The sequence below is a fragment of the Gossypium arboreum genome, chromosome 8, assembly GCF_025698485.1.
Source record: "Gossypium arboreum isolate Shixiya-1 chromosome 8, ASM2569848v2, whole genome shotgun sequence".
Taxonomy (NCBI): Eukaryota; Viridiplantae; Streptophyta; class Magnoliopsida; order Malvales; family Malvaceae; genus Gossypium; species Gossypium arboreum.
Window position 1 is genome coordinate 103,275 of NC_069077.1, and position 144,179 is coordinate 247,453.

At 34.4% G+C, this 144,179-nt stretch overlaps 7 protein-coding genes and 2 long non-coding RNA genes across 15 annotated transcripts; 4 read left to right on the forward strand and 5 right to left on the reverse strand.

Moving 5' to 3' along the window:
• Positions 1-39,163: 39,163 nt before the first annotated feature.
• Positions 39,164-49,289, forward strand: LOC108452959 (DDB1- and CUL4-associated factor homolog 1). 2 transcript variants are annotated; one of them, XM_017750781.2, is made up of 15 exons: positions 39,164-39,381; positions 39,464-39,793; positions 40,710-40,794; positions 40,997-41,113; positions 41,202-41,380; positions 41,504-42,374; positions 42,484-42,581; positions 42,693-43,116; positions 43,228-43,830; positions 43,931-44,113; positions 44,325-44,879; positions 45,083-45,193; positions 45,848-45,966; positions 46,104-47,703; positions 48,118-49,289. In XM_017750781.2, exons 2-15 carry the CDS (start codon positions 39,471-39,473, stop codon positions 48,820-48,822), a joined length of 5,973 nt encoding a protein of 1,990 aa, XP_017606270.1. In that variant the 5' UTR covers positions 39,164-39,381; positions 39,464-39,470; the 3' UTR covers positions 48,823-49,289. The 2 variants fall into 2 exon arrangements, with proteins under 2 accessions (XP_017606270.1, XP_017606271.1); XM_017750782.2 differs by having other exon boundaries at positions 39,164-39,352.
• Positions 49,290-54,783: 5,494 nt separating this feature from the next.
• Positions 54,784-60,156, reverse strand: LOC108453008 (probable protein phosphatase 2C 59). 2 transcript variants are annotated; one of them, XM_017750874.2, is made up of 9 exons: positions 59,532-60,156; positions 59,014-59,275; positions 57,122-57,249; positions 56,412-56,510; positions 56,154-56,312; positions 55,853-55,939; positions 55,666-55,757; positions 55,372-55,446; positions 54,784-55,264 (listed from the first exon to the last, which is right to left on the reverse strand). In XM_017750874.2, the coding sequence occupies exons 2-9, from the start codon at positions 59,091-59,093 to the stop codon at positions 55,106-55,108; spliced, it is 879 nt and encodes a 292-aa protein (XP_017606363.1). In that variant the 5' UTR covers positions 59,094-59,275; positions 59,532-60,156; the 3' UTR covers positions 54,784-55,105. The 2 variants fall into 2 exon arrangements, with proteins under 2 accessions (XP_017606363.1, XP_052874319.1); XM_053018359.1 differs by lacking the exon at positions 59,532-60,156 and adding an exon at positions 59,276-59,294 and having other exon boundaries at positions 59,014-59,131.
• A 1,985-nt stretch (positions 60,157-62,141) lies between these two features.
• LOC108451349 (protein RRC1-like) lies at positions 62,142-69,929 on the reverse strand. Of its 3 annotated transcripts, none has more exons than XM_053018357.1 (18): positions 69,713-69,929; positions 69,469-69,543; positions 69,205-69,340; positions 68,989-69,034; positions 67,577-67,637; positions 67,310-67,462; positions 66,967-67,086; positions 66,701-66,866; positions 65,863-65,975; positions 65,587-65,658; positions 65,271-65,492; positions 65,074-65,132; positions 64,888-64,972; positions 64,658-64,795; positions 64,118-64,342; positions 63,193-63,968; positions 62,900-63,066; positions 62,142-62,783 (listed from the first exon to the last, which is right to left on the reverse strand). In XM_053018357.1, the coding sequence occupies exons 2-18, from the start codon at positions 69,541-69,543 to the stop codon at positions 62,482-62,484; spliced, it is 2,916 nt and encodes a 971-aa protein (XP_052874317.1). In that variant the 5' UTR covers positions 69,713-69,929; the 3' UTR covers positions 62,142-62,481. The 3 variants fall into 3 exon arrangements, with proteins under 3 accessions (XP_052874317.1, XP_052874318.1, XP_052874316.1); XM_053018358.1 differs by having other exon boundaries at positions 67,310-67,459; positions 69,469-69,580; positions 69,713-69,927; XM_053018356.1 differs by having other exon boundaries at positions 69,469-69,580; positions 69,713-69,927.
• Positions 69,930-85,853: 15,924 nt separating this feature from the next.
• On the reverse strand, positions 85,854-87,431 carry LOC128296457 (uncharacterized). The gene is made up of 3 exons (XR_008287070.1): positions 87,356-87,431; positions 86,800-86,881; positions 85,854-86,110 (listed from the first exon to the last, which is right to left on the reverse strand). It is a non-coding gene; the product is annotated as an uncharacterized LOC128296457 (long non-coding RNA).
• Positions 87,432-89,152: 1,721 nt separating this feature from the next.
• LOC108468890 (uncharacterized) lies at positions 89,153-90,416 on the forward strand. Of its 2 annotated transcripts, none has more exons than XR_008286967.1 (2): positions 89,153-89,511; positions 89,789-90,416. It is a non-coding gene; the product is annotated as an uncharacterized LOC108468890 (long non-coding RNA). The 2 variants fall into 2 exon arrangements; XR_001869007.2 differs by having other exon boundaries at positions 89,802-90,416.
• Positions 90,417-91,907: 1,491 nt separating this feature from the next.
• LOC108468340 (heparanase-like protein 3) lies at positions 91,908-94,722 on the forward strand. The gene is made up of 9 exons (XM_017769231.2): positions 91,908-92,351; positions 92,432-92,468; positions 92,538-92,721; positions 92,796-92,944; positions 93,036-93,266; positions 93,350-93,539; positions 93,625-93,750; positions 93,817-93,916; positions 93,993-94,722. The coding sequence occupies exons 1-9, from the start codon at positions 92,115-92,117 to the stop codon at positions 94,308-94,310; spliced, it is 1,572 nt and encodes a 523-aa protein (XP_017624720.2). The 5' UTR covers positions 91,908-92,114; the 3' UTR covers positions 94,311-94,722.
• Positions 94,368-98,047, reverse strand: LOC108467907 (hydroxyproline O-galactosyltransferase HPGT3). Of its 2 annotated transcripts, XM_017768725.2 has the most exons (12): positions 97,651-98,047; positions 97,327-97,390; positions 97,071-97,120; positions 96,770-96,960; positions 96,540-96,600; positions 96,329-96,401; positions 95,989-96,112; positions 95,780-95,867; positions 95,514-95,564; positions 95,363-95,434; positions 95,028-95,140; positions 94,368-94,786 (listed from the first exon to the last, which is right to left on the reverse strand). In XM_017768725.2, exons 1-12 carry the CDS (start codon positions 97,773-97,775, stop codon positions 94,764-94,766), a joined length of 1,035 nt encoding a protein of 344 aa, XP_017624214.1. In that variant the 5' UTR covers positions 97,776-98,047; the 3' UTR covers positions 94,368-94,763. The 2 variants fall into 2 exon arrangements, with proteins under 2 accessions (XP_017624214.1, XP_052874354.1); XM_053018394.1 differs by lacking the exon at positions 97,327-97,390 and having other exon boundaries at positions 97,651-97,771.
• A 7,984-nt stretch (positions 98,048-106,031) lies between these two features.
• On the forward strand, positions 106,032-111,590 carry LOC108467712 (probable sucrose-phosphate synthase 1). Its single transcript, XM_017768454.2, has 13 exons — positions 106,032-106,454; positions 106,554-106,643; positions 107,003-107,244; positions 107,427-107,490; positions 107,584-108,282; positions 108,440-108,556; positions 108,683-108,814; positions 108,902-109,078; positions 109,409-109,462; positions 109,543-109,605; positions 109,727-110,650; positions 110,776-110,903; positions 111,037-111,590. Exons 1-13 carry the CDS (start codon positions 106,272-106,274, stop codon positions 111,308-111,310), a joined length of 3,147 nt encoding a protein of 1,048 aa, XP_017623943.1. The 5' UTR covers positions 106,032-106,271; the 3' UTR covers positions 111,311-111,590.
• A 6,787-nt stretch (positions 111,591-118,377) lies between these two features.
• Positions 118,378-119,323, reverse strand: LOC108468341 (G-type lectin S-receptor-like serine/threonine-protein kinase At1g11410). The gene is made up of 4 exons (XM_017769232.1): positions 119,284-119,323; positions 119,003-119,193; positions 118,710-118,920; positions 118,378-118,616 (listed from the first exon to the last, which is right to left on the reverse strand). The coding sequence occupies exons 1-4, from the start codon at positions 119,321-119,323 to the stop codon at positions 118,378-118,380; spliced, it is 681 nt and encodes a 226-aa protein (XP_017624721.1).
• Positions 119,324-144,179: the final 24,856 nt, after the last annotated feature.

Below are 144,179 nucleotides of genomic sequence, written 5' to 3' on the forward strand. Positions count from 1 at the left end.
CGAATATTTTTATTTATTTATTTATTTATTTTTACCATCGACTTCATTCTAACATATTAGAATAAAATTTCAAAGAGATGAAGAAATACTTATCATAAACCAACCAAACCAACAGGGCTTTTGTCTAACATCATAGTTAGCTAGCATTCTCGCAACATAAGAACTCCATCAAAAACTAAACAACCACACACATATACTTGAGGATAAAAGAATATATATAATACCTAGAAAAGATCATCATATTCGTTTCAACTATAACTGTCACACACAGACATCTTTACTACTCAATTATCATTTCTCTAACTAATTCTATTATCATGAACCCTGCATCATTCCATTCACTAACGAAAACCAATTCGGGAAAAACTTCAGCAAACACATATTTTAGACATCATATCTGAATAAGTCGATTAGCCGAGGTTAACTTTTTCTTCAACCGTGACATTACGTAATCTGAATAATCTTTAAAATAATCTGATATCATTTTCAAAACTGTATTCACTTGTTAAACTATTTTTAACTCCGTCTGCATTATTAATCTTTAAAATTCTCGAGGTCTCGATACCTCGTTTTTTATTCTAATTATTTTAATATTTATTTTTAGTACACTATTCACTACTTCAAAATTTTTCTTAACTTCACATTTAACTTATACTCACTAAATTAATAATATTTCCTACTCATTTGTCCGATTTAGTGATCTCGAATCACTGTTCCGACACCACTGAAAATTAGGCTGTTACAATTTGGGCTAGGGTTTGATGTAAATTGGGTTTGGGTAGGTTTTGTCTTAATTTTGGGCCATGTATTGGACTGTTTTTTTGTTTATTTGGTTTGGGTTCTTTTAGGCCAAAATTGGCTACTACAAGAGTCATAATAGAATACTTAATAAAACAACTCGAAAAACATCATTGAAGCCAACTCTGAAGCAGATTCCCATCGAGATTGAAGATTCTCTTTTGATTTCTTTGGAGATTGAAGATTGTCTTTTGATTGCTTTTGAGATTATTATGAGTATCTTTGTTTCTTGTGGATATATTGTATTTTAGATGTTTTAATTTAGAAGCATTAACAAATTTTCTAAAAACCTAGGGAGATGAACCTTATGATAAATTTTTTCTTTTGATTTTTATTTTACGAAATAAATACTTAGATCTTATTCTCAATTATGTGTGCTTAATTCTTGGTTTGATATTTCAAAACTATTGATCCATATTTGATGTACATAAATCAGAGAATGAATAGAACGTGTTTAAGAATAAATCTTAGGTAATTTAGTGAAGTTGCATACAATTCTAGAAATAGGACGACATAAATCTACCGAATTAGAGCCAAATCTAATAAATGAATCTATAGATAGAATTAATGTGATAATAGGGGTTTTCTACAGATCAAGATACTAAGTGAAAAAATTGCGTAATTTAGATTAATAATGACAAATGAAGTCTAGGTAAATTTTTCTGGGTGTTGTTCCGCCTTTTGATTGTTTACTCGAATATTTTCATGATTTGTTCTTTAGCGCATTCGTAGTTAATTAGTTTAGTTAATTTTAATTTTAATCAATCACTAGAATTTATCGGTTAAATAATAGAAAGATGGTAATTACTAGTATTTTTACTCTTCGTGGGAATGATATCTTTGCTCACTGTAGCTATACGATTAACTGATAGGTGCACTTGCCTTAATTAGATTTTTAGTTGGTTTACGACTGTATCACACACACATATACATTGCAGATACATATCTATTATTGAGGCTACCACTAAACCTGTAATAATCTAATATGTTAGCATATTAGAGTTTATTCCAATAAGACGGCACGAGAAGACAATCGTTGATCGCCTTTCGATGTACCAATGTCGAAAGTGTGTATATTGCTATAAAATATATGGAATTGAGGCGGTGTCTGCAAGTATAAGAGTCAGGTTGTAATATAATTTGTTTACGACGAAACACTTGGTAAGTATTCCGAGGATCGTATTACCACCTCCGGATGTACTAACGTCTGGATTGTGAATATTATACAAAAATAAAGAGTTATGAGGTGGGCTCCATAAGTATATGGGTCGAGCTGTGATATAGTTACAACGGAGTAGGTAGTACTTCGAGGATCGTACCCAATATAGCGACCACTAGATTAATTCTGTAACACCCCTAACCCATATCCGACATCGAAACCCATATCCGACATCGAAATAAGGTTACAAGGCATTACCGAAAATCACACACAATTCATATACATTCATTCATTCATAACTAAAATCTATTCATATCAATCACATTGTCCCTTGTAAGGTCCTACGAGACCTTAAAACATGCTTAAAAGGGGTTCCGAACTAAATTGATAACATTCACAAACTTTAGTCTTACACGTAATCTCAATACGTAAGGTCTTACACGTAATCGATTAATGATGCCACTGTCCCAAACATGGTCTTACATGTAATATCAATACAATGCCAATGTCCCAGACATAGCCTTACATATAATCACATCTTGATAACCTAATGTCATTACATTTGTATCCTATACTATTCCTAATTTTTGTACGGGATTTTTGAATGTCGAAACTCTATCGATTCTTGCTCGTAAGTGCTCATTCAAAATTTATAACAATTCAATGGCAAGTAAACATGTATAATTCAAATTAAAAGCATTCATTTGTATAAAAACTTACCTTGTAGTCGGAATAAACGGACGGGTAGGCTATTCGATAACTTTTGTTTTCCCACTATCTAAATCTGATTTCTTTCATTCTTGATCTTAATCAAAGATTATGCTAGCCAAATATCAAAGCCCTATCTTCTTCACTTCATATTCGGTTGAAAAAGATGATAAAATGTCAAATTTTAACTTTGTTTTATTTAATTAACCATAATTGCCAAATTATAAATTTAACCTTTATTAATACATTTAAAAATCCACTAACATATTTCCATCTATGTCCATTCACTTAAGTTATGGTCTAATTACATCATAAGGGCTTCACATTTAATCAACCATGGCAATTAAGCACTTTTGCAAGTAGAATGCAACTTTTTCATTTTACGCAATTAAGTTTTTTTTCTCAAATTGAGCTATTAAACGATAAAATTAGCTCATAAAATTTTTACACATACATTATCACATGCATTTATTTTTGTATATGGCTTACTAAGCTTTTAAAGCTTACTTTGTGTGTTCTTTCCATGCTTTTATAGATTATTGAAGCTAGCTCAGACTCGAGATTGTCGAAAATACGTCATCACACTATCGACTTCTTGTTGGTACTTTTGAAGCTTTGTATATATGGTATATGGCATGTATAGACTAGTGTCATTTTGGTATTTGGAACTTTGAATTTAGCCATGTGAAGTGGCTTGTAAATGGTGTTGTTGTTGAAGTTGAACTTCACTTATTTTATGAGTTAATATGTGATATGTTATGTATTTATGATGCCTTATGTTTTGGTAAATATGATATGTTTATTTTGATGGGTTGATAAATAAGTATTTAGTGAATTGTTAATGATGTGTTATGTTTAAGAAATGGTAAGTTTTGGTATAATTTAAGATGAAGTTTGAATGTCATTTTGGTTTAGTAAATGCTTGATGATTTGGGTTGTATTTAAATGTGGATATTAGTTAAAGTATCAATTTGATTTTGCATGTTTTTGGTTGCTTAAAGATGTACTGAAATGGTACTATTTGGTTACTATGTAAGCTTGTGATTAGGGCGGCAAATTAGCTTTACAAATAGCCTATTTTTGTGCGACACGCGATCATGTTGCACAGTCGTGTGTCCCCTAGGGTACCCTTCGAATTAAAGTCAGTATACCCTACAGTATTGACACGGCCTAGACACACAAGCATGCCTATTGGCTGTGTGTGGCACATGGGCTGGCACATGGGCGTGTGGTTGTAACACTTCTAACCCAGATCCGTTACCAGAATAGAGTTACGAGGTATTACTGAACTTATACACTAGCATTCGTATAAAACCAAATCAAAAATTTGCATTATAAATTAAAACTTATCAAATTTTATGATAAAGTCCCTAATATGGGCCTACAGGGCCCAATACATGCTTTGGAAGTGGTTCGGGACTAAACCAAAAAAATTGGAAATTTTACCTTGAAGATAGGGGCACACGCCCGTGTGGCCTGGGACATGGCCGTGAGGTCAGCCCGTGGGAATTCTGACTTGCAATTTCTTAAGTATCAAAGGGGCATACGCTCATGTGGCTAGACCACGTGGTAATCTGATTTTTCACCATTTTTAAGCCATTTTCACACGATTTTGACACACGACCATGCTTGAAACCCGGGTCCTTCACACTACTAAGACACACAGCCGTGTCTTTTGCCTGTGTACTATCCTGACTTCACATTTAAGGATGCAGGGGACACACGGTCATATCACATGCCCGTGGGTTTACCACGTGTCACACACGGCCTAATAGAGTCTAACCAATCAATTATTTCAAGCCAAAAAATGTATATTTCATTTTCAAACACAAAACATCACATTCAACTTACTTTGCATACTTAATCATTCATACAATTACATTATCAAATCAACCCCAATACATGCCATATAAATCAAAAAGTTGTTTAACAAAATTTACCGGAGTAAATCTCGATAGTGTGATCGTTGATGTAGATCCGATCCTCTGTATGCATATAAGTCAATCTACAAAAAAAATAACATGCACAAGTAAGCTTATAAAAGCTTAGTAAGCTCATAGGCATAAAAGAATAAATCTTACCGAACATTGTACATAATCATATATCTTATAATTTAACTAAATCTTCCTGTAAATCACAAAATCATAATAAGCTCATATAAATAATTTCCATGTTGCTATTCACAAATTTTAACTTCCTTAAGCCCATTTCTAATTTACTTCCATAGTCGAATTAAGGAACACTAATGGAATTGAGTACTTTATTATCACATTGCCATGGTAAACCATGGATTTGCACATAGTCACATATCACACATCGAAGCCATAGCCCCGCCATGGTCTTACACGGATCACATATCATACCGATGCCATATCCCAGATATAGTCTTATACGGAGTCACATTATCACATCACACTGATGCCATAGCGTAGCTATGGTCTTATATGGGAACATGTATAACATTGCATTGATGCCATTGCCCAGCTATGGTCTTATAAGGAAGCACATATCACATTTTTTCCGTCAATTTATCATGGTCATAAAAGGAAAGTACTCAAAACCATTGTTCCAACTAATTTGTACTTTTAGTTAAACATTATTTAGTAATTAATACAATTTGATAGTATTCATCTATAATAAGATACCTTAGCAATCATAAGATTTTCATAATAAAACATTGAATGTTATAATCAACTTCTATGTATAGCTTCCATGTCCACAAGGATTGGATGTTATAATCAACTTCCGTGTATAGCTTATGATCAGATTGTTTGTCGTGTTGAAGGTCGTGGCAATAGTCGTGCCCACGACTCCAATCGTACCTGCAAAAATTAGAAATAAAGTAAATCGGGGGTTTTTGAAATGTTTAGAAACTAGACAATTGAAACAACATAAATAATTAATTAAATAAATTAGAAAATAAATTCAAAATTTTGCAATTGATAAAATAAGCCTTAGCCTTAGACTTGGTAAATTTCATGTCAAGAGTCGATCCTTGAAAATTAATATTCTCCTCCAAACAATAAGCTGGTTATAGCAGTTAAGAATGTCCTAACCACCAGTTCCTCCTCTCGTAGCTGATTCCAGTACGACCTGCAAACCAACCCTTACCGATTATCTAACCGAGATACACGTGTTCCCGATTCAAGATTCCGGCAGCCTTGGGTTCTGAAGAACCCGAATTAATGGCTTCAATCGCGTGGGTCATTTAAATCTGATCACCTCTTCCTCTATTTGTTCTCGAAGATCCGAAAACAGCACGGCCGACTCATTTCTCCAGCTGTCAGCTAACACGATCCCAACCCAACGTGCACTTTTTGACTTGTAATTGAGTTGTCCTTAAGGGATGAGTTGTCAATCTCGATACTTAGGAAAAGAATGAATACCGATTGGACAGATTTTAGGCACGAGTACGAATCTCACAATTCTCAACCGGAAAGAACACAGGCCTAAAGCTAAGATAGAATTTAGTTAAGCATGAAATTGTTTATGCTTTGTGAGCTTGGAAAGAAGATTGATGATTATGGTGATGGAAATTGGAAAGGAAAAGCACTTGGAAGGCAATTAGCCCAATTTTAGAAAAGAAACAAAACCAAATGAAAAATGGAAGAATGCTTAATGCCAATTTGAAAGGGAAAATGAGAGCATTTCTATTCCAAATAGAAATAGGAATACAAAATGAAAGATGATTTTCGAAGAACTAAAACCCCTATTGTAATGTCCCCCTACCCGAGACCGTCGCCGGAGTCGAGCAGGAGACATTACAAAACTTATCTTAGCACTTAAACAGTTTTTGAAGTAAACTATCCATCTGCGTCACGGTCGCTAAAAAAATCATATCTAGAGTTACGAAACTCGAAATCTAATTCCGTAAATTTTCCCTGAAACTAGACTCATATATCTACTTACTAATTTTTTTCTAAAATTTTTGGTCAGGCCAATTAGTACAGTTTATTAGAAAAAGTCTCCCTGTTTCGAGGTTCGACTACTCGACCCTTGTGCACTCTGAATCAAATTTCTTCCTGTCATGAAATCCAATGGTGTGCCATTTGTTTCAATTAAAATAGACTCAATACAAATAAAGTTTGAGTCCTAATTCTTAATACACAATTTATGGTGAATTTTAAAGTCGAGACCGGGAATCCCGAAATTGTTCTAACCCTGTTTCACCAAAACGTAAATATCTCATAAAATACAACTCTTTTACCTATTTTATTTCTTCCATATAAAAATAGATTCATTAAGCTTCAATTACAAATTTTATTCATTATCTAATTCACTTTATACTATTTTTGTTATATTTTCAAAGTTGGACTACCGCTACTATCCAAATCTATTTTAGTATAAAATGTTGATAACTAAGTTTATAACATCTTCATTTCTTCTCTCTACAATATTTACCAACACTTCCTCTTATTACTCTTCACTAACATATCAAAACAAACCATACTTAAGGTTTTGGTAACATTTACAAAACATACCAAAATATCACTTAACAACTTAGATACTTTCAAAATGACCAAAAGGCATCCTAGGTTCAATGCCATTTTCCAAAAAGATAAAAACTTCACCAATTTGAGTTTGGGGATCGGCTTGTATCTTGAGTCCTTATACTTTCGTACCTAACTGCAAGACGAAACAAACCGTGACTGCTGAGAATACTCTCGATGGTATTTCTATAAACAATAGCTTAATCAACTTTAAAACATGGTAATCCAAACACATTATTGCTATTATTCAATATCAATCAGTACTTTAATAACCTTTACTTTATTTACCCTTATTAACATAACTCGGACAGACGGATACACGGATTCAACCCACACTCGGGATAAGTACATAGTGCTTCATCGAATAAATCCGAACTTTAACATTATAGTACACAAAGTACTTCATCGAACAAATCCGAAACTTTAACGATGAGTCGACACATAGTGTCTCATCGACTCAATGTCGGAATATCCCAATACTTCCAATTCCTATGACATGTCAACTATATCCGACTAGCCCGACACTGTTAATAGGGTATTCAAAATCACATTCATTTCAATATGGTAAAAATACTTACCTCATTCACATTTTCATACAATATAAATATCAAATATAGCAATAACGATTAAGCTCGGTTTATAGAAATACAAACCACTATTTATCGAATTTAATCGATATCTTCGTTCACTTTGTCTTTTCCCTTCTTTGATGACGTATCCGGTGCTACGTTTGCTACTAACAATCATACAATTAAAAATCATCAATATATTAATTCATAAAACACATTTTCACTTTCTACCAAACTTTTACAAAAATTCCAATTTCATCCTTTTTCCACTACTAATCTTTTTTTCTTTAACTTAAACTTCATATTCTCTTTTAATCAACTCATTAACAATTTCTAACTCATAAAATTCATTATAAAACATAAATTTTGAGCTCTATTCAACTTAGTCCCTATTTAAACCTAACTTAGAAATTCCTTTAACTAATCACTTCTAACTTCAATTTCTATCAATTTAACCCATAAAACCTCAATTTATTCAACTAAATCAATATCTAAAAATTCTCTATTTTTCTTCATTTTAACCTCATACATGTAGAACTTTGAATTAGGCATCCATAAACATAAAAATTCATAAGAAAATGAGCTAAAACAACTTACCAATCAAACTTTAGGGCCTTAATCCTCAAATTTCCCTTTTTTCTTTCTTTCTTTCTTTCTTCTTTCTTTCACGTTTGCTCTCTGTTAGTCTTTCTATCTTCTTTTTCTATTTTATCAATTTTACTTATTATACTATTATTAACCTATAATAAATATAAAACTAACATGTGTAATATCTATAGCATAAAATATCTTATAGCTATTACACATATATACCAACTATTACACACGTTATTCAATATTAACACACACATGGCACTTAGGGTCTAATTACTAGATTAGTCCCTTTTACATCTTTAATCTATAACTAAACTTTTATTCCTTATGCAATTTAGCCCTTTTAACTAAATTCAAGCTACTTCACTTAATTAAACACTAAATAACCATTCAACTATAATTCATAAATATTTCTAATAAATATTCATGAATAAATTTCACGGAAACAGTACTCAAGACTCAATTTTCGATACCGTAACTTTCGGTTCATTACAATTCTCTCCTCCTTAATAAATTTCGTCTCGAAATTTACTTGAAAAGAGATGGGGATATTGAGATCTCATCGTTTCTTCCGATTCCCACGTAGCTTCTTCAACACTGTGAGTTCGCCATAGCACTTTTACTAAAGGAATACGTTTATTATGTAATTCTTTTACCTCTTGTGCTAGAATCTCAACTGGTTCTTCTTCATACGATAAGTCTGGTCGAATCTCTACATTCTCAGTCGTAATAACATGTGAAGGATCCGATCGATATCTTCTTAGCATAGAAACATGGAAGACATCGTGCATTTTCTGTAGTTCAGGAGGTAAGGCCAATCGATACGCTACTGGTCGAATTCTCTCAATAACTTCATAAGGCCCAATAAAACGAGGACTCAATTTTCCTTTTTGACCAAATCTTAGAATTTTCTTCCAAGGTGAAACCTTAAAAAATACTTTATCCCCGACTGAGTATTCAATATCCCGTCGTTTCAAATCTGCATACGATTTTAGTCTATCAAAAGTAGTTTTCAATCTTTCCCGAATTTTTTTAACTGTACTTTCTGTTTCTTGAACCAATTCAGGTCCAATCATCTTCTTCTCATTCAGTTCTGTCCAACATACGGGTGATCGGCATCTTCGTCCATACAAAGCCACATACGGTGCCATCTGTATACTTGACTGGAAACTATTATTATACACAAATTCGGCTAATGACAAATAATATTCCCAGTTAGACTCAAAATCAATCATACAGGCTCGAAGCATATCTTCTAAAATTTGTATTACCCGTTCAGATTGACCATCAGTCTGTGGATAAAAAATTGTACTAAAGTGAAGTCGAGTACCGAAAGATTCATGTAATTGCTTCCAAAACCTTGACGTAAACCTTGGATCTCTGTCAGAAATTATTGATTTTCGAATACTATGTAATCTAATGATTTCCCGAACATAAACCTCAGCAAGTTTCTTTAACGACCAATCGGTTCTCACTGCTAAAAAATGAGCTGACTTCGTAAGTCGATCAACTATTACCTAAATAGCATTCTTTTTACTTGTAGACATCGGTAATCCTGTCACAAAGTCCATCGTTATTCGGTCTCATTTCCATTCAGGAATATTGATGTGTTGAAGTAATCCCGATGGAATTTGATGTTCTGCCTTCACTCGTTGACAAGTCAAACACTTTGCCACATATTCAGTTATATCCTTTTTCATTCCCGACCACCAATAAAATTCACGCAAATCACGATACATTTTCATACCTCCAAGATGAAATGCAAATGGACTATTATGAGCTTCTCGAAGAATTAACTCTTTCAACTCAGAATTTTTCGGAATGCAAAGTCGATTCTGAAATCTTAGACAGGCATTTCCATCAATGCTAAAATTTTCTGTTGTACCATTCTGAATCATCTCTCTTTTTTTTAACAACTTATCATCTTCTAACTGTGCTGATCTGATTCGATCAAACATTACTGGCTTTATTCTTAATTCAGTCAAAAGGCTTCCATCTTCATTGATACTAAGTTGTGCAAACATTGCTCGTAATTCAATCGCAGCTTTTCTACTCAGTGCGTCTGCTACTACATTAGCCTTCCCTGGATGATAGTCTATGACACAATCATAGTCTTTTAGAAGCTCTATCCAACGCCTTTATCTCAGATTCAATTATTTTTGCGAAAGCAGATACTTCAAACTTTTTGATCCGTATAAATATAGCACTTTTCACCATAAAGATAGTGCCTCCAAATCTTCAAGGGAAAAATTACCGCTGCTAATTCTAAATCATGAGTTGGATAGTTGCATTCATGCGGTTTCAGTTGCCGTGAAGCATAAGCAATGACTTTCCCGTTCTGCATCAGTACACATCCCAGTCCACTCAATGAAGCATCACTGTACACTACAAAATCTCTTTCTGATTCTGGTAAAGTCAACACCGGTGTCTCTGTTAACATTTGTTTTAATGCTCCAAAACTTTTCTGACATTGCTCATTCCAAACAAATGGAATATTCTTCTGTAGTAGCTTGGTCATCGGTAAAGCTATCTTTGAAAATCCATTGACGAATCTTCGATAGTAACCAGCCAATCCGAGAAAACTTCGTACCTCTGATACATTCTTAAGAACTTTCCACAGAATAACTGCTTCAATCTTCTTTGGATCCACTCTAATTCCATCCGCTGATACGACATGACCAAGAAACACAACTTCTGATAACCAGAATTCACACTTGCTCAATTTTTCGTACAATGTCTTTTCTCGTAGTATTTGCAAAACAATCTGGAGATGTTGCTCATGATCTTTTTCTGACTTGGAATACACTAAAATATCGTCGATAAAAACTACTACGAACTGATCCAAGTATGGCTGAAAATCCGATTCATAAGATCTATAAAAGCAGCAGGGGCATTTGTCAGTCCAAATGGCATCACTAAAAATTCATAATGCCCATATCTCGTACGGAATGCTGTCTTCAATATGCCGCACTCTTTTACTTTCAACTGATAGTATCCCGACCTCAGATCAATCTTTAAAAATACGGAAGCTCCTTTCAATTGATCGAACAAATCATCTATTCGGGGAAGTGGATACTTGTTCTTGACAGTCACTTTGTTGAGTTGTCGATAATCAATGCACAACCGCATCGACCCATCTTTCTTCTTAACAAATAACATTGGAGCTCCCCATGGTGATGTACTAGGTCGTATAAAACCTCTGTCCAATAAGTTTTGCAACTGTACTTTTAATTCCTTTAGCTCAGTAGGTGCCATACGGTACGGAGGTATCGATACCAGATCTGTACCTAGGTAGACTTCAATCACAAATTCTACCTCTCGATCAGGGGGTACTCTAGGTAATTCCTCAGGGAATACATCAGAAAATTCACATACAGTCCGAATTTTACTACACTAACTTTCAACTGAATTCGAATTAATCACATATACTAAGAAAGTATTACAACATCGATGAAGAAACTTGCTAGCTTTAATGGTCGAAACAATACGAATTGATCCACTAGTCCGAATACCATTTACTTCAATTCTATCTTCACTTTCATTCTGAGTAATAAACTTCTTCTTATAACAGTCTAAAATCACTCCATGATCTGATAACCAGTCCATTCCCAAAATAACATCAAAGTCGTCAAATGGCATAATCAACAGATCAACAGGGAATATTCTATCTTGAATCATTAACGTACATCTTCGACATATATGGTTCACTAAAGTAGTTTGTCCCAGTGGACTAGACACTTCTATCATAACTTTAGATAATTCAGACTCTAATTTTTTTGTCTCAACTACTTTCGTATTAACATATGAATGTGATGACCCAGGGTCTATTAAAGCATAAACGGGTGCTGAATTCAATAAGAATATACCTGTCACCAAATCGTGAGCATCTTTTTCTTCTCGAGTCCTTACAACATACGCTTGAGCTGGAGCTCTAGCTTCAGATTGTTGTGTAGCACTCTCACTAGTTCTTCTAGTACCACCTCTAGCAAACGAACTACTTCGGCCTAATCTCCGGCCTATGGAAGCAAATTCAGATATTTACACTACTGTCGGTGTTGTTCCAGATATCTTTGGGCAATCTTTAATAAAGTGATCGGTAGCTCCACAACGGAAACAACCTCCAGTCAACTTTCTACACTCCTCTTTGTATCGGTTTCCACAATGCTCACATATTGGAATTTCAGTATTCTGAACTGGACTTTGGATACTGCCAGTAGACACAGTAGTCTGTCTTTTCCGACCTCGATCACTCCTTTCCGATCGAGAACTAAATCTCCAATTACCTCGTGATTCCTTTGACCGCTTAGGCTGCGGACTTGAACTAACCATTCTGGGACGTTTTTCAGTCGAACGAGCAACTTCAGACTATTTATCCCTTTCGAGAATTTGTTCAATCATCTTAGCTCTTTCTATTAAATCCACAAACTCAGTGATTCTAAGAGGCATCAACTATAGTCTAAATTCATCACGTAATCCTCTTAAAAATCTTTTAGATCGGTCAGCTTCAGTCGATACAAACTCAGTGGCATATCTGCTCAATCTTAAAAATTCTCGTTCATAATCCACTGTGAGCATCTCACCTTGTTTCAGTGTTAAGAACTCTTGTCTTTTGTCCTCTATGTACATTTCTCCCAAATATTTCTTTTGAAACTCTTTTTGAAAGAAGTCCCAACTTATCTGTTCCTCAAGTACATTCTGAATCACTGATTCCCACCATACGAAAACTTCATCTTGCAGTAATAAGACAACACACACTAAGCTTTCTTGTGGTGTACATTCAAGTTGCTTCAGAACTCTCTTTGTCGTCTTTAACCAATTTTCAGCAATAGTCGAATCAATTCCCTTCGCTCCCAAAAATTCTGTAGCTCCATATTTTCTCAATTCTTTAATTGGAGCTCTTCGAGTAATAGGGATAGAGGACGTAGCAGGCATAGTTCTTACCGCTTTTTGAAGGGCATCGGCGATTATTCTAAAGACTTCAGTATTATCACTTCCAACATTCGGTGGATTCCCTACTGGATTCACACTTGGAGTTGCAGACTCCGATTCATTCACATTATACGGTTCATCATCCTCATTATACATCTCTTGATCAGTATCCTCAATGCTTTTATCAGACATTCTTAATGCTATAAAACAAAAAATATTCAATAAACATATCAACATCCAATCCCAACTTAAATTTGACTCAGTAATGGCATGTACCTCTAGATTCACATTGACATTCGATTTAGTCCTAGAACCGACTAAACCTAATTAGCTCTGATACCAATCAAGCTTGTAACATCCCCCTACCCGAGACTGTCGCCGGAGTCGAGCAGGAGACATTACAAAACTTATCTTAGCACTTAAACAGTTTTCGTAGTAAACTATCCATCTGCGTCACGGTTGCTAAAAAAATTATATCTCGAGTTACGAAAGTCTAAATCTAATTTCGTAAATTTTTCCTGAAACTAGACTCATATATCTACTAACTAATTTTTTTCTAGAATTTTTGATCAGGCCAATTAGTACAGTTTATTAGAAAAAGTCTCCCCTGTTTCAGGGTTCGGCTACTCTGACCCTTGTGCCCTACGAATCAAATTTCTTCCTGTACAGAAATCCAATAACTATGCCATTTATTTCAATTAAAAATAGACTCAATAAGGAATCCATACAAATAAAGTTTGAGTCCTAATTCTTAATACACAATTTATGGTGAATTTCTAAAATCAGAACAGGGAATCCAGAAATTGTTCTAACCCAGTTTCACCAAAACGTAAATATCTCATAAAATACAACTCTTTTACCTATTTTATTTCTTTTATATAAAAATAGATTCATTAAGCTTCAATTAAAAATTTTATTCATTATCTAATTCACTTTATACTATTTTTTGTATATTTTCAAAGTTGGACTACCGCTACTGTCCAAATCTATTTTAGTATAAAATGTTGATAACTAAGTTTATAACATCTTCATTTCTTCTCTCTACAATATTTACCAACACTTCCTCTTATTACTCTTCACTAACATATCAAAACATACCATACTTAAGGTTTTGGTAACATTTACAAAACATACCAAAATATCACTTAACAACTTAGATACTTTCAAAATGACCAAAAGACATCCTAGGTACAATGCCATTTTCCAAAAAGATAGAAACTTCACCAATTTGAGTTTGGGGATCGGCTTGTATGCTGAGTGTAACACCTCCTAACCCCAAACCGTCGCCGGAACAGGGCTACGAGGCATTACCGGATATATCAGACAACTTATGGATATTTTACAATTATTATAACATTCATAGTATAATTGAAGAATTATGTCCCTATAATGGACTTTCGAAGCCCAACACAAATATTAAAGTGGAATGAAACGGGACTTGTTCGAGTATTCAGGGAAATATATATATATTTTTTACAAAAATTTCGACAGCATTTCTTCTTAATTTTTACATAAAACCCCCTGCAAATTCAAACCAAAAACCACCTAATCCAAAACCAATGGCACAATCAAAAACAATTTAAACCTAAATATATCTAAATCATAACCAATTCATTAACATAGTCATTTAATAACTAAACATTCATAATATTAATCCAAATTAACTAATAACTTCATTCATTTTTTTTTCATTCCAACTTATACCAAATTATATAATATAATATTTACCATTTTATCAAACTAATAACAAAATATGGTATACCATTCTTATAACTAACTTTACAAGTATATCTATATAACTTATACAACACCTAGTACATGCCACTTTCAATTAAGAAAGAAAACATCACCCAAAATCTTTTCGCTGAAGTCGGGATCACTCGGATGCTGGACCAGGACACTAGACTTCTATTAACTGCAAGACGGAAACAATCGTCTGTTGAGTATTTCATACTCAAGTGGTATTACCATAATTCAAATTGCAATAGCAATTAAAAAATAAAATAAGAACTCAGCATCAAATAACAATTCTTTTTTTTTAAGTTATCATTAAATAACAATAAATAAACAATCTTTAGCTATTATTCAATTTTAGTTACAAATCACATTTACGGTTTTAATCACCACAATCATTTTAAATCCATGCATTTCATTTCCAATCTAAATTTTCAGTCCACAATTTTAATTTCTTTCATATTCACTAGTACAATCGATCAAATTCATTTGAACTTCTCATTTCAATTATTCACCCTATTAACATTTCGGACTTTAACGGATACACGGATTCCAACCCAAACACACCAAGACGGCACATTGTGCCTAAAGCGGTACATAGTACACGATCGATATCGACACATAAAGTGCCTAAAAGCGACACACGAGGTGCACGATACGACACACGAGGTGCACGATACGACACATAAAGTGCTGATCGATAAAGCCGCAAATCCGTACACTTCCATATCCTATGGCATGCCAATTATATCCGACTTAGCCCGACTAGTTAATAGGGTATTTCAATTCTCAATTCACTTTCATTTCCATTCCAAGATTACTTTTCAATTAAAATTTTCACATTCAAATCAATTTACAATTCAATTATACATACACATTCACCATTCAATTCAATTCTCATTCAACTCAAATATCAATACTTACCTTATAATTCACTTATTAAATATAGAATTGATATAAAACATTTAATAAAAAGTAATTTGAATTATAGTAATACAAACCGTGAATTTCTCGTTTTAATCCTCGATAGCTTTCTCCTTTCCTTTGTGCGCGATGTCTTGGGTTCTTTGTTAACTACGAAAATAATAATAATTTATAATCATCAATATAACACAATTCAATTTAATCCATGAGCCTAAACATGCAAATTTAACCATTTTTAATGTATATATATAATTTCACCATTAAGCTGTCTACTTGAGTCATTGTTACTAAATTATTTATATCTTGAGCTAGGAAACTCCAAATTAAGATCCACTAATTTTCCCTGAAACTAGACTCATATATCTTCTCACCATAAGATTTTCAGAATTTTTTGTCTAGCCAATTAGTACAGTTTATTCATTAAATTCATCCCCTGTTATTTCATTTGACAGTTCTGACCTCTCTCTACTAAAAATAAATTATCTCATTGTACAGAACTCGAATAAGGTTCTTGTTTACTTATTTTGAAACTAGATTCATTAATGAGTTCACAAATATAAATTACACTCCATAATAATTTTTGTACAATTTATAATGATTTTCCAAAGTTAAAACAGGGCATCTCGAAATCACCCCAAACCAGTCTTACAAAATTTCAAATATCTCTTGATTCATCAATTCATTGCTTACACTATTTATACTATAATAAGCTAGACTCAATAAGTTTTAATTACATATTTTTTTCATCCTCTAGTTCAATTTATACAATTTTTAGTGAATTTTCAAAGTCAGACCATTGCTACTTCCCAAAACTGTTTTGATGTAAAATGTTAATAACCAAATTTATAACACCAATTCACACCTTATGTCTATTCAAATTTCATTTAAACTCAAATTTAACTATTAAATTTTCAACATATTTTCTTAATTCCGAAATTTTCCTCAATTTAGTCCCTAAAACACAAAACTTATAGCTTACTTTGCAATTCAATCCTTATATCTATTTTAACTTGAATTTCATTCAATTAAACCCCTATTTCATTTTTTTTTATTCAACATGAACAATATTTAGAATTCTAATAACTTTCAAAATATTAATTTAATTTCATCAAAACTTTGTTCTAAAGCTTTTAAAACATTAAAATTAAGTAAAAAGGGCTAAATTAACTTACCTATTAAACTTTCAAACCTTCAAACCCTAATTCTCCCTTTTTCTTTTCTTTCTTCTTTCTTTCTTTCCTTCCCTTGCTTTTCGTTTGCCTATTCTGTTTCTTTTTCTTTGTTCTTTACTTTGTTTTCTTTCTTTTATTTCTTTTAGTTGCTAATAATATATTATAATAATTTATTTATTATTTATTTTTTACCATCCACTTGTCAAAATTATACTATATAACTAAGTAAAAATCTTAGATTCTTTTACTCATTTGTCGCCTCATCTTCCCAAATAGGCTTAATTCCTATTTGGTCCTTATTATTTCCTTCTAATTTATAATTAAACTTTTACTACTTATTCAATTTAGTCATTTTTACTAATTACTCTAAATTAAGCTAAATTCACCTAATTTAAACCTAATCAAACACATCGCTAAACTCATAAATATTTCTAGTAATTATTTCGAACTCGATTTACTAAGACGGAGGCCTGTTAATGTACTTTTTCGATGCCCGTGAATTTTGGGTCATTACATCGAGTCCTTATACTTTCGTGACGTAGCTGCGCATGAGAAACAAACCATACTGTTGAGAATACTCTCGTGGTATTTCTATAAACAATAGCTTAATCAACTTTAAAACATGGTAATTCAAACACATTATTGCTATTATTCAATATCAATCAAGACTTTAATAACCTTTACTTTATTTACCCTTATTAACATAACTCGGACAGCAGCGGATACACGATCCAACCCACACTCCGGGATAAGCACATAGTGCTTCATCGGAATAAATCCGAACTTTAACATTATAGTACACAAAGTACTTCATCGGAACAAATCCGAAACTTTAACGATGAGTCGACACATAGTGTTTCATCGACTCAATGTCGGAATATCCCAATACTTCCAATTCCTATGACATGTCAACTATATCCGACTAGCCCACCTTTGTTAATAGGGTATTCAAAATCACATTCATTTCAATATGGTAAAAATACTTACCTCATTCACATTTTCATATAATATAAATATCAAATATAGCAATAACGATTAAGCTCGGTTTATAGAAATACAAACCACTATTTATCGAATTTAATCGATATCTTCGTTCACTTTCTCTTTTCCTTCTTTGATGACGTATCCGATTACTACGTTTGCTACTAACAATCATACAATTAAAAATCATCAATATATTAATTCATAAAACACATTTTCACTTTCTACCAAACTTTTACAAAAATTCCAATTTCGTCCTTTTTCCATTCTAATTTTTTTTTCTTTAAATTAAACTTCATATTCTCTTTTAATCAACTCATTAACAATTTCTAACTCATAAAATTCATTATAAAACATAAATTTTGAGCTCTATTCAACTTAGTCCCTATTTAAACCTAACTTAGAAATTCCTTTAACTAATCACTTCTAACTTCAATTTCTATCAATTTAACCCATAAAACCTCAATTTATTCAACTAAAACAATATCTAAAAATTCTCTATTTTTCTTCATTTTAACCTCATACATGTAGAACTTTGAATTAGGCATCCATAAACATAAAAATCATAAGAAAATGAGCTAAAACAACTTACCAATCAAACTTTAGGGCCTTAATCCTCAAATTTCCTTTTTTTTATTTCTTTCTTTCTTTCTTCTTTCTTTCACGTTTGCTCTCTGTTAGTCTTTCTATCTTCTTTTTCTATTTTATCAATTTTACTTATTATACTATTATTAACCTATAATAAATATAAAACTAACATGTGTAATAGCTATAACATAAAATATCTTATAGCTATTACACATATATACCAACTATTACACACGTTATTCAATATTAACACACTCATGGCACTTAGGGTCTAATTACTAGATTAGTCCCTTTTACTTTTTAATCTATAATTAAACTTTTATTCCTTATGTAATTTAGCCCTTTAAACTAAATTCAAGCTACTTCACTTAATTAAACACTAAATAACCATTCAACTATAATTCATAAACATTTCTAATAAATATTCATGAATAAATTTCACGGAAACAGTACTCAAGACTCAATTTTCGATACCGTAACTTTCGGTTCATTACACCTATTTATGTACATGGGGTTTACTAAAAATAGCCTAACCTAAATTAATAAAATAAAATAAAATAAAAATAAATAATAAAATAAAACAAAATAAAATCTTTCTATTTTTAGCTTTTTACAAAGTCAAAATATATGATAAATCATTGGCTTTCTCCATCCTTTTGATTTGGCCCTTATTCAATGATTTGTCTTTCAATTTGTCCCCTTTTTGCTCGTTTTTTACTGATTACATCCCTCACAGGATTAGATCATAAAAAGCGCTTAATTAGCAGGGTTCAATTCAACAATAAACCAAGTTAAACACAAAAAATATGCAAATTAACATGTTTATCACTTTGCCATATGAGCTTACCTGGGCTAATTTGCAAAAGTCGTAGAAATTCAGGGACTATTATTACAATTTCTCTTTTTCACGATTCACTTCATTTTCTTGATCTATAATATAAAATCATTCCTTCATTAGCATCTATTTTAATTCTATTCTACTTCACAATTTATGTCCTTAAATTTTCAAAATTACATTATTACCCTAAACATTTCAATTTTTACAATTTAGTCCCTGCTTAATTTATTCATCGATTGAGCTAGTTCCTCTCAAATAACACTTTATCAAGACACTATAAACTACTTCAAAGCCTTTAACATTCAAAATTTCATCACAAAACCCTAATTCCAACAACTTTCAGAATTAAATCCTAAAAATTAATTTCTATAAAATCTCTTCATAAAATCATCATATAATAAAATTAAAACCTCAATTCCATGATAAATCATCATAAACTTTCAGCACTTATTCGTGGAAACTTTCAAAATTACCCATGAAATCAAAAACTAATGAATTAAACAAGTAGACCTAGTTGTAAAAGTCTCAAAAATAAAAAATTTACAAGAAATAATCAAGAATTGAGCTTACATGTAGTAAAAATATAAGAGATTAGCTTAAAAGAACCCTTAAATGGTGTTTTTACTGGAGAGGATGAAGAAAAATGAATAAAACTCTAGATTTCCTATTACATCACATTTTTAACTATTTAATTTTTTACTTCTTTTTTAATTTTACCCCTTGTTCACACCTAATTTCAATATTTCCTACACACACATGCCTTCCAGCCCAATAATATGTGTTTAATTGCCTATTTAGTCCTCTTTAATTATTACTAGAGCTATTTAATCACATTTTACAATTTTGCACTTAATTCAATTTAGTCCTTTTTACCCAATTGACTACCGAAACCTTAAAATTTCTTGACGAAACTTTAATACTAACTTACTACCACTTCGTAAATACTGATAAAAATATTTATGGCTCGGGTCTTGATACCTCGTTCTTGACCCAATTATCTAACAATATTCTTTTAAAACATAAAATTCACTAATTAGAAAAATATTTCTAAAATCACACCTAACTTTTACTTATAAATTTCTAAATTACTAAACTCACGTGTCGGATTTAGTGAACTCACATCACTATTCCGACACCACTGAAATTTGGGTCGTTAGAGTGTTCGACCGTGTGACCCAAGTCAATAACCTCTTTAATTTTCCCACAGCCTGGTATACGGGCGTGTCTTCGGCCGCGTGGTGCAAGTCAGTATGTATGCCTTATTTTCACACGGTCTGTGACACGACCGTGTCTGGTATCCGTGTGAGGCACACGGCCTGTTTACACGAGCGCGTGACCCTTATATCTTTGAAAGTTTTCTATGTTTCCCAAAGTTTGTGAATATTATCGGTTTAGTCTCGAACCCCTTCTAAGCATGTTTTAAGGTATCGTAGGACCTTACAAGGGACAATGTGATTGATATGAATAGATTTTAGTTATGAATGTATAAATGTATGTGAATTGTATGTGATTTTTGGTAATGCCTCGTAACCTTATTTCTATATCGAATATGGGTTAGGGGTGTTACAAATTCTAACCTAAACACTAAAAGATCTAATTAGTACTTTAATTTAGTTATAGTACAGAAGCAAAATAAGAGATATTTTTAGGGTTTTTAAACTAATAAAATAACATCAAAGAATTGAAATTCAAGAGACAGAAAAATAAAGGGAATCAAATTTGAAGATGGGTGATTAGCTCACTTCGGCAATCCCAATCAACTATCGTCTCGGGTTCCTCGTCAATCAACTAGTCGCTACCCTAGTAGGATCTTCCGGTCTTCCACTAACATAACGAGTCATCAAGAACTATTTATCTTCTGACCTCACAGTCTAGACTGACTTGGGGTAAAGGTGTTCATGGACGGGCAATACCAATTTTGGGTTAATTTCCACCTTGATGACTTTCTGGGGATTCTGGGGTTGTTAGGCCTAGGGTTTGTTTCATGCTCTTCCTTTTCCAAATAGCTGATCCGTTGATTAACCCCATAAAACAGTTAAGAGATCATACCTTCACTCGCTAATCCCCCGTAAAAGTATTAGTTCCTCATGGCTTTCATAAACAACATGTAAAAGATGATATTATTAATCATGGTGGATGAATTGAAGTAAAGGGTTTAAGAAAAGTCTGATTTATATAAAGAATAAAACGAATCCACAAAAGTTGATCGTCTTCACAAACCAGATCTCTTGAAGGAAAATAAAGTACAAATAAACTAAACTCTAAAAAAGACATAAAAAAATAAAGAAAATGAAACTAAATTTGAAAAGAGAATCTAAGATAATGGAATGCTCCACATAACATGTGCCAAATGAGCCTATTTATAGCCTTCAGGTGGCCATCGTCCTAAACCTTAGGTTAGCTGACGTTTTCGAGCTTTAATTTCGATTGTGCAGACCAAACCACCCTTACTTCATATTTATTTTTTGTCCTAGAGTCGATGTCGTGACACAATGGACCTATGTTGTGACATAGAAATTAGTATGCTTCTCATTAGTATGTTTTCAAGGGAATGCCGTGACACCCTTAGTTAGTGTTGCGACATCAAAACCAGTTTCGTACTTTCTCTATTTTGCTCTCCACGTTGCGACATAGTGTCCAGTATCGACCTAAAATGCCTTCTAATGGTCTCCTACACACTCACGAAGTATGTTAGCTATTCCTTAGGCCTCATTCGACCCTTAAGGTCAATAAAACACTCATTTCACACATTTTATTATATAAAGTAAAACTAAAGAAACTTAACTAAAATGTAACGAAAATACTTGCATTCAAGCTCTTTAAGCACAAAAACTAGTTTAATATGCTACACCAAATTACGGTAGATCATCGTACCCAAAGGATTACAGTTTGAGAAAAACTGCTATTAAGCCAATTATAAAAAATAATTACTAATTTACTCGATGTTGTAAGACACTATGGCACCATACCAGAAACGAGTAAGACCATGGCTGAAAAACGTTATGGCATCACAAATCAAATGAATAAGACCATAATTGAACGATATTATGACAACTCGGTGGAAAATGAATATGAACATAGTTGAAAGACACTATGGGAACACGACGGAAAATAAATAAAACTATGGTTGAAAGACACAATGGCGACAAGACAAAAAATAAATAAGGCCATAGGTAAAATATGTAATGGCAACATGACAGAAAATGAATAAGACCATGGTTAAAAGACACTATAGCATCAAGTCAATAATAAATAAGACCATGGTTGAAAGACACCAAGGCACCCTCCGATCATTTACTATTCAAGTAACATGTTTTTGATGAGATATGTATCATAATTATGAATACGAGTTGAGTGTTTGACTATTATAGTTTGATAATGAATGTTAATGCGTTGGTGTGATTATATGATTCATATATCTATGAAAATGTTAACTCGTGATGTTGTGGTGTGTTTAGGGAATTAAATTGCTATATAAGTATTTTCTAAGTATTCGATGTTATTTCATTTGTTTCAGTGAACGATTTAAGTTTTAATGAATGGATGTGTATACGAAAAGAACCGTGTTATGGAAACATGAAATGGAAAATGTTGGTATGTGAATATGAAATGAAAAGGGAAAAAATTAAGTAATAGATTGATGAATTATGTATTGAACTTCATATTGATATGTTTCATGTTTAACTGATTAGATATGCTCTTTAATACACCTACTAAACTTGTGGTGTGTTGTGAATTGGAAGGAAAAGTATGAATAATTTTAAATGAGTAGTGTTTTAATAGTTTAATCATTTATGTTCGGTAAGTTAAGTTTCCTTTATATGAGCTTACTAAGCACTGGCTGCTTACGTAGTTGTTTTCCCTTGTCTTGTAAATTGTTGGAAAGCTCGAATGGTTGGAGTCAAGTCGAAGTACATTCACACTATCCATCATTTATCTCCGGAGAAGATTTGGATATATATTGATGTCGGGTTATAAATGGCATGAACTAGGAGCCCTTAAGTTATTTTGTTTATGATAATGTTGTTTATAAGTTAGTTTGAGTATGCTTTGTGGTTATAAATGTTTAATATCTTTGGTGTATGTTTGAAACTTGATTTGCTTTTGGTCACTAGCTAAATACCATTAGTGATTAGCTTGATATATGGTAAACATGTGTGATGAAATGGAGACACTGATAAGGCCATATAAATTTTGAGTATAGATTTATTTGGACGTTTAAATTGTAATACCAATAAGAGTACATTGGATAGGAAATTTGATAAAATGAGATGTGTTTTAGTCATTTTATTCATGCCTCTTGAAAGAAAATGACATATGGGTTAATGTTATGAAAAAATATGGTTATTTGATATGCTAGAAATGTGCTAAATCGTTGATTTTGAAATGTTGAAATGAAACAAGGTTGATTATGATTGTGGTAGCTATTGTTGGTAAATTGGTTAGAATTTATAGATTGAATGATTTGGTATATTTGAGTGTGTCTAGTGAGTGTTTTGATCCTAGGAATGTATGTAACGGCCTAATTTTCAGTGGTGTCGGAAATGGTGATTTGAGATCACTAAATTCGACAAATAAGATTGAACAAGATAGTAATTTAATATTTATGAGTCAAGTAAGAATTTAGAAGAATTTGTGAAATGGTGAAATTAGAGAATTAAAAGAATTTATTAGGTCAAACGGGTCAAAAATGAGGTATCGAGACCTCAAAGTTGAAAATCGAGCTATAAATATTTTTATAAATATTTATGGAGTGTCATTGAGTTAGTATTAAAGTTTCGTTAGAAAATTTTAACGTTTGGATGGCTAATTAATTAAAAAGGATTAAATTGAAAATAGCACAAAATTTGTTAAATTGTGAGTAAATAGCTTAAGTATTTAAAAAGATGGATTTAAAGAGCAATTAGACCCAAAGGTTAATGGCTGGACGGTTTGGGTATGAAATAAGCAAGAAAACAATGTGAACAAGGGGCAAAATTGGAAATAGATAAAAGTTAATAGTTAAATAATGATGTAATTGAAAAATCTAGACATTTCTTCATATTTTCTCAGCCAAAACGCCATAGAAGGTCTGGATAAAGCTGGCTTTTCATATTTTTACATCATGTGAGTTTAATTCTTGTTTTTTCTTGATAATTTTTATGTTTTTATGACTTTTACAATTAGGTCCACTTGAAGAATTCATTAGTTTTTGATTTTATGGGTGAAATTGGAAGTTACCCTGGATGGATAAGGGAATTTTATGATGAATTATTATGAAATTTAAGTTCTAATTTCATATTAAGGTGGTTTTATTAAGTGATTTTGATAGGAAATGATATTTAGGACCTAATTGTGAAAAAGTTGTGAATTGAAGGTTGCTGTTGAAATTCAGAATATAAAAGGTTTTGAAATAGTTTATAATGATAAAATAAAGTGTTAATTGAGAAAAATTAGTTCAATTGATGGGTGAATTGAGTAGGGACTAAATTGTGAAAACTGTAAATTTTGGGGTAAAAGTGCAATTTCGAAATTTGAACAGCATAAATTTTGAAGTGGAATAGAAATCAAATAAATGCTAATGAGTAGAAATATTTTATATTATAGATCAGAATCCAAAGAAGAACGAGGAAAAGAAAAAGTTATGAATAGTCCCTAAATTTCAATATCTTCTACAAATTAGCCGGGTAAGTTCATATGGTTGAATTTAGATGTTTATTTGTGAATGATTGAAGTTTATAATGTGTTATTATATATGAATTTGTTGTGGGATTGTGTAGATTTTGTTAATGAAAGAATAAATGTGGAAATGCAAATTAGGAAAACGCAGGATTGAAGTACGTTCAGTATCGTGACGTGTGATGAATTGACGGATAAGACCATGGTTGTTCCATGGCAAAGTGTGAAATGTAGGTATGGTATCATCCATACTGAGTTGTGAAATGTAGGTATGGTATTATCCATCTTGAAATGTGAAATGTAGGTATGGTATTATCAAATCCATCTTGAGTTAAGAAATGTAGGTATGGCATTTCCCATACCGAGTTGAAAAATGTAGGTATGGTATTTCAATGAGGAAAACCATACTGAGTTGTGAATCGTGGCATTGAGCAACGACGTACTCAATTTCGTAAGCCGCTTCCTAATCGATTATAAGAAATAAAGAGAAGTGATCCAAATGAAAGAGATTGAGTAGTTATTCTTGTTGAGCTCAACTATGTGAATTATTATAACAATGGTTGTGAATCGCAGGAAACTTTAGTAAGTGTTTTGGTATTGTTTGGAAATATTATGTTTGGTAAGCATTACTTTTAACTTATGAACTTACTAAGCTTCAATAAGCTTACTTGTGTGTGTTTAATATTTTTATGTAGATTGACTTGAAGTGAAGTGGGTAGATCGGATCAACACAACAAAGCACACTATCCAGATCAATTCCGGTAGCTTTTGTTTTATGTTTGAAGATTTATATGGCATGTATAGAGTTTAAATGAAATGAAGTAAAGGTGTTATAAACTAGTTAACAACATTTTGTACTAAAATAGTTTTTGGTTAGTAGCAGTAGTCTGAGTTTGAAAATTCACCATAAATCATAAAAATATAATTAGAGGTTGAATAAAATATGAAATTAAATCTTATTGAATCTAGTTTCACATAGAAGAAACGGTGTAAGAAAAAGGCTTTCATATCAGGAGATATTTGAATTTTTGTGAGACAAGGTCGAGTGATTTTGAACTCCCTGTTCTGATTTGTAAAAATCATTAAAAATTATAAAAATTAATTAGGAGTCATACTATATATGTATGGATTCCTTATTGAGTCTATTTTTAATAGAAATAAACGTCTTGGTTATTTGAATTCTGAACATGGAGAAAATTGGTTCGTAGTGAATGGGGGTCAGAGCAGCCGAACCCTGAAACAGGGGAGACTTCAACTAATAAACTGTACTAATTGGCCCAACCAAAAATTCTAGAAAAAATTAGTAAGTAGATATATGAGCCTAGATTTGGGGAAAATTTACGGATTTGGATTTGAGTTTTGTAACTCGAGATATGCTTTTTTGCATCATAACGCAGTTGGACAGCTTGTCGGAAAGTGTGATATAAATTGTTTGAATTTGTTTAAGTGCTCAAATAAGTTTAGTAATGCCTCGTGCTCGACTCCGTGACGGTCTCGGGTAAAGGGGGCGTTACATTTATTGGTATCAGAGCTTTGGTTTAGTCGATTCTCGGAATGAATTTGATGTGTAAAATGTTTAAAAATACATGCCATATAAATCTGTGATAGTGTGATGTGAATGATCCGATCTAATTACTAATTTTGTTATAGATTGTAAAGATGTCGATAGACCCGATGGTGCTAGTCAAGAAGAGGAAGTTAATAGTAGAATACAGACTTACGAAGGGAACAAGTGGTAATGTCCCTATTTCTTTGATGAGAGAGGAAGAACTTAAAAATATGATTTACTGGATTAATGAATCAGTGGTATCATGAAACAATACAAGGAAGAAGTCAGGCACAACAACCTCCTCCTCCCCCTACTGTACCACCAGTTACAACCCCAGTTGCTCCTTCTTTAATAGATGAATCTAGCAAAAGAACACCAATTGAAAAACTTAGAAAGTTTGGAGCTGAAGAATTTCGAGGGAGATTGGACGATGATCCTATTAAAGCAGAGTATTGGTTAAAGAGTTTGGAGAGAGTTTTTAAACAGATGATGTGTTCTCCGGAGGACTATTTGGGATGTGCGGTTTATTATTGAAAGAAGAAGCGTATAATTGGTGGGAAACCATTGAGGCGGTGGTACTGCAGATAAACTTACAGGAATTCTTCCAAAACGAATTTAAGAAGAAGTATGTGGGAAAGAGATATTTAGATAAGAAGAAGAGAGAATTTCTTGATCTTCGACAAGGGAATAAAACAGTGGCCGAATATGAAAGAGAATTTGTGTATCTCAGTAGATATGCTCGGGATGTTGTACCGACAGAGGAAGAAATGTGCATTAGATTTGAAGAAGGGCTTAATGATGAAATCAGAATGATGATTGGAGGTACAGAGATTCGGGAATTTGTGATTCTGTCTGATCGAGCTCAAAAGATGGAAGAAGTGTATAACAGAAAGATGCAAAGAGAAAGAAGAGGTAAAGAGGTATACAAAAGAAGTTTCTCTAGACCAACTTCGACTTTTTCGGCCAAAAAGTTCAGAAATGATTCTGGTCGACCTGTTATAATCTCGGAATGATCGAATAAAAGTAAAACCACTCAACAAGATGTCGGAGTAACTAAGAAACCAGCAGCTAGTGCTTGTAGTGTGCAAAATATTTCGAGACTTAGATGTAAAAATTGTGGTAGATTTCATATTGGTGAGTGTTGGGGAAGAGCCGGAGCTTGCTATAAATGTGGTGGAACTGATCATTTTATTCGGGATTGTCCTCAATTATTAAAAGAAGATAGAGAACAAGGGGAGAAGCAAGCAAATACTCCTCAGAAAGGTAAACGTTCGGGTCAAAGTAGTCTTCTTTGGACTGTTCATTCGGGAACGAGAGATCTGCTGACTCGATCGAGACAAGAGTACCTGCACGTACATATGCTATCCGGCAAGGGAAGAAGCTTCGCTCCGGATGTGATAGTGGTAATTTCTATCTTTTGATGATTACGTATATGCTTTAATTGATCCCGGATCTACACATTCATATATTTGCCTTGCATTAGTGTCGAAAAGAAAATGACTATTGAGTCCATCGACCTTGAATTGCAAGTCACTAATCCACTAGGGCAAAGTGTGTTGGTTAATTTAATATGTCGAAATTGTCCTTTGAAAATACAAGGTCGTGAATTCTCTGCGATTTAATGTTGTTACCTTTTCTAGAATTTGATGTTATTCTTGGAATGGATTGGTTGATTGAACACGATGCCATAGTGAATTGTAGAGAAAAACGGATTGATTTAAAATGTCGGAGGGAAATAGTTTCAATTGAGTTTGGGGATAAAAGAATGATGTCAGAATTATTTCAGCCTTTACAGCTCGAAAATTGATTCGAAAAGGTAATGAAGCATTTTTAGCTTATATTCTTGATACTCGGGGTTATGAATTGAAGATGGAACAATTGTCAGTTGTTAATGAGTTTACTAATGTGTTTCCTGAGGAATTACCTGGTTTACCCCCAGATCGTGAGGTTGAATTCACAATTGATGTAATTTAGATGCAGCTCCAATATCAATAACACCGTATAGAATGGCACTAGCTGAGTTAAAAGAGTTGAAGACACAGTTGCAAGAGTTATTGGATAAAGGGTTCATCAGACCAAGTACATCACCTTGGGGCGCACCTGTCTTATTTGTGAAAAAGAAAGATGGTTCGTTGCGATTGTGCATTGATTACGAGCAGTTGAATAAGGTAACAATTAAAATAAATATCTATTACCTCGTATCAATGATTTGTTTGATCAAGCGAAAGGTGTTGCGGTGTTCTCAAAAATAGACCTTAGATCTGGGTATTATCATTTGAAGGTTAAAGAGTGTGATGTGCCAAAGGCGCTTTTGAACTCGGTATGGTCACTACGAATTTTTGGTAATGCCTTTTGGTTTAACGAATGCCCTCTGCATTTATGGATTTAATGAATCGAATTTTTCAGTCTTATTTGGATAGATTTGTAGTGGTATTTATTGATGACATATTGGTCTATTCAAAGACAGAATCCGAACATGCACAACACTTGAGAATTGTACTACAGACGTTGAGAGAAAAACGATTATATGCGAAATTTAGTAAATGTGAGTTTTGGCTTCATGAGGTTGGATTTCTGGGTCATATTATATCAGGTGAAGGAATTCGTGTGGATCCAAGTAAAGTTTCAAAAGTGGTGAATTGGAAAACACCAAGAATGTAACCGAAGCGCGAAGTTTTCGAGATTAGCGAGGATACTATCGCCGTTTTGTAAAGAATTTTTCCATGATTGCTTCACCAATGACTCGTTTATTATAGAAGAATGTTGAGTTTATGTGGTCGATGAATGTCGTGAGCTTTGATCGATTAAAGAAAATGTTAATGAAGCTCGGTCTTAACTCAACCGAATCGTATACCGTATGTTGTGTACTGATGATGCATCTTTAAGTGGTTTGGGTTGTGTGTTAATGCATCGGGAAAGGTGGTGGCTTATGCTTCACGGCAATTAAAACCACATGAAAAGAATTACCCTACACATGATCTTGAGTTAGCTGCAATTGTTTTTGCCTTAAAAATTTGGATACACTATTTATATGGTGAGAAGTGTTATATGTATACGGATCACAAAAGTTTGAAATACTTAATGACTCGAAGGAACCGAACTTAAGACGAGAGCGGTGGTTAGAGTTCTTTGAAAGACTATGATTTGGTTATTGACTATCATCCAGGAAAGCTAATGTAGTTCTTGATGCATCGAGTCGAAAGTCATCCTTGTTTGCACTTCGAGCAATGAATGCTCATTTGGCTCTTAATGAAGAAGGTGTTGTATTAGTAGAATTGAAGGTAAAACCAATGTTTCTTCAACAAATTCGAAGCTGCAGAATGAAGATCCAAAATTGGTCTTTGAAACGGCAAATGGTTCGGGATAATTTAGATTCGAGTTCAATATTGATGATGAAGGTATATTGCGCTATCATAATAGGATTTGTGTTCCCAATAATTCGATTTAAAGAATGATATTCTTTCGAAGCACATAATAGTATGTATTCTATTCATCCGGGTAGTACAAAATGTATGGTGATCTGAAAAAGACATATTGGTGGCTGGTATGAAAAGAGAAATTTCGAATTTATTGCAAAATGTTTGATTTGCCACAAGTTAAAGCGAGCATCAAGTGCCAACGGTTTATTACAACCCATTATGATTCTGAATGGAAGTGGGAGCATATTTCAATGGATTTTGTGTCGAGGATTGCTGTGACTCGAGAAAGAAAGATTCGATATGGGTGATTATTGATAGATTGACAAAGTCAAGACACTTTATTCGGTCGAGCAGATTTTTCACTTAATAAGTTAGCGAATTGTATGTGTCGAGATTGTGAGACTACATGGAGTTCCAATATCTATCATTTCGCAGGGATCCGAGGTTTACTTCAAGATTTTGGAATAAATTGCAAGAAGCCTTAGGCACAGATTGAATTTTAGTACAAGACATTTCATCCTCAAACAGATGGACGATCGAGCGAGTGATTCAAATTTTAGAAGATATGTTAAGATGTTGTATACTCGAGTTTGGTGATAGTTGGGAAAGGTATTTACTGTTGGTGAGTTTGCTTACAACAATAGCTATCAGTCTAGTATAAAAATGACACCATTTGAGGCTCATTATGGTAGAAAATGCAAGACTCCATTGTGTTGGTGCGAATTGAGTGAATCAAAATAGTTGGGGTTGATTTGAGTCGAGAAACCAAGAGAAAGTCCGGATTATTCGAGATAGTCTAAAAGTCGCTTGGATCGTCGAAGTCATATGCGGATTTAAAACAAAGAGACATAGAATATGCGTGAGTGATCGAGTATTTTAAAAGTTTCACCATGGAAAAGGGTGTTACGATTTGGTAAAAAGGAAAATTAAGTCCGAGATTCATAGGGCCATATGAAATTGTGGAAAGGGTTGGTCCTGTGGCTTATCGTTTGGCTTTACCTCCGAACTTGAGAAGATTCATAATGTGTTTCATGTGTCTATGCTAAGGCAAGTATAGGTCGATCCTTCACACGTAATTCCCATCTTGAAATTGAGCTTCAACCAGATATGACTTATTCGGAAGAACCAGTGAAGATTTTGGCTCGTGAAGTTAAGGAATTGAGGAACAAAAGAGTACCATTGGTTAAAGTATTATGGCATCGACATGGTATGGAGGAGGCAACTTGGGAAACAGAGGAGTCAATGAGATCACGGTATCCAAATCTATTTTCAGGTAACAAATTTCGAGGACGAAATTTTTAAAGGGGAGAGTTGTAACTACCTAATTTTCAAGTGGTGTCGGAAATGGTGATTTGAGATCACTAAATTCGACAAATAAGATTGAACAAGATAGTAATTTAATATTTATGAGTCAAGTAAGAATTTAGAAGAATTTGTGAAATGGTGAAATTAGTGAATTAAAAGAATTTATTAGGTCAAGCGGGTCAAAAATGAGGTATCGAGACCTCAAAGTTGAAAATCGAGCTATAAATATTTTTATAAATATTTATGGAGTGTCATTGAGTTAGTATTAAAGTTTAGTTAGAAAATTTTAACGTTTGGATGGCTAATTAATTAAAAAGGATTAAATTGAAAATAGCACAAAATTTGTTAAATTGTGAGTAAATAGCTTAAGTATTTAAAAGATGGATTTAAAGAGCAATTAGACCCAAAGGTTAATGGCTGGACGGTTTGGGTATGAAATAAGCAAGAAAACAATGTGAACAAGGGCAAAATTGGAAATAGATAAAAGTTAATAGTTAAATAATGATGTAATTGAAAAATCTAGACATTTCTTCATATTTTCTCAGCCAAAACGCCATAGAAGGTCTAGATAAAGCTGGTTTTTCATATTTTTACAACATGTGAGTTTAATTCTTGTTTTTCTTGATAATTTTATGTTTTTATGACTTTTACAATTAGGTCCACTTGTAGAATTCATTAGTTTTTGATTTTATGGGTGAAATTGGAAGTTACCCTGGATGGATAAGGAATTTTATGATGAATTATTATGAAATTTAAGTTCTAATTTCATATTAAGGTGGTTTTATTAAGTGATTTTGATAGGAAATGATATTTAGGACCTAATTGTGAAAAAGTTGTGAATTGAAGGTTGCTGTTGAAATTCAGAATATAAAAGGTTTTGAAATAGTTTATAATGATAAAATAAAGTTTTAATTGAGAAAAATTAGTTCAATTGATGGGTGAATTGAGCAGGACTAAATTGTGAAAACAAGAAATTTTGGGGTAAAAGTGCAATTTCAAAATTTGAACAGCATAAATTTTGAAGTGAAATAGAAATCAAATAAATGCTAATGAGTAGAAATATTTTATATTATAGATCAGGAATCCAAAGAAGAACGAGGAAAAGAAAAAGTTGCGGAATAGTCCCTAAATTTCAATATCTTCTACAAATTAGCCGGGTAAGTTCATATGGTTGAATTTAGATGTTTATTTGTGAATGATTGAAGTTTATAATGTGTTATTATATACTAATTTGTTGTGGGATTGTGTAGATTTTGTTAATGAAAGAATAAATGTGGAAATGCAAATTAGGAAAACGCAGGATTGAGTACGTTCGTATCGTGACGTGTGATGAATTGACGGATAAGACCATGGTTGTTCCATGGCAAAGTGTGAAATGTAGGTATGGTATCATCCATACTGAGTTGTGAAATGTAGGTATGGTATTATCCATACTGAGCTGTGAAATGTAGGTATGGTATTATCAAATCCATACTGAGTTAAGAAATGTAGGTATGGCATTTCCCATACCGAAGTTGAAAAATGTAGGTATGGTATTTCAATGAGGAAAACCATACTGAGTTGTGAATCGCGGCATTGAGCAACGACGTACTCAATTTCGTAAGTCGTTTCCTAATTTGATTATAAGAAATAAAGAGAAGTGATCCAAATGAAAGAGATTGAGTAGTTATTCTTGTTGAGCTCAACTATGTGAATTATTATAACAATGGTTGTGAATCGCAGGAAACTTTAGTAAGTGTTTTGGTATTGTTTGGAAATATTATGTTTGGTAAGCATTACTTTTAACCTATGAACTTACTAAGCTTCAATAAGCTTACTTGTGTGTGTTTAATATTTTATGTAGATTGACTTGAAGTGAAGTGGGTAGATCGGATCAACACAACAAAGCACACTATCCAGATCAATTCGGTAGCTTTTGTTTTATGTTTGAAGATTTATATGGCATGTATAGAGTTTAAATGAAATGAAGTAAAGATGTTATAAACTAGTTTACAACATTTTGTACTAAAATAGTTTTTGGTTAGTAGCAGTAGTCTGAGTTTGAAAATTCACCATAAATCATAAAAATATAATTAGAGGTTGAATAAAATATGAAATTAAATCTTATTAAATCTAGTTTCACATAGAAGAAACGGTGTAAGCAAAAGGCTTTCATATCGGAGATATTTGAATTTTTGTGAGACAAGGTCGAGTGATTTTGAACTCCCCTGTTCTGATTTGTAAAAATCATTAAAATTATAAAAATTAATTAGGAGTCATACTATATATGTATGGATTCCTTATTGAGTCTATTTTAATAGAAATAAACGTCTTGGTTATTTGAATTCTGTACATGGAGAAAATTGGTTCGTAGTGAACAGGGGTTAGAGCAGCCGAACCCTGAAACAGGGGAGACTTCAACTAATAAACTGTACTAATTGGCCCAACCAAAATTCTAGAAAAAATTAGTAAGTAGATATATGAGCCTAGATTTGGGGAAAATTTACAGATTTGGATTTCGAGTTTTGTAACTCGAGATATGATTTTTTGCATCTGTAACGCAGTTGGACAGCTTATGTCCGAAAGTGTGATATAAATTGTTTGAATTTGTTTAAGTGCTCAAATAAGTTTAGTAATGCCTCGTGCTCGACTCCGGCGACGGTCTCGGGTAAAGGGGGCGTTACAATGTATGTGCAAATAGTGTTCCTCGATGTGCAAGATTTACTTTGAAAATGACTTGTTTTAGGGGAAAAAATTTTGAGCACACGGCTTGGGACACGGGCTGTCACTTAGCCATGTGCCACACACGGTCACTTCACACGGCCGTGTGTCATTCATATTTTAGGTGCAAGTTTCACACGGTTTGATACATGGTTTACGGCATGACCATGTGTCTTAAAATAGTTTGTCATATGGCTTAGCACATGGCCTATAACACGACTGTGTGGCCCTATAACAAATACACTCACGTGTTGGGACACGATCATGTGTCCCTACTTCGAATGTACGTGCGGTTTGGGCTATGTCACACGGTTATGTGACCTATGTTTTTCCAATTTTTCATTTTTTCCTAAAATTTTCTAATTTATTCAAATTGATATCCAATTGCTTCTAAATTATTTTTAAGTCCCCAAATGCTTGATTTAAGGCCCAAATGTGTAAGTTTGCTATGATTGTAATGAGTTTATTAGAAATTGTACCTAAGTTGAATTATTTGTTCTGTTGTGAAGTTAAAGGTTTTGTTTTGTATAGTAACGCTCCATGTTGACTTGGAAGCTTCATACTATCAACAAACTATCAAGAGTATGAACTCAATGTATTTGTGTTTTGTGGCATGTTTTTAGGATGTCATTGTGTGTGATCATGTTGAGTTTTTTTGTTACTTAAGCTTATTTTAGCATTGCTTCTAATAAGTACTTTTGAGGAAATGCTAAAAAAATTTTCTTCTACTTTTAGCTAAAAATGTGCTTTTGAAAAGCATTTTTTGTCTCAAAAGCATATTGTTTAGCAACGCTTTTATCTCAAAAGTGTTTTTTGTCCCAAAAGTACTTATTAGAAGCAATGCTAAATTGGCCTTTAGTATTTAAAGTAGCTAATTATTGAGACAATATGTTAGAGGCACTAATGGTCATATTAAGCTTATTGTATTTGATGTCCTAACTAGGTTGTTCTTCATTAAACTCATGCTTTGGTAGCATTTAAACTTGTTTCTGATGATGTTTTTGAAACATGAATGAAGGATGATTTATATATGTAGTGTTTGGCGGTGTTTAAAACTTGGCTTTTGAGTCTTCTGAGTCCAAATTTTTATAATGAACTTTCAGGAATCAAAACAAGGGAATTTTTGGATAATTTTTGACCCATGGCATGGTTGTATCTAGAGGTGATCATGGGCTGGGCCCAGACAAAAATTTAAGCTCGTCTACTAGGCCCGGGCTCGGTCTGGCCTGAAATATGGGCCTAAAAATTTGTCCAAGCCAGGCCCGAAATAAAATTGCTAAGACCGAGCCTGGCCCGGCCCGACCCATATTAATTTTTTTCTTATTTCATTAAATAAAAATTTAAAAATATAATAAATCAAATATATTTAAAACATAAAACAAATATTAAAACAAATTAAAATGATACTAAAACAATTATTAAAACAATGCACAAATTGACAATATAATAAAAATGGTTATATTAAAATTTAAAATGATTAAAAATAAAATAAAAATATATTAATATATAATTGGTAGGTAAGGCAGGCTTGCCAAAAACTCTTACGAGGCCTGCCCGTTTTCTAAACGGCCTCGTTTTTTCCAAGCCCATTTTTGGGCCTATATTTTACCCAAACCCTCCCATTTTTAGGGCGGGCCGCCCGGCCCATGATAAGCTCTAGTTGTATCTGTAACGGCCTAATTTTCAGTGGTGTCGAAAATGGTGATTTGAGATCACTAAATTCGACAAATAAGATTGAACAAGATAGTAATTTAATATTTATGAGTCAAGTAAGAATTTAGAAGAATTTGTGAAATGGTGAGATTAGTGAATTAAAAGAATTTATTAGGTCAAAGCGGGTCAAAAATGAGGTATCGAGACCTCAAAGTTGAAAATCGAGCTATAAATATTTTTATAAATATTTATGGAGTGTCATTGAGTTAGTATTAAAGTTTAGTTAGAAAATTTTAACGTTTGGATGGCTAATTAATTAAAAGGATTAAATTGAAAATAGCACAAAATTTGTTAAATTGTGAGTAAATAGCTTAAGTATTTAAAAAGATGGATTTAAAGAGCAATTAGACCCAAAGGTTAATGGCTGGACGGTTTGGGTATGAAATAAGCAAGAAAACAATGTGAACAAGGGGCAAAATTGGAAATAGATAAAAGTTAATAGTTAAATAATGATGTAATTGAAAAATCTAGACATTTCTTCATATTTTCTCAGCCAAAACGCCATATAAGGTCTGGAGAAAGCTGGTTTTTCATATTTTTACATCATGTGAGTTTAATTCTTGCTTTTTCTTGATAATTTTATGTTTTATGACTTTTACAATTAGGTCCACTTGTAGAATTCATTAGTTTTTGATTTTATGAGTGAAATTGGAAGTTACCCTGGATGGATAAGGGAATTTTATGATGAATTATTATGAAATTTAAGTTCTAATTTCATATTAAGGTGGTTTTATTAAGTGATTTTGATAGGAAATGATATTTAGGACCTAATTGTGAAAAAGTTGTGAATTGAAGGTTGCTGTTGAAATTCAGAATATAAAAGGTTTTAAATAGTTTATAATGATAAAATAAAGTGTTAATTGAGAAAAATTAGTTCAATTGATGGGTGAATTGAGCAGGACTAAATTGTGAAAATCAAATTTTGGGGTAAAAGTGCAATTTCAAAATTTGAACAGCATAAATTGTGAAGTGAAATAGAAATCAAATAAATGCTAATGAGTAGAAATATTTTATATTATAGATCAAGAATCCAAAGAAGAACGAGGAAAAGAAAAAGTTATGAATAGTCCCTAAATTTCAATATCTTCTACAAATTAGCCGGGTAAGTTCATATGGTTGAATTTAGATGTTTATTTGTGAATGATTGAAGTTTATAATGTGTTATTATATACGAATTTGTTGTGGGATTGTGTAGATTTTGTTAATGAAAGAATAAATGTGGAAATGCAAATTAGGAAAACGCAGGATTGAGTACGTTCAGTATCGTGACGTGTGATGAATTGACGGATAAGACCATGGTTGTTCCATGGCAAAGTGTGAAATGTAGGTATGGTATCATCCATACTGAGTTGTGAAATGTAGGTATGGTATTATCCATCTTGAAATGTGAAATGTAGGTATGGTATTATCAAATCCATACCGAGTTAAGAAATGTAGGTATGGCATTTCCCATACCGAGTTGAAAAATGTAGGTATGGTATTTCAATGAGGAAAACCATACTGAGTTGTGAATCATGGCATTGAGCAACGACGTACTCAATTTCGTAAGCCGTTTCCTAATTTGATTATAAGAAATAAAGAGAAGTGATCCAAATGAAAGAGATTGAGTAGTTATTCTTGTTGAGCTCAACTATGTGAATTATTATAACAATGGTTGTGAATCGCAGGAAACTTTAGTAAGTGTTTTGGTATTGTTTGGAAATATTATGTTTGGTAAGCATTACTTTTAACCTATGAACTTACTAAGCTTCAATAAGCTTACTTGTGTGTGTTTAATATTTTTATGTAGATTGACTTGAAGTGAAGTGGGTAGATCGGATCAACACAACAAAGCACACTATCCAGATCAATTCGGTAGCTTTTGTTTTATGTTTGAAGATTTATATGGCATGTATAGAGTTTAAATGAAATGAAGTAAAGATGTTATAAACTAGTTAACAACATTTTGTACTAAAATAGTTTTTGGTTAGTAGCAGTAGTCTGAGTTTGAAAATTCACCATAAATCATAAAAATATAATTAGAGGTTGAATAAAATATGAAATTAAATCTTATTAAATCTAGTTTCACATAGAAGAAACGGTGTAAGCAAAAGGCTTTCATATCGGAGATATTTGAATTTTTGTGAGACAAGGTCGAGTGATTTTGAACTCCCTGTTCTGATTTGTAAAAATCATTAAAATTATAAAAATTAATTAGGAGTCATACTATATATGTATGGATTCCTTATTGAGTCTATTTTTAATAGAAATAAACGTCTTGGTTATTTGAATTCTGTACATGGAGAAAATTGGTTCGTAGTGAACAGGGTCGAGCAGCCGAACCACAAACAGGGAGACTTCAACTAATAAACTGTACTAATTGGCCCAACCAAAATTCTAGAAAAAATTAGTAAGTAGATATATGAGCCTAGATTTGGGGAAAATTTACAGATTTGGATTTCGAGTTTTGTAACTCGAGATATGATTTTTTTGCATCTCAGAACGCAGTTGGACAGCTTATGCGGAAAGTGTGATATAAATTGTTTGAATTTGTTTAAGTGCTCAAATAAGTTTAGTAATGCCTCGTGCTCGACTCCGGCGACGGTCTCGGGTAAAGGGGGCGTTACAGTATCAATATTATGGCATTAAAGTATTGAAACAAGTAAGTCAGAATTGAAAAAATCTACAATATAGGGGACTTGTATAGGTACAATTGGAGAGTTATATTGATCCAACAGTGTCTAACCAGGTCCGTGTACTATTTTTAACCCTTTTAACCTTCTAAGATCTATTAGGTCTTGTATATCTTCGAACTCCCAAAAACCAAATTTTAAATGATTTCAAGGTGGTTTTAAAGTCTTAAAATTGAATCTATCTGCATTATAAGATTTTATAAAAGTAATTTAAAATTTAAAATTTAATCTAATTTCCTATCGAATAATCTTACACTATTTTGAGTTTTTTCGGCTTCTCTAGGCCCAAAATGAGTTACAAAAACCTTGACTCACACGAATCATTTTTAGGTGATTTTAAATTATTTTTAAAACCATTCAAAAAGTCAAAATTTGATTTAATGATTTTACAAAAAAATACATTTTTAAATTATAGCTCTTCAACGATTTTAAGAATTTTGACTTACATATATTTTTATAGCATCTCTCATTTGTACTAACCAACGAAATGGCTGAAGAGTGTTACAAAAAATGTCAAGTACATGTACCAAATTAGATACAAAACTTAGATATAAATTAGCAAAAAAAAGTATCAAGTTTAAGTACTAAAATGAAAATAAATTAGTTTTCAAATTAAAAGATTAATCCTTTTAATAATATATTGAAAATAAAAAAGTTATGCTAAAAAGAACCGGATCCAGGCCAGGACAGAAGTGGGTTGGGGGTCGGGTATAATCAGGAAGCTTCGGATCCCTTTGCCCTTTTCCCTATCTCCCTCCTTTGCTGCTTATAAAAGCGGAAAATAGAGAGAGTCGAGTTTTTCCAGATTCCGTTTGCGACTCGTGCGAGGGAAACAACCCTTCTCTTTACTCCGTACACCGTCGGACCTATCATCACCTTTAGTATTTTTGCTTTGCTTTGACCTTTGATTTTCATCATAGTATTTCATTAGTAGCGTAGCATATACTGTTTCTTTTCTTGCAGCTCAGACATGGATAATATGTCGAACCAAGGGCAAACGCCCAATCGCAATCCTAATTCTCATCCCAATCCCAATCAAAATGATGATCAGAATCAAACGGAAGAGCAGCAACCTGCAGAAATAGAGCAGCAACATCACGACGAAGAAGAAGCAGAAGAAGAGGAGGACGACGAAGAGGAGGAGGAGGAGGAAGAAGAAGAAGGTAGGAAGGAAGACGAGGAATTGATGGCAAAAGCGCAGGCTCTCATGGAAAAGATAACTTCTTCTCCTGATAACCCTAATCCTACCGTGCTCCATGCTCTCGCCTCCCTTCTAGAAACTCAGGAGTCTCTGTACGCGCCCTCTCTCTCTTTAGTCTGTATTTTTCTTGACTAAACGGTTTTCTTCTTATCAGTTTATTTCTACTAAACAGCCATGATAAGTAAATGCTAATTTAGTACTCTTCTTTTCGATGAAAAATTTAATACTAGTATACTTCTATTTGTACGTAATCCCCATACTTGATGGTTCGTACCGCTACCATTACGTCCAATGCTTGGTTATGATAACAATTACTTACTAAGACTTATTGAAAGTATAGTTTAGAGTTCGAAAACCTGAAAAATTCCAATACCGTTCCTTAGAAACTAAACAAGTCTGAAGATTTTATTGTGGTCCAAAAATGAGCCATAACAAACTGCATACAATGAGGCCTTGGCTCAAATTGAGGAAGGTCCTTGGAACTTTGAGGTTCCATGTTCGAGTCCCACCTTATGTACATGTATGGGTTCTTTTACTCTGGTTAGTTTGTTAGTTATAGTTGTTGAGTTTGTTATTTAGTTCTGTTCTTGTAATACATTGATTGTATTGGAACTTTTGTACTTTCAAAAAGAAAAGTTGGGGAGGTTGACATGTAAATGCATGGATGATCAGTAATGTCCTATTGGTAACTCCTCTGAAGAGATTTATACTATACTCATTTTACCATTTTATTGCACGCTGCCATAGGTAATTTGATTAGTTTTATGTTGTTTTGTATTTTCATGCATTTCAGGTTTCATGTTTAATTCCTTGTTATTTCAATGTTTTTAATGTTTCATGTTATTGCTGAGCTAATCCAAAGTACCCTTTTAGGTTAAACCGGTATGAAGGATGATCTATTGCTTTTATTTTTAAACTATCTAGTTCTAGTAATTATTTATTTTCATTTGGGTATTCATCTTGATTCCTGCATAGTGTACAAATGTTTTGAATTCTCTTTGTATTTAGTTTTAGATGCCTTGAAGAGAACGGTCCTTCTTCCAGCAATGGTCGTGCCTCTCATAATGTTGGACAACTGGGGAACTTAGTCAGGGTAATGAACTTGTCTTCATTTCCTTTTGTTTACACTGCTACATATGATTACAGTAATTCTATTTTTGTCATTTCATTCAGCTTTCTATTTTTTTTATCTTATTTCATTTTATGTTATTTAGACTAGATATGATTTGATTTTCTAGAACCTTATTGTGCTTTTGAGAAAAGTTCTTACTTCGAGCATTTCCCTTTGCTCTCAGGAAAATGATGAATTTTTTGATTTGATATCATCGAAGTTTCTTTCTGAGAGTAGATATTCAACCTCTGTCCAGGCAGCAGCTGCTAGACTTCTTCTAAGTTGTTCTGTCACTTGGATTGTGAGATTTTTTTTCATATGTATTTAACTTCGCTTGTCTCAATTTATAGGATATTTTCTGACTTGATGAATCTGTAAATGGGTCACAGTATCCTCATGTTTTTGAAGAACCAGTTTTGGAGAACATCAAAGCTTGGGTAATGAATGAGACTCCTAGATTTTCTATTGAAGATCACAACTGCAAGCATGACTTGCCAAGAAATGAAGCCTCGGATGCTGAAATTTTGAAAACCTATTCCACTGGACTTCTTGCTGTGTGTTTAGCAGGGTCTGCTCCTATCTTGATGTTTCTGTTTCTCGTTTTTCCTGTTCTTATGTGGCTGATGTTGTAATTCATCTATTATTCTTGTTTTCTCCTTTGGGTCATTCTTGGCTTTATTGAATGTTGCAGTGGTGGTCAAGTGGTGGAAGATGTCTTGACTTCTGGATTGTCTGCTAAGCTTATGCGCTATCTTCGTGTACGAGTCCTTGGGGAGATTACTGCTTGCCAAAATGATGCCTTCCATTTATCTGAAAGCAAGAGTCTATCTGGTGCTGCTTCTTTCAGAAGCAGAGATGAAGGTCGAGGTAGGGTGCGGCAGGTTCTAGAGACAACTCATATGGATGATCCCAGACTAATAGATGAGAAACCTTTAGATGACCATTGTCCTGAACGGGATCAAGAACGAAGCACTAGTCGGCAATCATGTGGAGATGAGTGTTGGGTTGGTGACAGACAACTATCTGATGGGGTGGGAGGGGGGGTTTACATGCATGATGTGGATGCTGATAGTGAGGAAAGATGGCATATTCGAGATATTCGTGATGGAAAATTGAGATATGGTGAAATTGATGAAAATGGGAGAGATGAATCCTCCAGGCGCAGGATAAACCGTGGTTCTGCAAGGTCAAAGGGTAAGGGAAGGACTTCCGAAGGGGTCATGGAGAATGAACAATCACTAACCTCACCAGGCTCTGGAAGTCGTTCTGGACTGCAACAGAGCATGAGAGACAGAAATTTGTCTAAGCATTTAGATGCCAGAAAGGTGCTGGAGGCAAAGAAGTTTGTGGGAAAGACTAATGCTGATAATCTGGTAGTGGAAAGAGAGGACAATGATGAATGCTTTCAAGGATGCAAAGTTGGAAGTAAAGATTTCTCTGATCTGGTTAAAAAAGCTGTTAGAGCTGCTGAAGCTGAAGCAATGGCAGCTAATGCACCTGTTGAAGCCATCAAAGCAGCTGGTGAAGCTGCAGCTGAAGTTGTCAAGTGTGCTGCTTTAGAGGTACGAGCTGATCTCATGGTTCTGCTCTTTTTATTTTTCCCTTCCGCCCTCAAAACAATTCTTTGGCTTTTGCTTTAGAGATTTATCATCAATTACTTTTTATCCTCAGGAGTTCAAAACTACTAACAATGAAGAAGCTGCATTGTTGGCTGCATCCAAAGCAGCAGCTACAGTTGTTGATGCTGCTAATGCCATTGAAGTCTCAAGGTGGGTGTCTCTCATGGACAGACTTCACAGATCATAATACTTGCAATTTGGTTGCTATATTTTGGTTTTCATTGTTTAGTTCAATTGGTAATGCTCCTCATTTGTTCATAGGGACTCCACTAGCACAGGTTCTGATCCAATAAATAAAAGTGCTGCAGAAACAGAAGGAAACGAGGATGTTGAGGAGTATTTTATTCCCAATGTTGAGGTACTTGCACATTTGAAAGAAAGATACTGTATTCAGTGCCTTGAGACTTTAGGTGAATATGTTGAAGTCCTCGGGCCTGTACTGCACGAAAAGGGCGTAGATGTCTGTCTAGCCCTGTTGCAACGAAGTTCCAAGATTGAAGAAGCATCAAAGGCTACTTCTCTCTTACCTGATGTGATGAAGCTGATTTGCGCTTTAGCAGCCCATCGGAAGTTTGCTGCATTGTTTGTTGATCGGGGTGGCATGCAAAAACTGCTCGCTGTTCCAAGAGTGGCTCAAAATTGTTTTGGTCTTTCTTCTTGCTTATTTACCATAGGTTCCCTACAGGTAGTACATGTAAACTTGAATTTTGCAATTTATGACATCTTATTTAGATATCAGTTGAGTATACATTACAATGTAAGGGACCACTAACATATTTTCTTAATGTTCCTCTAGGGAATAATGGAACGTGTATGTGCACTTCCTTCTGATGTTGTTCACCAAGTGGTTGAGCTAGCTATCCAACTTCTTGAATGTCCGCAGGATCAAGTTAGGAAAAATGCAGCACTATTTTTTGCTGCTGCATTTGTCTTCAGAGCGGTGCTTGATGCTTTTGATGCTCAGGATGGCTTGCAGAAATTATTGGGCCTTTTAAATGATGCTGCCTCGGTAAGATCTGGGGCAAATTCTGGCTCATTAGGCTTGTCCGGAACAACATCATTTCGAAATGAGAGATCACCGTCAGAGGTACTGACATCCTCAGAAAAGCAGATAGCTTATCATGCATGTGTTGCTTTGCGGCAATACTTCAGAGCTCATCTTCTGCTGCTTGTGGATTCCATACGCCCAAATAAAAGTAACCGGAGTGGGGTGCGGAGTATTCCAAGCACCAGAGCAGCATACAAGCCACTTGATATTAGTAATGAGGCTATGGATGCTGTGTTTCTGCAGTTGCAGAAGGACCGGAAGCTGGGTCCTGCTTTTGTGAGGACCCGGTGGCCTGCTGTTGAGAAGTTCTTAGGCTGTAATGGACATATTACCATGTTGGAATTGTGTCAGGTATCCTGTCTGCTTCTACCTCAGCCTGCCCCTTCTTGCCCTTTGGTTGTCATTTTCTGCCTCATCTATTGGTTATTTATTCCTCTTGTCATCTTTGTAGGCTCCACCTGTTGAGCGTTACCTACATGACTTGTTACAGTATGCATTAGGTGTTCTGCACATTGTTACTTTGGTGCCTATAAGCCGCAAGATGATTGTAAATGCCACTTTGAGCAATAATCGTGCTGGTATAGCGGTTATTTTGGATGCAGCAAATAGTGCTAGTAGTCTCGTGGACCCTGAGGTGCGCATATGCTGTGATATTGTAATGTTGTTCTTATTGTTATTCTTGTTCTAGCAAATAATGCTAGTGTTTACATGAAGCCCTTTATGTGATATTGTGTTATGGCTTTGGAAGTATAGTTGCTATTTTCAGACACTGAAAGCAGATATTGATTTGTAGTTTTACTGGTTTAATTACTAACATTCACCTCCATTTTATTGTGTACTTGCAGATTATACAGCCAGCTCTTAATGTGTTAATTAACCTAGTTTGTCCTCCACCTTCAATCAGCAATAAACCATCATTACTAGCTCAAGGTCAGCAGTTTGCTTCTGGTCAAACCACAAATGCTCCTGCTGTGGAAACTAGAAATGCAGAACGTAATATTTTGGATCGAGCTGTTTTCCTGCCTAATCAGAGTGAGATGAGGGAACGAAGTGGAGAGTTGAATTTGGTAGATAGAGGCACTGCAGCAGGCACCCAATCCACCAGCAGTATTGCTCAAACATCTGTTTCTGCTGCTGCATCTGGTTTGGTTGGAGATCGGAGAATATCTTTAGGTGCTGGAGCAGGTTGTGCTGGCCTTGCTGCACAATTAGAACAAGGATATCGTCAAGCAAGAGAGGTTGTCCGTGCCAATAATGGCATAAAGGTTCTACTGCATCTCCTCCAACCCCGTATATATTCACCTCCTGCTGCTTTGGATTGTCTTCGGGCCCTTGCATGCCGAGTCTTGCTTGGTTTAGCTAGAGATGAGACAATTGCACATATATTGACCAAGCTTCAGGTAAAGACGATTGTTACCACATTTTATTTGATTTTGCTTCAGTTTTACTTATACTTTTTTTATCTTTTCCTGTATTTCTCTGCATTCAAAAGTTCATTGCTTCACTACCTTCCAGTTGCTTACCTTGAAAAAAGATGTTATGATCTATTTGGTATGATGATACACTGGTTAATGCTACTGGTTTCAACTCATCATTGTTCTAGGTTGGCAAGAAGCTATCAGAACTGATTCGAGATTCAGGTGGCCTGACACCTGGAACTGAACAAGGCAGGTGGCAATCTGAACTTGCTCAGGTGGCAATTGAGCTAATTGCTGTAAGTATCCTCACCTGCTACTTGAGACTTGTTGCATTTTGCAATTTGTTAAAGGGTATTTTCTTCTACTGCAATGTCATGCCCGTTGCCTAGATGATTAGAATAGCATATTTTAAAGGCTGTTCTTATCATCTTCTGCCCTGATTTCTGTAAACAGTAGTGTTACAGAGTTGCTGGTTTACAACCTGGTTTACTTCAATAGGAGATTAAAACTTCTTTATCATTGACTTATTGATTCATTAGTCTTTGAAGTATCATTATTCATCTTGTGATGACTCCTCAAATATCCAATGAAAAAGTAATTTGCATAGAACTGGCAATCATCATATGGCTTAGGGACAAAAATGTTGAGCCACAAGTGGCAGAATTTAACATTGTATTCTACCTATTAGAATTTCTTTCAGATTAACTTTCCTTCTGTCGTAGGATCTTCTGATTCTTTGTTACTTGGTGTGCATATATGTGTTTTTTTTTTTTAAATTTGATATTAGTTTCACTGAACTGAAAAGGTTATATTATGTATTTTTTATTCTCTCTGACATACATGCATAACTTCAAGCCTAGAGTCTCAATTATTAAAACAATTTTTGGTGAACAGATTTTGCTCTAAAATTATAGGAGACTAATTCTCAGCATTTGTATATGATGTGTTAGATTGTTACAAATTCTGGGCGTGCTAGTACATTGGCTGCTACAGATGCTGCTACACCTACATTGAGACGCATAGAGAGAGCTGCTATTGCTGCTGCGACTCCTATTACTTACCATTCCAGGTATTTGTTGCTGTGATATTAATGGATGATCATGTAGTTTACTCTTTCGGTCTTGCCATTCCATTACTTTATTTGTTTTGATCCTTATAAATGCTGTTTGATTATTCTGCTGTATGCTTATGGTCATCGAACTGCAGGGAGCTTTTGCTTCTCATACATGAACATCTTCAGGCATCTGGTCTTGCTGAAACTGCTGCTTCACTTCTGAAAGAAGCTCAATTGACACCTTTGCCATCCTTGGCTGCCCCTTCATCTCTTGCCCACCAAGCCTCTGTGCAAGATACACCTTCAACACAACTCCAGTGGCCCTCAGGTCGTACCTCTGGTGGATTTCTCTCCAGCAGATCCAAGATTGCTGTACGAGATGAGGATATTAATATGAAGTGTGATTCAACTTCATCTTTAAAGAAGAAATCACTTGTTTTCTCTCCCACTTTTGGATTACAACCAAAAAATCACTTCTATTCTCAAGATTCCCAACCTCCATCTGTCAGGAAAACACTCACCAGTTCAAAATCAAGTGTTTCTGATACTCAGACTGAATCTATGATGAAAAGTAACCTTGATTCAGAATTGCACTGTAAGACTCCTCTTGTGTTGCCTATGAAAAGAAAGTTATCTGAGTTAAAGGATACTGGTTTGACATTATCAGGGAAGCGGTTCAACACTGGTGATCATGGACCGAGGTCTCCGGTTTGTCTGACACCCAATTCTACTCGAAGAAACTGTCTGCTTGCTGATGCTGCTGCATTGACGCCAACTTCTATTTTAAGGGATCAGCATGTTCGAGCAACACCAAGCAGCTTAATTGATTTGTCAGAGGACAACCTATGTGGTAGTTCTAATGTGGGACAGATGACGCCTTCCCAAGTTGGACTTCTAAATGATCCCCAACCCAGCAACTCAGAACGTTTAAGTCTAGACACTATAGTTGTTCAGTATCTAAAGCACCAGCATCGTCAGTGCCCTGCTCCTATAACAACCCTTCCACCACTTTCTCTTTTGCATCCACATGTTTGTCCTATGCCGAAGAGAAGCCTTGATGCACCATCAAACATCACTTCCCGACTTGGTACTCGTGAGTTCAGGAGTGTTTATGGCGGAGTCCATGGAAATCGTAGAGATCGTCAGTTTGTTTACAGTAGATTCAAGCCATGGAGAACTTGCAGGGATGATGCTGGCAGTTTGTTGACATGTGTCTGTTTTCTGGGGGACTCCTCCCATATTGCAGTTGGCAGCCATGCTGGGGAGCTAAAAATTTTTGATTCTAACAGCAATAATGTACTGGACAGCTGCACAGGCCACCAGCTTCCTGTGACTCTTGTTCAGTCATATTTTTCTGGTGAGACCCAAATGGTTCTATCATCAAGCTCTCAGGATGTGCGGTTGTGGGATGCCTCTTCTTTCTCAGGTGGGGCTATGCATTCATTTGAAGGCTGCAAGGCTGCTAGGTTCAGCAATTCTGGGAGCATTTTTGCTGCCCTATCTGCTGATTCTACCCTGCGAGAGATTCTCCTTTATGATATCCAGACCTATCAGTTGGAATTGAAGCTTTCTGATGCATCAGCTAATTCTACGGGTCGAGGTCATGTATATTCTCTTATACATTTTAGCCCATCTGACACTATGCTGCTTTGGAATGGTGTTTTATGGGATCGGCGGGTTCCAGGTCCGGTTCATCGCTTTGATCAGTTTACAGATTATGGTGGTGGTGGTTTCCATCCTGCTGGGAATGAGGTAAAGAACGCTGATCCTACCACATGTTTATTTCTTTTTGTATTTTATACGTGGTGTGTATTATCAGGTGCCATCTCTTTATACACTTTATTATATAAAGTATATAAAGCATTTTCATCAGACATCATTCAAATTCTTTGTAGCTGGTGTCTTAAGTCTTTAATCTAGATGGTTCCCTAGGGTGGTCTTTTTGAATGAGGACAGCGCAAATGGAAACTTGTGCACTGAAACTTCACAAGTTGGTTTGGGTAGTTCTAATCCTTTCTCATTATTGTAGGCTTTCTTTAGTGGACTCAAAGCCATTGTTTTGCAATACAAAATGTCATTCTAGTTTAGTGTGCATGGCCTGTTTAATTGAAGACGTCTTAAAGATACTGGCTTTTAATCTTTGGTTAATAATTAACCTTTAAACAGGTTATCATAAATTCTGAGGTTTGGGATTTGCGGAAGTTCAGACTACTACGAAGTGTACCTTCTTTAGATCAAACAGCAATAACCTTCAATGCACGTGGGGATGTAATTTATGCTATCCTGAGGAGAAATCTTGAAGATGTGATGTCAGCAGTTAATACCCGTCGCGTGAAACATCCTTTATTTGCTGCTTTCCGCACATTAGATGCCATTAACTACTCTGATATTGCAACTATTCCAGTGGATCGATGTGTTCTTGACTTTGCAACTGAACCAACAGATTCCTTTGTTGGGTTGATTACAATGGATGACCAAGAAGAGATGTTTTCATCAGCCAGGGTTTATGAAATTGGTCGCCGAAGGCCGACTGATGATGATTCTGATCCTGATGATGCAGAAAGTGACGAGGACGAGGATGATGATGACGATGATGATGCTGATGTAGACCCAATACTTGGGCAAGATCTCAATGGTGATTGTGAGAGTGATGCAGACGAAATGAGCAGTGAGGATGATAGCGTGAGTGGTCTTGATGATGATGATGATGATGATGGGGATTTTATTACAGATGATGCAGACTTCGATGGTGGAGGTGGGATATTGGAGATTGTGACTGAGGGTGAGGATGATGATGATGACAGCCAGTTGGTTGAATCTTTTAGCAGTGGTGAAGAAGAGGATTTTGTGGGGAATGGTTTTGGTTTCTAATTTTGACCTGATAGGCTAAAATCTTGGTCATAATGCTTTCTAGGGATAGTGGAAAACGAAAATGTTTGTAATTATTATTGCTCAAGGGTTATTATTATTATTGTTCTCTTCTGGCAATTTTGTTACTTTGGGTTACCGTTACAATAGGTGATGTGATCTTTATTTCGTTTACGGTATTTGTTTTTTGATGTTGCGAACGAGAATAGAATACACCGTAGGGCTTAACATGGTACGAAGGTGCAGTTCGTTTGCCTATTGTGGGCGATGGTTTGTAGTCATTATGCAGAATCTTGTTTTGGGCTTCAGACTCTGGGTTTTGTTGGCTGTATTCGGCTAGCTCGATAGCGTATCAGTCAAGCTAGTAGTGGTGTCCATCTATTTGTGTTTTTCTTGGGGTAAATTTTATCTTTTTATTTTGGTCATTAACCTCTTGATTTTTTCGATTTAATTAATTTTTTAAAATTAAATATTTTTATTATTTTTTGTTTAGTTGCCCGTTAGAAGAATTGCGAAAAGTTGATGTGGTTTTATGGTGAAATTCACATTTGAACAAATATTTTAATTTAATTCAAAATCGTATTAAAATCCAATTTAATACCAATTGAGCATGTAGCTGAAGTTCGAAGTATCTTATTTTCATGCAAAAGGTAAATACCATTTTTTTTACATATGGAACTTTATATTTTATTTTTGAATTTAAGTGATTTTTAAAAAAAATACATGATTTTTAACTTTTAGAATTTTTATTGAAAATATAAAAATATTTTTATTTTTAAATAATCTTTTATGTATTTTTAAAAATAAAGGATCAAACTATCGAAAACTATAAACATTACTGGCTAAAAAGATATTTTATTTTTTTGGTAAAGAAAGCAATTCAATCCATTACAACAAAGCTATATGGCTCTGGTCATCCTTGGCTAAGTCATGAATGGCAATAAGATACTCCAAAATATGGAACAAATATTTTTAAACAAGAGATAAGACATGATTAAATGGTTGCAGGAAACTATCTTTGTAACACTCCCTACCCATATCCGTCGTCAGAATAGAGTACGAGGCATTACCGATGAGTACAAAACACTTACAGATAATTTAAATATATTTTCATAACAACTTGTCTCGATTTCATACTATTTTATATTTAAGCTTTACTCACCAAAGTATTTGAAATATCATCTTTATGCAAATAGCACACATGAGGTACATAATTCCATAGTTAAGAATGAACACATTTATCAAACATATTCCACATTCATATATTAATGTCTTACATTTCCATATATCAATAACCGTCATTTTTCTTGTTTTTCAGATAATTATGTATAACTATTGATAAGCATGTAATTCACTGTTTCTTCCTGTCAATCACAATTTCAAATGACAAATTCGTGTGAATCAGCTCAACCTCATTAGGTGCTTAAATTCTGTTTCTTTGATTCACATACTCATAATTTACTAACATATCCTGTCAAACACAATCTCTGAATGATAAAATCACATAATTGAGCTCAATAATAATAATGATAACATTACTTACATTTCTTTTTCCACATATTACATTTACGACTTACCAACTTATCCATCCAAAGAACAGCTTACGGATTTGAGGACATCGTGATCTGAAGCCCGAAATCTAGCTGAAGCACATAAGTGCTAAACGGAAGCCCGGAGGCTAACTGAAGCATATAAGTGCTAAACGAAAGCCCGAAGGCTAATTGAAGCACATAAGTGCTGAACTGAAACCCCAAAAGGGTTAACTGAAACTCATATGAGTTAACGGAAGCTCGTAAGAGCTAAACGGAAAGCAAATACGAGAATTCGCAACAAATGCTGAATCTTGATTTACTTGGGTAATTTACCGTCAATTCATCTTTTTCACTGAAAGATTGTACTCATTTCCTGCGTTTTGTTCCTCCGAAATTCTCAGTTTAATTTCATAACTTTTGTACATAATTTACTTATTTTCAACAATTAACATACATAAATATTAATCACCATTCATAAAATAATATTGAAATTTAATAATATTAACAAATAGTCACTAAATTTAGTTATATAAACTCACAAGTTCGATTTTTGTATTATAGCGATAATCATAATTTCATAATACATATTCCAAATAAAACATTATATCGTTTCTAATTCAACACTTATCGATTATAATCGGGCATGTGATCAATTTATACACGAGTCATTCATATATTTTTGTATATTTTCCTCCTCCTCTCCATCCACATCCTTAGTATAAACAACACACTTGTAGGTAACATTATCTATAATTTTCACTATCTACTTATGTGAATATTCAAGCTGTCCATCTATGTCATAGTCACTAAATTATTTTTATCTTGAGCTAAAGAACTCCAAATTAAGATCCATAATTTTTCGCAGAAACTAGATTCACATATCTTCTTACCATAAAATTTTTATAATTTTTGGTTGGGCCAATTAATACAGTTTATTCATTGAAGTCTCCCTTGTTCTGCTGTCTGACAGTTCCGACACTTCTTTACTAAAAATTAATTATCTCCTCTTACAGGATTCGAATGATGTTCCCGTTTGTTTCTCTTGAAAATAGACTCATTCAGGATTCTAAACATATTAAATTTAATCCCCTAATTATTTTTATCCAATTTTTGATGATTTTACAAAGTCAGAACAGGGGAACCCGAAATTATTCTGATCTTGTCTCACAAAATTTATCATATCTCATGATTTACAATTCCATTGCTTACATTATTTCTTCTATAAGAAACTAGACTTAATAATCTTTAATTTCATATTTTATTCATCCTCTAATTCCATTTCTAAAATTTTTGGTGATTTTTCAAAGTTAGACTACTGCTGCTGTCCAAAACAGTTTTAGTGCAAAATGTTGATTTCCATTTTGCCCCAAATTTCATACTTCATACAATTCAGTCCTTGCTCAATTAACCCCTCAATTAAGATAATTTTCTCAATTAATACTTTTCCTAAACATTATAAGTTATTTCATAACTATTGAATTTCAGAATTTCTACATAAATCTAACTTCAAACTCTTTTACAATTAGGTCCTAAACATTCACTTTCTATTCAATTCTTACAATAAAATCAACATATAAACAATTTAAAGCTCTAATTCCATGCCAAATCATCATATAATTCCAGCACATATGTACAGAAACTTTCAATTTCTTTCATAGAATCAAAAACTAATGAATTCAACAATAGGACCTAGTTGTAAAAGTCACAAAAACACAAAAATTTCAAGAAATAATCAAGAATTGAACTTACTTGAAGTAAAAATATGAAAAACCAGCTTAATAGAACTCTTCCATGGCGTTTTTCTGATGAGAATGCAGAAAAATAAAGAGAAATCTAGATAATTCCACTTTAGTCCTAGCTTTATTAAGTAAATTTTACAATTTTCCAATTTTACCCTTAATTCTCCTTATTTTCTTGCTGATTTCATGTCCTTGCCGTCCAGCCCAAATAGAATTTGGGTCTATTTTCCTTTTAAACCCTCTTTCTTTTATCAATTAAGCTATTTAATCATTTCCTACAATTTTACATTTGATACAATTTAATCCTTTTTGTTCAATTAACTATCAGAACTTTAAAATTTCTTGATGAAACTTTAATACTAACATATTAACACTCCATAAATATTTATAAAAATATTTATGGCTCGATTTAAAATTATCGAGGTCTCAATACCTCGCTTTCGATTCTAATTATTTTAATATTTATTTTTAGTACACTATTAACTATTTCAAAATTTTTCCTAACTTCACATTTAATTTATACTCACTAAATTAATAATATTTCCTACTCATTTATCGGATTTAGTGATCTCGAATTACTGTTCTGACACCACTGAAAATTGATTATTACAATCTTCCAACTAAGAACTTACTTAACTAATGCATCTGCAACTCTATTAGTTTCCCCGTTAACGTGTTGAACCTTAATTTTTCATTGTTTATGAATCTACTGCAAACCAAGGGATATTAGACATAGGTTTTTGTATTAGCCGGATGACCTCCAAGCTGTCAATTTCAAAAATCATCTTTCTTGCTCCCAGTCGCCAAGCTTGTTGTAGTCCGTCATAAACTCCCCACAGTTCCGCTTCCATGACGGAACATACACCAATATTCTGTGCGAAACCTATCTTTTAAACAAGGATAACATTATTATCATAAATTGATAATGTAATTTATTTATTTACATTAAGTTTGTAAAGATAAAAATAAAGATTGTAGAATAAAAAGTAGAAGTTTGGGGTACTCCATCTTTTAAACATCATACAAATATACCTTTTAATATTGCTAGGTTACTTAAATTATGATTTAAATATTTTTATTTTTGAATATTTTATATTTTAAATATATTAAATAATGATTACTTATATTAATTATATAAAAAACATTATTAAAAATAAAATATAAACACAAATTCATGTGCAACACATGTGATATTGTAAATTAATTTGAACAAAAAATAGAATGATTCAATGACTCTAAATCATTACAAGGATTCAATTTTCAATTTTAAATAAGTATAGTACCTTTCAAAATTGTAAATACTTTTTCCAAATCTTTTAAAATGACTTTTGAAAAATCAAAATTTAAATATATTAACAATTTTAATTAGTCTAATAAATACATTATTCTATTTTAATGCATTAGTCTACTAATTTAATAAAAGGAAATATTTGATACATTGAGAAGTGTCTAGAATATTTTTAAAAAGTAAATATATAAAAATATGAGACAACCTTTCAATAATATTACAAAAATAACCTAAATTTGACAAAACCAAATTTAGTTACCAATCATTCTATTTTAATAAATGTTACAAAAATGAATCTAAAAAACCTAATTTAGGTGAGAAGAAAGACTCCAGTACCAACATAAAAATTGAAGAAAAATAAAAATAAATTCCATTTTATTTTCCTTTTACCGGATTAGCCGGTTATTAAGGTTGGTTCAAAAGGTTAGCTAAGAGGAAGCTCAGATTAGAACCGTATTGTAGAAAATTTACGATTTAGGCTTCGTTTGTTTAATTAAAAATAACTTTTAGAAAATAATTTTTGGAAAATAATTTACTTTTTTAGAAAAATTAATAGAAATTGTTTGGATAAATCTAAGTAAAATATTTTCGTTATTTGATGATTTTCTAAAAATTTCATAAACGTTGTTTTCAATAAAACAAACATACATTTGAGATTTATGATAAAAAGTTTAAATAAAGTAATAAATTGATTACAAAGTGATGTTAAGTTGAAATTATAGTAAATAATAAATTTTCATGATATTAAGGATTAAATTGTAAACTTAGTGAAATTTATAAGTGAAACAAAAAAGTGATATGCATGAAAATTTGTTATGTGAAATAAGATTTTATAATGAATTATTTGATTAAAAAGATTATATGGTGAAATAATTTAATATGTTAATAAGAGAATTGTGATAAAAATTAATGAATGTGTTATGAGATGATGAAATATACATAAAATATTTTAAAAGTGAAATTATAGAAAAATATGAAATTTCTATAATGACAAGAACTAAATTGTTAAACTTGAAAAATATGTTAATAAAATAATAGAAATGAAATATATAGAAAATTGATATGTGAAATAAGATATTAAGAATAAATGATGTGATTAAAATGTAAAAAGAAAAAAAATGATTTAATATGATTAATTAGTAAATATTAAATTTTATGATAAAAAACTAAACTAAAAATTACGAAAATTTATAATAAATAATTTATAAGTGAAAAATATAACAAAGAATGTGCTTGGACCTGTTGTTCAAATCATGAGTGTTCTAGTGAAAAATTTTTATCAATTTAAAAATGTTTAAAAATTTGATAAAACATTTTACAAGAATAAATAGGTAATTTACTAAAACTGAAAACCTTTTAGGTTGACCATTCTATTCTATTTTACATATTTTACATGAAACAAATATTTTCATTAAATCATAATCCTTGAAAGAACGTGAACCGAATACAATAATCAAGAGAAGGAAGTTTTACACCTGTTACTACATGTACAACATACACAAAAGGACTTGCGCCTTTGAAACACTTTTACAAATTCACATCTACACATCAACCGTTGAATTTCAATCCAGAGGCTGAAGAAAAGATGGTTAATGCACATCCTGCCCTCATACAGTTCTTCCTTTTTTCCATATCCTTATGACTAGCTATATTAGTATTTAAGTTTTATTTCTTTCACCCCCACATTTCCAAACCTAAAACAATGCTTGGAAAGGAAAGGATGCTCCTTATGCAGATACACTACGAGAGGTACCCCCTTGATTGGCCATGAATCGCACGACAACACAAGTTATATTATCTGCACTACCCCTCTGGCACGCCTCTTGCATCAGCCGCTTTGCTGCCTGCTCAGGATCCTGTATTGGTTTTATCATTGCAACAGCCTCCTGAGGAAGGTAAAGCAACCACAAGTTGTGAGGATGGTTGCTTGCTAACTAAGCTCATTTGTCCCAATACCAATAAGATTGCGTGAAAACATTTGTTTGTCTCATACCTCATTTGAAACAACATCCCACAGTCCATCACTTGCAAGAATAAGGAACTCGAGAGAGCTGTCAATCTTCTCCTCCTGCAAGCTCCAAAGACACATAAGAGTACAAGATGCTCAAAGATCAATACAAATACTAGTAGCAATAAAAATGTAATATTCATATAATCATTTCAAAAGTACCGATCCTATAGAGTTTTAAACAAATCAGGAAGAACTCTAGCAAGCACTGCTACTGCATTATAGGGTTCTATTTGTGCAATGGCATCTTAGGAACTCAGCATATTTCAAGAAAGAGACCTGAATTTCTGGATCAGCAACAACATATTGCTTCAAAAGCCGGTCACCAAATGCACGAGAAACAGCAAGGACGCCTCCTACTCTCCAAGTTCCTAAGAAGACAATTTCAGACATAATAAAAAGGAAGAAATTTAAGAGGATAGAAGGGTAAGAGGGGAAGGAGATATTTTTAGATGTAAACTCGCACCAGCCCACATGACAAATCCTCCTGCATCCTCAATCCGTTGACGCTCATCAGTTTGATCTGGCTTATGATCGCGGGACACAGCAATAGCTGTAAGAGGATATATCATCTACAAGTCATCTACAACTATCATTTTAGTAATAAAATATTCACTTAAAAGATTTTCAAAAGGACTGACAAATTCACACCTACAGCAAGATGGGTGAAGAAGCAGGTACATAAGAACACATAATGGCAAATTCATATTTGCTGTCATGAATGACTTGAAATTATAGGAATGGAAACCCAAAAAATAGGATCTTACCATTGCCTCCTCTGCAGATAACAGCACGGGAATCCCCAACATTTGCAACTAGCAATCGATCACCAACGAGTATAGCCGTAGAAGCAGTTGATCCAGCATCCCTATTCTGGTTATTTTCTGATTTTAAAAATTCAGAGTCTGTATGACTATATGCATCAGCTGGGTAGAATGAAACAATTAAAACTGATGTTAGGCTGGTGAATAAACAACTCGCTAGAAAAGAAGACAGCTATATGATACAGTTATAATGCCAATAACCTATTGCAGATTTGGTGTCAGAAATGAACTTTGGATGCCTGATCAAATTACTAAAAAGGTTTTGCTTCACATATTCAGCAGCCCGGGCACCTCCATGACCTAAAAAAACAATGCTTGTAAAGATCAGGTTATAACTAAGCATAACTAGCCAGCAATGAATTGTTTTTACATTTCTCGAAAAGAAATGAGTTTTTAATGGTAAAAGAAAATCTTCCTAGCAAAATATATCGGTATAAACTGCAACATAGAACTTATGGTTTACCGTAGTAATACCCAATCCTGAGACAGTAGGCCTTAAGAAATGGATTTGGATACTGCTAGCATAGTAGAACAGATAACAAATACCAGAATCCACATGAAATCGTTTCAGAGTCATTCTCTAAGTTCAAACTACAGTGTATCATCATAAGTAGGTATTTATTCTACTCTTACTTGTCTGGCAAACTTATTTACTTCAGCAGAGGGATTAGAGCTATATCAAGGAACAAAACGCTTAATTTTAAATAGAAAACAGATTTGAAGTCAAGAAAGGCTACAGCAGATGGAAACATGGTTAATAATACACTCCTTAACACAAAATAATAACCAACATAGATGTTACAAAAACTATTTACTGTATGCGGTTTATTGAAGTATACATAATACATTAGCTACTAAGTTCGCATTCATGTTCATGCATTTGTCAGAGACAGAATAAGTGTGAAACATACCATCAAAGACTCCAAAAAGACCAACTATCTCTCCATCAACCCCATCAATCCTTGTCTCATAAAAATCTTCCATTGAAGACCTTTTCCCTGGAGAGCTTGCATAGCCATAGCTGAACTTCCCATTCTGACTGTTGCAGGAGAACATGAGGCACTTGTATATTAGACAACCTTCATATCATTCCATCATTTAAGAAAAAATGTAAACTAAAAAACTAAAGAGTCGTCATTATCATTAAGTTTAAGCGAAACATAATTTAAGTGACTTTTAAGCTGATAGTTCAAGTGCGACCATCACTTCATATTCCTTCATGCATTTCTATAGCTTTGTTCATTTCCAAATGAAGATCTAACAAAATCTAAACTTCTTATCTCTATCAGTCGATGACTTAAAACAAGTGGTAAACCAAGCAGTAAACTTCCAATCATGAGATGCAACTAGTTTAGTGCAAAGCCAGAAATGTCCGAAAATTGCCTTCTTGGGATCAAGAAAGATCCTATACAAAACAGAAAACAAAATAATAGTTGTCCTAGTAAGTGTAATACTGGAAACAGGTTAAAATGCCTTTACTCCTGACACATAAAGAATGCTTTATTCCCCATGGTGACGATTGAGAACACACCACATCACATGCATCAAGAACGATGACAATTGAGAACACACCACATCACATGCATCAAGAACGACAAATTAAAGATTACGTCCCAGGTTTCTCCCACATTATGCAGTGACAAATCATTTAAAGATATAGATCCACAAGAATTTAACACATCAAGATGCTCCAAATTTAAGAAGTTATGTCTTCCAAATTTTTGGAGGTCAAGCATGTATTAATGGAAAATTTCATTTGTCTACCTTCCCTATATTCCCCTTTTGTGTACTACTGCTCGGTAATAATGATTTACTAGCCACACACCCTATCTAATCGGATGTGTTCCAAGGTTTATCTTAAAGCAACCATCCAAATAAGCAGGGATCTTTGTCTAAAAGGCAATTAAATAGATATATCATGATGTCCAAATCTTAACGGGTTCAATTTTCACTGAGATCTAGTATATTATTAACTGATATTTTCAAAATTCATACAAAATAAGTATTTTCAAAGTTAGAAAATAAGTAACAAAAAAATTCAGAATAAGTGACTTGTCGGTACCAAGAAATTAAGATCCAAAGCAAAACAGAAAAGAAAAAAAATTATATGCCCTAGGAAGTGTAATACCTAACACACGAGAAAATGTCATTACTCCTTACTCATAAAGAATGATTTATTCCTAGTGATGGCAATTGAGGACTCATCACATCGCATGCATCAAAAAATGACAACTTAAAGATCACACCTCAGGTTTCTCCCACATTATGCATTGACAAATAATTTGAAGATAAAGATCCACGACAATTTAACACATCAAGATGCTCCAAATTTAAGAATATTAAGTCCTAATCTTCCCAATTTTATGGAGGTTAAGCATGCAGTAATTGCACAATTCATTTTTCAACATTTCCTCTATTTTGCTTTTGTTTACTTTTGCTTGGTTATAATAACCCCAGTCATACGCCCTATCTAATTGAGATATACTACCCTAGTAAGCAGAGATCTTTGTCTAAAAGGGAATTAAACATATATGTCATCAATTCCAGAACTTAACGGAGAAGTTTCAATTTTCATTGGGAAGCTAGTTAATTACCAAAATTTTGAAATTCATGCAAAATAACTAACAGAAAATTCAGAATAAATGCATAAAAGTTAGGCAAGACATGCAAACCAAAACACATGATGTTGGACCATATGGAAATATGAATATATAGTAACTTGCAAAGCAAAAAGGAAAGTTCGAATTGAAAAGACATTCAAGATCTAAGCAAAGAAGGATAAAAAGAGAAAAAAGGAAATAACCTAAGGCCTCCCCCACAAACTGGTCCATCTTCAGCATGAACCTGACTTGAAGATTGCAAAACAGAATTCAGATAGCCCATATTATTGCTAGAGCTTTCAAATTGGCCACCTCTTATCCCTAGTGTCAATATAGAAACAACAAAAACAACCGTATTTGAAAAATGAAATTTCAGCTGATGATAGTCGGAATACAAGAAAAGCGGTAATTTTGCGCGCTGATGAAACCAACAATCTCAAAATTCAGGGAATGATCAACCTTAACCTGCAAAGAAAACAAAATTTCCAGATCCAATTAAAAACACAAAGATCTTAAAGATCTCAACATCATGCATATCATGTTAAGTAAAGCCTGAATAGACATGATTAGATAATGAATAATAATAATAATAAAAGAAATAGTTTTGAAAGCGAACATAGCACATGCAATAAAATTATTTTACTAGTTTGTCAAAGTGAGATGATTGTGAAGAATAAATAACATAGATGAAGATGGTGGAAGAGGGGGAGAAAATAGTTACCTCAATCAATGAAGAAGAGGAAAGGGAAAGGCAGAATAAGAGTGCGGAAGATTGAATGAGAAAAAGCAAAGCACAGCGCATAAAAGGCCCTTTAAGAGGGGAGAAAAAGACGAAGAGAAGAGACTGTTTTAGAGAGAGATATAAGTATGATAAAACTAAAACCAGAGGCTGCTGCTGATTCTTTCTGTTTCATGTTCGGTTCGGTTCAGGGTTTAATAACTGAAAGAAAACCACCTCAAATTTAAAAACAAACAAAACAAAATTAGACTTTCTTATCTTATCCACTGTTTTTAAGAAGAAGAAGATTAGTATTATTATTACCTTAAAAGCTAGTATATATTTAAATAAAAATATTATTAATTAATTTCAAAAAAACAATTTTAGTAAAATTCAAACAAAATGGTTAATACAAGGGAGTGGAATCAAAGAAACAAACTGATATTTTGAAAAGGTGGGTGGATGGAGGTGTTTGGTTCACAGGCGTAGCCGGAGAGGGAGCCGAGAGGCAAGCAAATTACAAAACGGACTAAGTCAAATATTATTAGGTATTTGAACCATACACGTGGAACACATGCAAAACAAGGTGTCGTTTTTCCATTTCCAGAAAAATGTCAACTTAATTTACATCACGAAAATGAAAAACAAAACAAAAGACGTATATTATGTGGTTTTATGATTGATTGAGTTGTTGTTGTTGTGTCCCGGGCCTATAAATGATTTGAAATTAGATGAGATGAGACACAAACTAGTTAACAGTTATTAATCTATCATTCTTATCAAATAAATTATACGTGTCTGTAATCAAGATTAATTACATGGGAAAGGTAGAAACAGAACACAGCCCAAGATAGGAAACATTGCTTCTCAGTTGCAAAATGGAATTGAAATGGACCATGGAGGGATATAATTACTTAATATAATCAATCTACAGATGACAAACATAAATACAATCAGGGCAAATATCTGTTTGTTAAGCTTAAGCTTAAGATAAAAATCATATATCATATTCATGTTCGCAAACTTTAGATTGTTTTGTATACTTTTTAACTTTCCAATTCGGTTATATGATACAAAATTCATCCTTAAGTTCGCCAAAGCCGCTCCAACCAACCCATCCATTCAAAGGCTTACTAGTACAAGCTTCCGTCTACTTAGGAAAACCTTTGTATTTCGTCAAAACATCTTCAAATCCCATCCAAAATTTTCTCACTATCTACCATCAACTACCTCTGTCTATACTATACTATCCGATCAAGTCTACTATAACTCTATTTGACAACCTACAAAGTAGGGGTATAGTACAATAAAACATGTGTACTGGATCTCTAGGCTCCTCTTCGCCTATGAAAGGGAATCTTTGTCTTATGGGAGGACGAATACCGCAAATCTCTACTATCACTTTTCTTTCTCTCCAAATGCAATTTCATCCAAAGCTTTTATCATCCTCACAGTGTGAACCACCTTAAACCACCACCCTGCAAACCACAAATTAATCATTGGTGTCATCTGAAAGAAACAAGACAAAGAATTATAAAAGTAAAATAAAATAAGTGATATTTAAAAAAATAATAATAATACGAGTATGATAAGAATAAGCTAGTAAATTAGTGCTTCTTGCTATGAAGTTAAAATCTTTCCCAACACAGAACTGAAATAACAGGGTTAGCAAAAGTTGCACTGGTACATGGGTCCGTTAGTTATGGTGGTAGGCCATGAATTAGCCACTATAAATTTTATCAGTGTGTTTTACTTTACAAAACCAACCCTCTCTCCGACGCCATCACATACTAGTTGCAATGTCTTCTTTAGTAATCACTACAATAGTGTCATCACTGTTTCCAGCAAATGCACCATTAATGTACAAAATTCCCTTCAGGCTAATCAGAATATCTACACTGCCGCTGAATAAGAAGTAACTAAAGAATATTTGCTCAAGTCATTGGATTGAAAATGGTTGTTGAAATACAGACCTCGACGGCAGTAAAAGGATTATGAAATTGGCCTGAGTTTGTTGGATTTTGAAAGCCAAAGCAGTCGAATAGGAGAAGAAAACCTTGTATTTCAAAGCCTCAGGCAGCAATACTCCCTGGTCTCGCCTATTGGAGGAAGTCATTCAAATGTATTACACCATTGCATACATCTGCAGAACATGACTGCCATTACAAAATTACTTTTTGTAATAATGCAGTCGCAACCACCCATGCATTCCTCCATTTTGGTGACTAAATCAGCTAACCTACAGATACCAAAATTTTATAAATATATCATATCATAAAACTCTTTTGTTTGTTTCTAATACTAGAAAAGTTCTCTCATGGTCCATAAAAAGTCAACAGATACACTTCCAAAACCCGTTACCAACTTACCCGTTGAAACTAGAACTCCCTTGTGCCACTCCATACTCCAAGCGCTCATCCAGCCTTGCAATGCGTGTACATTGTAGAAGATTGTCCTCAATCATTGGGGGAACCCCTCAATTTTATTTATATGTTTCGATCCGATAATAATAATTTTAAACTGATCTCAACAATGAAAGGATCAATCACAATTCAAAGAAGGAGAAAAGACAACGGGTGACTAACTTCACTTGAGAGAATAAAGACGAAAATATAGCCAATAAATTAACTTTGCTTTTGCAAAATGCATTCTCAAATAATCAAATACATCAAAGTGAAGGAATCTTTTCCCAAAGGAAAAACAAAAACAAAAATACTACAATATGGTTCAACGAGAACCAGACTTCCTCATGGGGTTTGTTGTCAGTCAACAGTCACAGATGGAACTTGTGCGTCTTAGCATTGTTTGAAACCAAGTTTTCCGAAAGGGAGTGCAGTGCAGTGCAGCCTCCAACATAAACCAAGTTATCTACTACTGGTCTCAAATCCATCCTACCCAGATCATAAGTCACCAATAGACCAACCATTACCGTAAACAACTAACACCACACATCTCAATTCATTCGCCTTCTCCTATCCCTCTCTCTGCCTCTATCCCTGTCATGATCATCCCTTTCCCTGCTTCCACTCTTTTCACGATAGTCTCGCTCCCTTTCTCTCCCCCTTTCACTTTCCAGTTCTCGACCTCTACTTCTATCCCTATCTCTATCCCTGTGCCTTTCTTGTTCCTTTTCTGAACCATTTTCTCTATCCCTGTCTCTGTTTGATGATTTCCACGGAGGGCTCTCACTTCGGCTTTCACTGCGATGCCGCTTGCTTGCAGAGTCACGTGCATCATCCCGCCTATCTCTCCTCTCTGCAATTTCAATAATGTATAAACTAATGTTAGGGTATGCCTTCAACTCAAGAAAGTACATTAACTTATTACAAGCCTTTCAAAGTATCAACAATTGGTCAAATGGCAAAACTTACTTCTTCCTGAAGTATCTTCACCAGAATCTGTTAAACCATATTCAGATTCTAGCCGTTTTCGGTGAACAGCAACCCTTCTCTCAATATCCTCGGCATTTTTAGTTCCCCGCTCCTCAAGGGATTCTCGATATTCTATCAAAGCAACCTCCAAACGTCTCAACTTTTTCCTGTGGTATTATGAGCATAGTGAAACATTAATAAATTAATAACTGCATGAGCAAATTCTACTGCACAGTTGATAAGAACATTTGGTTTTTGTTTTGTGTGCCTCAAGAAATGTAAATTCATCATACCTCTGCTCTTCATTGATTGCACTTTCAGATGGAGCTGAAGTATTCATATGAGTTCCAAACTCCAATTCATCAGCCTTACTAGGGCCATCACCAGCAGTCTCACTTCCAGAAGACAACCGAGTGCTTCTCTTTTCTTCATCATCACTGTCATCATCCTCTCTAGCCCATTTAGAGGCTGGCAAAACAGGATCCGTTTTATCTTTCTTCGTGAATGCTTTTAGTTCAGGCTGTGGGACTGGAAAGGTTTCAGCCAAAGGTACAGAAACTTTGTGTTCTGAATGGATCTCATCCTCTCCAAAACAGGTCCATTCAGACAATCCCACAGACTCTGGCTTAGCATTTGCACCTCTCTGACCACTAAGATACCTACTAGAACTAGATCGAAACTTCAGCTCATCATCTAGTTCATAATTCCTCTGCTTTTCTGCATCTTCCAAACTTAAAAGTCGAGCAACCATTATTTCTCTACCACCAACAAGAGACAATCCATTATGTCTACAACGTCTTTCCAGCTCAGCAAGTGGGAGATCCATTAGCTCCTTCATAGCTGCACCTTTGCCCATTGCCAAAGCAGCATCTTGATTGGCCTTAATCCCATTAACTGCATCTTCTGAACTAATCTTATTTTCAATTGCTGGAGCATTACCACATATAGAATGAAAAGGGGCCACACCAGAGTTTCCTGATCGAAGAAAAGTAGATCGCAGTCCATTCACATATGCATCTGAAAAAAGAAACCAGTCTGACCATACTTGCAACACTTTCAGAACCCTTTCCTGAAGAAAACAAGAAAAGATCAAAAACCCAAGAACCAGATATAAATACATGCGCATGGCCACAAGCCAGTTCATTTTTCAGGTCCCAGCAGAACAAACATAACATAAAGCACACTGGAAGCGGTATAAAAGGTCAACATTATACCTACCTTAAGGGCCTCGGCTGTGATCCTTCCCGTCACACTGCGGTACAAATCATTAAAGCTCTCCATTATATCAGGCAACGTTGCTTCAAATTTGGTACGGTATGCAGATGCATTTTTAACAGGAGCACTGCTGTTATGAAGGATGTCAGAGACGAGCATAAGCCTTGCAACTTTAGTTGGAATTGGTGTCTCTTTAAGTGTCAAGGACTCTGTCAAAACTTCAACTATCTGCAGAAGAAAATGAGGGGTGGACACGTATCAATTTTAAGTTTCATAATTTTGTTTAAAGATTCAAACTGAGGAATGAAACTTAATGATATAGATGACTCTGCATATACTAGACCTGGAATGTTGTTCCTTTCCCTTATAAATATTCTTTTCTGTCCACAAATCTACTTTTTTAAAACATTTAAAATAACACTAAGAACATTCAAAATGAAAACCCTCAAGAGAGACCCAGCCAGGAACTATTAGAGTTTGAGAATAGGAGACAACTTATAGAGCATGAAATGCAGTAAGGCATGCTGTAGATACAAGGAATACCTCCCCAGCAGCATCAGCATTATCCAAAGCAAATCCCATAGCTTCCTTAATCTGACTCCTCTCTAAAGTCAAGGCCCGTAGCATATCCTCAAATTCATCCCTTTGAGGATCAGTAAGTGTTCGTTCTGGCTCCAGCCGCTGTAATAATCAATATAGTAAAGGATTATTAACTCAGTCAAATCACAACACAATCGCACATGGGGAGCACGACAAGTTCATCATTGGAATACCCTGCTTCTTCCTGCAGCATATGTGGCAGTGTAGTCCTTTTCATGCTCTGGACTTCTTGTAGTTGGCAGAGGAGGTGGTACCCATCTAAGGAGGAAAAAGAACAAAAAAATTACGCATCGCCAATACTGTCTAACACAACTTGTGAAAGGAACGTAATTAACAGGAAAATGTTGGCACATTATTACCTTCCACTACCAGTTATCATGATAAAAGGCTCCGTCCGCCACCTTTGAAGTGTATCACCCTGCATTCCACAAACATGGCAGTTCTTCAATAATTATTCCTTCTTTACATATATCCCAAGTATGGCATATTAAGTTGCAAAATAACGCCAGGGACAAAACTAGAAGATGCATTCAGATAGATAGCTAACAAAATGGACCTGAGCGAAAGAATATAATCTCCAGACATAGTAAGTATGTTCCTTTGAGCCAAGCTCAAACAAAAAGCTGAATAGAGGATTGCCACGACCCCTCTCCATAATAGCTTGTTCAAAAGCACATCCTCCATCAAGAACATAAAGAGCCATTGTATCGATGACATGGCGAAGATGGTCATCATCAGGGGGGGTAACCATTATATCTGGAACATTTGGAGTAAGAACCTGACAGGAAGATATATCAAATAAAGAAGTAACTCAGGTAGATATCAAATTGCCATTTTCTTAGAGAAAGATGAATGTAATTCAGTTAAAATACCAATTCAGAGTTCTGATTTGGAACAGATGTCACAGGTGGGCCCGAAGGACCAGATAAGATTATAGAACTACCCTGCCAATCAGAAAAAAAGCTTTAGAATTACAGCATAGAAAAACACTAGATGGTGGGTTTTGTGAACTATCTACTCAAACCAAAGCTATATTATCAGATCCTAGCTTCAAAAGAGATTAGTGGCTTAAGCATTTTTTACACAAAAACATATAAGCACTTTAATCAATTGAGCTTAGAATAATTCTGCAAAAGAACCTAACCAACCTCCATACTCCTGATGGCCATGTGTCCAGGTGGGGGAGCAGGTAATGCTTGTGATGGAAGAGCAACAGATTTACCCCACCCGATTTTCAACTCATATTCATATACAACAACTCCTGCCAAATAAACATATATTAATGTCATATAGCGGTTAAAGTAAAATAACAGTTATATATCACAGCAATTAGATTCAAATCAATCATAAATTACCAATAACATCACAAAATGAAGTAACTACAAGGGACATTTCAGCATTTACAGAGCTTTGGAGATTAGATATCACAATTTGGAAATGCTTCAAATAGGGCTTTACTAGAGGAAAAAAAATGGCATCAACAAGTTCATTTAAGATTTTACTTTGTTCAAGATGGTACAGCAAGCCTTAATCCCCAATATATCTGGAGTTGGCTATAAGACAAAGAAAATTTTACATTATGCACACAAATCCTCCTCCAATCATTCCTAACGACCACCATCCCCTCTTCAAGAACTAACAGTTTCACATCCTTATTTATCACCTGCAATCATGTCTTTTGCGGTCTCCCTTGAACCTTTTACCATATAAAATGTAAATTTGATCCATCCTTATTACAGGTGCACCCCTTAATCTGCACCCTATGTAGCTAAACCACCATAACTATTTCCTCTCACCTTATCCTCTATAGGAGACATCCCACCCTGGAGATCCCCATTTTTCAATATGTATTTCCCAGTCATACCACATTGCTATTATCATGCATCTAACTTAGAGCAAAAAGGACAGTTCAAGAATCAAGAACATCAAAATGCACTTCTCACAAGATTAATGACACAACTTCTACGAAAAGGCTCTAAGGAATACCTTGCATTTCATCTTTTGCAGCTTGTCCATCAGCTCTATTCATGAAAGCTACAAAGCCACAATTTCTTTGCCGCCGCCGCTCTTCCTCTGTCCTAGGCCACATAATCTTCACACTAGCAATAGGCCCAAATCTTCCAAAAGTCCGAAGAAGAAAATTTTCATCCACCTATTAACAAGAACTTATAGATAGAAAAAATGAACACTTACCTAGAAACAAAGTGGAAAGGAAGATTAAAAGCAGCAATTAAGAAACAACAGCAACATACCTTTGGTGAGAGATTTCCAACATAAAGATTTGTTGTTTGAGGATCACCATCATCAAACGATCCGGGCAGTTTTCCACTAGGATCAAAATCATCAGGGAGTTCATCAAAGCGACTGGATGGCTGGGAAAGGAACAACCAAGGGATAAGATTCATATACCTCTATGACAAAAGAAGAATAAAACAGATAACATGTCGTACAAAATAGAATGCTACATGAGAAAGACAGTGACAGATAAACCATCAACATACATCTAAGTGCAAGAAACAAAGGGAAGAAAGTTGAAATATGAATAAATTTAGTCACTACTATTGAATAACATTCGAGTCCCACTGAAACACTTACAGCTGAATTGTCACTATGACGCCCATCGCGCCAATGTTCGCGATCCTGATTTCTTCTCTCCCTCATTTCTTGTTCATGCTTCAGCTCCTCCATAAAATGATCAATGTTCCGAGACTTCCCCTTCTCTCTTTCCTTTGGCTTCTCCTCCTCCTTCTAGGAACAGCATTGTCAAAGTTTAAAACAAAATGTACATATCACACATTGAAAAACTCAGTTGGGAATGAATTAAATTTAAACATATGCCATAATTTCACTAACAGAATTCACCTTCTTCTCAGATTCCTTTCCCTTGGCCGCCAAAGGAGGTGGTATGAAAGATGGAACATACCTGCATACATACAATGAAAGATAAACTTCCATTTTACAGAAAGATTTCTTTTCACAGTTCCATTCTTTAACCAAAATTCATCACTTTTCCTCATCAATGAACCTTAAAGGAGACTTTCTAGGGGAGCCATAATTAAAACATTTTATGTCACAATAAGGCATACAAAGCTGTTCCTAGATTTCATTAGTGAATTCATTTTTAGCCAAAACTTATGCAGTTGGTGTGCAAGCATGCTGGAACATCCTCCTATAAAAACCAATTAAAAGCATTTTAAAGAATTAGGTAGCAGAGAGATAGTATTTTCATTTTTTTATTTTGAAGGGACAGATGGAAATTTAGGTTATCCGAATTAGATCACACCATAAAGTAGAAGGGAAAAAAAGATCTTTCTTCAATGAACAATTATTCATCATAACTTCATATGTGCTAATATGCACTCTTAACTGCACAAAATGGAATCACCACAAAATCCTAAAAGATGTAGTATCCCAAATGTCATTAACAAAAGAAAATGCTATAATGAAATTTGCAAACTTAAATGAAACAGAAAGGCAAACTGACATGCTAGAATCGTTCAAAAGTCAAAATTAAATGTGATTATCTAACCAGCTTATAAATTCCTTGAGTAAAGAAAACCATTCAGGCAACTAATACCAACTAGTTTGTTATAGAACTTAATTAAGTTGAGGGACCTCCTAATCTAAAGTTAAGGAAACAACATCCATTTATTTTCCATCTGCCAGAATGACTACTCTGACTGTAAATTTTATCTAAATTTCTATACATTGTACCTATTCAAGCAATAAATAAGAATAACAGCAGAGTTACTGACTGCATGACATGAAGGGATAAAATAATATATGTCAACTAAAAATGATATAATAGCCAAAATTCCAGAATAAACTTCCTAGCCAACTATAATTAGTACATTGCCTTTTGTCAACTGAAAGTAAAACACTTAAAAATTCTTCTTCACTATGCCAGAGATGGCAAAAATCAACATATTATTAACTTCCCAAACAGTTTCATTTTGAAATGCAGATTAGGACTTATATATAAACTAAAAAAGGTAGTAATTCCACAATGGGGTGGGGATAAGAGTTTAAATTCAGAAGATAATAAATAACATGTATTTCCTTTGTAAAGTAAAAAAAGGACCTGACAGATTTTATTTTTTTTTCAAATTTAGTGATATCAAAGTGCAACAAGGTGCTATACGAAAATCTTTCATGATATTATAGAAGCTTTTAAAAATATAAGGTTGAAGCGAGAATACCACTAAGTCAAATTATGATACCAAGCCAAAAGAACATTAATATTGCAGCATGGTTAATCAAAAGCAATTATTTACCTACTTCCCTTCTTTGCAACAGACACCCCATCTTTGGACTTTTCACCTGCCATCCGCAAATGAATAAACAAGGCCCATATTTTTATTAATGTGTTCTCATGATATGATACGGAAATCATTCTACTTGCTCAAAATCACTGACACTTAAAAACCGAAACAAATATATTAAAATTTCTGCCGAAACAAATATTGAGTGAGTTCCTGAATCAGACTGACCTGCAGAATCGGGCTTGAATTTCTCATTGGGATTGATTGTTCCGCCTCGAACAAATGCCTTTGACCCAGGTGCATTGTCTCCTTGAAAAGAAGCCACGAACTCCTCGTATAACCGAGCAGTTTCATCGTCCTCCCTCTGACAAACTCGCGGGGGGGGGGGGGAATAATTATTTTAGCTCAAAGAAGTAAACAGAACTGAATCGAAAGGCACGAAACCAAGTTAATTAGAGCTGTGAACTTTGTAGCTAAAACAAATCGCAGTACCTTCTTCTTGGCTTCCTCCTCTTCTCTGTGCTTCTGGAAAGGCGTTTTCTTGCGTGTGATCGAAAATGAACTCATCTTCAAATGATTGAATCAAAGACTCAAGACCCTTATCCTTTAACCAGGTAATAGAAAATTTTAAAAAAACAAACAAAACCCCAAAATTGATTCAATCCCTAACATATAGTAAACCCTAACAAATTAGACCTCCCAAGGTTACGGGTAGAGAGAAGGCGTGAAATCCTACCTGGCCAAATGGAAGAATTTGTGCGATTTGGACCTCGGAGAATCGATTGTTAGGATCAGTTCAGAGACAAATGAACCCAAAAAAGGAGGCAAAACAACACATGAAATTGAGCTCTTCAGTACAGTCACTTATTTACTTCCATGAAATTGAAAACATTAATATTAGGTTAAAATGTGCCCATAGTAACATTACTTGTCGAAAATCAAGAATTAAAATTCCTTTTTAATTATAATATTTTTAATTATATAATTATTTATTAAGTGAGTAGTTTTTATTATTATTTCAAAATATTATAACAATAAATTTAATAAAAAGAATAGTTAGACTTAAATTTTAAATTTAAAAAGTACAAAGATTAAATTTTTAAAAATATAAGTATATAGATCAAATTTCTAATTTTGATAAGTATAAGGACTATAGGTAAATTTAACCTTTAATATTAATAATATTGTCTTCCAAAATTATATAGGTATTGTTTTGGTAAGCCCCCCAACCCGAGTAGCTTTTTACGTTCACAGGTTTGGCAGAGAAGGGGAGCCTGAACTATGCGCAATGACAATACAATAATTAGACCGGTTGAAAACTCGAGTTATCCCATTGTTAGAAATTTAGGAGGTTTTCTTAGATTAAAATTAAAACGGTTTAAAATATAGATTAAACTTAAATTTAAATATTCAAAATTTAAAATCGGATCGATAAACTTTTTAAATTCAAGTGAAAGTTGAATCATTTTTTTCTTTTTCTATTATTCTCTCTTATTTTATAATTCTTGAAACTCCCTCAAAGCTTCAAAATACAATAAATTATTTAAATAAATAGTTGTAAGATTAATAGATGTAAATAAAGACTCATTTCACCTTTGCGAAAATGATGAACAACTTCTTTGTCCTAAAGTACTATATTTAAATATCATGGGAGTATTAATGTATCTTGCAAACAACACAGGACCCGATCTAGCATTCGTTGTAAACTTATTAATAAGATTTAATTTTTCTCCAACACATAGACATTAGAATAAAATTAAATATGTATATAGATATCTTAGAGAAACCATTGGAATGAGGTTGTTTTATTCAAGTGATTCAAGATCTTAATTAAGTTGGCATTAGTTGTTGCCTCTTCAAATCATGAAAAAATAATTGCAATGCATGAGACAAGTCGAGAGGTGTTTGATTAAGTTTTTTGACCTAACATATCCAGAATTTATATGATTGACTTTTGCAAGAAAATATGTCAATTATCTTATACAATATAATGCAATATGTAAAGCTTAATCGAACGGTGGTTACATCAAATGTTATATAGGAGTTCAACAAATTTATTATAGTGCTCATTTGACTGATCTTTTTACCAAAACATTGTCAACCACAACATTTGAAAGTCTAGTATAAAAGATCAGAAGGCATCAACTCAAAGATGTACTATGATGTTGCCATTAGGGTGAGTCCAAAACATGTTTACTATTTTCCTTTAATCAAAGTTTTGTCCCATTAAATTTTCTTGACAGCTTGTAATAGTGATTGTGTATTTTTTTCATTCATTGTGTTTTTATCCTACAAGATTTTTCCTAATAAGATTTAATGGGGAAATTTCCATTAATGGACATCTAAGGGATAGTATTATAAATCAATTAATAAATGGATGTACATATAGCTTCCCAAACCTCCCAAACTCTTAAATAATTTATATAGTGCCTTTATTCTTTTTTTGTAAACTATTGTGATTGAAGTCCTATAAATAGAGGACAAGTATGGGATTTTTATATTTAAGTGAAAGATGAATCATCTTTCCATTTTCCTACTTTCTCTCTCGTTCATTCTATAATTCTCTTAATTTATAATACTTTTATATGTTTTGTGCAGGTTGTCAATGTTTATATATTGCTTTAAATACTAAAACCATATTTTTTCTTAATTAATGAATACTAATTGTCGAAACCATTTTGAAAACAGGAATCGACTTTGTTTGAAAATAGAAATTAAAACGAGAGTCGCCATCGATCTTTATTAGGTGTGATCGGATCACCTTTGTTTTTAATAAAACATTTTAATTTAACTAAAACGGCATTTTGGTCTACGAAATCCAAGAGAACAAGTTCGAGAGTCGGTTACGTGCGAGGAAGGATCAGCACCCTCGACACGCCCAAAAATTGGTACCGAATTGATTAGTTAGTGTCTTAATGTCGAAAATTAAAAATCGGGAATGAGTTTGAAATACGATCCTTTTTATTAACATCGATTTTAAAAGTTCTTGAATTAGCTCAAAACGATTGTTAAAGACTTCCTCGTATCGAGATATCGGAGTATCACATCCCGTAAGTTAGGACACAATATCATGAACTCTCGAGCACAAGTTCGTCTTTAATTTTAATTAGAAATCCGTGTATTTAAAAATTCAAAAGGGTATTTGGCCATTTAGAACCAACAAGAAAATCGAAACCCCGTAAGTTAGGGCACAATTTCTCGAGGTTCCAAAATACGAAGAATTGCCTTATTTTGAAATTTTTGTTTTTGAATAGTAGCGAATGCGATATTTAAACGGCGTGTATTATTTTGTTTGGAATAAAAAGCGAGCGATTCAAGTTGGATAAATATGTTGAATTAATGTACGACATGATTTAAACTAGGCAAAAGAAAGGCATAACATGGAGCGTGGAATGATACAACGAGAATACAATATTATACAAACAAATAATAATAGCATGAAAATATGAATGAACGAATTACACTACAACGGCAGAGACCACATGACGCACATTATTTAAATATCCACGATAATAATTAAAAGAATGAAATGAACGATGTAATGCCATCCAAAGTGAATGATGAAACAATTTCAAATAAGTAATACATAAAATGAGTTTAAAACAAACATCATATGAAAACCATTTAAAATGAATATATTAACACAACTTAAAATCATTAATATACAAAAAAAATATGTAGAGCATCTTAAAATAGATAATTTGTAAAACAATTTTAAAGTATCCTATAAAAATTTAAAAGAAATACTATATGAAAGATGGATTTGAAATAAATAATATATATAAAAGCATAAATACAAAATGATCCAACATAAGTGATATGTGAAATCTAAAATAATAAAAGATTTATAATAAATAATAAAAAGAATTTAACATAATTAACATATGAAATAATATAACTAAATAACATATATAAAATAAATTAAAATGAATATTATTTACATATTATAGTTTAAAATAAAAGGTGTAAAAGACTTCAAAATAAATAATATAGGATTTTAGAATAAACAATGTATATAAACTTTTAAAAAAATAAAATAAAAATAAATAAATAAATATAAGCTACATAATATAATAAAGTTTAAAATATATAATATATAAAAGTTTAAAATAAAATAATCTATACGTAAAATATAAAATAAATAATATACCAAATAATTTAAAATAATATATAGTAAAGCAGTAACTAATTGAAGAAATATATATGCTCATAATCTAAGATAATATGTAGTAAACAATTTGAAATGAATGTTTTAAATCAATTTTAAATAAACAATATATAAATAGTTTTAAAAATAAAAAACAAAACAAGAAATAAAATAAATAAAATAAATGAATTAATAAATAAATGAAGCAAATTAAAAATAATTTGAAAATAATGGTAGGGACTGCTTTGCAAGTCATCAATAAAATAATGGGGTACAATTATAAATACCAAAAGCTGCTAGGGACTATATTATAAAAACGCGAAAGACCAAGGCTCAAAAGAGAAAATATCCTGTGCCCTTTGATGCGCAGCTGCTTCAATGGTCATTTCCTCAAATGGACAGAGGACTAAAATGAGAGAGGAGACAAAATCTTGTGGCGTAAATAAAAAAATAAAAAGGACCTTGATGAGACACGCTAACAAATGCGGAGGACCCATTGCGAAATATACCAATGGTCTAAAACACACGGGTTCCCCTAAACAAATACCAAGTTTCGAGACGTGTGGGGGATTGCAAAACATCACCGTTTTGCATGGCTATTAAAGCCAATTTTTTTTTGAATTCTTTTCATTTTTCCCATTTAAAAAAACAAAACAGAGACCTTTTACTCTCTCCCTCTCCCCTTTTCTCCCTTGCAACTAGGGTTTAGAGACCCATCCTCGCCGCCATCGTCCCGACTCCTCCGTGGGTGGTGGTTAGAGCCACGAGGGACGGGTTTTTTTTCAACCCCGTTTTAGAACCAATCAGGGGCAACGTTTTTAGCCCAAAAACGAGGGGAAAGGAGATCCTTTTACTCCCTTTTTAGAATCGACTCCGTCGACAGAGATGAGGCTCCAACGGCGAGATTCCGGTGCAATCCAAGTAAGTGTTTCCCTCCCTTTTTTGTTTAGAGAATAAATATCTAATGAAAAATGTGCTACAAAATATAAAAAAAAATGAAAAGAACACGAAAATAGAAATTGAAATCAACCTTTATTGTTTTGCCTTTTTTTATTCCTTAATATGCGTTTCGTAAAAAAAAACTACAAATGGATGTTTCGGTTTTTATAACCAAATTACATAAATCCATTTTTGTTTTTTTGCTTGTTGTCTGCTACTATTTCTTTTGTTTTTTCTTCTTTGTTTCCTTGTATTTTGCGTGTTAGTCTCTCTTTGCAGGTGTGTCAGAGGCATGTGAGGCCGGTGGTTGGTGCCCCGAGCGGTGGTAGTGGCGCGGGTGGTGGCCAAGGGCAGAGGGGGGAGTGACGGCTGAACTTTGGTGGCTAGGGTTAGGGTGGCTTCTGAAAGAAAAAAAAATTAAGATAGTGGGCTGACTTGGGCTTTAGGGTTTTAGGTTATTGGGTTTATTTTGGGTTTTATTTATTATTATTTTTTGTCTGGGCCAAAATTGGCTACTACAGTTGCCCCTCTTTGCTCATTGTTGTGTGACGAGAATGGAGCAAAGACCTTAAAAGAGCCAAATTTGCCTAGTCTTGCCGAATCTTAAGTTCTTCTATTCTTCGAATAGCCTCATCCCAATCCTCTACATCTTCAGGGATATAAGAACTGCTACTTTGATCTACTCCACTGTAATTTCAGGGAGATGAGGTTTTCGACTTCAATCTGCTCCACTGCAACTTCAGGGAGATGAGATTTGCCATGGTAACTTGATCTGACCTACTGCAACTTCAGAGGTATAGGATTTATAGCCTTAATCTACTCTACTACAACTTCAGAGAGATAAGATTTGCTATCTTCAGTCTATTCCACTGCAACTTTAGGGAGATAAGACTCGGTAATTTCAAACTGCTACACTGCACCTTCAAGGAGATGAGGTTAATGGCTTTAATCTGCTCTACTGCAACTTCAGAGAGATAAGATGTGTTATATTCAGTCTGCTCCACTGCAACTTTAGGGAGATAAGACATGCATCTTCAACCTACTCCACTACAACTTCAGGGAGATAAGATTCGTCATGGTAGATTTGATCCGACCTGCTGCAACTTCAGAGGTATAGGATTTATAGCTTTAATCTGCTCTACTGCAACTTCAGAGAGATAAGATCTGCTATCTTTAGTCTACTCCACTGCAACTTCAAGGAGATAAGACTTGTAACTTCAACCTGCTCCACTGCAACTTTAGGGAGATAAGGTTCGATATCTTTAGTCTACTCCACTGAAACTTCAGGGAGATAAGACTTATAACTTCAACCTGCTCCGCTGCAACTTCAAGGAGATAAAGTTTGTTTTGATCTGCTCTACTGAAACTTCAAAGAGATAAGATCTGTAATTTATAGCTCCAATTTGTTCCACTGCAACTTCAGGGAGACAAGATTCGCCGTCTTCGATCTGTTTCACTGTAACTTCAAGGAGACAAGATCTGCAATCTTCAACCTACTCCACTACTGCTTAAGGAGATAGGATGGTGGCTTAAATCTGTTCCACTACTGGTTAGGGAGACAAGATTCGCCATCTTTGATCTGCTCCACTGCAACTTCAGGGAGACAAGATCTGTGAATTTACTGATGTTGCTACACCATACTCTAGGGACATGATCTGTAGAATCGGTTTCATGTATCTATGCTTACGCCAAATAATTAGGATGCCCTGATCGAAATGAATCAAATGCTTCTAACTAGATGTGATGCTTATGTTAAATAATTAGGATGCTATGATCGAAATGAATCAAATGCTCCTAACTAGATGTGTTGTATATGTCAAATAATCAGGATACTATGACCGAAATGAACCAAATGCTCCTAACTAGATGTGTTATGAATGATATATGAATGTAGGAATGAAGATGATCATTTTTAAAAGGCTTGAGGTATCATTGCTCGTTGTTCATCAGGACATTATCACTGACGTATTATGCTGCCCTCTTGTTCGGCTAGTATTCTTGGCAAAAAACTCAGAAAAACAATCGTATTCTATTCAGTAAGCTTGCCCCGCTATAATTTCAGAGTCCCTTCCACTGTACCTTTTGGGACATAAAGTTTGCACCTCTCACTGCAACTTCAGGGGAATAACATTTGGTTTCTTCCATCCATCCTGCTGCAGTTCAGAGGTATAGGATTTGTATAATCTCCAATCAATTTGATCTGTTACACCATTCCTTAGGTGTAATGACCAGATGTATATGTCTGATATTTTTACGAATGCAGAGTATCATTTTTCTTTTCTCGAGAATGATCTCCCTTTACACTTGGGTTGACATTACTTGTTATTTATCGAGGTTACGAAATATCTTACTTTTTCGTTCAACTGATACATTTGACAGAAAATCTGAAAAGATAGTCACAATTTAGACTCCTCTTTCTCAAACATTTCTAACCCTTAGGTTTGGTGAGTTCTAAATAACAATCCTGTTTCAGGTTCCTGTACTATTTAGAATCCTCCAGAGTAATATGCATAACTTCTTTTGTGAAAGCTTTATTAGTCCCTTAACCATTGTTTCAATGCAATTGCTTAAAAAGATCATAACAATGAACAAGAAGGAAATTGATTCAGAGCGTAGCTTGAAATGAATAAATTAATCAAAGATTCCAAATGCAATAAGAAGGAAATTAACTCAAAATGAATAAGTTAATCAAAGATAGCAAAGCAATAGGAATGAAATTTATTGGAGACGTATCTTGAAAAGAATAACGTAATCAAAGATAGCAAATTTAAAATAGGTAAAATGGAAAACTAGGTGCCCCAGATATCGCAGCTTGAGCTTCTCTGTACCAACTTCTTGAGGACCATTTGAACTTGATATGTGTTTCGAAGATCTAGAATACTTTGTTGATGCCCCAAGATGTAGCATCCCTCCTCATTGTTAATTTAGGCATAGCAAGACTACTGCATGCCCCACCTTCGATCAAAATTTGAATTGCCCATTCCTGGGTTTTCAACTCAAAACCCCTTTAGTCACAAGGCGCCCTTTTACTGGTTTTCGCCTTGGCCACTCCTTTTTCTTTTTTTCTATTCTTTTTTCTTTTTTATTTTTTTGAAACAAAATATTTCTTGATTTGAACTCATAGGATTAGGCAAATCCTCGTTATCCCTCCTGGTCAATAATTGATGCTTTCCCAGATAAGGCTTCTTTACAAGGTCTTTATCATGGATTTCTCAAAGGTAAATTTTTGGTAATCTGGCGTCTTCTTTTTCTTCATTTTTTTGGTATATTTGATCATGATTGATGTCTCTTAACCTCTTCTCTTCAATTAGATTCAATTGATCATATCGATATATGATCTATTCTACTTCGTCCATCTTTGGCTTAGCCAATACTCGGTGAGAAGGAACTTTGACTTCAATGGGTAAAACTGCCATAAACCAAAGAGAAACATGTTCCCCCGGTAGAGTTTTTGATCAATGTTTGACTTCTTATGCCAGTCTTAGTTATTTTTCCTACGATTTTTTCAATGTTCTCGTTGGCTGCCTCGACCGCACTGTTCACTTTTGGGCGACCCAGTGGTGTTCGATTTAGCTGTAAACTTTGATATCGCATTCTGGTTTAAGTTCAGTGCATTATCAGATACAACCCTTTCCGACATTCTATATCGACGTATGATCCCCTTTTTTTTTTCTTTTCTTTTTTCCCTTTTTTTTTGCGAATGCTGACTTTATGATATTAGCGTATGAAACAACTTCCATCCGCTTAGTGATGTAACGGATAACTTTACAGATAAATTAGTACTTACTAGAAGCTTTTGCCAAGATCGGCCCCCAATGACATCCATGTCTATATAGAGGAAGGTCATGGATTTCACTGACTCTTTGAAAGGCAGTATCTGTTTATCATTTTGTTCTACCATCCTTAACAAACCAGGAGATAAACTACAGTCTCGGTCATCTTCAAAGTCCAGAGGTTTCTTCAGACATATATCTTGTTCAAAAGGGGGTTCTGAGTCAATAGCAGTATCGCTCATATCGTTGATATCTAGAGACCTGTTGTAGGTAGAAAGAATATTCCAAAGAATAAATGAATCTAAGAATAGTTATTTTATGGTATGGTCATGAAAAATAAAAGAGTATTTGAAGGAAAGCCCAAAGAACAAAAGAATTTAAGAATAATAGTCCGTATAGTATGATTATGAATGAAATAAAAGAATATTTGCTCAAAATGATAACAAAAATACATTTCATTGAAATAAAGATTTTGGACATAAGCCTATTTCACAAAAGGCCTCTTATTACTCCTAGGCTTAGAGCAATAGGTGTGTTTTAGACATTACTCCGAATTTAGCTCTAAAAAATACAGGGATTTCTTCCACAGTCCCATTGTTCAAAACAATCCCAAGTATGCAAGGGCTTGGAAACCTTCATTCCTCGATTTTTTTCTTCGGATACATCGTCAAATTCCAGATTCATCGATATTTCTTCCAGGCTTCTTTTTCAAGGGATTGCAACTTTCTTGCCATCCCCTTTTAGTTATTACATTTACTATCTCATCGAGGCAGTTAGGTTCTGATGAATCGTCAAACTTCACAATTTCCACTTTAATGAGCCTTTCGATCAACTTTTTAAACGTAGTGCAGTTTTCGATTGAGTGTCCCGTTACTCCTGCGTGATACTCACATTGGGTATTCGCATCATACCATTTTGGGAATAGAGGTTGCACAGGTTCTGAGTAGAATGGGGACACCACATGCGCATCGAACAAATTCTGATACAGCTCTTTATACGTCATCGGGATAGGTGTGAACTTGAGTTTTTCTGTATTTGGTCTCGAGTTGGAGTCTTGCCTTGAGGTACCTTGATAGGTGGTGATCACGGCCCTCGGCTGGCTTACAGTGACCGATCTGAAATACCCATTGCCCATATTATTCACCTCATTTTCATTTTTTTCGGGGTTGATCTTTTAGCATTTTCTCCCGCGTCTATCCTCCCACTCCTTATTGAGTTTTCAATCATCTCACCGGACATTACTATATCTGAGAAGCTTATGGTAGCGCTTCCCAACATATGGGTAATGAACGGGGCTTTCAGAGTGTTGATAAAAAGCATCGTGGTTTCTTTCTCCAAAAGAGGTGGCTGGACTTGTGTCGCTACTTCTCTCCATCGTTGGGCATACTGCTTGAAGCTTTCATTGGGTTTCTTTTCCATGTTTTATAGTGTAATTCTATCGGGTGCTATGTCTGTCACGTGACCGTATTGTTTCATGAAAGCTTAAGCCAAGTCCTTCCATGAAACAATTTAGGCACAGCTTAGATGGTAATACCACTTTCCCGTAGACCCGATCAGACTGTCTTGGAAATAGTGAATTAACAGCTGATCATTGTTAACGTATCCTGTCATCCTTCGATAGAACATCGTAATGTGAGCTTCAGGGCAACTAGTTCCATTGTACTTTTCAAATTCCGGAGTCTTAAACTTTGATGGGAGCACCAGATGTGGGACCAAGCTTAAGTCCTTAGTGTCGATCCCGCAATGGTAATCAACAGTCTCTATTGCTTTAAATTTCTCTTCTAGCCACTTCCATCGGTCCTCAAGTTGCTTTGGCAGATCTACTCCTGCCTTTTCCAATTCTGCCATGTTATCAAGGTCAGGGACAGCGGGATTGGATGGATTATCCCCCGGATTGGAGCCTGAGCCTGTTGAAAAGTTCATTGGTGTCGAGGCACCGGCCTGGTATTGCTGGGGCCTGATAGTAACGGGTGCCCCTTGTGGACGTGCGTCTAGTTGAGTTTGGGTATTTGTCGGGGTAAAGCCTAGAGGATAAGCAAGATTTTCATTATTGTTCCCTGCCGTGCTATTCCCTTTTTCACGCTCTCTAGCCAGCAACTGCACCAGCTGGCTCATCATACTATATTGGGATTCTTGCATTTGTTCCCTCATATCTTATTGGATCTTAGCTAGTTGCTCTTGCATCTGTGCTTGTAATTGCTCTTGCATATCCCTTTGCATCTGTTCCAATCTTTCTAGTCTATGATCCATTACTTTGGTTTTGAGATGGGTATTGTAGCAGTATTCGGTTAGCTGATTTTTGTTGGTTTCCAGATTAACTGTCACAATTTTACCTAATTAGGGTCCTTTAGTGAAAGTCTAATACAAATGATGTAATGCAATGTAAATGCATGGAATGAATGCAAAAGAAAGAGATGCGGTGATTCTGAATTCAATTTTATTAGAACAACTTTTCTAGAAAACAAATTCCTTTACATAAGACAGATTACATATACCGCCTTTCTCTCATATTCCAAGCGAAGACATTTATCTTCCTCTTCATATCCGAATCTTATGGTTGAATTTTGCGAATTCTTCAAGAGATATCTATATTAACTCCTTTTCGCTTGATCCAGGCCGCGACTCATTGATCACTTGTCCCTGCGATACTTGTCAGCTCCTTAAGAAAGACAAGACGTAACGGCTCTCGAATAATCTTTGTCGGCTTGCATCCTCGGGCACTAAAGCAAAGTCTTGTATTTCTTCACGGACTATCAGCTTTCTTCCATTTTGTTTACTTGGACTATATTTAGACAACCGTGTTACAATCCACTTTATCAAGAAATTCGTTTTCTTATGACAAACTGTTCTATTTAGCAATCGAATATGAATCAACACCCCCTTTCTATAATGATGTAATGCAATGCAGTTATAAACAAAACAAAAATAAAACACGTTAGTACAGGAGAAATAAATAACAAATAAAGCACCTATTTGGGTAATGACTAGGGGTTTGGAATAGCTCTACCTAAGGTAAGCTCCTAGGTCTCTCTATATGTGGCTCACTTCTAGAGTAAGACCCGAACCAGCAGATTCCTCGATCCTCACCCATTATAGGCTTATATGGATCGAGTTCGGTTCAGGGGAATACATTTCCCTATGGCTGCATGGAGATGAAAATCTCACGAAGACATAGGTACGGATGTATCCCGAAAGTGATCCACTAGCCCATGCAGAGATGAAAACCTCACGAAGGCATAGCTTCTCACTCCCACTTAAAAGGTGTGACCACAGCGGTCATGCAATACAATGTGTGAGGATATATGCATAAGAAAAACCCGAAGTAATAAAGAAAACAGGAAAAATAATGAAAACCGTAAGAATAACGAGTAAAATGCAATGAAAGGATCATAAGTTTAAAACGAGTTTTCAATTTTCGACAAAGGACCAAAAATCAATCAATTTATGGCTCAGCTCTCAATGTCCCCAGCGGAGTCACCAAGTTGTCGAAACCATTTTGAAAACAGGAATCGACTTTGTTTGAAAATGGAAATTAAAACAGGAGTCACCACCGATCTTTATTAGGTGTGATCGATCACCTTTGTTTTTAATAAAACATTTTAGTTTAACTAAAACGGCATTTTGGTCTACGAAATCCAAGAGAACAAGTTCGGGAGTCGGTTACGTGCGAGGAAGGATCAGCACCCTCGACACGCCCAAAAATTGGTACCGAATTGATTAGTTAGTGTCTTAATGTCGAAAATTGAAAATCGGGAATGAGTTTGAAATACGATCCTTTTTATTAACATCGATTTTAAAAGTTCTTGAATTAGCTCAAAATGATTGTTAAAGACTTCCTCGTATCGAGATATCGGAGTATCACATCCCGTAAGTTAGGACACAATACCATAAACTCTCGAGCACAAGTTCGTCTTTAATTTTAATTAGAAATCCGTGTATTTAAAAATTCATATTTAGAACCAACGAGAAAATCGAAACCCCGTAAGTTAGGGAATAATTTCTCGAGGTTCCAAAATACGAAGCATTGCCTTATTTTGAAATTTTTGTTTTGGAATAGTAGCGAATGCGATATTTAAACGGCGTGTATTATTTTGTTTGGAATAAAAAGCAAGCGATTCAAGTTGGATAAATATGTTGAATTAATGTACGACATGATTTAAACTAGGCAAAAGAAAGGCATAACATGGAGCGTGGAATGATACAACGAGAATACAATATTATACAAACAAATAATAATAGCATGAAAATACAAATGAACGAATTACACTACAACGGCAGAGACCACACGACGCATATTATTTAAATATCCACGATAATAATTAAAAGAATGAAATGAACGATGTAATGCCATCCAAAGTGAATGATGAAACAATTTCAAATAAGTAATACATAAAATGAGTTTAAAATAAACATCATATGAAAACCATTTAAAATGAATATATTAACACAACTTAAAATCATTAATATACAAAAAATAATAAAATAATATGTAGAGCATCTTAAAATAGATAATTTGTAAAACAATTTTAAAGTATCCTATAAAAATTTAAAAGAAATACTATATGAAAGATGGATTTGAAATAAATAATATATATAAAAGCATAAATACAAAATGTGTAATGGCCTAAATTCAAGGTTATCGGAACAATAGTTTCAGAACCATAGATTCGATTTAAAGAGAAATTTATTTCAATATTTTTGCTTGAAAATTAATATGATAGGAAAATCGTATGAAAATATTGATAGAAAAATTTTACCAATTTAGTGATTAGATAGAAAATTATTGAAGAAATTGGGTAAAAATAAGGTATCGAGACCTCTATCTCGTAAAACCGAGTCCAAAATAATTTTATAAATATTTATGAAATGTTATTAATGTGGTATTAAAATTTCGTTAGGAAATTTTAATGTTTGGGTAGTCAATTAAATGAAAAGGACTAAATTGTAATAGGTGTAAAAGTTGCTAGAATGATTAAATAGCTTAAGAGTCTAATGAGAAAGGATAAAGCAATTAGACCCAAAATTTATTTGGGCTGGACGGGAAGGGTATGAAATCAAGAAAAATTGATAAATTAAGTGACCATACCGAGTTCGAAAAACAGTCTTTGGCACATCACACTCTTTAACCTTCAGCTGATAATACCCAGATCTAAGGTCTATTTTTGAGAACAACGCAGACCTTTCAGTTGATCAAACAAATCATCGATACGAGGTAATGGATATTTATTTTAATTGTTACCTTGTTCAACCGCTCGTAATCAATACACAATCGCAACGAACCATCTTTCTTTTTCACAAATAAGACAAAGCGCCCCAAGGTGATGTACTCGGTCGATGAACACTTTATCCAATAACTCTTGCAACTGTGTCTTCAACTCTTTTAACTTAGCTGGTGCCATTCTATACGGTGTTATTGATATCGGAGCTGTACTCGAAATTACATCAATTGTGAATTCAACCTCACGATCTGGGGGTAAACTACGTAATTCCTCAGGAAACACATCAGTAAACTCATTAACAACTGACAATTGTTCCATCTTCAATTCGAACCCCGAGTATCAAGAATATAAGCTAAAATGCTTCATTACCTTTCGAATCAATTTCCGAAGTGTAAAGGTGAAATAATTCGACATCATTCTTTTATCCCCAAACTCAGCTGAAACTATTTCCCCTATCTGACATTTTAAATCAATCCATTTTTCTCTACAATTCACTATGCCATCGTGTTCAATCAACCAATCCATTCCAAGAATAACATCAAATTCTCGGAAGGTAACAACATTAAATCAGCAGAGAATTCACAGCCTTGTATTTTCAATGGACAATTCCAACATATTAAATTAACCAACACACTTTGCCCTAGTGGATTAGTGACTTGCAATTCAAGGTCAGTGGACTCAACAGTCATTTTTTTTTTCTGACACTAATGCAGTGCAAATATATGAATGTGTAGATCCAGGATCAATTAAAGCATACACAGAATCATCAAAAAGATAGAAATTACCAGCTATCACATCTGGAGCAGAAGCTTATTCCCTTGCTCGGATAGCATATGTACGCGCAGTACTCTTGTCTCGATCGAGTCAGCAGATCTCTCGTTCCCGAATGAACAGCCCAAGAAGACTACTTTGACCGAATGTTTACCTTTCGAGGAGTATTTACTTGCTTCTCCCCTTGTTCTCTATCTTCTTTTAATAATTGAGGACAGTCCCGAATAAAATGATCAGTTCCACCACATTTATAGTAAGCTTCGGCTCTTCCCCAACACTCACCAATATGAAATCTACCACAATTTTTACATCTAAGTCTCGAAATATTTTGCACATTACTAACACTAGCTGCTGGTTTCTTAGTTACTCTAACATCTTGTTGAGTCGTTTTACTTTTATTCGATCATTCTAGAATTGAAACAGGTCTACTAGAATCATCTCTGAACTCTTTGGCTAAAAAAGTCGAAGTTGGTCTAGAGAAACTTCTTTTGTATACCTCTTTACCTCTTCTTTCTCTTTGCATCTTTTTGTTATACACTTCTTCCATCTTTTGAGCTCGATCAGACAGAACCACAAATTCTCGAATCTCTGTACCTCCAATCATCATTCTAATTTCATCATTAAGCCCTTCTTCAAATCTAATGCACATTTCTTCCTCTCTCACAAGACAACATCCCGAGCATATCTACCGAGATACACAAATTCTCTTTCATATTCGCCCTCTGTTTTATTCCCTTGTTGAAGATCAAGAAATTCTCTCTTCTTCTTATCTAAATATCTCTTTCCCACATACTTCTTCTTAAATTCGTTTTGGAAGAATTCCCAGGTAAGTTTATCTGCAGGTACCACTGCCTCAATGGTTTCCCACCAATTATACGCTTCTTCTTTCAATAGCGAAACTGCATATCTCAAATAGCCCTCCGGAGAACACATCATCTGTTTAAAAACTCTCTCTAAACTCTTTAACCAATACTCTGCTTTAATCGGATCATCGTCCGATCTCCCTCGAAATTCTTCAGCTCCAAACTTTCTAAGTTTTTCAATCGGTGTTCTTTTGCTAGATTCATCTGTTAAAGGAGGAGCAACCGGGGTTGTAACTGGTGGTACAATAAGGGGAAGAGGAAGTTGTTGTGCCTGACTTCTTCCTTGTATTGTTTCATGATACCACTGATTCATTAATCCGTAAATCATATTTTTAAGTTCTTCCTCTCTCATCAAAGAAATCGGGACATTACCACTTGTTCCCTGCTCAAAAGTCTGTATTCTACTATTAACTTCCTCTTCCTGACTAGCACCATCGGGTCTATCAGACATCTTTACAATCTATAACAAAAATTAGTAATTAGATCGGATTATTCACATCACACTATCACAGATTTATATGGCATGTATTTTTAAACACTTTACACATCAAATTTGTTCCGAGAATCGACTAAACCAAAGCTCTGATACCAATAAATGTAAAGCCCCTTTTACCCGAGACCGTCGCCGGAGTCGAGCACGAGGCATTACTAAACTTATTTGAGCACTTAAACAAATTCAAACAATTTATATCACACTTTCCAGACAAGCTGTCCAACTGCGTTACAGACGCAAAAAAAATCATATCTCGAGTTACAAAACTTGAAATCCAAATCCGTAAATTTTTCCCGAATCTAGGCTCATATATCTACTTACTAATTTTTTTTAGAATTTTTGGTTGGGCCAATTAGTACAGTTTATTAGTTGAAGTCTCCCTATTTCGTGGTTCGTGCTCGACCCACGTGCACTACTGAACCAAATTTCTCCATATACAGAATTCACATAACCAAGCCGTTTATTTCTATTAAAAATAGACTCAATAAGGAATCCATACATATATAGTATGACTCATAATTAATTTTTTTACAATTTTTAATGATTTTTACAAATTAGAATAGGGGAGTTCAAAATCACTCTGACCTTGTCTCACAAAAATTCAAATATCTCCTGATATGAAAGCCTTTTGCTTGCACTGTTTCTTCTATGTGAAACTAGATTAAATAAGATTTAATTTCATATTTTATTCAACCTCTAATTAGATTTTCATGATTTATGGTAAATTTTCAAACTCAAACTACTGCTACTAACCAAAAACTGTTTTAGTACAAAATGTTGTTAACTAGTTTATAACATATTGACTTCATTTCATTTAAACTCTATACATGCCATATAAATCTTCATCATAAAACAAAAGCTACCGGAATTGATCTGGATAGTGTGCTTTGTTGTGTTGATCCGATCTACCGACTTCACTTCAAGTCAATCTACATAAAAATATTAAACATACACATGTAAGCTTATTGAAGCTTAGTAAGTTCATAGGTTTAAAAGTAATACTCACCAAACATAATATTTCCAAACTATACCAAAACATTTACTAAAGTTTCCTGCGATTCACAACCATTGTTATAATAATTCACATAGTTGAGCTCAACAGTAACAACTACTCAATCTCTTTCATTTGGATCACTTCTCTTTTATTTCTTATAATCAAATTAGGAAACGCTTATTTAAATTGAGTACGTCGTTGCTCAATGCCACGATTCACAACTCAATATGGTTTTCCTCATTGAAATACCATACCTACATTTTTCAACTCGGTATGGGAAATGCCATACCTACATTTCTTAACTCAAGATGGATTTGATAATACCATACCTACATTTCACAGCTCAGTATGGATAATACCATACCTACATTTCACAACTCAGTATGGATGATACCGAACCTACATTTCACACTTTTCTATGGAACAACTATGGTCTTATCCGTCAATTCATCACACGTCACGATACGAACGTACTCAATCCTGCGTTTTTCCTAATTTGCATTTCCACATTTATTCTTTCATTAACAAAATCTACACAATCCCACAACAAATTCGTATATAATACCACATTATATACTTCAATCATTCACAAATAAACATCTAAATTCAACCAGATGAACTTACCCGGCTAATTTGTAGAAGATATTGAAATTTAGGGACTATTCTGCAACTTTTTCTTTTCCTCGTTCTTCTTTGGATTCTTGATCTATAATATAAAATATTTCTACTCATTAGCATTTATTTGATTTCTATTTCACTTCACAATTTATGCTGTTCAAATTTTGAAATTACACTTTTACCCCAAAATTTGATTTTCACAATTTAGTCCGCTCAATTCACCCATCAATTGAACTAATTTTTCTCAATTAACACTTTATTTTATCATTATAAACTATTTCAAAACCTTTTATATTCTGAATTTCAACAGCAACCTTTAATTCACAACTTTTTCACAATTAGGTCCTAAATATCATTTCCTATCAAAATCACTTAATAAAACCACCTTAATATGAAAGTAGAACTTAAATTTCATAATAATTCATCATAAACATCCCTTATCCATCTAGGGTAACTTCCAATTTCACCCATAAAATCAAAAACTAATGAATTCTATAAGTGGACCTAATTATAAAAGTCATAAAAACATAAAATTATCAAGAAAAGCAAGAATTAAACTCACATGATGTAAAAATATGAAAACCAGCTTTCTCCAGACCTTCTATGGCGTTTTGGCTGAGAAAATATGAAGAAATGTCTAGATTTTTCAATTACATCATTATTTAACTATTAACTTTTATGCTATTTCCAATTTTGCCCTTGTTCACATTGTTTTCTTGCTTATTTCATACCCAAACCGTCCAGCCATTAACCTTTGGGTCTAATTTCTCTTTAAATCCATCTTTTAAATACTTAAGCTATTTACTCACAATTTAACAAATTTTGCGCTATTTTTAATTTAGTCCTTTTTAATTAATTAGTCATCCAAACGTTAAAATTTTCTAACAAAACTTTAATACTAACTCAATGACACTCCATAAATATTTATAAAAATATTTATAGCTCGATTTTAAATTTTGAGGTCTCGATACCTCGTTTTTGACCCGTTTGACCTAATAAATTCTTTTAATTCACTAATTTCACCATTTCACAAATTCTTCTAAATTCTTACTTGACTCATAAATATTAAATTACTATCTTGTTCAATCTTATTTGTCGGATTTAGTGATCTCAAATCACCATTTCCGACACCACTGAAAATTAGGCCGTTACATAAGCTAACAAAGTAAATGTTAACGTGAAATGAATGTAAAGTTAGCCATTAGTATGGTTAACAAACCTGGTTTTAGATATGTGATGACGTTATCTTATAAATATGCATGAATTTATCTTGAAAATATGTTGAATTGATTTGGTTGATGTGGATTGGTCTCGATTTAATATTGTAGGGAAGGTTAGATATTTATAAAGGGGCTATATTGAATATAAAAAAAAATTTAATTCGTAAACTCCGGTAATGCCTCGTACCCTATTCCGGCAATGAATACGGGTAGGGGTATTACAAAATGATCCAACATAAGTGATATGTGAAATCTAAAATAATAAAAGGTTTATAATAAATAATAAAAAGAATTTAACATAGTTAACATATGAAATAATATAACTAAATAACCTATATAAAATAAATTAAAATGAATATTATTTACATATTATAGTTTAAAATAAAAGGTGTAAAAGACTTTAAAATAAATAATATAGGATTTTAGAATAAACAATGTATATAAATTTTAAAAAATAAAATAAAAATAAATAAATAAATCTAAGCTACATAATATAATAAAGTTTAAAATATATAATATATAAAAGTTTAAAATAAAATAATCTATACGTAAAATATAAAATAAATAATATACCAAATAATTTAAAATAATATATAGTAAAGCAGTAACTAATTGAAGAAATATATATGCTCATAATCTAAGATAATATGTAGTAAACAATTTGAAATGAATGTTTTAAATCAATTTTAAATAAACAATATATAAATAGTTTTAAAAAATAAAAAACAAAACAAGAAAGAAAAGAAATAAAATAAATGAATTAATAAATAAACAGAAGCAAATTAAAAAATAATTTGAAAATAATGGGTCGGGGACTGCTTTGCAAGTCATCAATAAAATAACGGGGTACAATTATAAATACCAAAAGCTGCTAGGGACTATATTATAAAAAGCGCGAAAGACCAAGGCTCAAAAGAGAAAATATCCCAGGCCCTTTGATGCGCAGCGTTTCAATGGTCAGTTTCCTCAAATGGACAGAGGACTAAAATGAGAGAGGAGACAAAATCTTGTGGCAGAAATAAAAAAAATAAAAAGGGACCTTGATGAGACACGCTAACAAATGCGGAGGACCCACTGCGAAATATACCAATGGTCTAAAACACACGGGTTCCCCCCCTAAACGGCGCCGTTTCGAGACGTGTGGGGGATTGCAAAACATCACCGTTTTGCATGGCTATTAAAGCCAATTTTTTTTTGAATTCTTTTCATTTTTCCCATTTAAAAAAACAAAATAGAGAGCTTTTACTCTCTCCCTCTCCCCTTTTCTCCCTTGCAGCTAGGGTTTAGAGACCCGTCCTCGCCGCCATCGTCCCGGCTCCTTCGTAGGTGGTGGTTAGAGCCACAGGGACGGGTTTTTTTTCAACCCCATTTCAGAACCAATCAGGGGCCACGTTTTCAACCCAAAAACGAGGGGAAAGGAGATCCTTTTACTCCCTTTTTGGAATCGACTCCGTCGACGGAGATGAGGCTCCAACGGCGCGACTCCTGTGCGGTCTAGGTAAGTGTTTCCCTCCCTTTTTGTTTAGAGAATAAATATCTAATGAAAAATGTGATACAAAATATAAAAAAACGAAAAGAACACGAAAATAGAAATTGAAATCAACCTTTTTTGTTTTGCCTTTTTTGATTCCTTAATGCTTTCGTAAAAAAAACTACAAAGGGATGTTTCGGTTTTTATAACCGAATTACATAAATCCATTTTTGTTTTTTTGCTTGTTGTCTGCTACTATTTCTTTTGTTTTTTCTTCTTTGCTTTCTTGTATTTTGCGTGTTAGTCTCTCTTTGCAGGTGTGTCAGAGGCATGTGAGGCCGGTGGTTGGCGCCCTAAGCGGTGGTGGTGGCGCGCGTGATGGCCAAGGGCAGAGGGGGAGTGACGGCTGAACTTTGGTGGCTACGGTTAGGGTGGCTGCTGAAAGAAAAAAAATTAAGATAGTGGGCTGACTTGGGCTTTAGGGTTTTAGATTATTGGGTTTATTTTGGGTTTTATTTATTATTATTTTTTGTCTGGGCCAAAATTGGCTACTACACTAATAGTATAATAACAAAAAAAAAAAAACAACACGTGTTGAAGATAAAAAAATTGTGATCGATAAGATTAAAGTTGATTGTTGTGACAAATATTACAGAAAAACGAAGAAGGAGACAAGTATTACGAGAAAACGAAGAAGGATTGGTGTTGCGTTATGCATCTTCAGTAGTGATAAGAAAATGCATTCATTTCTCTTAAGAGAAAGAGTTCGTGATCAACAAATTTTTGAAATAACTCCTTTTATTTGATTCGTGTTGGGCTGATTCGAATGGAAGCAAAAACTTCTCAATATTGGGGACAAAAACTACTAAGGATCTTGATTGTAAATTCTTCAAAGGTAATTGGAAAATCAGCAACAGCTGACTCGTTCGTGATGGTCTTGATTTGTTGTAGATATTTTACAACACTTTTGGCTTGCTTTGTGACTTTAGTAAGTTGGTCATAAGGATTGGGATTCGTGTGTGGCTTTCGTTTACATATAGAGTGTGCAAAAAGGCCCATGATTTTTGTGAAGTATCAACTGTAGCAATCATGGAGGCAATTGAGACCAAAGTGATCATGGCTTACTGGATATGTCCATCTTGGTGAAAGCAAATGTGATAAGTAGAATTTATTTCGGTAATGTTATTCACTTCAACATGTTTTTGTGGAGCGGGTTTTGGTGCCACTAAGATGGCTTTTAAGATCATGTCCATCTAACAACATGGTAAATTGTGTATTCCAATTTGAAAAGTTGGAGCTACTGTTAAGCCCAAGAGGTAATTGGAATGCAACGTTGAATTGGACAATTTGAACAGTTGTAGGAGTAGTGTTGTCAGAAGTAATTACTGAGCGGATTGAGTTATCGGTAATCATTATTGGAAAGTTTGTTTTGGTTAGGAAAAATTTTGAAGGACCTTTTTCTTAATTAGAGATATTTGGCCCTATATACCATATAAGGTAGAGAAAGAATGGAGAAGGAGGCACACATTATTCATTGATAATTTATCGAATTTATACAAATAGGAAATTGAATAAGGTAATATCAGTTATTCCAATAACATCAAAAGATAACAAAATAAATTTAAATTAAAAAAACGATAAAAAAATGATAGACTAAGAAAAATTTGATCAAGCTCATATGGTTAATAAAAATAAGATTATTGCAATAACCTTGAAATTTAGAAAAAATAAAGCCACAAACCTTTTATATACCAACCAATAAAAATGAAGAAAATGAAGTAAAGGCTGCGTCCTTGTCCAGTATACACCTAACTAATGGGTATTGATAAATACGACTCAGGGCACATGATAAAAAATGATGTCTAATATGGAAACCTGTTTGGGAGCTTGGTTGAACCTGCACCGGTAGCTTCACTGAATTTAAAATGGTAGTAAGAGTCTCAGACTGATGTTGACCCCTTACAATAAACATTTATTTATTTATTTTAGTGGGTGGGGGAATCCAAAATAGGACACAAGTTTCTGGACATTTCATCTGTGTTATTTAATCATTGATAAGAAGAATACTGCACTTGTGATTGTGATCATAGATGATACAATATTGTTAGGCAGGCACCTTTGTTTAATAGACTACTTCCCCAGATAAATTCTCGAACAATAGGTTCCCTTGATGTTATTTCTGGTCCATATTCTTTTTGGAAGGAAGCTTCATGTTATATATTATAAGCCAAATAATTGATGGGTGGGTTAGCTGAGATTGAACTTTCACAACTGAAAATCTTATGTAACCTTGAGCTGCAAACAGGTTCTGGAAAGTCAAAAGCTGGTTTGGTTATCAAAGACCGATCAATCATTTAGATTCTTAAGCTCTCTACTTTGGAGTTCTATTATAATTAGTTGTCCCCAGCTCCATCTGCCCCCAGTAGCATTTACATAAATTATAAAGTTTATTTTCATGTAAGAAACCAAATGAGCCTTGCTTGATTTGATTACATCACAAGCAAACTTATGGAAAGCAAGCAGCTACAACCTCTCTCACGCTTTGACACCCAATTGGATTGTTCTTTTATATAAATTAAATTGCTGGACAAGCTGATAGATAACATAAGGTATTGTTGTTGTTATAGAAAATGTGTATACTGTTTAAGCTAGTGTTATTGTATTTATGGGTGCATTGGGTGAATAAAGGCTCAGATTTCGTGACCGGAGGGTCTGGAAATGTTACTAGTGGCACTGTTTTTGTTAATGGAACAGCTTCAATAGGAAAAACAGATGATAATTTCATCTGTGCTACGTTGGATTGGTGGCCTCCTAACAAATGTGACTATGGAACATGTAGCTGGGAAAGAGCGTCTCTCCTTAATCTAGTAAGCTGCTGCTTCTCCTCCCATTAAATCAAATAACCCTTGTTTCTGAAATTTTAATGGCTGTTGCTCCACATTCACAGGATCTTTCCAACCCCATATTGTTAAACGCTATTAAAGGTAACCAAATTATTTGTTCCCTTCATTGAAATCGTACAGTTGAGGCTTATATTTGTAAAAATGCTGCAGCTTTTTCGTCATTAAAGATAAGAATGGGAGGTACCCTGCAAGATAAGGTGATTTACGAGACAAAAGATGATAAAAGTCCTTGTGCATCATTCGTCAAAAATAGTTCAGAGATGTTCGGTTTCTCCAAAGGTTGCTTACCAATGTCTAGATGGGACCAACTCAACGTTTTCTTCAAAAAAGCTGGGTAAGCAATATAATTTCCATCATCTTTTTTTTCTACTGCCTTTTACTTACTTCCACAGTTCCACTCCAATACAGGGCTATGGTAGTTTTCGGATTAAATGCACTAAGTGGGAAGACCATACGTTCGGACGGTTCTGCCACTGGAGCTTGGAATTCTAGTAATGCTGAATCCCTTATACGATACACTGTTAACAAGGGCTATAGCATTCATGGTTGGGAACTTGGTAAATGAACCACGCCAGAGTTAAAAGCAATTTCTTTTTAGCTGGAACAATGAATTAATTTTCTTAAGTAATAAAACAAGTGGTTGATCAGGAAATGAACTGTGTGGCACCGGCGTTGGAGCCAAAGTTGCACCCGATCAATATGCGTCTGATGTGAAGTCTCTTGAAAACATTGTTCAGAATATATATAGAGGATTTGAGGTTAAGCCATTAGTAATAGCACCAGGAGGATTCATTGATACAAACTGGTTCGCACAACTTATACAAAGAACACCTAAATCTCTTCAAGTGGTGACCCAACACATTTACAACCTTGGTCCAGGTACACGTGCAAAAAAGCAGTTACTTAAAAAGTACCCTCAAACCAAGCAGCATTCCTGATCACCCTGAACGTTGGTTATGTAGGTAATGATAATCAGCTCATCAACAATATCCTAGATCCATCTTATCTAGATGGTGGGGCCCAACCCTTTAGAGACCTCGAAGCAATTCTCAAGAATTCAGCAACACCAGCAGTGGCTTGGGTTGGTGAAGCAGGAGGCGCTTACAACAGCGGTCAAAATCTTGTCACCAATTCCTTTGTTAATGCTTTCTGGTAAGCTCTTTCACCACTTCTTCTTGCTCTTCGTTTACCACTAAAAGCTGCTTATTTTTGACACAGGAATATCTTAATTAAACAGGTATTTGGATCAGCTTGGAATGGCATCTTCCTATGACACCAAAACATACTGTAGACAGACATTGATTGGTGGAAACTATGGTCTGCTTAACATTGCTACATTTGTCCCAAATCCTGATTACTATGGGTACGAATTAAACTCATTTGTCTTCAAACAGTGCCAAAAAGTTTGATCTCCCTCTCTCTCTCTCAGTTCTCTTCTCTGGCATCGGTTAATGGGGAGCAATGTCCTGTCAACAAGCTTCTCTGGGACAACAGGTGTTCGAGCATATGCTCACTGTTCTAAACAATCTGTAAGTAGATCCTTGCTTCAGATTTAGTTCAAAATCAAAGCAATGTTTATAGGAAGGTTTTCCTTTTTCTTAACAGCAAGGAATCACTCTGCTTCTTATCAATTTTAATGCCAACATTTCCGTTAATGTCCGAGTAGCGACAGAAGGAGAACAAGCTCCCAGAATAAAGTTGGGAAACACTAGTAGAGAAGAGTACCATGTTACAGCCAAAGATGAAAATTTACACAGTCAAAAGGTGGTTTTGAATGGGAAAATACTCGCTCTAAATTCATCTGGGGGTATCCCTCCTATGGAACCAGTAAACAGGAGCATGACAGATCCAATTATTGTTGCTCCTTTCTCTTATGTATTTTCTCATATTTCAAGTATAATACTTCCTGCCTGTATCAATTAAATTTCTTTTCTGCAATTTCCATAGTAAAGCAAAAACAAAATAAATGCAAAATCCAGGTTTTAATTGACCTTTTGACATTACCGAACTGTTATCTTCAATGGGAACAAATATTCAAGGTATTACATCTAAGCAACAGATGAAAATGGCTACTGAACTTGATAAAACTAATCAAACAAAATCCTCTGTCCAACCAACCAGAAGTCACCAAATGCAGATTAATCTGTGGTTCATCCTCTAAAAGGAATGCTATATAGATATCTACATCTAAAATCTAAATGAATGATCCACCGAATGCTCCCAGAAATTGATCACTGCTGCTGTATCCAGAATAAAATGTTTGCATGATGTGGCGAAAAGCAATATTAGACACTTAAACCGCTCTCAGTGCAATACTGACAGACAACCCACAAAATAGCTGCCTTTAAACTGATGAACAGAGTAAGCCATGTTCTCTCAAGCCACAGAACACACCTTATCTGAAAATTAGACAGTACAAAATACTGATCATCAAAATAAGCTGCACTGTTAAATTAGTAGAACCATGCACCTTAAAATGTATTCTTGATAAATAAAATCATAACCCATTTTTTACTTTAAAAAAGGGCAGAAATGTATGCTTATAATAGCTACCTAATGACTGTTTCTTTATTTTTCAAAATTGCATTGTAAAAGCTGTAAGAAAGTTTGAAAAAGAATATAGCATGGAGGCAATTTCACCTTGTCTAATGCTACTGCAGCAAAGACGATTATCATCTATATAAATTGCCTGGACACCCATCATCCAAGATCCCACTGATATATCATCATGAGCATAAGTCTTCAAAGATGCACTGCATGTAATATAAATTAGAAGAAGTGAAACTCAATTTCATTAGGAATTTTAAGCAACATAAGAAGGTATATTTCGCAACACAACTTTTCAAATGAATGTTTGACTATGTTCAACTTTGCATGCAAAGCAAAATGATTGGTTTCTTTTCAGTTTGAGAACCTCAAAGTAGAATGTCTATCTCATTCTTTCAAGATTATAGCAACAACAAATAAAAACTAACCTGTTTGTGTTGATATAATGAGCAAGATTTTTGGAGAGTATAATAAGTGAACCAGATGCATGCCGGAAATACCTGAAGGGAAGAACATAATAGTATGAAAACACAAAATAGAAAAAATATGGTAGTGCAAACATCAAGCTAGATAACTTACGATTTCTCATCCCCAAATTTCCACCATTCAGGTTCATACCAAAGCTTTCCCCTGAAAACAAGATATCCAAAAGTTGAACTTAGAATGTAAACGACTCAAGCTCAAAGTAGCATTTGAAAGAATGAATATCCTCCAAAATTTTCGGGGGAAAGTAACCAGAGTCAAATATACGCAGATTACAAGAAAAAAAAAGAATGTCCAAACATGACATAAGAACTATCTTTTATCGTGATACAATGACAGACTAAGATATAAAAAATACGTACTCTTCAGAAAGCACTTCTCCTGACTTCATGCATCCAATATAAGCACTATCTTGGCGACGTCGATGTTCAAGAAGTCCAATCAACCCCTCTGTCATGTAGGAAAAAAAGGAGTGAATGATTTATCAAAGTTTCAGTTAATAAAGCGCAACAAGCCAAAAGCCAAAAAAAGTTGTGATATTCTATCCAAATGAAAAGGGAAAAAGTCTTACCTAGGTCAACGTCAATATTATCATCAACTTTAATGTAAAACTCGGCATCCCAATTTTGAACTGCAGTACTGAAGAAGAATTTTATCTTTTTAGGTAGCTCCTCTTGAGCCTCCTCATGACCCTCCTAATAAATTAATATTGATTAAGATGCTAAAAATCTATGCTTAAGCCAGTCAAATCTCAATAAGCAAGTGGAAAGAGAAAATTTTATGAAAACCAATGTCTTGCATCCAATTAAAGAAACCCTCTGATAAAGTCTTGCTATCATGAAGGATATCTAGGCCTCAAAGAAAAAGTTCAAAAATCAAAATTGCAATCATATTCAAATGCTACCACTTACAAGAATAAAGAAATCTTTCGTCTTACTATTTTCCTCATCAATATGGCGATCCAAGCTATCGCCTCGATTAGCACTACCAATTTCAAAATAGTTAATCCCATTAGTGCCCAACAGTTGCATAATAGCAAAGGAATGAAACTGAGCAAAGAAGAGAATCGATAATCCATATAAAAAAGCATGAATAAAGTAAGGATTAAAGATTATGGAATACCTTCGACCAATCACAAATCGTATCACTACTCCTCTTTCCTCGAGTTTTTTTAAAGCACCGCCTGTCAAAAACCATAATAATGCAGATAAAACATGCTTTCTACAGCAAAGTATATGTTATACTGATGCAATAGCATTGTAGCAGAAAGACTAGTGAACACCAGAAATGAAAGTAAAAGCCAACGGAAAATCCAAATTAAAGCTTTAGAATATAAGAAACCAGCAACTCACCTCTAGGCATCCAAGAACCTCTAAATGTATTTCGTTTCAAGTAACTACCAAATCCAGTATAAACTCCAATAACTGCTAGAAGCTTTCGTTGCGAAGAAGACTCACTTTGTGGCAACTGGTGCTTGAGGTAGCCTTGACTCTTAGCTAATGTCAAATCCATCTCAACTTCTACAATCCTCCTCTCTAGATCCCTAAATATCAAATTAAATATTCCAAATGAGGGCTGAATAAAATCAGAAACAGTCCAATTAGACCGTAGAAAGTGTGAAAAGAAGATAAGAATTAGAAATGAGAAACATACTTGCATCCTAAGACCATTAGCTTATCTTCGATGGTAAGAATCTTTGGTTTCTAGCAATACAAAAACAAAAACATCAGAGGTAAAATAAACACATTATAGTTATTAAAATTTTATTTAATAGTAAACTACGTTTCCAGAATAATCTCATAAACGTACACACAAAATTTTTCCCAACAATAGAAACAGGGGAAATAGGATCAAACAAGGAGAATTTGTTTGGCTTCTGAGTCCTAATGAAAACATCGCAGAAAGAAACCTGTTCAATGTTCCTCTTAAGAAGATTAGCAAGCAATTTTCTGTTCTCTGCATCTTGCCACAACCTAATTTTCACCAAAATTTTGCAAAATAAACAAATCTAGCTTATCAAATTTGTGAGGTACGAAAATTGATAAAGGAAATACGAAAAAAAAAAACAATTCTAAGCTGATTTAATTGAATATTTATTAGGATTCTATGATCCTTTTTCTTTTTTTCTTTTCTCCCTAAATATGATCTAGAAAACAAAAAGTCTCCAAGAAACTGGTGCATTGGAATTGAGAAATGAGAAGCAAAAATAGAGAAAAAGAAAAAAAAAACGAACCGTCCAGCAACGTAAAGCCAAGCGACGCAAGAGAAAAAGGCCATGACCAAAGAAGGCTTGGAAGTGTGTAGATTCTTGGATCTCGAACGTCGCTCAGTTTTGGTGGTGGTAGGTAAACCCTCCATCACACTCTCTAACACAGATACAGAAATGAAAACAGAGATTTAATTACGGTCTCTAATATCTATAGTATTTGGAAAATTTAGAATGATGGAGTGCCAAGAAAGAATCTAAATTTGAAAGCACAGTATAACTAGCAGCAATTCAGATCAAATCGCAAGGAAATTTGGAAGGGAAATAAAACAAGAAGAGAGGGAGGGAGATCGATCCGGAGGGAGCAGAGCGGTTACTTGTAACTTGGAAGTAAGCGCTGACAGTTGGTCTTACGGGCCAGGCCTACCTATACTTGGGCCTCAATAAAATTTGGACAAGAAAGGGAAATGAGCTGGCAAACCAGCAGTTCCCATATATGATTTGACAATTTGCGGTGTGTTTGACAATCATATTATTTGCATGTTGAAATGCAAAAGTTACTCTTGTGATGGATGATAATTTCAGTAGAATTATATACATAAAAATTTAATTATATTTTTAATTATTTTTATTCGGTGATCTACAAGTTTAATTGTATATAACAATTAAAATATATTAATTTTTTAAAATTTTATATAAATTTAATTCTATAATTGATTTTATAAGTAAATTTATATTTTGTGCTTAATTTTAGGGAAAAAATTTACATTTTGACTTTATGTAATTAATATTTATTGAATCTTAGCTCGACGAGTATGTACATTGCTACCAATTTAAAAGTATATGAGCTTGAATGCGTTGAAATGTATTATCCTCCTATTTATAGGTTAAGGAGAAAATATCAATAATTTTAAATTTTGTGTCATAAAAAGTCTATATAATCGGGAAAAATTGTTCAAAGAAAATTAATATGGTGTCCGATAAATAATCATGATTATACTGCCTTAACACAAAAATTGCAATACACGTGGAACGGACTTGGACCTGACCTCACCATAAATTAACACTGGATTGGGTTATCCAAAAGCCAATAATCGAGCTCTTCGATGAAGCCCACAATCAATAGTGAGAATAATAGCCCATTTACACGTAAAATATTATTATTATCAATAAATAAATAAAAGTAGATAAATCTTTAGCTAATTTAATCGTAAATTCCGGAATTCGAATATAAAGCGATATAATAAAAATAATTGCAGTTAGGTAAGCCAATATTTGCATATATTCTCTTTTACCAAACTTAGCCTCAGCATCTTTCACTTTCTGCCCCCATAATCTTCTTATCATCAGTAAATAACATATACATACATAGTTTTTGATAATTTACGTATGATTAATTAAGTTATATTGACCGGTAAATCTTAACTTAATTTGTATTAATATTATTATTAATGTAGGAATTGATAGATTCGAGCATGTTAAAACGTATTATTATAGTCTCTATAATCTTAGACATTGTATAAAAATTAAATTATATTATATTTTTATTCATAATATTTGATTGATTAATTGAAGTGTATAAATGAAGAGTCAGATAAACCCAAACGACACAAATTAAGACAGGCCGTGCTACTTTTACCTTTTAGCAGAGCACATTCCTCTTAATGTTATGATATCAAAGCTGTGGGGTTTTGGGCATTTTGTCAGTTTTTCAATTTATTCTTCTTTCTCTTTTATACAAAAATCTACAAATATGTATAGATTCTATTATCAAAATTTTCATCATGTTAATTTGTTATTGAAGAGATAACATATTGCCCGTTTCATTAGTCATTTAAATATCGTGTTAGTATGAACCTGAACCATTCTTTCTTTAACGGTACTAATATCATAATTTAAATCTAATTAAAATATTCTTATAATTTTACATTTTATATATCTGAAACTTAATTTTTAGAAATTTATTTTTTATTTTGAATTTAAATTTTAACTTCGTTAAAATTAAATTATTTCAATTAAAATATATAATTATAATGATGTAATAGAAAATAATATTTAATGAATTTAAATTTAACAAAAGAATTGTAACCATATTAATAATTGAATTTGTATTTTAAATTCAAAGAATAAAAGGTTTGAATTCATTGAAATAGAATTAACAAATGTTGGGTATAATAGTAAGAGATATTATACTATCAAATAGAGAATGCAAGTTTAGACTTTGATAGCAACATTGTTGAGAAGGAAACCATAAACTTCAAATATGGATAATTAAACATGCATGAATAATACTATTTTTTAAATAATTACAATTAAAATTGTGAAAAAATAAATAGAATAAAATAAATAAAAATAAAGAACACATAAATTTTACGTGAAACCCTTTCGGAAAAAAACCACAGGCAAGAGGAGAAGAAAATTCACTATGTCGAAAAATTTTTACTCTAATACAAGAGGAATAGACTATGTCTATTTATAGGCTTGCAAAGCCATATTCTAGTAGGATTGAAACACCTTATCCTAATCAATATAAAATAGATGGAGTTTAATAAGGTTTAAAACCTTATTCTAAAATAAAATAAAAGAAGTCTAGTTCTATATGGATTTTACTTTTATTTTATTTTCCATCGTATTTTATTTAAATAAGAATTTGGGTCACTTAATTCTAACAATCTCCACCTTGACACAAATTCTCAATGAACAAGTTCTTCATCGCGAACTTTCAATAAACAAGTTCTTCACCTCTTCCAAAAACCCTTAAGGGTTTAACTTCAACAATGAACACCAACCAAGTCTAAGCAATGCTCAAACTTGGTTATAGGAAGTGACTTAGTCATCATATCTGCAGGATTTTCATGAGTGCTAATTTTGCTCACAACAATATCACCACGAGCAATAATATCACGAACAAAATGATACCGAATATCAATGTGTTTTGTTCTCTCATGAAACATTTGATCTTTTGTAAGAAAGATGGCACTGATTGTCACAAAATAATTGTCTTGATTTAAAGGTCTTCATTGAGTTCACTAAATAGTCCTTCAACCAAATAGCTTCTTTACAAGCCTCAAGAATCGCCATGTACTCACCTTGGTGGTAGACAAAGCGATCGTAGTTTGCAAAGTGGCTTTCCAACTAATTGCACAACCTCCGATTGTAAAGACGTAACTGTGAGAGATCTTCTTCTATCAAGGTCTCCAAGAAAATCAGCATCAACATACCCTATAACTCCATCTTTAGTTCTTCCAAACTGTAAGCAAACATTAGTAGTGCCTCGTAAGTATCTTAAAATCCATCGAATCGCTTTCCGGTGTTCTTTACGAGATTCGCCATGTATCTCGCTAATCTGACCGATCGCATATGATAAATCGGACGTGAACAAACCATAGCATACATGAGAGATCCCATCGCACTAGAGTATGGAACATGTGACATGTACTCAATCTCATTATCGATTGAGGAGATAAGGCCGATGAAAGTCCGAAATGAAATGCTAAAGGAGTACTAATGTGCTTAGCACTCTGCATATTGAACGCAAAGAACTTTCTCAATGTACCCTTCCGACTTAGGTACAATTTACTTGCTTTTCTATCTCGAGAATCTCCATACCAAGTATCTTCTTTGTTGGTCCTAAATCTTTCATCTCAAATTCTTCACTTAGTTGGGCTTTAACCTTTCTTATCTCTCTTTTATCTTTTGTTGCTATCAACATGTCATCAACATAAAGAAGTAGATACACAAAAGAACCATCATTTTTCTTAAAGTAGACACAACTGTCAAAACTACTTCTTTTGAAATCATGAGAAGTCATAAAGGAATCAAACCTCTTGTACCACTTGTCTTGGTGATCGTTTCAAACCGTAAAAGGACTTTTTCACAGAAGCAAACATAGTCCTCTTTTTCGAGACTATAAAACCCTCCGGTTGTTGCATGTAAATATCTTCCTCAAGTTCTCCATGCAAAATGCGGTTTTACATCTAACGCTCAAGCTCCAAATCATGCATGGCAACATTACCAAGCAAAGCTCGAATCAAACTATGCTTAACAACTGGAGAGAACACATCATGAAGTCCACTCGGAATTTGATCAGTAACCCTTTGCAACAAGCCTTGCTTTATATCCGGTTCTTCAACTCCTGAGTCCTTCTTTCTTTTAAACACCCATTTACAACGAATGCCTTTTTACCTTTAGGAAGTTTTACAAGATCCCATGTTCATTTTTGTGGAGTGATTCCATCTCCTCTTGCATAGCAAACATCCACTTTTTCGAGTCTTCACACACTAATCGCCTCGAATAATTAAATGGCTCTTGATTCGCATCTATATCTTCACCACATTTAAAGCATAAGCAACTAGATCAACCTCGGCATACTTCTTTGGAGGTTTAATTTCTCTTCTTGTCCTGTTTTTGGCGATAGAGTATTGCGGTGAAGAAGCAACTCTATTCTCAATTTTGTCTTGGCTTGAGGAGTTGATTCGTATTAATCGATGCTCCACCGCTTTTGGTTTTCTTTATTGGAAGAGTCTTTAAGAGATAAGTTAGGTAGCATAGTTGTTTCATCAAAAACAACATCTCGCTAATCACAACTTTTCTATTTTCAGACACCATAACTTATAGCCTTTTACACCACTTTATAACCAAGAAAACGCATTTAATGGATCTCGGTTCCAATTTTCCATTATCAACATGAGCATACGCAGGACACCCAAAATCTTTAAATCGGAATAATTAGCAGGATTACGCACCATACCTCTTGTGGAGTCTTTTTCTCAATGGCAACGGATGGAGATCGGTTGATCAAAAACATGCAAGAGAGGCATACGCCCAAAATGACTTCGGTAAGTTGGCATTTGACAACATACATCGAACCTTCTCCATGATCGTTCGTTCATTCGCTCGCAACGCCGCTTTTTTGTGGAGTATGACGAACTATCAAGTGTCTCATGATCCTTCGACTTGCACAATCTATTAAACTCATCGTAGCGTAACTCTAAGCCATTGTGCATGACGGAGGTATTTTATCTGCTTTTCCGTCGTTTTTCAATCATAATTTTCCAAGACTTAAATGTGGAAAACACATCGCTTTTCGCTTGGGAAGAACGCCCAAACTTTTCGGAAAAATCATCAATAAAGGTTAGCATATAATTAGCTCCACCTCTCGAAGGCACTCGGACGGCCCCCACGATCGAATGGATATACTCCAACGCTTCCTTCGTGTTATGGATTCCTCTAGTGAATCGAACTCTCTTTTTCCCAAAAACACAGTGCTCACAGAAATTCAGTTTGCAAATTCCTTGCCCATTAAGAAGTCCTCTTTGCTTAATTTCGCCATGCCATTCTCACTCATATGCCCTAGGCGATATGCCAAAGTTTAGTAATATCATCATCGACAAGGAAGAGGAAGCGGCAATTGCATCACCGAGAATGATAGAACCCTCAGAAACATATAACTTGGCAATCTTTCTTTGCCCTTTCATCACAACAAGGGACCCTTTGAAATCTTTAAAACCCCACTTTCATTTGTGTATCTGCATCTTTTGAATCAATAGTACTCAACGAAATTAAATTTCTTTTCAATTCGAACATGCCGCACGTCACTAAGTGTTCGACAACTCCATCAAACATCTTAACTTTAATTGTTCCAACACTGCGATTTTACATGAAGCATTATTTCCCATCAAAACAACACCTTCAGACATTGTTTCATAAGTTGTAAACCAATCCCGATTGGGACTCATGTGGAAGGTGCAGACTGAATCAAGTATCCACTCCTCGCCACTTTAGAATCATTGATGAAGCAACTAGAAGTTCACCATCATTGTAGTCTTCTACAACATCACTTCACGGAATTTTTCATTTGTTTTCCTTTTGATTCGCACCTCCCTTTTAATCTTATTTTGTAGCTTATAGCACTCAGATTTAATGTGCCCTTTCTTCTTGCGAAGTTGCAAGTTTTACCTCTGCTTGAAGATTTCGATCTACCCTTAGATTTACCACGAGGATTCCGTTCCTCTGTTCTACCACGATCATCATCAACATTCCGGTCTTGTCTCCCACGAACAATGAGACCCTCTCCCTGAGAGTTGGGTTTAACCACAAGATGCTTCATCTTATCATACGAGGTTAAAGAATCATAAACCTCATCAATTGTGAGAGACTCATGGCTATATAAAATCGTGTCTCTAAAGGTTGAATAAGACGGGGGCAACGAACAAAGTAGAATCAACCCTAGATCTTCCTTATCATACTGAACCTCCATGGCCTCCAAGTTTGAGAGAATTTCTTTAAACACTGTTAAGTGTTCGTGTACAGACGCACCTTCCTCCAAACGATGAGCATAAAGACGCTGCTTCATATGCAACTTGCTTGTTAGAGTTTTCGACATACATATTTGTTCTAGCCTCTTCCATAATGTGGCGGTTTTCTCTTTCATCACATCCCGCAAAATTTCGTTGGACAAATGCAGATGTAATTGTGTTAATGCCTTTCGATCCTTACGCTTCTTCTCTTCATCATCATTAATGTCAAGGCATCTTATCTATCCTAGCAGGGCATCCTCTAGATCCATCGTGCAAGAAGCGCTTGCATCTTAATTTGCCACAACGCAAATCGGTGTTGCGATCCAACAATGAATTTCATACTTCAAAGACGCCATTACCGTGATCGAGATGAATAACCCTAAGCTCGATACCAATTTGTGAAAAATAAATAGAATAAAATAAATAAAATAAAGAACACATAAATTTTACGTGAAACCCTTTCGAAAAAAACCACAGGCAGAGGAGAAGAAAATTCACTATGTCGAAAAATTTTACTCTAATACAAGAGGAATAGACTATGTCTATTTATAGGCTTGCAAAGCCATATTCTAGTAGGATTGAAACACCTTATCCTAATCAATATAAAATAGATGGAGTTTAATAAGGTTTAAAAACCTTATTCTAAAATAAAATAAAAGAAGTCTAGTTCTATATGGATTTTACTTTTATTTTATTTTCCATCGTATTTATTTAAATAAGAATTTGGGTCACTTAATTCTAACAAAAATTTAAAATTTTAAGTTTAATCCAAAGTACAAACAGTTATCTAAAATTTAAAATCTATCATGTCATATTCGCTATTAATTGCTATTATGGCAAGTTTATTTTCGAATGTTTAGTTATATAAAATGATGTAGATTTCTGTGAATATTGTGTAAAAATAGTAAGTTAATATGATATCTAATATATATTCTACAGCTAGATTTATACACCAAATAGGAAAAGCTTAGTTGGCATTGTTATAATCTTGCCATTTGGCAACATAAATGTCGAACATTTGTCACTCCATGTAAAAACAAAAAATAAATTTAATTAGGCTATGTATTTGTCAGCTTTTACCACCACAATTTACTTACCTAATCCTTGGCACATGTAGTACACTTCATATTTAAAGTAAATTTTGCCTAACTTACTGCATATTCATTAATTCAAAAAAAAAAAAAAAGAGAAAGAAAATAATAAATTTTCCTATTCGTGATCACATGGAAGAAAGAAAATACAAAGGAAAAATGTTTAGTAGCTTATACTGATATGATATTCATAGAAAAGGAAATAAAATATTTATTTTCTTATTAATGGTTATTTGAAAGAAAGAAAATATAAGAAAATAAATATTGCTTTTATTTAGTGCTAAAGATCTTGCTTCAAAATTAATAACTAAAATTTATAACTCATATTATTTATCATTTTATAGATTTTATTGCAAATAATATATTTTTATAAATTATTAAAATAATTGTTCATTTTTTATTTAAAAATCCATCGTTTATATATTATATGTGTAACAAACAAGGTATGATTTATTTTTATAATTGCTAAAATTATGATAACATAAATTTATTTAATAAAATTAAATATGTTCTAATTAAATCCATTAACTAATTTGAAACTATTAAATATATATTTATAAAAAGTTAATATCGTCCAAATATTTAATATTTTATATTTTTTAAAATCATGATTAAATAAAATCATTACAATATTATTAAAGCTTTTAACACTATTTAAAATAGGCTTTAGTATTATATAAATCTTAATAGTTCTCTTTCGCAACATTTATATATATAATATATATTTAGAATATTACAATTATATTATATTCTAAATAATTTATATACACAATAAATTTGTGCAGGGTAAAAATTTGTTATATATACCATAATATATTTGATAAAAAAAGGATAGTTTAAGAGGCAATCTTATTTGAGGGGGTTGACAATTGACAGTAGTAGCAGACAAGTCTGACTTATATCCCCCAAAACAAAGGTCAGAAATAAATTGTTTTCCTTATTTTTCCAGAAAAATCTAAAATTTCAAATGGTAAAAAAGTAATAAAGGAAAAAGCGTCTCGCTCTCGGACAAGTGACACGTGTTGCTCTATTTGTATCCAAGAACCTGGCACTCGCTTCGCGTCGTTTGTAAGTATTTAAAAGCTCGGCTTGAAAGAAGAAAAAACACAAGAACGAAATCATCTCACGATTACCAGACTAGATTTCGATCTCCTTGTTTCTGATTTGATGTCTTTTCTTCAAAAAATTTAAAAAATTTGAATTTTTATATCTACTACACCGCCAGTCGCCAGAGCCAGTTGGTTTATTCTGTGCCGGAATGGCGGGAAACGACTGGATAAACAGTTACCTGGAAGCAATTCTGGACGTTGGTCCAGGAATCGACGATGCTAAATCCTCCTTGTTGTTGAGAGAGAGAGGTAATTTCAGTCCTACTCGCTACTTCGTGGAAGAGGTCATTACTGGATTCGATGAGACTGATCTACACCGTTCTTGGGTTCGAGTACGATCTCTTTTCACCCCTTTTATTCTCTTTTTCTTCCTTCAACTTCAGTTCTGGACTCCAATCGTTTAACTTATGTATGCTTTATTTGTATTTTAGGCGGCGGCCACGAGAGGTCCCAAGGAGAGGAACACCAGACTGGAGAACATGTGCTGGAGGATCTGGAATTTGGCTCGGACGAAGAAGAAGGTCCTTTTTTTTTTCTCTTTGCTTGTGCAAGATTCCGGATATTTTCGTTTGAATTTGGCATCCAAGATAATTACAATGAAATCAATCAAAAACTTCAGATCACTGTCACCTCAAAAGTTTTTTCTACTTTGAGCATATCAATCAATGAAATTGAAAAGAACAAAAGAGCCTGTTTTTAGACAATAGTTGCAGTCATTCTAAATTTAGCTGCTTCATCCTTGGTGGCTTGATTTATTTATTTTTTTTCAAAAAATAACGTATCACAACGTGCATTCGGATTTTAGTTAGCTATTTCAAACTTTTATTGCTTTGCCTGTGACTTCGATTTTGTCTGGCCTTTCTATTTGGTTTCTTTTCAGCTTGAGGTGGAGGAAGCTCAACGCAAAGCTAATCGTCGCCTTGAACATGAAAGAGGCAGAAGGGAGGCAACTGCTGATATGTCTGAAGATCTGTCAGAAGGAGAGAAAGGGGATTTAGTTGGTGATGGTTCAGCTCGTGGTAATAGAATTAGTGGAAGAATGCCGAGAATCAATTCTGTTGATATCATGGAGAACTTGGCTAATCAGCTGAAAGACAAGAACTTCTATATTGTGTTAATAAGGCATGATCTGCACTTCTATTTGACCTGACATGTTACATTGCTGTTCAGTACTTCGTATTTTTCAATGTGATCTTTATCCGTTAAAATGAGACAATTTTAGATTTAATCTTTAAATAATAGCTCATTGTTTCTCAGACTTTCATTTGGAATGTAGTTTTTTCTAACCAGCAGTCTTCTCGCAGTCTTCATGGCTTGATAAGGGGTGAAGGCATGGAGCTTGGTCGTGATTCGGATACAGGTGGCCAGGTGAATTTTTCTTTTTAAACCTCCTTAAGATCCTTTTAATGTGGTCTATACCCTGTTGGTAATTGGGAATGTTGGGTATTGTGTTGTACACAGGTTAAGTATGTAGTAGAACTTGCTAGAGCATTGGGCACAATGCCAGGAGTTTATCGGGTTGACTTGTTAACAAGACAAGTGTCAGCTCCAGATGTGGATTGGACTTATGCTGAACCAACAGAGATGCTTAGTCCAAGAACTACAGAGAACTCGATGCAGGAGCTTGGTGAGAGCAGTGGTGCTTACATCATTCGTATACCCTTTGGCCCAAAAGATAAATATATACCTAAAGAAATGATTTGGCCTCATATTCCTGAGTTTGTTGATTGTGCACTTAGTCACATTCGGCAGATGTCCAAAGTTCTGGGGGAGCAAATTGGTGGTGGAGAACCAGTCTGGCCTGTTGCCATTCATGGACATTACGCAGATGCTGGTGACTCTGCAGCTCTTTTGTCTGGAGCTTTAAACGTGCCAATGCTTTTCACTGGCCATTCGCTGGGTCGGGATAAGCTAGAACAGCTCTTGAAGCAGGGCCGCCAATCAAGAGAAGAAATAAACACCACATACAAAATCATGCGACGGATAGAGGCTGAGGAGTTATCTCTTGATGCATCTGAAGTTGTTATAACTAGTACTAGACAGGAGATAGAAGAGCAATGGCGCCTTTATGATGGCTTTGATCCAATATTGGAGCGCAAACTTAGAGCAAGGATTAGAAGGGGTGTCAGCTGTCATGGGAGGTTTATGCCCCGAATGGTTGTAAGTATCAATATATAATTTATTTCTTACTATTCTTGCTTATTATACTTCTTTTATCGTCTAGTCTGATTTTTCTATTTTTAACTCTTCAGTTTAGTTGTTCTTTCTTATATTTGCTCAGCTTCTATATATCTTATGTTGCTAAAATCATATCTAGGTAATTCCTCCTGGGATGGAGTTTCATCATATCATTCCACATGATGGAGACATGGACGGGGATGTAGAAAGAAATGAAGAAAATTCAACTTCTCCTGATCCACCAATTTGGTCTGAGGTTAAAACTATATATTTTTCTTTAGCCATTGACCTAATACTGCACTTCACTGACCTGTTGATTTTTCTTCACTAACAATATTTTACTAACAGATTGTAGCACTGATCTGCCTATTTGAACATGCAGATAATGCGATTCTTTTCAAATCCACACAAACCGATGATTCTTGCCCTTGCTCGGCCAGACCCTAAAAAGAATCTTACAACTTTAGTCAAAGCATTTGGAGAATGTCGACCTCTGAGGGAGCTTGCTAATCTTGTATGCCCATGACTTTGAACTGTACTTGCATTATTTTCTCGTCTAATAGTTTTATTCCATTGATCTCACTTCTTCTGGCTGTTGCAGACATTAATAATGGGAAACCGTGACAGTATTGATGAAATGTCTGGTGCAAATGCATCTGTGCTTCTCTCCATCCTTAAACTGATTGACAAATATGATCTGTATGGTCAAGTAGCATATCCTAAGCACCACAAGCAATATGAAGTTCCTGACATTTACCGTCTTGCAGCAAAAACAAAGGTACAGCTGGTGATTTTGTTTTTCAATTTAAGAAGTAATGGTCTTCTTCCCTTTTAAGGGGAGAGTGGATTTGGATTTTGTTAGATGATTTTATTTTTTAAATTTCTGGTTGATGGAATAGCTGTGTTGAATTAACTACTTGTATTTTTCTTGTACTAGTATAGTATAGCTTTTGGTTCAGTCAGTAAACCATCCTTCGTTTGCTCTTGTGTTTCGTTTATTTCTGGTGTACAAATTGATGATGATCAGGGATCATTTACTAACACAAAGAAAATATTTGCCTGAAATTTCTCTTATGTTAGTTAACCTTTCCTCCTTATCCTTTAACAGGGTGTTTTTATTAATCCAGCTTTCATTGAGCCATTTGGGCTTACTTTAATCGAGGTGCTTATCTACTATACCTACTCCTCTTCTTTGTCATAGTTTAACATTTTGAAGCCTCTACATAAGCTCTTGTGAAACAGGCAGCAGCGTACGGTTTACCTATTGTTGCCACAAAAAATGGTGGTCCTGTTGACATTCATAGGGTATGTCTGTCACCTTTATTAGTTGTAGCTTAGTAAAGGTTTTCTCACCTATATATTTGATCTGGAGCAAGTTTGATGTTCTTAATGGTACTCAGTCATACTTGTGATGATTTTGTTGCAGGTTCTTGACAATGGTCTACTAGTTGATCCCCATGATCAACAGTCAATTGCTGATGCTCTTCTGAAACTTGTTTCAGATAAGCATTTGTGGGCAAGATGCAGACAGAATGGGCTGAAAAATATTCATCTATTTTCTTGGCCAGAGCACTGTAAGACTTACTTGTCTCGTATAGTCATGTGCAAGCCAAGGCAACCTCGGTGGCAGAGCAGTGATGTTGGATTTGAAAATCTAGAAACAAATTCACCTGGTGATTCTTTGAGAGATATACAAGATTTATCGTTAAACTTGAAGTTTTCACTGGATGGTGAAAAGAGTGAAGGGACTGGAACTGGAGCTCTTGATAATTCTTTTGATATTGATGACTCCGTTGATAGAAAAAGCAACTTGGAGAAGGCTGATTTGAAGTTTTCCAAGGGTGCTATAGGAAGTTTAATGGAGAAAGCTGGCCAACATTTTGGTGGTGGTAGGTTTCCAGCAATGAGGACGCGGAAATACATTTTTGTGATAGCTGTGGATTGCGATTCAGTCTCAGATATTCCAAAAGTAATTAGGACAATTATGGATGCAGCAGGAAAAGAGAATCCTATAGGGTTTATATTATCAACATCCTTGTCAGTATCTGAAGTGCACTCTATTTTGATATCAGGAAGCATAAACCCCTTGGATTTTGATGCTTTTATCTGTAATAGTGGTGGTGATGTGTACTATCCGTCTTTAAGCTCAGAGGATGGTCTTGGGCTTCCCTTCACAGTGGACTCGGATTATCAATCGCATATTGAATACCGTTGGGGAGGAGAAGGTTTAAGGAAAACTTTAGTTCGGTGGGCCACTTCTGTTAGTGACAAAAATGGACAAACTGTTGAAGAAGACGAGTCACGATCTACTACCCATTGCTATGCATTCAGAGTGAAGGACGCTGAACTGGTAATCTATCCACTGCATAAACCTTCTACTTTCTTTGTTTTTCAGTTCTTTCACTTTTAGAGAATAGTCAAGTTTTCCGTTTCTTTCATCCGCTCAAATCTCTTCATGCTTGTTTCTCTCAACAGATTCCTCCCGTTAAGGAGCTTCGAAAATTGATGAGAGTTCAGGCTCTTAGATGCCACGTTATCTATTGTCAAAATGGCACCACACTGAATGTAATCCCAGTTTTGGCCTCTAGAGCTCAAGCTTTAAGGTATTCCTGCCATACTTGTTTTGTTTCTTTCTTTCTCTGGTCATAAAGTTTGTGTTTATTCTACCATTCCATCATTCATTTTTCGGACGATCCATCAGGTGTTCAATAAATAACACGTGATCCTGTCCTTTAGGTACTTGTACATTCGTTGGGGCCTAGAGTTATCCAATGTCATCACCTTCGTGGGAGAATGTGGAGACACAGACTACGAAGGCTTACTTGGAGGAGTCCATAAAACTGTTATAATGAAGGGAATTGGCAACAATGCTCTTAATCTTCACTCTAACAGAAGCTACCCTCTTGAACACGTACTGCCATTCAACAGTCCCAACATAGTTCAAGCCAAAGGATGTTGCAACGAGGATGTAAGGGCATCACTTCAGAATATAGGGGTTATCAAGGAATAGACAAAATTACTGCTATAATTTGTTTTAGAATAAAATAGTGGTCGGATCTGTGATGTCTGGCCGTACTACAAATAAGGTATGGATCCTGACTTGCGTAGAAAGCCACTATTGCCTCTTTTGCCATACCAAAGTTTATTTCTTCAGGGTTGGAACAGTATCTGTTGGTATACGTTTAGAATACAATACAGTCAAATGAATGATTGAACTGCATGCCTTTTTACTACTGAAAAACAAATGAAATGATTGAGAGAGACAGCTCTTCATGTTTATTTTGATAAAATTCATCCTACCTTTTCTTTTTCTTTTTTTTTCTTTTTTTAATTTGTCGTAAATGTTTTCTTTTATAAAATGGTATTCGCAAGCCAATATTTTTTTTTACGATAGTCATGTATTTTATTGTGTTATAATCGTATATTCTTGTATATATATATGGTACTCTCTTTTTTTTTTTTTTTTATTGCGTTGATCGCATTGCGAGATGAAGTACAGTTCCATTGCCAAGCACTTATTAATACTAAATTTTAATGGTCAATGCTGGTAGGAATAGGACAGCAAGAAATAAATACAATGATATGTTACCTAATCAGAACGCAAACCAAAACTTTTACAATGTTGAGGATCCAGAACAGAACGCCTTACTGCTATGCTATGCTAAGCCAAGCAAAATCAAACCAAAGCATATAGGCAACCTCCAAGTGTTCCCTTCATTTGGGCTTTGGAGAATATTTAGCAGTGCCCCAAAGATAATAGAGTTTCCTACAATTCCCCACAAAGCTAGGACCAACCTCTCCATAACTGACCAAATTGGCATTCTTGTTGTACGATCGTACTTTGCTTCTTATCATTTCTACTCCTGCATCTCCCATCCTCCATATCATCATCTTCTTCACCGTTTTGTTCATTCGCTAAATTGCTCGTTGAGCTTGATATCGACCTGCAAATTTCAAATGGTCTCCTCATCCATTGTTTTGATACAGAAATGATGACAATATTAAAGCATGTATATATCGTGTGTACCGTATATACGCCATAGAGTACACCAATACTAGCTAATTTTGAGGTTCAATGGGAGCAGCAATGCTGTAAAAAATTGACATTGTAGGGGAATAAGGCCGGCCAGGCCTGGCAAATCAGTCTTTGCTTGTATAAGCACATGTACCAGATTCTTATTTATTTGTGTTCAAACCACGAATTATTTATTCTTTGCAATCTGGCCTCGTTGGGCATTTCTTCCGGAGGCAATTTTGCAATTTCATTAACTCGTTATCCAAGGCTTGTAACTTTGCCTCATTTGTCTTTGTGAACAATGTTGCTAGAGTATCCCACGCTTCCTTCAGAGTCTCGGCATCCCGTATATGCTACTGCTGCAAGTATTCGTCCTCTACCGCAACGGTTGGACTGAACATCGCCTTTGCAGCCTTTACCTCCCATTTCTCCATGTCATTAGCTTCGGTTGGTGGTTCAATTTCATTTCCACCAACTATGCTCCATAGCTCCTTCCCTTTCAAATAAAACTTCATCTGAAGGCTCTTTATGCTGTAGTTGCTCCCGTTGAGCTTCTGTATTGTGCTAGTTTGCGCACCAAAATCCGTCATTATGGATTTATTAGCTCTTGAGCTACTTTAGCTATGTTTGGTCCCAAACCGAAAATTAATTGCAGCCTCGAATTGCAAAATTAGCAGCATATCCTCTTACGATCAGCGATCCCTGATCGCGAACTTGAAAATTTTATTTTTATAATCAAGCTAGTTGATATCCGCAAGAGTCTTGTAATGCTAATTAGCTGTTTATCTTTGATACCACTTCTTGAAGTAATTGAGGGAGCAAATATAAAATAACTTAAGCAATAGAAGGAAGGGACTTAATGAAAAGGAAAATAGAATTAACTCGGATGCCCAAAAAAGCCACATAACCAAAATTCTAAAGAGAGCTTATAGCTCACTGTTTATTGCTTTCTCAACTCACACATACGATGGGAAATGCCTAGCATATTTATAGCTTCCTACATCGACTTAAGCAGGTCGGATTAATTTTTTATTATTAATTTAATCTATAGATAAGCTTGACGAAAGGTGATAAGCTTGATTTTTTATTCTATGAAGTAGAAACAAAGAGAAAGATCAAGAGACAGAGCGGGAGAGAAGTCGGTGACTCCCAACATATAATTTTTATATATTGTGACTTAATCATCACAAATTATTACTCCATAAATGAGGTGTGTTGATGTCGACAGTCGAATTAAGGTGTGTAGAGCCCAATTTTGGCTCGGGCTGACTAATCCCAAACTAAAAAAATTGTTAACAGCTCTTTTACAATTCACAGCCTAAATACAAAGCCTGAACTATAACCTAATCCAAAGCCCAACTAAACCTAACCCAAAAATTAAAACCCAAAGCCCAAATTTATCAGGAAAAAAAAGAAGAAACCCTAGGGTTCCTATGCTAGGCGCCGTGCCTCCCTCCCCCACGTGGTGTCAGCGCACTTTGCGCCCGAACAGACGCCCGTCCCATCGCCTTTGCTCACCTACTCTGACGTTACCTGCAAAAAGCACGCAAAGCAGAAGAAAAGAGAGCAAAAAAACAACAAACAAGAGAAGAGAGCAGAAAATATTTTCTATGGTAATCGGCTATAAAGCCAAAAGGAAACCAAATGTAAAAGGGGGGTTTCTTTTTTTTAATACAAAAGTGTATTACATATACAGGTGGAGAAAAAAAAAAAGAGAAAAGCTTCAAAGGTTTTTTATCTTCGTTTTAAGTTCTTGTTCATTTTTGTTTTTTTATTGATTACTTTATATTTTATTTTTATATGTAAACAAAAACAAAAAGGAAGAAGAAAGAAACTTACCTGAATCGCCTCACGGTTACGTCGTCGGAGTTCTCTCCGTCTTCAAAAACAGAATCGAAAGGGGACGAGGGGAAAGCTTTCCTCTTCCAATCGTGGGCTAAGTATACTTAGCTTTCAAGTGGGGCTGAAACAAGGGCTAAAGGCCTTGATTTGCCAAACTCCGACCACTGTCCATGGTACAAGAGCGGTGGGCAGGCGATGGCGGCGCAAAAGCTAGGGCTTCGAAACCCTAGCATAGAAGAAATGAGCCCTTTCTTTTTTTGTTTGTTTGTTTGAAGCAACAGAATGATTTTGAAACAAAAAAATGGGTCTTTATACAGGCACAAAACGGTGCCATTTGGAGACCAACACCACAGCGCCAAAACGGCACCGTATTGGCTGACCCGTTTTGACCCGACCCGATTGCCCTTGGGATCCGCGTGTTTTTGTGGTGAGGGGATAATTACACGCTTGGTCCTTCTCCTTTCGCGTCGGCTTTCAATTGGCTCCTGTTTGCGTGTTGTTTATTTTCAATTTTTTCCCAAAATCTGTATACTGTTGCAATTTAGTCCGCATTTCAGCGTCATGTTTTAGGAATTGGATTATTTCCAGTTTTAGTCTTTATACATTTGTGCACATTGCATATTGGTCCTTTTTCATTTATTTTATTTGTAGATTATCCCTTTTGTTTTAATTTAATTTTAATTAAGTTTTTACTTCATTTTTATTTCATAGTCATTCTTTATTCTTGATTACTTATTTGTATATTTTAAACTACCTTGATAATTGTTTTTTATTATTGAAATTTTTTGGGTCATATCATTTTCACGTTTTGTATATATATATATATATATATATATATATATATATATTTTATAAATGTTTTTTTTTACACATTGCTATGTATATATCACTACAACAAAACAGTGCTAATACGACACTTATGGGGCAACACTTTCTTAAGTGTTGGGATAGACTGGCCAACATACGCTTTAGCCAACTTTTTGTATAAGGGTTGGGATATGCATGCTTAAAGCAACGCTTAAATAAGAGTTGGCTTTGTCTAGCCCTACGACGACACTATTATCGCGACGCTTTTTTAAGTGTTGCGATAGACATGCCAAGATACGCTTTAGGCAACTCTTTGTATAAGGCTTGAGATATGTATGCCTAAGGCAATGCTTGAATAAGAGTTGGTTTCTGTGTAGTCCTAAGACGACACTATTTTGGCAACACTTTCTTATGTGTTGGGATAGACATGCCAATATATGCTTTAGGCAACTCTTTGTATAAGGGTTGGGAGATGTATGCCTAAGGCAACGCTTGAATAAGAGTTGGTTTCTGTGTAGTCCTAAGACGACACTATTTTGGCAACACTTTCTTATGTGTTGGGATAGACATGCCAATATATGCTTTAAGCAACTCTTTGTATAAGGGTTGGGAGATGTATGCCTAAGGCAACGCTTGAATAAGAGTTGGCTTTTGTGTAGTCCTAAGACGACATTATTGTGGCGACACTTTCTTAAGTGTTGGGATATACATGCCAATATACGCTTTAGGCAACTCTTTGTATAAGGGTTGGAATATGTATGCCTAAGGCAATGCTTGAATAAGAGTTGGCTTTTGTGTAGTCCTAAGACGACACTATTGTGGCGACACTTTCTTAAGTGTTGGGATAGACTTGCCAACTTATGTTTTGGCCAACTCTTTGTATAAGGGTTGGTATATGTATGCCTAAGTCAACGCTTAAATAATAGTTGGATTTGTCCAGTCCTAAGACGATATATATATTCCTAAGTGTTGGGATAGACTTTCCGACATACGCTTTGGTCAACTTTTTGTATAAGGGTTGGGATATGTATGCTTAAGGCAAAACTTAAATAAGAGTCGGCTTTATCCAACACTATCCCTACGTACACTTTTGGGCTGACACTTTCCTAAGTTTTGGGATAGACTTGCCAACATACATTGTGGCCAACTCTTTGTATAATGGTTGGTGTATGCATATATAAAGGGTTTAGGGTGTATAGTTTAGGGTTTAGGGTTTAGGATTTAAGATTTAAGGTGTGGGGTTTAGTTAGGGTTTAGGGTTAAGAGTTAGCTTTGTCCAATATGTCTAAGGCATCACTTAATTAAATTGGCAAATAAAATATTGTTATTATATATATTGATCCATTTCTTTGGTTAAAAAGGTAAAAAATTAGGGCAAGAAGAATATCTTTTTTATTCTCTTTGGATAAAACGTTAATGCATTAATGAAATTTTGTAAAAAGGATCGAATTGTTAGATAAATTCTGAGCTTTTGATAAATGCTTTCTTTTTGAAGCAACAATGCCAAGCTTGACACATTGCATTTTTGTATATTTACTTGAAGATTAAGAGTTAAATATTAAAGTCATAATGAAAATTTTAGTTCTTAATGTTTAATTTTTTTATCAATTTGGCTTTCATTTATTTATTTTAATTAAATCCAATTGATCTTAATCTTTTAAATTTCGAAATGTAATTATTATCCTTTTAAAAAAAGTTAAATATTATTATTATTTTAATAAAAACTAATTAAAATGTGAAAATTTCAAACATGGTAATTATGCATGTTAATCCATGTTATTTATATTATTATTTTTATGAACTATTTGTATAATTTTTGAATTTTTATTTTTATTTAATGAATAAAAATTTTAAAATATTTACTGATATGATATATATAATAAATGAATAAAAATTTAAATTATTAACAATTTATTATTTTAGTTAACATTTTATGTTATAAAATAAATTTACTCTTTTAAAAATTGAGAATCAAATTTAACTAAAAAATGAAAGCTAAATTATTAAAATTTTCTAAAGTTTGAATACTAAATTTATTAGTATGATAATATTAAATAATAAAGAGTTTAGTTAAAGAAAGTAAAAAAATTTGAATAATAAATAATTAATAAAAAAAAAGACTGAAATGATGCTGTGGCATGGGATTAGTGGTCAATTGGTAAACTTATTTTCATTCTTACCCACAAAAAAACATTTACTCCAAACTTTGTTGGGCAAAGAAAACCAATTGCATCTGCCGTCCACAACCTCCTCCAGGCACTGGTGCATCTGCCGTTCACCACCTGATCTACCCACTGGTACATCTGCTGTCCACCACCTGCTCCAACTACTCGCATTTCACAGTACCTTCTTTGAAAGCCTTCCTTACTGATTCCCTGAAATCTTTAACCCTGCAGTGGTAGAAGCTGGTGAATCGGTTTCGACTTGTTGAGATTTGTCTCAATCTTCATGGGTATGTATGGTTGATTCGGTTTTGTGTTAAATGATAAATGAGGTTGATTTTCTTTAATTTACAGTTTATATATATTTAGGGTCTAGCAATAGTTTTCAATTACTTGAACACTTGGCAATAGTTTTCAATTACTTGAATACTTGGCTGTTTTCATTTAATCTACAATTGATATATATTTAAGGCCACTTTCCTTGTAAAAGTGCGGTTTGATAAATTTGGAATTTTGTTTTTGTTTTCCTTTTAGCTGAACCCATTACAGGGTTCTTTCTAAGGCATGCATGAATTTGTTGCTTTGGTTCTATGCGTTTTGGGGCATTGTTTGCTTCCTTCTAATAGTCTTTCATCTGTTTGATGAAATGCAGTTGTGGGACTTTAGGCGGGCAGCCAAAGCTGATGCCTATCGCTACTCAAGTTGCTAAGAAGTGGGAATTATTTCGTGGCTTGTACGAGTCTCCTATGATAAAGTAAGGAACCCATCCCTATTTTCTTCTAGTTTTTCTTTCATCTACTTGTGAAATCACACTTTTTACTTATTCATCAATGGCTTGAACAAATATATAATCGGATCTTTAATTAAACTAGGAAAAATCCAGTAATACCCAAAAAAGTTTTATATTAAACTAGGAAAAATCCAGTAATACCCAAAAAAGTTTTATACTCTTTTTGTACAATCACTATTCAGAACTTAGTTTCACGAATTGTCATTCTCATACATGCAAATTAATCTGTTGTCATCATGGTGTGTTAATATCAACAACTTAATCAAATCCCCCATTCTTTTCCTCGAGACATTCAAAATTCAAACATTGTTAATATATACATCGGATTTCATTGAAAAGTGTCCATGCATTGCATATTCAGGCGACATGTAACCACTAAAATCATACAACAAAAATGAAATAGTAAGAACAAGTTTGAAACCTGTAGCAGTTTTCTCCAAACTTTGCATACCGAATTCTTACTATGTTTCAACTACACGTCTGGTATCCCCTTCCATTTGGTCTCCTCCAAATATTCTAGCCATGCCGAAATCAGAAATTTTCGGATTCATTGCATCATCGAGTAATACATTGCTCGCTTTCAAATCCTTATGAATAACTCTTAACCTGGAATCATGGTGGAGATACAACATTTCTCGGGCAATCCCACAGATAATTTCCAAACATTTTTTCCAATCCAATAGTGATCTTTTTGAGTCATCTAAAATCAAAAGTCAAATTTTAAAAGGAATCATGCATAACTTAAAACAAAAGTTGTTAGTATAAGTAATCAACAATTTGAAAGAAGACATACCGAAAATGATAAAGTCTAAGCTTTTATTTGGTAAAAATTCATAGATAAACATCTTCTCTTCACCCTCAACGCAACATCCTAGTATCCTTACGAGATTCCTATGCTGAAGTTTTGCAATTAGCACAATTTCATTTTTAAACTCTTGTAGTCCCTGACTTGAGGAATTTGATAGTCTTTTCACTGCTATTTCTTTTCCATTTAAGAGCACACCCTGTAAATACAAAGAATTTTCCTTCAAGTACAGATAAGGAGTTTTATTGCACTTCCACATGTTTTTTTTAGAGAAAAACTACCTTGTAGACAGGGCCAAAGCCACCTTGCCCAAGTTTATTATCAGAAGAGAAATTATTAGTGGCAGCGGCTATGGTGCCCAAATCAAAGTAGGGTAAATCTCCATTTCTTCTGCTCTCATCAATCTCTTTTTCACCTAAAGAGTCTTTGAATGAGGTAAAGCTAAAGATATTTTTGCTTTTTCTTGCTCTTCCTGCTGTCAATTCAATTGCAAATTATATCCTATGGCAACGATTAAAATTTGAATAAAAAAAAGCTAGTACAGAAAAAATATGAGACGTACCTCTTATTTGCCTTCTTAGAAAGCAACGCGAAAGGGCCATTAGTATGAGAAGCACTAAAGGCAAAGAAACTATTATAATCGCAAGCACTCCCCTGTTGTGAAGTAGACATTTCTTTGTATACCGAGCTAACATGTTGCACATATGATTGCATACAAAAGAAATCAATTAAAAATTAGAACACAGAAAAAAAAACAACACCACGAGAGTAAATAAAAATCTTCAAAATGGAATTAAACCCAAAAGCTGGGGCATGATCTGTAAATGTATTAGATATTCAGAATCTGAAACTATTTTTAATTTTAACCAGAATATAGTACACAAAATATATGCAGAACATTGGCACATGTTATCTGCATATGTTACCGTATTTAAATGAAAAAACTAAACCCAATGTAATTTAAGAGGCCAAAAAGCTAACCAGCTCTAACATGAATTCAATCTGTAATTAATTTCTCAAAATCTGCTTTATCTATCTGTCATCTGCAGTTAATCTAATTTAACATTCTTATATGTATGCATGGGATTTGATGTGGTATATATCTAGAATAGTCAACATTGGTTAACATTCAGCAAAATGATGCCCCAAGGGACTTGACGAAGGAAATTTAACTTTGAATGTGAATTAGTTGTAACATCCTGAAATAGGGCCTAAACGGAATAGTGGTTGCGAAACCACAAATTCAAGGTAGAAAAATTTATTTTATTATTATTTTGAGGTTCATGGTATGATTGCATGATTGTGTGAAAATTTCGTGATGAAATTCTATGCATAAAGTGCTTAAGTTGAGGTTAGGGACTAAATCGAATAATTTGCAAAACTTGCATTCTAGAAGTTTTTAGTATGAAATTACTTTGGAATATTAATTAGGAGGGTTTAAATAACAATTTGACCAATTTTAAGTTCATGGACAAAAATTAGGACATGGAAGGAATTTTTCAAAGTTTAGTAAGGAGGGGTAATTTGGTCATTTGGATATTAAATCAATTAAAAAGGGAAAAATAACACAAAAATGGTTATCTTCTCAATTAGTTTCTGCCGATTTTTTCTCTCCTCCATAGCTGGGGTTTCTTCAACTTTCAAGCTTCATAGTAAGTGATTCCAAGCCCCGCTTTTAATGATCTTTACGTTTTGGAGTCCATTAACTTGATTAAGCTTATTCTAGTAATAATTCAACCTAGGGTTCATATTTGGAAAAATACCCATGGCTGAAATTTGTGTATTTTGGTGTTTTATGATAGAATATGAGGTTTTAAATTATGTTAAACAACTTATGCTACTCGGTTTTAAGTGAAAACGAGTAAAATGGCTTAAATTGGAAAAAAAATACCAATAGTCATAAGTATATGTTAGAGTGTGATTTTGATATTGCCATAGAAGGGAAAAATGATCAGCATGTCATAAAACATAAGAAAATAGGATGAAGTTTAATTTACGAGTCTTGGGGCAAAAGTGCAAATATGTGAAAGTTTAGGGGTAAAAATATAATTTTGCAAAAGTTGGGTCAAGGACTGTTTTAATAAATGTGAATATTAAATAAGTTAAATTTGATATTATAGATCAAGAAGAACGAAATTCGGGAGTAGATCGGGGAAAAGAAAAAGTAAATGACTAAATTGTAAAGTTTAGTCACATTTTGTATCAAGGTAAGTTACAGTAAATAAATGCAATATTATTTTATTTTACATTATTATTTTCAATTTCCAGCATTTATATATTATGTTATGAAAATATTTAAAGTCAAATTTAAGGTGAAGTGGCAGAGGAAAAGTGTTAGAAAGCCCCGGTTGAACCCTAGGAATGTTAAGATATTAGGGTTGTGAGATGTAATGAAATGAGCCATGTAAGTCCATATTATATATGCCATTGGAGACAGGAATAATTCATGTAAGTCCATGTCAAAGATATGGCATTGGCGAGGATATTGATAGAGCGAGAGCGACCCTAGTATCCTTAGTATTCCGAGTGGTTCAACGAAGTCGAGATACGAGTTAAATTACGATGAATTAACAAAAAGGAAAAGTAGATTATACTTATGAAAAATAAAGGTCAGGTAAGAAAGAAGGTAAGGGAATAAAGAAGAAGATAGAAATTGAGAAGTAAAGAAATTTATGATGTTAGATGATATTATGCATAATTATCCATTATGTTGAATGTTGTGATTTATTTGCTTGTAAGCTTACTAAGCCTAGTGCTTAATCTCTTTATTTTCTTCTTCTTATAGTACTTATCTAGTCACTCGAGGATCGAAGGAAACGTCGGAGGCCGATCACACTATCAAAGAAATAACTCGGTATAACTAGACGTTTTGTTTTGGGTATGGCATTTATAGAAACTTAGCTACTTTTGGTATAATATGAACAATGAATGATGTGTAAATACTTGCTATTGATTAGCTAATAAAATAGCCGATGATATACATGTTTATTAATATGTATGATTGAATGATGATTATCACATGAAAATTATGAAAAATGTGAAAGTAACCTAAAAGCAGATTCAAGTAACAGAAATGGCGTAACTTTAAAAAAATCACTAAAAATTGTAAAAACATAGTTTGAAGATGAATAATATATTAAATTAAATCTTATTATGTATAGTTTCTTATGGAATAAGCAAAATAGGTAAAGGTATTATATTTTATGAGATATCGGAGTTTTAGTGAAACAGGGTCAGAGCGATTTCTGGATCCCCTATTTCAAATTTGGAAATTCACCATAAATTGTACAAAACTAATTATAAGTTTAATTTATATGGTTAGAATCCTTGTTGAATCTAGTTTTGAGAGAAACAAACGGCTTAGTCATATGAATTTTGTATAGGAAGAAACATGGTTCGTAGTAAGAAGAGGTCAGTGTAGTCGAGTTTTGAAACAGGGAAAACTTTAACTAATAAACTGTACTAATTGGCCAAGTCAAAAATTCTAGAAAAAAATTAGTAGATAGATATATGAATCTAGTTTTAGGAAAAATTTATGGATCTAAATTTTGAGTTTTGAAACTCGAGAAATGGATTTTTAACCAACCATGACGCAGAAAAACAGTTTATTCCAAAAATTAAAATAAGTGGTTTAGAGTTGTTTAAAAGGTAAGATAAGTTTAGTAACACCTCAAGCTTGACTCTGGTGACGGTTTCGGGAGTGGGGGTGTTACATTTATTGGTATCAGAGCAGGTTTAGTCGGCTCTCGGAACAGTTAGTGTGAGAAAAAGTCTAGCTATACATGCCATACTTGTATTTTGATAGTGTGACGACTCCTGACGATTTTTAAATATTTTGTTTTATAGTAATGGATCCCGGACGAGCTGGTGATGATGATGTAGAAAGTAATGCGTCTGCTCCCATAGAAGGGGCAGCGCCATCTGAGAATAGGCCAGTAATAGTTGATCAGGGAGGAGTGACTCGAGAAGCTCTCTTCCGAGCTTTGAATGATTTGTTTGCCGAGTTCGTTAAATGCGAATCCGCAGTTAGACCTCCACCCCCTCATGATTCTCAGGCTACCCATGTAGCTCAAGCTTCCCCAGTCACAGGTACAGTGGTAAGAGAAAAGCCACCAGTTGATAGAATCAGGAAACAAGGGGTAGAAGAGTTCCGAGCAACAAAAGATGATGATGCAGAAAGAGCAGAATTTTGGTTAGAAAATACTATCAGAGTCTTTGACGAATTATCTTGTACACCCGAGGAATGTATGAAATGTGTAGTATCACTTCTTAGAGACACTTGTATCAGTTGTACCAAAGGAGAGGTTCACTTGGGATTTCTTTCAGGAGGAATTTCGTAAAAAGTACATCATCGAGGTTTCTTGACCGGAGAGAAAGGAATTCTGGAATTGAAACAAGGTACTATGATGATGACCGATTATGAGCGCGAATTTGTCGGGCTTAGTAAATATGCTCGAGAATGTGTGTCCACAGAGGCTATCATGTGTAAAAGGTTTGAGGATGGGTTAAATGATGATATCCGTGTCGGTGGGTGTCCTAGAAATAAAAGAGTTCGTTATTTTAGTTGAGAGAGCACAGTAAGGCGAGGAGTATTAAAAGAAAAGGCAAAGTTGAGACAGAGACACAAGATACAAAGAAGAGACAAATGAGCAGATCATTTCAGGCTACATCCAAGAGGCCCAAAGAGTTTTCTACCAGATCTAGCTTTTCGGTAGGGCAATCTAGTCAGAATAGAGGTAGCAGATTTAAGGATCCGAAGGCTCGGACCACCTCGACTACGAGTGTAGGTAATGTCGACGTGGTAGATCGAGGTGTCCACGGTGTGGTAGACTTCATTATGGTCCTTGTTGGGCAGGCGAAAATGTTTGCTATAAATGTGGTTCTCCAGATCATTTTGTACGAGAATGTCCAGAAGTGGCTAGCCGAGAAGTAACACAGAGTGCTAGATCTGGAAATGCTCCTACTAGAGGCGATCACCGAGGCAACCGGAGTAGGAGCAAAATGAGGTACTTCTAGAGAATCGGCGGTGAGACCGGATGTTAGAGCCCTGCAAGGACTTATGCTATTCGTGCACGCCAAGAGGCATCCTCCCGATGTGATTACGGTACATTTTCTCTACATGATATTAATGTCATTGCTCGATTGATCCGGGTTCGACTCATTCTTATGTTTGTATGAAATTGATGCCTAGTATAAGTATGCCTATAGAATCTACAGAATTTGTGATTAAAGTATTGAATCCATTAGGCAAGCATGTATTAGTAGATAAAGTATGTAAAAATTGTCTTTTAATGATTAGAGGCTACTGTTTTCCGGCTGATCTCATGCTATTGCCATTTGATGAGTATGATGTGATTCTTGGTATGGATTGGTTGACTACACATGATGTGATAGTGAATTGTGGAAATAAATTCATTGAGTTGAAGTGTGAAAATGGTGAAATTCTTCGGGTTAATTCAGAAGAGTCAGATAGTTTATTTTCCATAATTTCGTTATGTCCGCTTTCGTAAATGTTTGAGAAAAGGGTATGAAGCTTATCTTGCTTTTGTGTTGAACACTAAAGATCCGAATTGAAAATTGAATCGATTGCTCGTGGTATGTGAGTTTCCGATGTGTTTAGGAAGAACTACCGGTTTGCCTCCTGTTAGAGAAGTTGAGTTTGGTATTGAGTTGATTCCGGTACCACGCCCATTTTATTGCTCCTTATAGAATGGCTCGTTGGAATTGAAAGAATTGAAAGGTCGATTCTTGAGAATTAATGAGATAAAGGCTTGGTAAGACCCAGTAGTTCACCATGGGGTGCACAGTGCTATTTGTGAAAAGAAAGACGGATCGATGAGATTGTGTATAGATTATCGGCAACTTAACAAGGTAACGAAGAAGAACAAGTATCCATTGCCTAGAATTGATGATTTGTTTGATCAATTGAAGGAGCTACTGTGTTTTCCAAGATAGATTTGAGATCCGAATACTATCGATTCATGAGTTAAAGAGTCGATGTCCCAAGACGCTTTAGAACTAGGTATGGTCATTATGAATTCCTTGTGATGCCATTTGGCTTGACTAATGCTCCTGCCATTTTCATGGACTTAATGAACTGAATTTTCAGATCGTACTTAGATAAGTTTGTAGTTGAGTTCATTGATGATATTTTGATTTATTCTCATGATGAGACTGAGCATGCAGAGCATTTGAGAACGCTTTACAAATTCGAGAGATAATCGGTTGTATGCCAAGTTCAACAAAAGTGAGTTCGTTACGAAGTTGGTTTTCTTGGACATATTGTCTCGGTGAAGGTATTAAGGTTGATCGAGCAAGATTTCAGCCATTGTTGATTGGAAGCCTCCTAGAAATGTATCAGAAGTTAAAAGTTTTCTTGGTCTTGCCGGATATTATAGATGATTTGTGGAGGGATTTTCCATGATAGCTACTCCGTTGACAAGACTGCTACGGAAGGATGTTAAGTTTGAATGGACTGAGAAGTGCCAACAAAGTTTTGACAAGTTAAAGGCATTGTTGACTAAGCTCCTAGCTTAGTACAAATTAGGAACCGAGTAAAGAATTTGTGATTCTGATGATGCATCCTTGAATGGGCTCGGTTGTATACTCATGTAGGAAGGAAAGGTAATTGCTTATGCCTCTAGACAATTGAAGCCACATGAGAAAAGTTATCCGACACATGATTTAGAGCTAGCTGCTATTGTATTTGCATTGAAGATTTGGAAACATTATTTGTATGGTGAAAGGTGCCGGATATTTACCGATCATAAAAGCTTGAAATACTTGATGACTCAAAAAGATTTGAATTTGAGGCAAAGAAGATGGTTGGAATTGCTTAAAGATTATGAGTTAGTGATTGATTATCACCCAGGTAAGGCAAATGTAGTTGCTGACGCTTTAAGTAGGAAACTTTTATTTACATTGCGAGCTTTGAATACCAATTTAGCCATGTCAGATGATGGTTCTATTTTAGCTGAATTGAGAGCTAAATCGATATTTCTTGAAGAGATTTGTGAAGCTCAGAAAGATGATAATGAGTTACAAGCTAAAAGAGTTCAATGTGAGTCAGGCATAGAATCAGATTTCTGGATTGGTTCTGATGGTTGTTTGATGTTTAAAGACAGAATATATGTACCAAAGAATGAGGAACTTATTCTGAAGATTTTACAGGAAGCACATAGCAGTCCTTTATCTATTCATCCAGGCAGTACAAAAATGTATAATGATTTGAAGAAATTGTATTGGTGGGTAGGAATGAAAAGAGATATTTCAGAGTTTGTTTCTAGATGCTTGATTTGTCAACAGGTAAAGGCCAAACATCAGGTACCCTCAGGATTATTGCAGCCTGTGCTAGTTCCGGAATGGAAATGGGATCGAGTTACTACGGATTTTGTGACAGGATTACCGTTTACACCGAGAAAGAAAGATGCAGCATGGGTTGTGATTGATAAGTTAACGAAGTCGGCTCATTTTATCCCAGTTCGTATGGATTATTCACTTGACAAGTTGGCCGAGTTGTATATTTCAGAGATAGTCAGGCTACATGGGGTACCATTATCGATCATTTCAGATAGAGATCCAAGATTTACATCAAGGTTTTGAAAGAAATTACAAGAGGCTTTGGGCACAAAGTTTAGTTTTAGTACAGCTTTCCATCCTCAAACCGACGGTCAGTCAGAGAGAGTTATTCAGGTACTTGAAGATATGCTTAGATGTTGTGTATTAGAATTTCAAGGTAGTTGGGAAAAATACTTACCATTGGTAGAGTTTGCCTATAATAATAGTTACCAGTCAAGTTTGAAGATGACACCTTATGAGGCTTTGTATGGACGTAAATGCCGTACACCTTTATATTGGACAGAGCTTAAAAAAAGCTAGATTAATGGGGTTGATTTAGTTAAAGAAACAGAAGAAAAAGTGAAAGTTATTAGAAATTGTTTAAAAGCGACTTGACGATGTGCGTAAGTCGATGCAGATTTAAAAAGAAAAGAGATCGAATATCAAGTTGGTGATAAAGTTTTTTTTGAAAGTATCCCCGTGGAAGAAAGTTCTCAGATTTGGCAAGAAAGGCAAACTAAGTCCACGTTTTATTGGACCGTTTGAAGTAATTGAGAGAGTCGGACCATTAGCATATCGGTTAGCTTTGCCGATTGAGTTAGAGAAGATTCATAATATATTTCATGTGTCTATGCTACGTTGTTATTGTTCAGATCCGTCACATGTGATTTCTCAGACAGAGGTTGAGATTCAGCCAGACATGATTTACGGTGAAGAACCGGTAAAGATTCTAGCTCGAGAGGTAAACAATTAAGGAATAAAAGTATTGTACTTGTGAAAGTACTATGGAATAGACATGGGGTAGATGAAGCTACATGGGAACCCGAAGAGGCTATTCGAAAACAGTACCCAAATCTCTTCACAGGTAAGATTTTCGGGACGAAAATCCCTAAAAGGGGGAAGAAATGTAACATCCCGAAATAGGGCCTAAACGGAATAGTGGTTGCGAAACCATAAATTCGAGGTAGAAAAATTTATTTTATTATTATTTTGAGGTTCATGGTATGATTGCATGATTGTGTGAAAATTTCGTGATGAAATTCTATGCATAAAGTGCTTAAGTTGAGGTTAGGGACTAAATCGAATAATTTGCAAAACTTGCATTCTAGAAGTTTTTAGTATGAAATTACTTTGGAATATTAATTAGGAGGGTTTAAATAACAATTTGACCAATTTTAAGTTCATGGAAAAAAATTAGGACATGGAAGGAATTTTTCAAAGTTTAGTAAGGAGGGGTAATTTGGTCATTTGGATATTAAATGAATTAAAAAGGGAAAAATAACACAAAAATGGTTATCTTCTCAATTAGTTTCTGCCAATTTTTGCTCTTCTCCATAGCTGGGGTTTCTTCAACTTTCAAGCTTCATAGTAAGTGATTCCAAGCCCCGTTTTAATGATCTTTACGTTTTTGGAGTCCCGGTAACTTGATTAAGCTTATTCTAGCAATAATTCAACCTAGGGTTCATATTTGGAAAAATACCCATGGCTGAAATTTGTGTATTTTGGTGTTTTATGATAGAATATGAGGTTTTAAATTATGTTAAACAACTTATGCTACTCGGTTTTAAGTGAAAACGAGTAAAATGGCTTAAATTGGAAAAAAATACCAATAGTCATAAGTATATGTTAGAGTGTGATTTTGATATTGCCATAGAAGGGAAAAATGATCAGCATGTCATAAAACATAAGAAAATAGGATGAAGTTTAATTTACGAGCCTTGGGGAAAAAGTGCAAATATGTAAAAGTTTAGGGGTAAAAATATAATTTTGCAAAAGTTGGGTCAAGGACTGTTTTAATAAATGTGAATATTAAATAAGTTAAATTTGCTATTATAGATCAAGAAGAACGAAATTCGGGAGTAGATCGGGGAAAAGAAAAAGTAAATGACTAAATTGTAAAGCTTAGTCACATTTTTATCAAGGTAAGTTACTGATAAATAAATGCAATATTATTTTTTTACATTATTATTGTCAATTTCCAGCATTTATATATTATGTTATGAAAATATTTAAAGTCGAATTTAAGGTGAAGTGACAGAGGAAAAGTGTTAGAAAGCCGGTTGAACCTAGGAATGTTAGGATATTAGGGTTGACAGATGTAATGTAAATGAGCCATGTAAGTCCATATTATATATGCCATTGGAGCAGGAATAATTCATGTAAGTCCATGTCAAAGATATGGCATTGGCAGGATATTGATAGACAGAACGACCCTAGTATCCTTAGTATTCGAGTGGTTCAACAGTCGGGATACGAGTTAAATTACTGATGAATTAACAAAGAAAGGAAAAGTAGATTATACTTATGAAAAAGAAAGGTCGTAAGAAAGAAGGTAAGGAATAAAGAAGAAGATAGAAATTGAGAAGTAAATAAATTTATGATGTTAGATGATATTATGCATAATTATCCATTATGTTGAATGTTGTGATTTATTTGCTTGTAAGCTTACTAAGCCTAGTGCTTAATCTCTTTATTTTCTTCTTCTTATAGTACTTATCTAGTCACTCGGGGATCGAAGGAAACGTCGGAGGCCGATCACACTATCAAAGAAATAACTCGGTATAACTAGACGTTTTGTTTTGGGTATGGCATGTATAGAAACTTAGCTACTTTTGGTATAATATGAACAATGAATGATGTGTAAATACTTGCTAGTGGTTAGCTAATAAAATAGCCGATGATATACATGTTTATTAATATGTATGATTGAATGATGATTATCACATGAAAATTATGAAAAATGTGAAAGTAACCTAAAAGTAGATTCAAGTAACAGAGATGACGTAACTTTAAAAAAATCACTAAAAATTGTAGAAACATAGTTTGAAGATGAATAATATATGAAATTAAATCTTATTATGTATATTTTCTTATGGAATAAGCAAAACAGGTAAAGGTATTATATTTTATGAGATATCGGAGTTTTAGTGAAACAAGGTAAGAGCGATTTCTGGATCCCCTATTTCAATGTAACACCCCGAACCCGAGACCGTTGCCGGTGTCGGACACGAGGGGTTAACAAGCCACAACCACTTATGGCACCGACCAATTTGACATTCCAGGCAAGCTGGAAAACTGCATTGCTGTCGCCTTAAAACGCATATCTCGAGTTCCACAACTCAGAAACTGATTCCGTAAATTTTCCCTGAATTTAGACTCATATATCCATCCATGGATTTATTTCTAGAATTTTTGGTCGGGCCAATTGGTACAGTTTATTAGTTGAAGTCACCCATGTTACAGAGATCGACTGCTCTGACCTTTGCGTGTTACAACTTGAATATCTCTCTGTACAGGGCTTTAATACTGGTGCCGTTTGTTTCTAATGAAACTAGACTCAAAATGGAATCTGTACATATAAGGCATGACTCCTGATTCTTTCTGGATAATTTATAGTAAATTTTTAAAGTTGCGACAGGGGACCCAGAAACCGTTCTGGCCCTGTCTCACAATAGCATTAATATCTCTTAACATGTAACTCCTATGACCGTTTCGTTTCTTCCGTATGAAAGTAGACTCATCAAGGTTAATTTACATAGCTTATTCACTATTTAATACCATTCCTACAAATTTTGGTGATTTTTCACATTCACGTCACTGCAGCTGGCAGCATCTGTTTTTAAGGTAGGTCTTACCTATTTTGTAGTCTCCATGAACCAACTAATCTTGCCATACATAGGTTCACATATGATCATTTTAACCATACCAATGGCTGATCATGTGACCAACACTCCCATTTGCAATCCATAATCACATCGTGACACCATATATATATATATATACAAACCGCAAAAAGTCTAAGTTCGTACTTCACTTTTACGAGCCATTTTCGCATGGCCGTACACATATACATCACAACATATTTGAACCAACAAGGGGTAGTCCTATACATGCCATTTCTAAGTTCAACCAAAAATTTATACCAAAATGGAGGCTTTGATAGTGTAGATAACTTCGACTTTAATGATCCCGAATCCGATTGCTATCGAGCAAAATCTTTAAAACAGAGAGCCAAAGCAACGGGGTAAGCATTTTTATGCTTAGTAAGTCTCAAGGAATAAAATCAGCTTTAATTAAAGCAATACATTCACATAGCCAAATGCATCATTTCATTAATACACATTCACATAATCATTCTTACTTCACACTTCATCATTATATACTTTCACAAGGTATCAACCAATTCAATAGCTGAAATTCGTTAGTCGATTGAGTGAATGTTGCTCAAGCATGTCGACTTTTCCAATGCACATATAATCATACCTTATTCTTTGGGCTTTTCAAGTGTACTAATGGAATTTATTACAGCAGCCAACACTCACCTCCAGCCCAAGCTTCTTCGGAATACAACCGGATATGACCACGTGCACGAATGCCTTCGGGTCTTAGCCCGGATAGAACGACTCGCACGAATGCCTTGGTCTTAGCCGGATGTAGCCACTAGCACAATTGCCTTGGTCTTAACCCGGATATAATTTCCAGCATAAATGTCGCGGGACTTAGCCGGATATCATTCAATTGCTCATGCACACATACATCAATAATCATTAGACATTCATGTTTCATTTTCGTTACTAAGGCTCAAACACAAATGTAATCACTAGCATAATCGCCTTCGGGACTTAGCCCGGGTATCATTCAAATACTCATACACACATAAATCAATAATCATTACACATCCATATTTCATGTCACATAATTCAAGTAGGGTCACTTCTTGAGGACTTACCTCGGATGTTGTCGAACGGCTTTTACGGCTATTCAATCACTTTTTCCTTCCCCTTGTCCAATTGTGGCCCTCTAAGCTCTTGAACTAATTCAAACAAATTTAATTTATTAAAACCTCATTATGCTAGCTTATGGCCGAATATGACAAGGAGTTTAAATGGTCATATGGCCACCCTTTAGCTTGAATACACAATGGTCATGCACATTTTATACTACATCAAGCAATTCAATACAATTCATTCAAGCATCAAGGAAAAGCTAAGGCCATCAATAGGCTACCTAAGGCCGAATATACTTGTCCAATTTGAGGCCAATTATACACTTAATACCACACAAAAACAGCATGCATTTTACTAGTTAATGTTTTACATATTGTGGCTCAATACTTATAATATAGCATCAAGCACTCATATGGCCGATTATACTTAGTCATACTTGCACCAAATCAACAATAAATTCCAAGATTTCCACATCATATGTGTACTAGGCCGAATGTACTTGCAATTTCACAAACATTCTTCAACATTTTCTTCTTTAAACAAACATATTCATCACTTACTTCATAACCAAAACATCATGTGCAAACATATATATACATATATGTGCATGGCCGAATTTCAAGGTGTCCATAGCCATCCAAAACACAAATTTTAACTAACATGCAAGAAGCATGAACCATGTTCATGAATGCATCATGGCCGAATACATCACAATCATGGTTAAACAAAAAGAAAGCTCAATGTCTTACTCAAGATGGCTACAAAGAAATTTCAAGAGTAGACAATCCATCATTGCATGCATCATCATCAAGCTTCACACTTAGCATGCAATGGCTCTATCACAATATCAACTTTGACCAAATACCACTTCCATGGCATAACAAGGATTTGAACCATGGCTAACATGAACATCAAGTTGGCAACTAAAACATGCATGAATCTCATGACACAACCTCATACATACCTTAATCTTGGTGCAAGTTTAGCCAAATCTCCTTCTAGATCTCTTCTAAACAAAGAAAATGAAGCAAAAATCTCTTCTTCCCCTTAGTATTTTCGGCCAAAAAGGAGAGAACAAGGATGAACAAAATTTTTTGTTTTCCTTCTTAGTTGCACTGCACAATGGGGGAATGCTACACTCTCACACACATTTTTTTTGTTTCTCTTCCCACATCTAATTATTAATCATTTCTTTCATGCTCCATTAACAAAACATGTTTCAACATGTTTTCTTTGCCCATAACCCATGTCATGGCGCCACCACCTATAAAGGGAAATTTGACATGCAAGTCCATTATTTTGCATGCATGCTTTAATTAGTCATCACCCATTTCCTATCGTACTTTCAAAGTTCACTACTAAGTCCTTTCTAGCGGAATTCACCTTTATAACACTAAATCAATCATCAAAAAATGTCATACATGAGCATACACATATTATAGGCATCAAAATAAATTTTAAATTATTTTTATGCCTCCGTTTTGTGGTCCCAAAACCACATTCCGACTAGGGTCAATTTTGGGCTGTCACATTCAATTTTGGAAATTCACCATAAATTGTACAAAACTAATTAGAAAGTGTAATTTATATGGTTAGAATCCTTGTTGAATCTAGTTTTGAGAGAAACAAACGGCCTAGTCATATGAATTTGTTACAGGAAAAACATGGTTCGTAGTAAGAAGAGGTCAATGCAGTCGAGTTTTGAAACAGGGGAAACTTTAACTAATAAACTGTACTAATTGGCCAAGTCAAAAATTCTAGAACAGAAATAGTAGATAGATATATGAGTATAGTTTCAGGAAAAATTTACAGATCTAAATTTTGAGTTTTGAAACTCGAGAAATGGATTTTTAAGCAACCATGATGCAGAAAAACAGTTTATTCCAAAAATTAAAATAAGTGGTTTAGAGTTGTTTAAAAGGTAAGATAAGTTTAGTAACACCTCAAGCTTGACTCCGGTGACGGTTTCGGGCGTGGGGGTGTTACATTAGTTATCCATATAAAATATATTTTGTTTTATACCATTAATATTAGGTAGTTTTGGTTGTTGTTAGTTCACCAGAAAGCTCATCTCTTTTCACATATGAATATTAGGATTAGGCATTAATAGATACCCTATTTTAATATTAATTACTTTAACAGATGGTTGATAAAATTTGGATGGATGCTCCAAGATTTAGCACCAATCACCTAGCTGGAATAGAAAGATTTCTATCATTTGCAATTAAGAAATCACTTTTTAACGGAAAAATTTATTGTCCGTGCCATCATTGCAATAATAGGATATTGCACGAACCACATATTGTGGGTAAGCATCTTCGTCTACATGGTATAATAAAAGAATACAAGCAATGGATTTTTCATGGAGAATCTATTGAAAGAACATCGGTGCAAACCGACCAAACAGTGAGAACTTCTCCGTTAATTTCTACTTGTAACAACGAAGCCGATTTAAGAGATCTCATAACGGATGCTCTAGGTATCAACATCCCAACTCTTAATGAGAGTTTTGATGGAGTTTTAAGCGAGTTTCAGAATAATAATCGAGAGTATGATGTTAATGAGGCCCAAAGGACTGCTGAGAGAGAAACTACTCTTCTAGATGATTGTGATATTCCGCTCTATCCTGGTTGTGTCAAGTTCTCATGCGTCTCATTCTTACTTCGGCTTTACCACTTCAAAGTACTTTATGGATGGTCAGAAAAATCTTTGACATGTTTATTGGAGTTTGTAAATGAAGTATTTCCTGATGGAAACACAATCCTGACTACATACTACGAAGCGAAGAAAAAAATTCTGCATTAAATCTTGGGTATGTGTAGATTGATGCATGCCCGAATGATTGTATGTTATATTGGGGCGATGCTAGTAAAAAGATCAGTTGTGATGTCTGTAAAAGCTTAAGGTGGCAATCTTTTAATGAGTTGGATGCAGATGAACAAGTTGATGGTAGTTGTCGCTGTCCTAAGCCTGCGAAGGTATTACGGTACTTTCCTTTGATTCCTAGACTTAAAAGATTATTTCAATCCTCTAAGACATCACAATCTATGGGATAGCATAAAGAAGGATGAACCAAAGATGGTATATTGAGACATCCAGCCGATGGTTCTGCCTAGGATGCGTTTGGTAAAAGGTTTCTTGATTTTGCATCTGATCCTCGCAATGTTAGGCTAGGTTTGGCTAGCGATGGATTCAATCCATTCCGAACAATGAGTACAAGTCATACTACATGGCCCGTACTTCTTATTCCTTATAATTTAGAACCTTGGGCATGCATGAAACAATAATCAATGATACTATCAATGGTTATCCCTAGTGAAAAAGGACCTAGCAACGACATTGATGTCTACATGCAACCTTTAATTAAAGAGTTGAAGCAATTGTGGATAGGAGTTGATGCTTTTGATTCATCAGCTTCTGAATCTTTCACTTTACGGGCTTGTCTTCTTTGGACAATCAATGATTTCCCAGCTTAAGCTAATCTTTCAGGGTGGAGTACAAAAGGTCGTGTTGCTTGCCTAGTATGTACTGAAAAAACTAATTCTCGATGGCTACGGTATGGTCGGAAGTTTTGTTATATGGCTCATCGTCTATGGTTATCAGCTGAACACCCATTTCGAAAACAGAGTCGTGAATTCGATGGCATTATAGAGTTTGGGGTAGCTCCTACACCACGATCCGGGGAAGATATCTTAAGAGAAGTTGAAGGTGTCAATTTCATTTATAGAAAAGGCCGAAAAAGGGATAGAGAAGAACTAGATGAAGGTTCGGCAGAACTCGATGTAGACGAGGGGTGTGATTTGTTTAACAACTTTGAAAAATTGGTGGTAGAGGGAGATGAAGCAAATCTCATAAATCAAGACGAGACTTTATGGAAGAAGAGGAGCATATTTTTTGACTTGCCTTATTGGCGTTACAATCTACTTCGACATAACTTGGATGTCATGCATATCGAGAAGAACGTATGTGATAATGTCGTTGGCACCCTTCTAAATCTCTCACGCGGTGGGAAAGATAATATCAAGGCATGCAATGACCTACAAGATATTGGCATCCAAAGTGATCTTCATCCAAAAATAAGAAACAGGAAAGAGTACATACCGCAAGCGTGTTACACTCTTGCATCAAAGGAAAGAGATATTTTTCTTTCCATTTTGAAGAACTTGAAGGTACCCGATGGTTATGCATCAAATATATCTCGATGCGTGAATTTGAAAGAGCACAAGTTGAGCAACCTTAAAAGTCATGACGGTCACATTCTAATGCAAGATTTGCTTCCTATATGCTTAAGAGGAGTTATAGAAAAGAAGGTGCTAAGTGTTATTACAAATCTATCAGATTTCCTCAAGAGATTATGTACAAAAAGTCTTGATCCACAAGAAGTTGATCAACTTCAAATACAAGTCGTGTTAACACTTTGTGAAATGGAGAAAATATTTCCTCCAAGTTTCTTCACAATCATGATTCATTTGATTATTCATTTGCCGACGGAGGCTAAGCTTGGTGGACCTGTTCAATATAGGTGGATGTACCCGATCGAAAGGTATATGAAATATATCAATAATATTTTATAATATTATATTTTTATTATTTGAATATAGTATAGAATAAGTATGTAAAAATAAATGCATGTGCTGTAGGTATCTTATGGGATTGAAAGCTTTGGTGCGAAATAGAGCTTATCCCGAAGGTTCCATTGCTGAAGGGTACATAGTTTCAGAATATCTTACATTTTGTTCCCGTTATTTTTCTGATGTTAAGACTATATTTTCCCGTCCTCCGAGGAATGATGGGAATATTCAAAAACGACACATTTTCTCTTCTGAAGGACTTCCAATTGGCACTATGAACACAAAGATATTGGACATGCGGTTTCTTGCACAAGCAAACCGCTATGTTCTATTGCATAGCGATAAGTTAACACCATACCGTCAGTGAGTTTCCTGAGGAAATTTTTGTCATTCGATTCTTTTTCTTAACCAATAGACAAATAAAGTTATCACATAATGCGTATACATTTTGACAACATTTTCCGCAAAATACTGAATATATTATAGGGAATTTTTGGAGACTGAGCAAGCTGTTTATGGTGGCATTCAAATTAGTAAACGCACAGAGGACAAATGGTTGGTTGAAAAGTTCTCAACATGGCTTGCGAAACAGGTAAATTGTCACTATTAAAATAAATTATTGTATTATTTATGTAATGAGGGAACATTGTGAAAATTTGATCATAGAATAAGAATTAATTGATTTCCTACTACATGGTTAGATTCCAAAGATGGAAGTTGAACAAGTTGATGCTGATGTAATTGCTCTTGCTCGAGGACTGCATAAGGTGGTTTCCACATATGATGGGCTTATAATTAATGGTTTTAGGGTCCATACTAAAAAACTTGAGTAGCATCGTATGACTCAAAATAGTGGCGTGATGGTTTTTGCTGACGGGAGAAACTATTATGGCAAATGCATTGAAATTATCGAGCTAAACTATTATGAAAGGTTTTGGGTTATCATGCTTAGATATGATTGGGTGAATATTAAATCTCCTAGGAGTATGAAGAAGGATGCAAATGGTTTTATTATGGTGAAATTTTCTGAGCTTATCCATACAGGGAATCGTGATTCAGACGATCCATACATACTGGCTTCTCAAGCGAAACAAGTATTTTATGTCGAGGATGGCAAGAATGAAAGATGGCTCCATGTTATCAGAATAAAGCCAAGAGATTTGTTCAATCTAAGTGTTGAAACCCCTGTAGAAGATGATGAATATCCGCAGTGTGATTATCATATTATAACTTAATAATTTTAGTTTTAATTTGAACAAGAACGATGTTTTGAAGTGCAAAAATTTAGTGTAATTGACATTTTGATTGCAGTATAGTAGAATGATTTGTTTTCTTATACCGTTGCATTTTGTGTTGCATTTGCTGGCTTGATATAGCCATTTTGGTGTACCATGCAATGTTCATTTCTTACATATGAAAACTTTTAATGGAAAGGGATAGAAGGAGCTATTTTTCGTTTAAACATTGAAGATTTTTGCATATGTTAAATTATGTAGGCCTAAAATGCATTCAGCATGGTAGGGGTCAAACACTCATAAATCGAAAAATATTTGGATTCCCGAAAATGAAAGCAACCCCAAAAGCAAATTATAATCTCTATTAATTTTGTTGATATTTGTAATTTTCTTCTTTTCGTTTAATAATACACGATAAAGTTCTAATTGAGGGCGTTGATTTCATTGGGAAAGATGTCAGTTGGTTTTGTTCAACATTACTGAACTTTTTCATAACCGTGAGCCTCGGTAGCATTCTCGGAAGCCAACTAACCATTAATTCTTTACTTAATAGCATTAGTTGAATATTAGATATGCTTGCCGGTGATGTGCTAATTTTGTTATGGAAGTAGTGGAATTCTTGATGATGTTCGTGCCAGCAGCTGGCTGGATGCTATGAAATCCTCATCCCCTCGTCATACAAGCACGAGGGATTACAACCATGAGATTGTATCAGCTGATACAGATGTTGCATATCGCACATGGATGGTATTGTTTCTCTTTTACTTCCACCCGAGTTTAATTTTGATACAAGTGGATAAGTTATTGATCCGCTCTATGTACTTTACTCTCGATTTTACTGTGCTAAGTATCCTCTGCACTATCATCTTTTGAGCAAATTACAAATTTTGCCAAAGGCAAGAGAATAGCATTGTTTTTGGATTTTGATGGGACTCTTTCACCAATTGTGGACAACCCAGATTTTGCCTTTATGTCTACTAATGTAAGAATAAATGGTTTGCTGACAAAACCATATATAAAATCTTTTAGTCAAAATTCTCTCTTTTGGTTGCTCATGATAGACTAACCAAAGCCTTTTATTCAGATCTGAGCTCTTTGTTGCAAAAGTGGCAAAATACTTCCCAATAGCAATAATTAGTGGAAGAAGCCGTGACAAGGTGATTTAAGGATCATGTTTTTTAATAATTTTTTGATCAAAAAGCATTTTAGTAATTCTGACATCTTCATTGCCACTGTTTTTCATGCGTACTTATCCAACTGCCACCTTCTATATATTTGGATTATTTTATGTGTTTGATTGCCTCTTTGTTGGGTTTTAGTTTTAACCATATCTTGTTCTATGCCCTTGTATATTCAGGTATATGATTTTGTAGGACTAACAGATCTCTATTACGCGAGAAGTCATGGAATGGACATCATGGGTCCTATTAGGAAATCATTTGATGATCCTCCTAACTGCATTAGATCTACTGATAAGCAGGTTTGGGGCTTCAAATCTCTTAATCTTTTTATTCTCTGTGACTCTGCATTCTCTCTTAAATTATATCTTAATCTTGTTTCTCTTTAATGCACAGGGCAAATGAGTAAAGTTATTCCAGCCTGCTAGTGTATTCTTACTTATGATTGACGAGATATGTATGTCTCCCGAGTGCCATACTTTGAGCCCTTCACCTTTTCCTCTTTGTTCTAATGTGGAGTTTCATTCATCACAGGTTTTTAACTCACTTGTTAACAGCACCAAAGAAATTAAAGGAGCAAAATTTGAAAACAATAAATTCTGTGTCTCTGTTCATTACCGTAATGTAGACGAGAAGGTAGATACTTTCCTTGGTATAAGAAATATTTTATCTTTTGGAAGTGATGCTCAGTGGCATGTCCATTTTCCTTGCGTACTTTATTAACACATTCTTATATTTGTTTCCAGAATTGGAAAACAGTTGCAGAATGTGTTCATGATGTCATCAGAAACTACCATTGTCTGGGATTGTCTCATGGTCGGAAGGTGATCTTTAAAGTTGTTAGAATTAAGTGACCCAAATTCTTATTTAAATAAAATACGATGGAAAATAAAATAAAAGTAAAATCCATATAGAACTAGACTTCTTTTATTTTATTTTAGAATAAGGTTTTTAAACCTTATTAAACTCCATCTATTTTATATTGATTAGGATAAGGTGTTTCAATCCTACTAGAATATGGCTTTGCAAGCCTATAAATAGACATAGTCTATTCCTCTTGTATTAGAGTAAAAATTTTTCGACATAGTGAATTTTCTTCTCCTCCGCCTGGTTTTTTTTCCGAAAGGGTTTCCACGTAAATTTATGTGTTCTTTATTTTTATTTATTTTATTCTATTTATTTTTCACAAATTGGTATCGAGCTTAGGGTTATTCATCTCGATCACGGTAATGGCGTCTTTGAAGTATGAAATTCATTGTTGGATCGCAACACCGATTTGCGTTGTGGCAAATTAAGATGCAAGCGCTTCTTGCAGATGGATCTAGAGGATGCCCGCTAGGATAGATAAGATGCCTTCGACATTAACAGATGAAGAGAAGAAGCGTAAGGATCGAAAGGCATTAACACAATTACATCTCGCATTTGTCCAACGAAATTTTGCAGGATGTGATGAAAGAGAAAACCGCCATTGCATTATGGAAGAGGCTAGAACAAATATGTATGTCGAAAACTCTAACAAGCAAGTTGCATATGAAGCGGCGTCTTTATGCTCATCGTTTGGAGGAAGGTGCGTCGTACACTAACACTTAATGTTGTTTAAAGAAATTCTCTCAAACTTGGAGGCCATGGAGGTTCAAGATGATAAGGAAGATCTAGGGTTGATTCTACTTTGTTCGTTGCCCCGCCTTATTCAACCTTTAGAGACACGATTTTATATAGCATGAGTCTCTCACAGTTGATGAGGTTTATGATTCTTTAACCTCGTATGATAAGATGAAGCATCTTGTGGTTAAACCCAACTCTCGGGAGAGGGTCTCATTGTTCGTGGGAGACAAGACCGGAATGTTGATGATGATCGTGGTAGAACACGAGAACGGAATCCTCGTGGTAAATCTAAGGGTAGATCAAATCTTCAAACAGAGGTAAAACTTGCAACTTCGCAAGAAGAAAGGGCACATTAAATCTGAAAGTGCTATAAGCTACAAAATAAGATTAAAAGGGAGGCTGCGAATCAAAAGGAAAACAACCGTAAAATTTGGTGAAGGCGATGTTGTAGAAGACTACAAGAATGGTGAACTTCTAGTTGCTTCATCAATGATTCTAAAGTAAGCAAGGAGTGGATACTTGATTCAGTCTGCACCTTCCACATGAGTCCCAATCGGGATTGGTTTACAACTTATGAAACAAGATTCAAGGTGTTGTTTTGATGGGAAATAATGCTTCATGTAAAATCGCAGTGTTGGAACAATTAAAGTTAAGATGTTTGATGGAGTTGTCGAACACTTAGTGACGTGCGGCATGTTCCGAATTGAAAAGAAATTTAATTTCGTTGAGTACTCTTGATTCAAAAGTGCAGTATACACGGTGAAAGTGGGTTTTAAAGATTTCAAAGGGTCCCTTGTTGTGATGAAAGGGCAAAGAAAGATTGCCAAGTTATATGTTTTACTGTGGTTCTATCATATCGGTGATGCAAATTGCCGCTTCCTCTTCCTTGTCGATGATGATATTACTAAACTTTGGCATATGCGCCTAGGGCATATGAGTGAGAATGGCATGGCGTAATTAAGCAAAAGAGGACTTCTTAAAGGGCAAGGAATTTGCAAACCGAATTTCGTGAGCACTGTGTTTTGGGAAGCAAAGAGAGTTCGATTCACTAGAGGAATCCATAACACGAAGGAAACGTTGGAGTATATCCATTCGATCGTGGGGCCGCCCGAGTGCCTTCGAGAGGTGGAGCTAATTATATGCTAACCTTTATTGATGATTTTTCCGAAAAGTTTGGGCGTTCTTCCCAAGCGTAAAAGCGATGTGTTTTCCACATTTAAGTCTTGAAAAATTATGATTGAAAAAGCAGACGGAAAAGCAGATAAAATACCTCCGCATGCACAATGGCTTAGAGTTACGCTCGATGAGTTTAATAGATTGTGCAAGTCGGAAGGATCATGAGACACTTGACATTCGTCATACTCCACAAAGAAAACGGCGTTGCGTAAGCGAATGAACGAACGATCATGGAGAAGGTTCGATGTATGTTGTCAAATGCCAACTTACAAGTCATTTTGGCGAAGCGACCTTTCATCGCATGTTTTTGATCAACCGATCTCCATCCGCTGCCATTGAGAAAAAGACTCCACAAGAGGTATGGTCCGTAATCCCGCTAATTATTCGATTTAAAGATTTTTGGGTGTCTCCGCGATGCTCATGTTGATAATGGAAAATTGGAACCGAGATCCATTAAATGCGTTTTTCTTGGTTATAAAGTCGGTGTAAAAGGCTATAAGTTATGGTGTCTGAAAATAGAAAAGTTGTGATTAGCAGAGATGTTGTTTTTGATGAAACCGCTATGCTACCTAACTTATCTCTTAAAGACTCTTCCAATAAAGAAAACCAAAAGCGGGTGGAGCATCGATTAATACGTAATCAACTCCTCAAGCCAAGACAAAATTGAGAATAGAGTTGCTTCTTCACCGCAATACTCTATCGCCAAAACAGGACAAGAAGAGAAATTAAACCTCCAAAGAAGTATGCCGAGGTTGATCTAGTTGCTTATGCTTTAAATGTGGTGAAGATATAGATGCGAATCAAGAGCCATTTAATTATTCGAGGCGATTAGCTGTGAAGACTCGAAAAGTGGATGTTTGCTATGCAAGAGGAGATGGAATCACTCCACAAAAACAGAACATGGGATCTTATAAAACTTCCTAAAGGTAAAAAGGCGTTCGTTGTAAATGGGTGTTTAAAAGAAAGAAGGGACTCTGGAGTTGAAGAACCGGATATAAAGCAAGGCTTGTTGCAAAGGGTTATCAAATTCCGAGTGGACTTCATGATGTGTTCTCTCCAGTTGTTAAGCATAGTTCGATTCGAGCTTTGCTTGGTATTGTGGCCATGCATGATTTGGAGCTTGAGCGGTTAGATGTAAAACCGCATTTTGCATGGAGAACTTGAGGAAGATATTTACATGCAACAACCAGAGGGTTTTATAGTCTCGTAAAAAGAGGACTATGTTTGCTTGTGAAAAAGTCCCTTTACGGTTTGAAACAATCACCAAGACAAGGGTACAAGAGGTTTGATTCCTTTATGACTTCTCATGATTTCAAAAGAAGTAGTTTTGACAGTTGTGTCTACTTTAAGAAAAAAAGTGATGGTTCTTTTGTGTATCTACTTCTTTATGTTGATGACATGTTGATAGCAAAGAAAAGATAAAGAGAGATAAGAAAGGTTAAAGCCCAACTAAGTGAAGAATTTGAGATGAAAGATTTAGGACCAGCAAAGAAGATACTTGGTATGGAGATTCTCGAGATAGAAAAGCAAGTAAATTGTACCTAAGTCGGAAGGGTACATTGAGAAAGTTCTTTGCGTGTTCAATATGCAGAGTGCTAAGCCTGTTAGTACTCCTTTAGCGACCCATTTCGACTTTCATCGGCCTTATCTCCTCAATCGATAATGAGATTGAGTACATGTCACATGTTCCATACTCTAGTGCAAGAGGATCTCTCATGTATGCTATGGTTTGTTCACGCCCGATTTATCATATGCGTCGGTCACGGTTAGCGATACATGGCGAATCCCGGTAAAGAACACCGGAAAGCGTTCAATGGATTTTAAGATACTTACGAGGCACTACTAATGTTTGCTTACAGTTTGGAAGAACTAAAGATGGAGTTATAGGGTATGTTGATGCTGATTTTCTTGGAGACCTTGATAGAAGAAGATCTCTCACAAAGTTACGTCTTTACAATCGGAGGTTGTGCAATTAGTTGGAAAGCCACTTTGCAAACTACAATCGCTTTGTCTACCAATGAAGTTGAGTACATGGCGATTATTGAGGCTTGTAAAGAAGCTATTTGGTTGAAGGGACTATTTAGTGAACTCAATGAAGACCTTCAAATCAGCCACGAGATTTTGTGACAATCAGAGTGCCATCTTTCTTACAAAAGATCAAATGTTTCATGAGAGAACAAAACACATTGATATTCGGTATCATTTTGTTCGTGATATTATTGCTCGTGGTGATATTGTTGTGAGCAAAATTAGCACTCATGAAAATCCTGCAGATATGATGACTAAGTCACTTCCTATAACCAAGTTTGAGCATTGCTTAGACTTGGTTGGTGTTCATTGTTGAAGTTAAACCCTTAAGGGGTTTTTGGAAGAGGTGAAGAACTTGTTTATTGAAAGTTCGTGATGAAGAACTTGTTCATTGAGAATTTGTGTCAAGGTGGAGATTGTTAGAATTAAGTGACCCAAATTCTTATTTAAATAAAATACGATGGAAAATAAAATAAAAGTAAAATCCATATAGAACTAGACTTCTTTTATTTTATTTTAGAATAAGGTTTTAAACCTTATTAAACTCCATCTATTTTATATTGATTAGGATAAGGTGTTTCAATCCTACTAGAATATGGCTTTGCAAGCCTATAAATAGACATAGTCTATTCCTCTTGTATTAAAGTAAAAATTTTTCGACATAGTGAATTTTCTTCTCCTCTGCCCGTGGTTTTTTTTCCCGAAAGGGTTTCCACGTAAATTTATGTGTTCTTTATTTTTATTTATTTTATTCTATTTATTTTTCACAAAAGACAATATGATTCTCCTATTTTTGACTCATTTTTTGCTTGTGGCTTGTGCTAGTTATGTATGTTGTGATTTATGTTTGTGTTATTTTATAATATTATTCCTTTATTTTTTAAAATTTATGCAATTAGGTTTTAGAGGTACGGCATGTGATCGACTGGGATAAGGGGAAAGCTCTCACATTTCTACTTGAATCACTTGGTAAGTATGTTTTCTAGACTGTCTTCTTATTATTTATTATTTTCATTGTCATGGCATATGTTGTTTTTCATGCATAATAATGAATTAATAGTGAGAAAAATCAAATGCTTTAGGGCTTAGTAATCATGATGATGTACTTCCCATTTATGTTGGAGATGACTGGACAGACGAAGATGCATTTAAGCTAATATAAAAATCACAACACCATTGACACTCTTAAGAGTTGTGTATGCGTTCAAAAAAAAATTAACAGAAACAAGTTCATTGGTTTAAAAACAGGTTATGAGAGAGGGAAATCTTGGATATGGCATTTTAGTATCATCCGCTCCAAAGGAGAGTATTGCTGTAATTGACACTAGCAGAGCTACCTTTCTACATTGTTATCTGAACAATGGCAATTATGGTTGTGGTC

Excerpts from the sequence above, each read along its gene's own strand:
- LOC108452959 (XM_017750781.2), top strand. The coding sequence starts at position 39,471 with ATGGATAATATGTCGAACCAAGGGCAAACGCCCAATCGCAATCCTAAT. Across the intron at positions 42,582-42,692 it reads AATGCCATTGAAGTCTCAAG|GGACTCCACTAGCACAGGTT; the intron begins GTGGGTGTCTCT and ends ATTTGTTCATAG. Across the intron at positions 43,117-43,227 it reads TTACCATAGGTTCCCTACAG|GGAATAATGGAACGTGTATG; the intron begins GTAGTACATGTA and ends ATGTTCCTCTAG.
- LOC108468341 (XM_017769232.1), bottom strand. The coding sequence starts at position 119,323 with ATGGCCCTTTCGCGTTGCTTTCTAAGAAGGCAAATAAGAG. Across the intron at positions 119,194-119,283 it reads TCTAAGAAGGCAAATAAGAG|GAAGAGCAAGAAAAAGCAAA; the intron begins GTACGTCTCATA and ends AATTGACAGCAG. Across the intron at positions 118,617-118,709 it reads CTTAGACTTTATCATTTTCG|ATGACTCAAAAAGATCACTA; the intron begins GTATGTCTTCTT and ends TTTTGATTTTAG.
- LOC108467712 (XM_017768454.2), top strand. The coding sequence starts at position 106,272 with ATGGCGGGAAACGACTGGATAAACAGTTACCTGGAAGCAATTCTGGAC. Across the intron at positions 108,557-108,682 it reads ATCCACCAATTTGGTCTGAG|ATAATGCGATTCTTTTCAAA; the intron begins GTTAAAACTATA and ends TTGAACATGCAG. Across the intron at positions 110,651-110,775 it reads GAGTGAAGGACGCTGAACTG|ATTCCTCCCGTTAAGGAGCT; the intron begins GTAATCTATCCA and ends TTCTCTCAACAG.
- LOC108467907 (XM_017768725.2), bottom strand. The coding sequence starts at position 97,775 with ATGGAGGGTTTACCTACCACCACCAAAACTGAGCGACGTTCGAGATCC. Across the intron at positions 97,391-97,650 it reads TGGCTTTACGTTGCTGGACG|GTTGTGGCAAGATGCAGAGA; the intron begins GTTCGTTTTTTT and ends GGTGAAAATTAG. Across the intron at positions 94,787-95,027 it reads CTGCAGTAGCATTAGACAAG|ATAAGGTGTGTTCTGTGGCT; the intron begins GTGAAATTGCCT and ends TCTAATTTTCAG.
- LOC108468340 (XM_017769231.2), top strand. The coding sequence starts at position 92,115 with ATGTGTATACTGTTTAAGCTAGTGTTATTGTATTTATGGGTGCATTGG. Across the intron at positions 93,267-93,349 it reads CATTTACAACCTTGGTCCAG|GTAATGATAATCAGCTCATC; the intron begins GTACACGTGCAA and ends TTGGTTATGTAG. Across the intron at positions 93,917-93,992 it reads CTCACTGTTCTAAACAATCT|CAAGGAATCACTCTGCTTCT; the intron begins GTAAGTAGATCC and ends TTTTCTTAACAG.
- LOC108451349 (XM_053018357.1), bottom strand. The coding sequence starts at position 69,543 with ATGAGTTCATTTTCGATCACACGCAAGAAAACGCCTTTCCAGAAGCAC. Across the intron at positions 69,341-69,468 it reads AGGAGGAAGCCAAGAAGAAG|AGGGAGGACGATGAAACTGC; the intron begins GTACTGCGATTT and ends CGAGTTTGTCAG. Across the intron at positions 63,067-63,192 it reads GCAATCAATGAAGAGCAGAG|GAAAAAGTTGAGACGTTTGG; the intron begins GTATGATGAATT and ends ATAATACCACAG.
- LOC108453008 (XM_017750874.2), bottom strand. The coding sequence starts at position 59,093 with ATGGGCTATCTGAATTCTGTTTTGCAATCTTCAAGTCAGGTTCATGCT. Across the intron at positions 57,250-59,013 it reads GTTTGTGGGGGAGGCCTTAG|TCAGAATGGGAAGTTCAGCT; the intron begins GTTATTTCCTTT and ends CTCCTGCAACAG. Across the intron at positions 55,758-55,852 it reads AGGATTTGTCATGTGGGCTG|GAACTTGGAGAGTAGGAGGC; the intron begins GTGCGAGTTTAC and ends TTGTCTTCTTAG.